At 39.0% G+C, this 144,179-nt stretch overlaps 3 protein-coding genes and 2 long non-coding RNA genes across 9 annotated transcripts in view; 2 read left to right on the forward strand and 3 right to left on the reverse strand.

The window, feature by feature from the left end:
• Positions 1 to 615: 615 nt before the first annotated feature.
• On the reverse strand, positions 616 to 14,063 carry cab39l (calcium binding protein 39-like). Its single transcript, XM_053615415.1, has 9 exons — positions 13,753 to 14,063; positions 8,872 to 9,056; positions 7,351 to 7,515; positions 5,551 to 5,669; positions 5,139 to 5,307; positions 4,991 to 5,050; positions 4,452 to 4,517; positions 4,225 to 4,368; positions 616 to 2,973 (listed from the first exon to the last, which is right to left on the reverse strand). The coding sequence occupies exons 2-9, from the start codon at positions 8,971 to 8,973 to the stop codon at positions 2,794 to 2,796; spliced, it is 1,005 nt and encodes a 334-aa protein (XP_053471390.1). The 5' UTR covers positions 8,974 to 9,056; positions 13,753 to 14,063; the 3' UTR covers positions 616 to 2,793.
• A 5,644-nt stretch (positions 14,064 to 19,707) lies between these two features.
• mcf2la (mcf.2 cell line derived transforming sequence-like a) lies at positions 19,708 to 102,010 on the reverse strand. 4 transcript variants are annotated; one of them, XM_053615049.1, is made up of 32 exons: positions 101,658 to 102,010; positions 70,640 to 70,723; positions 65,474 to 65,588; positions 60,215 to 60,305; positions 47,987 to 48,106; positions 45,647 to 45,763; positions 44,238 to 44,387; positions 43,180 to 43,304; positions 42,497 to 42,611; positions 42,235 to 42,354; positions 38,743 to 38,934; positions 37,354 to 37,545; positions 36,897 to 37,056; positions 35,321 to 35,367; positions 35,138 to 35,205; positions 33,060 to 33,126; positions 32,706 to 32,821; positions 32,509 to 32,578; positions 32,243 to 32,335; positions 31,101 to 31,193; positions 30,537 to 30,662; positions 30,017 to 30,238; positions 29,098 to 29,190; positions 28,888 to 28,966; positions 28,004 to 28,189; positions 27,563 to 27,655; positions 26,088 to 26,160; positions 25,261 to 25,337; positions 23,746 to 23,852; positions 22,874 to 22,983; positions 21,720 to 21,823; positions 19,708 to 20,926 (listed from the first exon to the last, which is right to left on the reverse strand). In XM_053615049.1, the coding sequence occupies exons 1-32, from the start codon at positions 101,809 to 101,811 to the stop codon at positions 20,847 to 20,849; spliced, it is 3,639 nt and encodes a 1,212-aa protein (XP_053471024.1). In that variant the 5' UTR covers positions 101,812 to 102,010; the 3' UTR covers positions 19,708 to 20,846. The 4 variants fall into 4 exon arrangements, with proteins under 4 accessions (XP_053471024.1, XP_053471023.1, XP_053471022.1 ...); XM_053615048.1 differs by lacking the exons at positions 26,088 to 26,160; positions 27,563 to 27,655; positions 101,658 to 102,010 and adding an exon at positions 91,624 to 95,245 and having other exon boundaries at positions 25,261 to 25,329; XM_053615047.1 differs by lacking the exons at positions 26,088 to 26,160; positions 27,563 to 27,655; positions 101,658 to 102,010 and adding an exon at positions 79,660 to 79,742 and having other exon boundaries at positions 25,261 to 25,329.
• On the forward strand, positions 35,279 to 37,003 carry LOC128601723 (uncharacterized). Its single transcript, XR_008384743.1, has 3 exons — positions 35,279 to 35,414; positions 35,889 to 36,026; positions 36,864 to 37,003. It is a non-coding gene; the product is annotated as an uncharacterized LOC128601723 (long non-coding RNA).
• On the forward strand, positions 78,116 to 80,208 carry LOC128601724 (uncharacterized). Its single transcript, XR_008384744.1, has 3 exons — positions 78,116 to 78,600; positions 79,646 to 79,910; positions 80,075 to 80,208. It is a non-coding gene; the product is annotated as an uncharacterized LOC128601724 (long non-coding RNA).
• A 17,226-nt stretch (positions 102,011 to 119,236) lies between the features above and the next one.
• The window catches only part of tubgcp3 (tubulin, gamma complex associated protein 3), a 37,729-nt gene continuing 12,786 nt past the window's right edge, over positions 119,237 to 144,179 (reverse strand). For both annotated transcript variants that reach the window (XM_053615439.1, XM_053615438.1), the window contains 16 exons: positions 144,062 to 144,174; positions 139,357 to 139,482; positions 136,521 to 136,589; positions 136,301 to 136,433; positions 135,964 to 136,130; positions 133,799 to 133,909; positions 131,880 to 131,988; positions 128,055 to 128,244; positions 127,483 to 127,618; positions 126,950 to 127,018; positions 126,571 to 126,706; positions 126,209 to 126,297; positions 125,422 to 125,553; positions 125,059 to 125,199; positions 120,729 to 120,845; positions 119,237 to 119,522 (listed from right to left, as the gene is read on the reverse strand). In XM_053615439.1, coding sequence (XP_053471414.1) covers positions 119,361 to 119,522; positions 120,729 to 120,845; positions 125,059 to 125,199; positions 125,422 to 125,553; positions 126,209 to 126,297; positions 126,571 to 126,706; positions 126,950 to 127,018; positions 127,483 to 127,618; positions 128,055 to 128,244; positions 131,880 to 131,988; positions 133,799 to 133,909; positions 135,964 to 136,130; positions 136,301 to 136,433; positions 136,521 to 136,589; positions 139,357 to 139,482; positions 144,062 to 144,174 — 2,000 coding nt within the window. In that variant the 3' untranslated portion in view covers positions 119,237 to 119,360. The remainder of the gene's footprint in view (positions 119,523 to 120,728; positions 120,846 to 125,058; positions 125,200 to 125,421; positions 125,554 to 126,208; positions 126,298 to 126,570; positions 126,707 to 126,949; positions 127,019 to 127,482; positions 127,619 to 128,054; positions 128,245 to 131,879; positions 131,989 to 133,798; positions 133,910 to 135,963; positions 136,131 to 136,300; positions 136,434 to 136,520; positions 136,590 to 139,356; positions 139,483 to 144,061; positions 144,175 to 144,179) is intronic.

The raw sequence follows: 144,179 nt of genomic DNA on the forward strand, positions 1-144,179 counted from the left end.
GGCTACAACTAAATGTTATTAGTTACAGACACACCTTATCTCTGAATACTAGACAGGAATGATCTAATTGACGGGTACAGCCACGCCCCTGCTCAAGGCTGTGATTAGACAGTATTTCGGTGCAGCACGAGTGATAAGCCTGTTTGATGAAAGTGAAATGCAACGCACAGAGGAATTACATTCGCATCCGTCATGCAGCGTTTTAATCTTCCGATCTGATCGTTGTTCACTGAAGAGGACAACGAGATAAAGAGAAACAAGGGCAATGCAATGGTTTTGCTCGTCAGTGTGTAACGTTTTCAGAATTTCACATAAACTGAATCGCAGTTGCGGTTTGCTTTAAACGGTGAATAATGTTCACTTTTGAGAAGCATTCAGTGTTTTAAGTCTTTAAAAACGCACATCCCGCTTATTGTTTTTCCACTGAAGAGATCGAATGACGCAAGAGTAACGTGTGTGTGTTTGCCCTCGCCCTCATGCCAAAAATGAAACTCAATATATTAATGTGGGTGAAGTCTTGTGAAGCACTTACCCAGGTGTAAACAGATTAAACCTCATCTGTGTGGTTATACTAGAAATATACATATGCTTACACACAAAAAGGATTACTGATAATGCTTGAATTTTGCTTTATTGGTGATATGGTACAATTAGCATTGAAGAAGGAAGGATGCGACATGGGTGGATTTGGGAAAGATTTCAGACTTGAAATCTCAAGGTTTCTTTCCATTACTTGTAACCTGTGTATGTAAGGATGTGAGGATGTTGAATAAATTTGGCGCAGGTGTATAATAGAGTTGAATGGTTCCCATGTTGAAGGGTTTAATGTTAACTTTACATTACACAATACTGAACAGCCTGCAGCCTATCTGAGCTCTGAATGCTAATTCAAACTGGGAGGCGCAGAAGCAATGCCAATAGAGTGTGATGTATTTGTTCAACATTTGGCCATTATTTACCGTCGAATTTTGATCCGGTTTTGGTTTCTTAGGGCAATTTCTTTGTTGTAATTAAAGTAAAAATATTAGTGGAAACAACTTGAAACAAACAAACAAAAAAAAAAAAGTATGAAAAATCAGTAGGTATAATCGATATATAACAAATTTCACATAATTGGCAAATGTGATAACATGGGTCAAGACCACTTCAGCATACAATTTCCACTGAATCCACATTTTCTAATGATACAATCATACATCTGAATCAATCAACCAAGTGCAGCAAACGAAAGCGAAGGATGAAAAGAACGAAGTTTCCGTCAGCGTAACTCAAATATAGCGAGTTAAGAGGTTCACTGCTTAATCGATTCAAAATATGCTCTACTAGAACATATTTATAATTAACATCAAAATTAAATTAAGCTCCCCCTAGAAAGATCTGTTTAAAAAATACAAAATAAAGCATGAGAGGAAAAAAACAAAACAGGAATACATTTAAAACACAACAAAAGGCACCTGTTTTGAACGTTCGTGTCCTCGACTGTTCTGTTTGAGCTAAATGCCAAAAATCACTATGAAGAGCTAACATACCAGCTAATGAACAGAAATACACTGAAGTACTGCAGGGATACAGCACAGAACCGCCGAACTGCAACGCAATAAACGTGTACAACAAAGAGTATTAGTGGGATTAAACTACATGACTCCTATAGTAGGTCCTATAGGAATATTTAAGAGCACTGGATACACTACAGTACTAGCACATTACTCTCTAGCTTTAGTACTATAGTACAAACCGAGAACCATTATTCTGAACTCCAGCCTCACTGCAAAACATCATCATACACTAAGTGCCAACAGATGTTTACTATATTTTATAAAAGGGCACTCACAGAGACTAAAACCAGCTTTAAACACATGATAGGTAAACATGTCGTCAAGTAGGAATCGAAAAGTTACACAGCCCTGTTCTGCAAGCATAAGTCTAATAACAAAAAAAAAAAAAAAAAAGAAAGTTTCTAAAGCATACAGGAAGATAAACTGCGCTCCTGAAACCCAACAAGTAAAATACTGAAACCCCCCCGAGCAAACAGGGATAACATGACTGATTTTGGGGGTTTTTTGGTAAATTTAAACCCATCCGGAGTCGACAGTAAGCCATACAGGTGCGTGAAAACAGAGAAATTCAGCGTATACCATCAGTGACAGGAGGCGCTAGAGTAAGAAAGAAAAGAGAAAGAAAAAAAAAACATAACGGAATGCAAGAATGAAGTTACTAACGCTTTATAAATAAGTGGGGAATGCATCCTCCCTTCCTACAACTCCACTACTACAGCTACAAACTGTACAAGAGCGAGGCCAAACTGCCGGTGTGTGAACTGCACTCGGGTCGGTGTGTGTGTGGAGAAGAAAGGAAAAAAAAAAAAAAAAGAGCTCATCAGAATGAGAGAGAGAGAAAAAAAAAGTGTCAATCGTTCTCTTAGGTCCTCGTGACTCACCCACGTCTCTCTCGAGGCTGCTACCAGCTCTGGTTCTTCCTGAAACTAAATCGGTTGCCTTTAGGTTTTATTTATTTATTTTTAAACAATCCTATTGTGGCACACACACCTCGATGATAAAACGAAACAAATGTCTTATGAAAGAAAGCAAAAAAAAAGAAGAAAAAAAAGAAAGAAAATAACTGAACATCAGTGATTGAAAACTATCACTTGTGAGCCTCATGACTAAGAAAAGACAAATGTTTAAGATCTTAAATAGAATTATTATTGTTAATAGATTTTTGTGATTTTTTTTCCTGTTTGTTTTTCCTCAGTAAAAAGATGAGGTGCTTGATAACGCGATCGCTAGCTAAGGTTTAGGAGGCGGGTTTCTTTAAGTCTCGTATCTGTTTAATGAGGTACGTCTTTTCGTCGTTAAACTGCTCGTCGTCTGTGCGGTCCTTCTGGAAGTTGCTAAGGAAGTCGATGAGCTTCGTCTGGTTCTTCAGAAGGATGTCTATGATGGGCTGCGTTTTGTTAGGGTTAGCCACAAACACCTGCGAGAAGGAAAAAAATAAATAAATGCATATACACGGATTCATGTCCAGGATAACTGCATCAAGGAACACGCCAACATTTATCAACCCACTCTCTATTCAGCACGTGTGTGAACGCCTCAGACAAGAACGAACACATTTTCCTGAACCGAGAAAAGAACAGAAATCCTGTTTACTCAAAACTCACTCACAGTGGAAGTCTATGAAGTGTTGCAGTGCTGATCCGCTGCTCAAACTTTGAACATTCCTGCTCTGACTGGTGCAGGAGACCAAACACTCCTTTTATTCACTGCCTAATTATCCTTAGGATTACTTCGAAAGTGTTCTAGTTGCAGTTTATTGTAGGACCACTTCATCTTTATTCAGTCAAATTGTTTTTCCTCTGAAAGCGCCAGTTTTATCAGTCCCCATCACTGAGTTCCCAACGAATCCACGTCCATAATGATAAGTCTTTATTGGTCACATATACACATTAGAGCACAGTGATATTCTTTTCTTCGCATACCCCAGCCTGTCAGGAAGCTGGGGTCAGATACTATGATACCATATCTGGAGCAGAGAGGGTTAAGGGCCTTGCTTAAGGGCCCAACAGTGGCAGCTCAGCAGTGCTGGGGCTTGAACCCCCGACCTTCCGATCAGTAACCCAGAGCCTTAACCGCTAAGCCACCACTGGTCCATCCATGACCTGGTGCCGAGACCAATCTTGAACAACCATGTCTTCATGGAGCTCGCTTTGTGCACAGCAGCATTGTCATGCTAGAACATGTCAGGTCCTCTTAATTCCAGGGAAGGGAAATAAAAATGTAATGCTACAGCACACAAGGACATGCTACACAACTGTGTGCTTCCAACTTGCACATTCTGAAGGTGCTCGTTACCCAAATCTTATTATTGTGGACCTTTTTTTTAAAATGAGCTCAGGTGTTTGTTTAAATCTGAATTTTTACTCTATCGCTTCAGTGTTTGGGAAAACAGCAAAAAACTCCTTAAGAACAGTTGATTGTTTCATCCGAACACCTTGTTAAAATGTAACAGTTCTATAATTGTAGAAATTAAACTACGTTCAAAAGCTGCCCTGAGACACAAACGCTCTTCTCAAGTAAATAGGTTTTGTTCTTTTCTCTGGACAGGAAGGTGTGTTGATATTATACTCCATGGTAATTACACAAACACGTTACTGTAAACAGTGATTATCCTTTTGGGATAAAAAAAAAAATACTCCCATGTTTTCCAACCTAATCATGAGGTTACCTTGAAGACGTGGAACGCCTCAAACTGGATATTGGGACTTTTGTCTCTCAACAGGTTCATCATGAGCTTGAGGTTCTCCGGCTTACTGATGTACCTCGTCATCACAGTGAAGTTGTGTCTGTCCAGCAGGAGCTCACCCAACAGCTGTCACACAGAAACACACGCATTTCTAGGACAGTCAAGAAGAAAAGGCAGTAGTTTCTTATAAGGCTCTAGACAACACACACCTTCAGTGACTGCCTCTTTGTCACATAGTTTTCAGAGTGCAGTAGCTTCTCATAGTTCTCGAAGACCTGTAAAAATAAAATAAGGAGTTCAAACACCACATCAAGGGAGAAGATTTAAATAACTAGTAAAAATAAAAAAGAAGAAGAAATGCTAAACCACTTCAGTGAGCTTTCAACCACCCTAATTATGCCTTTCTGGTTTATCAAAAAAAAAAAAAAAAAAAACAAAAAAAAAAAAGACCAAATACTTGTTTAAGACTTTTTTTTTGTTGCATTTCTAATAATTTGCTGCATGCGATGGTTTCGCAAAAATGTCATTATACAAGGGAAATCTTGTGCATTTTTTACCCTCAAGAAAACCTGCAGAAACGTGCATATTGGAGCTGGATTAGTAATAACACTAACCACATATCACTACACAGAACTACAGCAGATTTTCAACTCTATTAAAAGATCACGCTCCCTGTACAGACAACTACACAGAATACAGTTCCAGTTTTACAAACAAACACATATATACACTCGTAAATGTCACTTACCGCATCGTAGTTCTGTTCTAAAAATTCTGCCACGAGAACCTTGTGTCTTGTGAGAAGGTCCTGTAGAACAACAGCAAGAAAATCTGATTAGTTCAGGACCTCAAGCCGAGGAGAAGATTAGACGGTTGTGTCAGGACCGTGTTATTGCCTTGAAGGTGGCGAATGCATCAGAGGCGATGTCGAACGTCGACATTTCCACGTAGCTGAAGAAGTCGTTGAAATGCTCCGAGTGCAGGATGATTTTGGCGAGCGGTTCGTGCCGGATGCACTCGCGCAGCATGATGCCGCAGTTCAGCGCCACCTGAGGAGTCTCGTACCTGCAGGGGTAAATAATCGATAAAAAGAACGACAAAAACACTCATTAAATGTCAAACACATTCAGCGCGGAGTTAATACAAGTGTTTTACGCTACTCAAACGTTCAGAGTTTAATTATTGACTTAATTCATAGAACAGGTCTTGAATGTTGTGTGTTTTTTTTTTGTTTTGTTTTTTAAATTCATGTCACCATGAATAACAAAATCAAGAGGTGGCGGTGAAGTGAGCGACGTGTCGTCTCACCCTTTCAGCAGGATGAAGAGCACTTCCTGATGGGAGCAGAAATATTCCACTGTGGGGCTGCGGGTGCCAATCTGCCTGCGTAGGATGTTGTTGAAGATCTGACACACGTCCTTCTTCCCCTGCACACACACATTGTACAAGTATAAAAGATTATACTTAAAACGCACACGTCACATGAGAGTCAGATAAATGCATAACTATGTGTGTAAAAAAAAAAAAGAAAAAAGAAAAAAAGAGGGATCAAATACACATCAGGTTTTGTGTGTGTGTAACGTTTCCTTCTTCCCTCGGTCAATGGTTGCCTCAACTAACAGGCTTGTGAACAGCTAGCTATTTTCCTCTTTTTATGTAAAGTCGGGTCTCTCAGTGACAAATGTTCTCATTTTAATGACAAAAATTACTTTCTCTTACACACTCACATAAATACCTGTGGCTGTCAAGAAACCATGTGTAGAAACAGTGAGTGAATGGATGTATTGTGTGTTCAATAAATGTGAACGAGGCACATGAGAAACATTTGGCAACCATTTTGTTTAACGTATCCGTTCAGTACGTTAAAGTTTTTAGAAACATTAAAAACTCCTTTTTTAATAGCACATGTGCAACATTTTCTCAGTTAGTTTTGCTGTTGATCGGCCCCTCCCCCACCCCTCATGCCATGTTCAGATCCCTGCCAAGATGGAAATAAGGCGTGCTGTTTCCTCAGAGCGAATTCATAATTCATGTTTTATAATGATATTAATCATGAGCTGAAGCAGCATGCATAGTGTGTTTTAACAAAATGCTTAAAAATGAGTTTTACCTCTCCTGTCATTTAAATGCCTCCTATTACACTGCGACAAGCAGATTATTAACCCTTCAGGATTGTGAGTTTTGCAGATAAAGCTCAGCAAGATTAGACGAACTGCCTTGCATATTTTGGTTAATAACTTTATGAAATTTTAATATAAGATAAAATAATCCATGCGGGGTGATGCGTCACAATGCGACGTTCTCCACTTCTAAACAACACGCTGCACTTTTTAAACCGTTCACACTACCGGTCAAAAGTTTGTGGACACTCGACTGAAATGTTCCTCATGATCTTAAAAACCTTTTGATCGGAAGGTGTAGGATTAAATATTTGAAATCTGTCTTGTAGACAAAAATATAATTGTGCCAACATAGTTTTCTAATGAAAGAAATGAATAACATTTTATTTACAAAATAATATTTATTTTAAACGGATGACTCGGAGCGAAATATTCCGAAAAGTAGCTGATAAGAGTCCAGCGTACGTGTGAACTCTTAATACTGTTTAAAAAGTATCTCAGGGAAATTCCTCAAGAAATCGGTTGAGAAAAAGCCAAGAATACATTTCTGGAAATTCTAGGCAAAAAGGGGGTCTACTTTGAAGATGCTAAAATATTACATTATTTTGATTTCTTTTGGATTTTTATCACAACACATTTCCCATAGTTCCATTTGTGTTCCTCCAGAGTTTTGATGACTTTATTATTATTATAAAAATAAAAATAAAGAATGAGTGTGTCTAAACATCTGACAGGAAGTGTACATGTTAACAATTTCCCAAGAAACCAGAAAGAGTAAACTCCTCGGTCCTGAAAATTTCTGAGCAGATGGTTAATTCTGATTGGTGCATCTGTAAACCTGTCATCGGCTCTACCGGATAAAACCCCGTCCAACTCGAATTAACCAGAAGGAAAGGTTTCACAACAGAAGCTATAGTTAATAGAAATTAGCTAATTATGTAAATAAATTGATGGCTGCGTGTACGTGTCAGAACATGCGGTGACAAACCTCAAAGTCGATGACCTGCAGGTTCTCCACCAGGGAGATGAGAAGGCCGCTGTTGTACAGCTCTTGTGCCAACTGGGCCACTGTCTCCGTGTGTGGCTCCTTGTCGTTGGTGCCGTACAGGATCTCCTTCATCGCCACTAGACATTTAGACACCTCATCTGAGGCCTACACACACACACACACACACACACACACACACACACACACACACAAATACACACACAAATACACACACAAATACACACACAAATACACACACAAATACACACACAAATACACACACACACACACACACGTATAACTGACAGGTGCACTGAACAGACGCCTGACAGACGGCATTCTTCTCTCACAGGAAGAACACAGGACCAGGCAGTCATCTGTTCATCAATCATCTATTGTCAACACAAGTTTTGATGAGACAGGAGCACAGGGCACGCATGTCTACCACAGCATACCTAAGGATGACATCAGACAGCTGGCTCAGAGTTTCACAGACCTGTACTTTAGCATGGAGCTGAAGGAACCTGGCTTAGCGGGAGGCTGCGAATGAACATGAGGTAAAGCAGCACAGTGGCATCATCACATCACTGTCATCTCACCCTTCTCACCACATTCTTAACACTCGTGTGCCTGAACTGTTGCTTATTTCCTTTCACTCTCCTCCTGTTATGTTTACTTGTTTAGTCCCATCTATCTCTAGATTTTTAATCAACTCTTCTTTCTATAATTATTGTTTTGCCAAATTTTCATATTATGAGTAACTGAATCCACACACCGATGGATCTTAATTTAGATATTACTTTGTATACAAAAGGTTATATCTAGAACCAGAATGGTAAAAGCCTTTCGAGAGAGCGCTATTACATATTGAAACACGTTATTAAAGAACAAAGTGTCAGTCAACCTTAGTAAGAAGGATTCGTCGACAGAACTATTTATCCCAGGGGCTAAGGAGTGTTTTCATATTTCTACAGAGCCAACACGCCACACGTTGTGCTTTTCATAACTCGAATAGCGTTATCAGATGGAGCTGAAGTGCTGCTTCATAGCAAGATGCCAGCTTTTTCACCTAGATTGTCTAGACGACGTCAAGTCTGTTAGAAGTGCGAGCAGAAGAACTGCAGCCAAGGCAGGAGGTAGGTTCTGACGAGCGCTGGAACAAAGCCTGGCAGTGAGCATGTGGCACTCTGATGGAGTAGCTTGACCTTACAATGTTGCTTGTACAGTTACGCTCTATGATGGTGAAACAAAGTGGCTCCAGACTGGATTCAAGCTTAAATATAAACTCGATATGCAGATATTGATAGAAAGTGTGGAAGCATGTGGAATAGAACAGAAGTCAGAAAGCAGTGTACAACTATAATATTGTATTAAATTGTATATTTCATGATGTACAGAAAATAAATAAACAAATAAATAAATAAAAAAGGTGCTTTACTTCTGGCATTACTAATAATAACGGCATGCAAAAAGATATATTAGCTTCTTATGCTTTGATTTTTCCTTTAAGTATGACCTCACCTTCTCTGTCTTCTTGTCCTGCTTCACCAGGATGGACAGGTTGTCCTTCAGAGCCTTCACAATCTCCGTGGGACTCTTGTGAGATTTACCAAAGAGTGGCATGGTTGGAGCCCAGCGTCTCTCTTGCTTGGTCTTGCTCTTTTGTTCTCTCTCTCTCTCTCTCTCTCTCTCTCCTTCCTCAGAACCTGTATAGAAGAAGGAAGAAGATAAGAGAGGAAGTGTCACTATTTGCTCATACTCTTTATTTAAACTCAGAGCTCATCAGGCTATTGATCCGAGTTGTTGAGCTACGTCTCCTCAGCTAAAAACAAAAAAAACAAACAAACCAAAAAGGATCCTGTCCTCTGCCAAGATGTTAATACTTGACCGTAGCTTTCAACACGATCATGAACTCAAATCAACACAGAAATTGTTGCCAGGACACAAAATGTAGATTTCGCAATGGTTATCTTAGTAAAGGGCAGTCCATGTGCGCATGACAATATACAGGAGCGTTAAAGTCTACGATCCTCTTGACAAGTGTCCAGAACCTTGTTACACTTTACAGAAAGTGTCTCAGTGCTGTTCTCTCCAGTGTTTTGCAGGAAGAAAGAAAGAAAAAAGTTTATATTTGGACACTATAGCGCTAAAACAAATGTATATCGTATTTTTAAGCTCAAAATACATACTCATGGCAGAAAAGCGCTCGCTCTACTGTCAGGAGATCACGAGTTTGAGATACCGATGATGCCACAGCTATCCATGGCCAGGAAAAGCAAAACTGGCCATGCTTTCTTCGTAGGAGTTCTAGCATACGCTCCCTTCCCATCAATCACAGCGACACTATCCAATCATGGGCGTCTGTGAGCTCATGTATGTGGACAGCGCTTCCCTTTGTGTCGGTTATGCTGCCATGTGACGTTGCACAACAAGCAGCAGTTTCAAAAAGTGACGCAGCGTCTCATCTTCTTGTACCGGGATAACCTGGGAAAATTTGTTTAAAGCATTTGGGTATCTCACGAGCTGCTTTCACGGGTCTTGGAGGAAGCATGTGTTAGCCACTCGCATGCTCTTGTCATACGACACAAGTTTAAAAACAGCCGCACCAAATGGAACAGTCCGAGTGGAAAAACTTCAGTATGGCAGTTCCTGAAAGCGGACATGGCCTAGCTTGCGAGTAGTAATCCGGTGAGGTGAGAACCCCAGGAGAGTAAATGTGTGTGAGATCACTGCCCTGTTCAGCCATCCCTGTCTTTCTGAGATTATCCGGCGCTTGCCAAGAGCTGATCTCTTGTCACATCATGTGACCCTCTGCCGGACCAGATCATTCTCAACACCCTCTTGAGAGGAGGACATATTCACTTCCTTGCTTTGGTTATCAAAACAAAGTTCACACACTTTTCAAAAGAGGCTTGTGAACCACAACTGACTCAAATCGACTCATTAAGACAATCCCACATATTACTGGTGTTATTACAAACGATTAAGTGTGTGTGCGCGCTTTCTGACAAAATACAATCTTGATATTGTTCATCCATAACTCCATGTCAAATAAAAATGAGATTCATTTACTCAAGTGTATATTACAACAGAATGCAAAACATAACACTTGACATAAGCTATACAAATGCTTTAAACAAATGTTCCCAGGTTATCCAGGTATACGATGATGAGACAATGCATCACCTTTTTTATTGGGGTAATCAAGCGAACATGACCAGGCAGATTTACGGACCAACTAAATCAATCAAAAACCAACAACTCGCCAACCATCCACTTATGTCACATAAAGTGACATATTTTCACAAACAGGAAACACTACATACATGATCTTGGCATGCAGTCCTGTAGCAAACTTCTCAGGTATGTCTGTCAAAAGTCATGTCAACAGCAGATGAATGATCACATTCAAGAGGTCTAGATCTTTACAGAAAAGCAGTGCACTCAAAACTATTCCCCTCCTCTATTTGAACTTGATATGTGGTTGTTTTGAACATCTCCTGTTCGGTCAAATTGAAATGAATGTTAACGTTCTGCATACGTTTTTTCTATTATTAATAGCTTAACGCAAGGCTGAAATTGGCAGGTTGGTATCTTGGTTTACTCTACACTCTTGTACTTGAGAGAAATGAACCATCATGCGTGAGTCACCTGCCACAAAAACAGTAATAAATCCATAAAGACAGTAATAAATATGCAAATGCAATGCTTATATGGAGTTAAAATGATGCATGTGTTGACACTTCTTGTAGGACAGCATTCAATTGGTTTTAAAGAAACCATCCATAATATTACCAGTGCTAAAATATCTAGGCACCACTCCATGTATGCTGATTGGAGGTATAGTAATAATATTCTATCCTAGACGCTACACTGCATTGTCAAATATCAAAGATATCCCACACCTGATTATCAGCACATGTCCAGTCTGCCATGCTTTCAATTACAACGCTGGCCTAAAGGAATACTCCAAAACTTAACATAATCTCTAGAGGTCGACCGATAGTGGAATTTACCGATACGGATAACTAAGTCTAAACATAACACTCAAAGTAAAATACTGCTGAACTTTATTACAAAAATAAAGTTCAGCAACATTTTACTCTGACTGTACCATGAAAATGTACTGTACTTTTTAAACATAAATAAATAAATAAATATTAAAATATTTAAAAAATATAAAGAAAATAAAAGATATACAGGTAAACTGAGCCGAAAAGTAATACTCCAAATATAAAATAAAAATCGAGACATCCAAAATGAATGAAAAACACTTCAAATAACACAACAAAATTAGTCAGTGATAGTTTTTATTTCGCCTCTAGATGTGGATTTTTGCTGACAACCGATAGTTCCAGCAATCAGTTATCAGTGCCGATTCATCTGCAAAATCGGTCGACGTCTAATAATCTCCATCTATTGCGTTTGTACTGAGAAATTAACAGAAAACCTGCTCATTTCTTCTGTAAGTCTAAGGGCAGCTGTTAGGGATGTCATTTATAAAATATATTTTTGTAAAATGTTTTCATGAATATGGTCATCAAACTTCTTTTTTCACCTAAGTTCTTATAATGTCGGGGGCGGGACACTTCACATTCTACTGAGCGTTTGATTGGACAGAAAATCTGAAGTGCAGAATGATGTCACTAAAATTGTTGATCCGTAACGGTGGTAGAGAGAGACTGTAAATCCTGAATGCGTATATCTTTTAAATGCGACTTTTGTCATTGTTTTGGAGCGCACTAGCTTATACATAACCTTAAGGCTTACATATTCACACTAAAACCCACAAAACGTCCATTCTGATTTCACAGGCAACTGAAATCAAGAAGAAGAAGAAAAATAGTATGTAAGCAAAATGACTTTACAGTATTGCTCCAAGGTTTGAAAGTTTAAAAAGCACAGCTGTCTCTAATATCCGTCTCATCCCACGGCATTTACTGTTACAGTGCGACAGTTGTACTTGTGGGTTTGTGTAATATAGCTGCACGTCATTACTTCAGATTTACCGACTGCCCCAAAAGCTGCCCTTAGACTTCCTTTATAAATAAAAAAAAGTTTACCTAAACAGTTTTCAACTTATTTTCTCTGCACAAGCAAACAGTGGAAATTCTTCTTGCTGCAGATTCACTGATCAGAGATTCGGATAATAAAACGGACGAGTATTCCTTTAATTCCTCCACAAGTCCAATCAAAGAAGGCGGTCCGATGCTCATTACACATGGGGATCAGAGATAACAGGTTTTATCAGTGTACAAGTGAGCTCACTAGCTTATAAAAGAAAATCAGATCCTACAGTCAACACTGGATATGTCTCTCTCTCACTCACACAAGCACACACACAGGGCTCTAGCTGTTCCACCTTTGACAAACAAATGCTGTGAAAGGTTTAAAAACAACTCCAGCAAACCAAATGCAAAAAAATAAACATGTAGGTAAAAGGAGGAGATAAATGAGTAAATTACTTGTTCAGGACAACAGAGAGAGAGACAGAGAGAGATAGAGATCTGCAGGTACGTGAACCTGATCATAGGAGATTATAGTGTGACTCAAGAAAAGAGGTAAGGTTAGCTATTAGTCAGCAAACCACCTTTTCCCCGATAACCTCGTTTCCCCACATGACTAACTGCCCATCTAAGGCCTAATTCTGCCACAGTTCAGCTCGCTGACTAGCTACAGTTTCAGGTGACCAGCTAACGTAGATAAAACCTGCCAAAAAAAACCCCACGAATATCCGAAGCTAGTACCGTAGCTAGTTAGCTACAACATTAGCTAACAACACTGAGGATAAAAACATTCATATTTTTTCCGCGAACACTCCAAATGTATCATTTATTTTTTTATTATCTTCAATCTAGCTAGTTATGTTCTTCACTTAGCATCACTTAGCAAAACAAACTGGCCATTAGCGTTCAAACAGAACAAGAATGTAGCTACATCCAGGCTAGGTTCAGGCCCACATACTTGCGTACTAAGTAGTATGTTGCAACCTACGGCTGCGTACTATTTTTAGCACACTACGGAGTACGGTAGTATGCGGTTTTGGACGCAGCCATTGACGGGACAGGCACGGCACACACATTACATACACACACTCAGCGTTAAATGCAGGCTCGAAATATCTATCTATCTATCTATCTATCTATCTATCTATCTATCTATCACCTAGCCAGACACAAATAAAACTAAATAACATAACCCTGACACTGAGTTATGGTTACGAGTTTTAAATGGCAGGTAAAAACAAAACAAGGCGCTACAGCTAGCACTCACACACTCACATCCACTCGCTTTAAGTTTGTAACAATGTCAAGGGCGACGTTCATTTCAGACACCGACTCTCAGCGACGCTTCTTCCCACGTTTCGACGCCTCTAACCCGGCTAGAGAGGTGAACACTTACCGCGGCCACGGCCTTGTTTAGACTGTTTTCGGTCGGTTTTCGTCTTCCGTTGCTGTCTGTCCCTTGCTTCCCTGTTACCGAACAGCCCTTTTTCTGGTCACGCCAGCAGTGTGTGTGTGTGTGTGTGTGTTGCTGAGAGAAACGTCAGCGGAAAGTGCGTAAGAGCGAATTAAAACCGTGCGGAATTTGTTTTTTTTTAAGAAGGCAGCGCACAATTTCACTCGAAACGACTCGACTTGATATCATACGCGATTCACACTGGTTTACATCACAAGCTCTAGATGAGTCGACTCCCAATATAAAACTCTGCTGATCTGGAGTCGGTTCTCACAAATTATTCGGCGTTATGTTCACTATTATACGCGTTAAACACTGATCTCAGATCAGCTCGGCTCTCGGTCAGGTGTTAGGAGTAGAGAGATGGGCGGGTCGATACTTTTGATACTGAGGTACCGATACTTTTGATATGTTTCTTTCTTTCTTTTTTTCCTTTTCTTCTTCTTCTTCTTCTTCTTCTTCTTCTTATAATTATTATTAATAATAATTTAATTTGTTTGTTTGTTTATTTATTTATTTATTCATTTATTTACAAATAAAAGAATATCGATATTGTGTGTTAATTTTATGTGAAACTGATATAAAAATGCCATTGGACCTCATATTGATGTGCTGTATATGAACTACTGCTTCTTCTGCACACACACACACACACACACACACACACACACTGACAGACAGACAGAGACAGACAGTGTGGTGATTAAAAAAAATATCAGGTTAAAATGATAAAAGTTTTAACACCTGGGATTATTTAAGTGACATGAGACGTGACTTCCAACACTGATGGAAAAAACAAACAAACAATTGAAACCATCACAGAACTTCAAATGGTTTCCACTACAAATACCATTACAGACCATCAGCTGTTAACCATTAAGATCATTACCAAATGGTTTCCATTACGTAGTAGGAGGTGTTAAGGACGTAAGTTCTTAATGGTATCTGCTAGACATAACATGTCACCAACAGAAGGTAACAAATTACCAGTAGAGACCCACAGGGACCATTACAGCTTCCATTAAAACCAATACAACTCCCATTATAACCATTAAAGCTGTTACAATATTTATGAGGGTTTGAAAAAATGGAAAATGGTGTCCTACAATTAAATATGCGAACAGATTACATGATAGGACAGTAGTGTTAAATCTAATTTTCTGTATTAAATACACAGCAGTCATTAAAATCTTTTCACTTGCATTTGTATATGAGGTTGGCCGCACCAGTGTACAGGGTTTCTGGGTCTTTGCAACAACAACAACAGCTTGTGTCAATAAAAGTATCCCCCAGCCCAAACCATCCAAAAACCAAAACTTTAACTTTATCATTAAAAATGCATTTGATTTAAAGTAATTAATGCATTTTAACAAAAAGTAATATTATACATTTTAACAAAGCAGTTATGAATCTGTTCACTGAATTGCCAACTCTATCTATCTTATTTCTGTAACCAAATTCAAATAGTCTCAAATTATTTAATTTTATTTTACATATAAAATTCTTTCATATCCACGTTTGCAAATTCTCCTCATTTTTAATACACAAGACTTTTTAAAGTATCAGTATTGGGATACTAGTCTCAGTAATACTCAGTAATTGAAAAGAAAATCAGTGGTATCGTCCATCCCTAGTGAAAAGTGATACCACTTCCTGTAGATGTGGTCTGCACAGTACCCGGATGTAGATGTGTTCAGACTTGTTAATAGCGTTTATAGTGCAAGAGCGTCTATAGCGCAAAACTGGCATAACCCAGGGTTGCCAATTATGCGTAAAAATATCCCCAAAATCAAGCCAAAACTGAAACATTTAAAACATCTTTATATATATATATATATATATATATATATATATAAGTATATAAGTGCAGCATCATGACTATGTTTGCAAAATTCTGTATTTTTATTTGAAGTAACAATGTATATTTTAACAAAGCATAAAAATAAACAGTGTGATATTGTGACGCAGTGAGTAGTGTTCTCACCTCGGGTCTCCAGTTCGAGCCTGACCATCTGTGCAGAGCTCTGGTGCTAGTTCTCTCTTTGTTTGTTTTGGTTTCCTCTGGGTTCTCTGGTTTCCTCCCACAAACATAAAAATAGATGAAATGGCTAAACTACATTGCCCCTAGGTGTGAACGTGTGTGTGTGCATGGGGTCCAGTGATGGACTGGCATCCCATTCACAGTGTATTCCTTCTGTGCATCCTGTGTTCTTTGGATAGGCTCCACATCCACTACAACCCTGACCAGGATAAGGCGCTTACTGAAGACAAATGATAAAAAAATAAATATTATCTCCCCTGAGGTATATAGGCAATTGGGTTACCCCCAACTGTTGGGATTAAAACAGATTTTTTTTGTTTACATTTTTGTGTCTCCCATCATTTGACATTGCACTGTACGCAAAAATTCATTTAAAAAAAAAACAGCTGATTGAAAAAAAGTTTATTTCTCAGTGTCAAAGCTTAAATATATAAAGATTAAAGAAGTATGTGTATCATTTGAAAGACAGACATCTTCCAAAATGTTAAAAAAATTATTTTTTCTTTAAATTCCAAATTATTTAATCTAACTAGCTATCACAGCACTTCTTATACACAGTTAAATGGCTTAAATAACCTGATTTTTTGCATGTTGTTCCTGTAGTTCCACTTGTTTAAAAAAAGACAACAATTTTGCAGAATTCTCAAAAAGTTTTGGTAAAACATAAAATACAAGCTAATTGTTTCTCAGTTAATCTCAGTTTCCAAGCACAGAGTGTCCCAAACATCTACATACATAGGGGACTATATTTTCCAGCACCACATCGTTTGTGCCTCCGTCAGTGGACGTTCGTGGACATCCACTTCTCGGTCGGTCTTCAACACTTCCAGTCTTTTTGAATTCATGAATAAGTTTGACAGCAGTGTCGTGTGTGATGTGCTTTCCACGTTTCCTGTTAAAGTCCATCGCAACCTTGCAACAGCTTCCCGATCCAGCTGTGAGAATCATTTCAATATGATTATAACTAAGTAAGACATTTTGCTAAAAAAAAAAAAAAAAGTGTTAATTTCCCCTATGTATGGAGACTTTTCGGACACTGTATATTAAGTATAAGATTATTTTAAATGTACTGTAAAATATAGTGTACTGTAAAATCGTGGATCTGGCAACACTGCTACTACAGTACAGTATAATGAGCATAAGTTGGCACTAGATGGCGTAGCATGGTGGCAGTGTACTTCAGTGCAGCAGTAGTATGCAGTCTGGGACGTCGCCAATGAGTCATCAGTGTGACTCAAGATCCTTGAAATATCTAGTCAGATGATGTTCCTCATCATGGCGGACAGCTGAGTGTGACATTTATATCCACTGTTTGTGCGCATGAATGAATGTAGAAGTCAGTATTCAGGCTGGATGACTCACCTGATCATATACAGGCTTGCAGCTCTATTGTTGTCTATGTACTGCAGTGACAAAAGGAAGACGGAGTTAACCCTTTGAGCTCCACCCTCTTATTGTTTTGTCCCTTTTTACTTTCATAGTGTTCATTCCAATAGATCCAGGATTCTCAAAATAGCCAGAGGATCTGCAACATGGTCTATATGATGTTATGAAGATGATCATGATCAGCTATTATAAAAGTTGTTATATCATTGTTATAATATTTCTATTCTTATCAGAATGATTGTTTGTTTTTACATAGAGTGAATGTTCTATTCTTCTGCTGTGTCTCAATTCACCTACTTATACAATGCACTCTTTTTTGTGAAGAAAAAGTACATACTTGTGCGTGTGTAGCAAAAGAGAACACAAGTACTGGGACATACTAACATGTCATGTGAAGGAAGAGAACCTTGTTGCCTAGTTACACACACTGTCCACGTAAACAAACATCTCATTGCGTTTCAGCTTTTCTTCATTTCAGCTTCCACATTTCATTTACACCTCTCTGAATGTGTTACGCTCGTCCGCCATGTTTGCAGGTTGAATTCGGCAAGGCACAATCACGAAAACTTCTCCTCTCTCATGCAAGGAGTTGTTGTTCGCAGATCCACACTGAGAAAATCTACCGGATATTGTAGACCATCCAGGTACCTTTGGGATACTCATTTCAACACACTACGGTTTGGGAGACACTCATTCTAATCTCAGATACTATTTAGAATATATATACATCTTATTCTGTGTACAGCATGTTGGTCAACTTCTGTTATTGTAATTGTGCTTTATTAATAAAATTGTCTTCATTCATTGATTGGCACATTAATTAAATCGGTTAAACTGAAAACTCATTAACTCATAAAAGCAAATATAAATCACACAATTGTTATAACACAATAAGTAAGGAATAAAACATTTCAGGACATGCTGTTATAGGATGATGGTCAGTAATGGGGTAGTGTGAGCCAGATGAGCTGCCACCACCCTGAGATTGATTATTTTCCAAGAACAGCACCATCCCAAAGTGTTTTATAACTCTTATATTCTTATCTCTTCCATACCGCTTATCCTACACATATCCTGGGGGACACCCTGGATGAAATGCCAGTGAGCCTTTGAAGGCAACCCCCCAAAGCACGGAGCAAGTTCTGCAAGCTCCGCACACTATGAGGAGGCAGGATTCGTACCCCCAACCATGGAGGTGCGAGGCAAATCTGCTAACCACTAAGCCAGGGGTTCCCAAAACTTTTCCAGGGCAAGGCCCCCCAAATGGCATTAACATTTGACAGAGGCCCCCCTTTTGCAAGATGTCTTTAAAACACATTAAAAATACAGACTTCTGAATATATCCCCGTTTTTTATAATTAATTACATCTTGCATCTTTACATTACATTAGGAATTATATATATATATATATATATATATATATATATATATATATATATATATATATATATATATATATATATATAGATAGATAGATAGATAGATAGATAGATAGATAGATAGATAGATATAGATATATATATATATATAAAAAAAAAATCATGTATTTATTTATTTTTCACACCAAATTGTTGAGGCCCCCCGGGCGCCCCCTGGCAGCCCCCACTTTGAAAACCACTGCACTAAGCCACCGTGCCTCCCCTTGCCAATGATTACATTACCTATGATATGTCATTCATTATGTAACTTATTTATAGTTACGTTTAGTGTTGTGGAACGTCCAAGATAGTTCCCTTATCCTTTACATTCTAGCAGCTAGAAACAGCTGTTTCTTCAACAGCCTCTATTTTTTTTTGTATCACTTGAAATTCATAAGACAAACAAACAAACAAAACAAAACAAAGCAATCCCCAGCAGAGCACAGGTTGTCATGTTAACGAGAAATCACGAAGCGCAAAAACTTCTGAACACTGGAGACTCCTTCCATCATTTTGAAATGAACTTCTCCTTACAGAACAATTCACCGCATCAACGATTAGACATTTTTCTTTGTCTAAAAAAAACAAACTGCCATACCCGTCCCTGTGAGTTGTTACTGTAGATATATGCACGAGTGGTTTAATATAAACCTGTGATTTGCCTTGTAGCTGGCACTACTGTCAGAGCTGCTGTTATAGATTAATCAACACCTTCTGACCAATCAGAATGGAGAATTCAGCAGCGCTGTGGTAGAAAATATTTTAGAGATTGGTGAGTGGAAGGGGTCGCTGAAGAAAACCATTTAACCCAAACTCACGTATATGGGAGTCTAAGGGCAGTTGTTGGATTTTCTCAGTATAGGAAAACATGCTGAATTTCTTATCTGTGGTACTCTCTCTCTCTCTCTCTCTCACACACACACACACACACACTACAGATGTAGTACATAGAGATTAAAGTAAGGTCTACACTCGGATGAGTTTTCCTTTAATATTTCTCTTAAAAATACTGTCATGCTGCTTCTTCAGAACAGACCGGAATCAAGCCAAAATGTAATCGGTGAACTTTATTCAAGCTTTAATCTCTTAATTCATACATACTCTTAAATACATATTTACACTTTACACATATACATACATAGAGGACACAAACCTTTATTACAAATATGAAAATAGAGAAATACAAGGGCAATGTGCCACATGAGACTGAAATACAGCAGATTTTATTCATTTAAGGTGTAAAACAAGATATGTGCAGTGTTTACATACAGACATATGGGAGTAAGAAGATAAAAAACAAAAAATATATATTCGGAGCACAATGATAAATTTATGGGAAATGCTGTATTGTTTATCAGCCCATCGTTTACTTCTTGCTTACAACCTGTATAATAGATTTGTGATAAAATAATGTGAGGAAAAGTTTCAGATACTGGTTTTTGAAAAGGCGTTATTACTAGAATATAAAATTTGTTTGGGGGAAAGTTTGTTAAAAAATAAATAATAAAGTAATGTAATGCCTGTAAAATAGTGCATACGTCAAGCTTCAGATACGACGACACCATACATGAACATTTATATACAATATATACTGCCATTTTATGGAAGAAAAAAAACCCCCGAAGGTCAAGTTATAATACATGTACAAATATTATACAGAAAATAATCGAAAATATACAGCTGTTTCTGATTAATACATACAGTAAATAAGACAGGACATTTCACAGTTAGGAAACTGGACACGACTCCAATCTGTATCCATGTCATGTGATGCTCCGTTCAAGTGTCCTATGATGTTGGCAAAGTAGAAAATATTATATACATATATGTTCCTGAAAATATTCCGAACCGGTTTCGACACTCTCAGTACAAGACTAAAGGTCACAGCGCTTTAGTTTAGTGGATCAAGTGTGTTGCTTTTGTAATCGAAGGCTATTGCACTCGTAGATATACAAATAGCTTATTTTTGGGAAGGAGTGCAGCTTCTTAGGTCTCTCCTTGCTGCAAACAACAACAACAACAAGCAGGAAACAAACAAGTCAGTCCAGCTGTGCGCTCAAGTCACTATGACTGGTGATGAATACAGTGCATGGTGGAGGAAAAAGAGGTGGTGGAGGTGTCTCAGCAGAAAGTGCAGTGTGTAGGAGCTGCCATGAGGCGGTGCTATAGAGGCAGGATGGAGACACAGGCCTCAGGGTTTGATGTCAGAGAAGCTGGTGTAGGTCTCACTGCAGCTGGATGATGTGCTCAGATTGCCCGAGCCACTGCCCTCTATTTAAACAAAAATACACAAATATTCAGTCAAACTGACTTTCAACACATCACTGTTTAATACAACAACAATAAATAAATACGCTTTATAAATAACTCGATTTTTTAGATGCAGTCTCTCTGGCTGTGTTCAAAATGACACTTTTCCTAAACTGATATTATTTAATGTGTTAGTTATGTACAAACAATAAATTTCAGAATCGATACGCAATTACACACACTAACAAAGCAATTAAAAAAGTAACACTGCGCTGTTGAATTCTGAAATCTGATTGGTCAGAAGGTGTTGATTAACTTTCTATAACGGCAGCTCTGATTGAAATCGCAGGTTTATATCAATAACAAGGAAATGGTTTGTTCTAAAAACCAAGTCATCTTTTCTAACTAAAAAGTCGCTCCTACTGATAATGCCCTTGAAATGAAATACATTTCTTTTGGTAGAAAGTCACACTGTTGGTATAATACATAGTATTATTATAGACGTTTATCCCATATTTATAAATATTTCTTAAATATGATCGCTTTTTCACTGCAACTACCTCAGCTCCATGTTGTACAGCATTGTAGTGCACATATCTGCACTTTATTCCACATATAGTCCGTACATTCTCTGCCATCTTTTAGATCCTTTATATGATATTTTTCTTTTTCTACTTTGATGCAAGTAAATTCTGTTTTAATGTCAGACAGTCGTAAAAAGAACATCTTTTTCACTGCACATCGTACTGTGTACGGCTGTATGTGCGACCAGTAAAATACGAACTTGAACTGGAAATGGACGCTGTTTTTTCACCTGAGCTGGTAAGAGACTGTGAGGACTTCGACTCCCCGATCAGAGTGAGCAGGTTAGCAGCAGGCAGCCAGCCCTCTTTACTGTTATTCAGGTTACGCACAAACCTTTAACACACACACACACAAAATATTAGATCCTTTACCAGTCAATATAACGCTCATATTCTGATCCATACAGATATATTCATTTTGTTCTCATCAATTCTAATCATTCAAGTTGTTATTAATGACCAAATGCATATTTTGTTAAATTAAATGCTAAGCAATTCATGTTAGCGCTATAAATACAGAATGAAAGCCAGCAGCAATGGATCAGTTCAGTGCAAAATTGTGTACAACTACAGGACAAAAATAAACATGACAAATGCATTTCATTTATAGTAACAATGTTTCACAGATGTTGCTTTGTGTTCTGAAGTAAGACAAATGGCCAAATAGTGTATGTTAAGATAACAGTGAAAAAAAGTTTAAGTAGTTAAGAGTACACAAATATAAGTCTGAATACAAAACTGAATGCTGTCATTTTCACTTTGTATCAGACGTTTCGAGGCTTATGAAAAGAGCGAAAATGATTTCACACTTTGATTAAAATGTATGCAATGAGGCATGTGTATAATCGATATCTGAAAAAGCTTTAGTCCCTCTATTAATTTCACATTTTTAGATTCGCTTTCAAAATAACATCATTCAACATCGCAGATAAAGTGTACGTGCTAACATTTTGAAATAAGATTCATCTGGACAGCATTTTGCTATTTCTGAAAGTGATGCAAATATTCTCAAATCCTTGCAAGCCCACGCCTTCGGCTTTGTAACATACATTTACATTTACATTTATTCACTTAGCAGACGCTTTTATCCAAAGCGACTTACAAATGAGAAAGATACAAGCAAGACAACCTCCGGTTGCAAAACAACCAACCTGTAACAACCTCCGGTGTCTTTCATACGCTCTGAGCAGCTTTTGGATTCTCTCAGTTGTAATGTTCAGCCCTCTCTTGATTTAGGACACACCCACATTTCCTATTTAACATTTTGGAATTCTGTTCTTATTTTAGTTTTTTTCCCTCCATTCAGAAAACCGGCTCTCAGCTGGATCTTGCAAGCTTTTTTTAAAACCCACATTCAGACAATAATAAGCGTTAACCAGCTTACCACTGGCCGTCAGGACCCTCTCGAACCAGCTGCACTGTCTCTCCACTCTTTACTGTGAGGTCCTGAGTTCCTTTATCATAGTCTGCTACCACAATGTACTTGCCTGGAGACTAAACACACACACACACACACACACACACAATGATTGTGTGTTTTATATGCATTAGGGCTGAGCAATATGACAAAAAAATCCAATCGCGATACTTGAAAACATTTTTAAGGTACATGATTTGCATTAAGATATATAATTTACAGTGGCGCTTGAAAGTTTATGAACCCTTGAAAATTGACTATATATCTGCATAAATATGACTTAAAGCAGCATCAGATTTTCACACAAGTCCTAAAAGTAGATGCAGAGAACCCCATTAAACAAAAGAGACAAAAATATTATACTTGGTCATTTATTTTTTGAGGAACGAGAATTAGAAGGAGAATTGCAGTTGTAGTGACCACCGGTAGATGAAAGGCTTTGAGTTGAATTTAAGAAAAAGGGTCAAAGCTGCAGAGCTTCTGGCTAATTTGTGGGCCAGAAAAATGTAAAGAAAAGGCTGAAATGAAGAAAGTAAAAAAAAACTCTACTTCACAACAATATTTTGAATCACGTTTAAAAAAAACTAAGGTTTCTTTCAAATTATGAGATTATCACAGGCCGAGAAACATTTAGGAAAAAAATACAGACTGCACCGTTAAAGTCAATTAAGTCCTTTATGTGAAATATGATTTCAAAGGCAAATTGGTGAATCACTTAGGAGCTAAATTTGAACTCAAATTTCAGTTGAGTGGCACTGAAACACACAATGCTCCTTCCATATTATTACACTATTCAATGACCCAAGTGTGAGATTGCCACAACTTGCCACTCGACCTACCAGTTTCTTCCCCTCATCCTCAGGGTCAGAATTTAAGGGGTCCTCTGCGCTGGAGTACCCGTCGTTCTCCTCCGAGGCATCCATGGAGAGAGAGGCCTTACTGAACCCTGTATGAAGAGGAGTGAGGCAGAATAAATGAATATCAGATGATTGAACTGGCATTTCAGTTACTCTGAACTAACTATGTAACGAGATGGAAAGATGATGGTGAAGGAAACGAAAGGGGGGGGGGGGGGGATCAACAAGATTTCTCTTCCCATCATTAGAAATCATCCGCCGAGAGGGACAGGAACCAACTAAACACACTCAGTGATTCTTTATGGTCCTGTATGAATATCAGCAAAGTGGTATTAACAACATGAGAGCAGTCCATTAAAACTACACATCATACAAAGACTGTATGTGATGAAACAAGTAATATTTCACTGAAAGAGGTCTGGATTACACAAAAACAGAACCAAAATCTTCCGGTTATTAAAATGTTTCAGGAAAGCAGCTCCAGATTCCATACACAATAAGCCTCTCTTATAATATGCTGGGTATAATTCACTCTTAGTCCATTTGAACGCCCTCCAAGACTGAACCTTGACCAATAAACAATCGCCCCTTTGGTTATTGGTTTTAAACAACCACTCAAAGTAAATATGCAGGGGTACAAAATAATCTGATGACTGTAAAAAAGTCAAGCCTTTGGAAAACAATTTAACGTGTTTACGCACACGCACTTAAGTAATCTGATAATGGAGAAAACTCAGGGTTCACACGTCAGCCAGTAATCAGATTTCTCTACGTGTGTGGATTTACACTCCTGTAAATCCACACACGTAGAAGGACATGGCCTACTGTAAAGCACCATGGAGCCTCTTTTTTGGTTTACACTACAAATATTTGGAAATTTTAAATGACGTACTACATTTTGATACAAAGCTGGGGACGAGCTTGTTTTGAGATCAGATTTACAGAATACATGCACTGGATAGTCTGATTATTGGGCTGAAAGCTAGGTGTTCATTTAAAAGAAAGAGTCTTCGGTTTACATGAGGATTTGGATAAAGTGCTGAAATCAGATCATGATCACAGTCAGATATTAATGTGCATGTAAACACACTCGGTGTTTCGCTCCTCAAACTGTGTCACAGATTCCTAACACCTGGGAGTAAGGTCTCATATTTGGTGGTGCGAATTCTTTCCTCAAATCAAAATCAGGCATGCATGATTTCAGAATGGTATTTGCACAGTAAAGACACAACTGGGACGATTTTCCAGACCTGAATCATAAATAATATATGGATTAACCACAGATCGTAACATTTAGTGCATTTAGTCATTTAAAGGAATATTTCATGCAAAATCATAACTATGCTAACAATGTACAAGTGTGAAGTGGTGAAATATGCCCATAACCTAGTAAACCACACCTTTGTGTCTTAGTGATTGTGATTTTGGTCAGGATTAAAGGAAGTAAGGCAGTAGGGAAAGGTCAAAGTTCACCCCACACCAGGCAGCTAGCTTTACCTCTGCGCTTAGCCTGTACGAGGCTAGAAGTGCTCAGCCATCTGGCCCGGCTGAGGGAGACTGGAGGACCTGCGTCCGAGGGAGAGGCAACCAATCAGAGCCTTCTTGTTTAAAGCCAAATCTGACCGATAGCAACCAAAGTGTTGGGTAAATGTACTGACTTACTATGAAATTATTTTATTTCCTGAACAGAGTAAAAATGTGGAGAAGTCTTGGTGAAATTTTACTGATTTTTTTACCTTCAAATTCATAAAGACTAGTACTCAAACAGTCAAATGTAGCTGCCTTAAGTGAGTTTACAGAAAAAGGTTTCATGAACAGAGCGGGTCCTAAAAGTGATATGTAACTTTTACCAAAAAAAGAAAAGTTTTTGTTTGACTGAATGTTAAATGGAGTAGGACATACAGGGCACTATAACGTTTTAAACTTTACTAAGTCATTATATTATGTCCTATGTAGTGAGCACATGTAGTGAACAGGAAACCATTTGAAATTCAGTGTGAATGCAGGTAAAGGAAACAAATATATTAGCAAATATATTAGATATAACGAGAAAATATTTTCACCTTCTAAACATATAGTGTAGCGCTACTGCTAATGCTCGTTCTGTATGCGGTTATATTAATTACAGTTCAAAGGGAATATTTCTTAGAAGGATCAACTAAGAGGAAAATGCACAAATTACACCATGTTGGAATGATGGAAGTAAAACAATAAAAAAAAAAAAAGGGACTGTGGAAAATATGGAAATAACTTTTTGATGAAGGTGAGTGACCAATGGGTGGACTTTGAGGGACGTAATGGACTAGTGAAGTCCCAGTGTACCTTTGAAGCCAAATGGCGTGGGATCACTCTTAATCTCATGCCGCTTAGTTTTGTGGTCAGGACTAGGGGGATATCCTGACAGCCAGGCAGTGAAAGAGTAAGAGAGCAAAAGAAAAAGAGACAAAAGAGAAAACAGTCCAGGGAGGACAGGAAAAAAGCAGAAGAGAGTCATAAATGAGAACTAAAAAGCAACGCAGGTTACGCTTTAAATTATTAAGAACTTGGCACTAGTAAGTAGGAAGCTTGTACAAATCATACGTACGTAATAAGAGAGACTACGAGCATTCTACAGGAGCAGTTCTAGGCCTGTATTCATCAAGTAGGAAATGACTGCTAGATTTAGATCCTACAGTGCTCATAACACCGCAAAAACATTCAGGAGAGCTCAGTAGGTTTGATGAATACGGACCCTAATCTATATTACAGAATAATAAGTATTATACAGGGAAATAAGTATTCTTACAGTTTTTTTTTGTTACTGGATATACTTTCAGTGCATACATCAACTTCAACATCAAATTGATGCACATAATGTCTTTTGAATATTTGTACTAATAAATCTGACCAAAAAAACCCCAAAAAACCCCCAAAACCCTGTGTATTTACAAGATTAAATGCATTAACCAAATAATGTTTATCTAAAAACGAAATTGATGAGGAAAAATTAGTGATCAATATTAGTATTTTGCTGCAAAGCTACTGTTGGCTTCAAGACATCTGCGGTAAGAAGTAATTACAACGCAGTTCATTGCTTACTGTTCTTTATGCCGCTGTTGTTCCTAGTGCTTTCAGGTCGTCCTGCAGCTCTTTTTATATTGCAGTGGTAAATATATAGTCATAATATCTTTTTATACATTTATGACTGCTGGTTCGTTGCGGTTCCATGAATTTTCCACCTGCATATTATATTATCAGACCAACGGTCCTGAAAGGCATGTTCAAGGTCTTTGCTATGGCTTCATAGTTTGTTTATTTTTGAGAACTTCAATATGATTTTAAAAAAAAACCCCCAAAAACCCATTAATGTAGGGTATGAATAATTTTCCCTGTGAATTTCTTTCTTTTTTTTTTTTTTTTTTAAACATGATCTTGAACAGATACATTCTTGTTTATAAGTACAAAGTCAAAAGACATTATGCATGTAAATTCAAAGTGGCTATATGCACTGGAAATACATCATATTACATAACAATAACAAAATACTTATTTCCCGTCACTGTATATGGATTAATCCATAGTGACAAACGTCTCGTGTTCATAACCTTGTTGTACCTGGTGGGCAGAGTGTAACCATGGGTAATGTAAGACTTTTAGCACCAGCTGTTAGCAACTCTGCACCGAGAATCAAAAAATATCATTACAGCTATCAGTTACTCTGCATTACGCTAATCAGTACATAATGAAGAGAGTCAATGCAAATCCATGGCCAAGACTTCGCTTTGTTGATCATCAGGAAGAACTGGGAATCCTGTTATACCTTTCTGACTCTTCAGGTTGCTGAAGCCCTGCAGTGTAAAACGCTTTTTAGCCACCGCGGCCCTGTCAGTGGTGGGACTGGTTACCGTGTCATCTACCGAGCATGAAGAGACGCAGCAAAGAAGAACGAAGGGCATCAGGTAAATGCAATAAGAAGATAGAAAGGATAGAGACAAGAGAAGACCAGAGTAGAAATAAAGGATTAATAAATCAAGAAAATTCAGGGGAAAATAGGAAAGAAGGACTCAAGGTTTTAGATGATCACCCCAATCCTGCAAAGCATGGATTTTTAAAATGATATTCCAATGCATCTCATCTTCTACTACCATTCTGTCTTATGATGGATCAGTAGCTTCGTCAACGATTAAAGGAAAAGACTAGGATTAAGACTGTTCGAGTTAAAGCTGCTCCTGGATTGAAGAAAATGCCTCGACTAGCTCACCTTTGACCTTGTCAGAGTTTCTCATTGCAGGCACTAAGTTGAGCTCAGCGAGCGTAGGCTCGGTTTTCTTCTCCTCTCCTTTCTTCTGACCCTTCTGACTGGTTTTAAAGGGGCTCAGGCTGATCACTGCGCTGTTGGAAGTGGGAAGTGGAGAAAGCTGCTCCGACGTCTTCTGCTGAATCGCCTCTGCGGTTCGGAACAGCACAGTAACGGGGTTCGTTAATACACTTACTACTATACATTTACATTATAAACCAGTCAAATTTGTACTCTTTTCCGAAAAGGTGCCGTCATTTTGCAGTTTGATAAACGGTGTTCATTCTGACATCTAATTTGTGTGCAGTTTTAGTCGAATTTCAGTAACAAAGCGGATGAAACACTTTTCCAGTTTGTTACCAAGCAAGATAGGAGCATGACAACATGATGGTGCAACTACAAAGCTTTCACGTTAGCATGTTAGCATAATTCTAAAGTTCGGAGAACGAGACATCCAGAGTGGCGCTTGGCACATGAGGCCAAAATGACAGTCAAGAAACTGTAATGTAAACCATTAATGGAATTTTTTTTTTAGTCATTACATTTCATCTAGGATTTTTTTCCATTTACATCAAATTTTTGCTTTTATCATGAAAAATGATTAAAAGTCGTTGATGAACAGTTTTCAACATCATTTTAATCAACATAATTAACAGTGTTGTTATATGGCCTCTATACAAGCCTGTCTTAACATTCTACACAGTTACCTTTAGAAGAGAAATATCGTGATAATAGAAACAGTGTGTGAGAACATCAGTACACATCTGTCTGGGCTGATAGATAACACGTGTTTTCAAAACTATCATCTTTAAACCAGACATTAAAATCAACTAGATTCTCCCCCTCACCCCTGCAGGCTTTCAGCTGACCGGTCAGAACTTTCCGGATCTCATTCACCCACGCCATTTTTGTCTCCACCGTCGGCGCCTGAAAAAAAAAACCCCAAAAAACAAACAAACAAAATAAATAAATAAATATTCTATTTTAACATGAATGAACACGACAAGTCTCAGTGTGCTTACAAAGAGATTTTTAAAATTATTATAATGAGCACTGACCTGGACGATGTAGACCTCTTCTCGCGAGTTGCACCAGATCTCAAATTTCTTGTTGTCTCCTTTAACATTCTCTGTGATGCCCACAACACTCATCTGATGGATAAAGGAACGGAAATTTAATAGAACGACAGTGATTTACTAATTCACAAAACTAAACATTGACTGACAGAAACTGAATGAGTTTGTTCCCCTTTTATCTCTTCATAAACAGAAATCATTTCCATTAGAGAAAGCAATAATTACATGAAAAGATCTTGTTTTATTTATTTGTTTGTATTTTTTAAGCGACTGATTAAATTGTTGCTTAATTACACAAGTGCGTAATTAATTTATAAGGAATTAGAAATGAATATATAGCTAATATGTTCATTTGTAATGCAGGATGAATTGGCTGCCTGCAGAAATGTAGGGAGAGACTTATTCCTAATCAAATATACAGTGCCCTTCACTAATATTGGCACCCTGGGTAAATATGAGCAAAGAAGGCTGTGAAAAATTGTCTTTATTGTTTAACCTTTTGGTCTTTTGTTTAAAAAAAAAAAAAAAAAAAAAATTCACAAAAATACTCTGCTCTCATGGATATTAAACAATTGCAAACACAACCTGTGTTTTGTTTGCAATTGTTTCATATCCATGAGGGCAGAGTATTTTTGTGAATTTGAAAAACAAAAAAAAAAACCCTCCAAAAAGTTAAACAATAAAGACAATTTTTCACAACCTTCTTTGCTCATATTTTCCAAAGGTGCCAATATTAGCGGAGGGCACTGTACTACTACTTTTGCTAATAATAAAATAAAATATCAAACCATTTTCTGTCGTTTCATAGTTTTTTTGAAAAACATATATAATTTGAGGAAGGCTGATCTATTAAAATATAATTTATCATGAAATGATGCATTTTCTCCAGCAGGAGTCTCACGTTGAGGAAGTGCTTGAAGCTGTAAGAAGGCGCTTTCTCGTAGCCCTCTCCGTTCTCCTCGCGTCTCTTACAGAACAGCAGCGCTTTCTCGTGCAGGAACAGGTGCCGCTGCATTGGCTTGAAGCGTGCCAGATCCTTGACCTTGGCATGACCTTTCTTGTGCTCAGTCCACACGCTGAAGGAGCCCTGCATCAGCAGCCTGCCCAGCTCATTCAGGTTCCCCTGGTAACAACAAGTCAGCAAGTCTTGTTAGATTCTTTAACAGCAGTCATGTCTGTCTAAAAGTTAGCTATCTAGGTAGGCTGCATATCAGTTTATGATCGGTTAAAAGTTATTAACCCTATTTAGCACCAATAAATCATACTCGATCAAAATCATAATCCAAAAAGTCATGTTATTAAGCATCAGACAGAATTTCTGTGTTTTCTCCATAGCTGGAAATAAGTTTCAATGCAAACTATAGTACTGATAGACAATCTTTATTTGTGTGAATAGTAACGACCTTCTTGGGCCCCTGTACCTCGTATCCTGTAATGGCGATGAGGTGCATGGAGTCATTGACGGCTTTGAGGATGCCGAGGATGGACGAGAGCGCCTCCTGCAGGTCTTCTGAGCCCTCGCAACTTTTACTGTACTTTAATAACTCCTACACACACACACACACACACACACACACACACACACACACACGTTAGTCAAGTGTCAAATTTATGGACGTGGCAACACGATTAGTGCATCTTCATGCACTGCTTTCCAATGATCAGACCTTCAAACAGTTCCATGTCTTTGTATCTGTCCCTAGAAATGAAATAAAAACCTAAACCTGACGTAAATATACAGTACAAAACACTAAATAAAACATCTTAAATAAGGTGATTGTAAAATTCATCAAAATGATTCCTAAAAATTGGGGCACATTTCTTCGATATTGTAATAAATAAACAATAACAAGACTACAAGCATGTAAGACAAGAACTAAACCAACATCACCACCAGCAGAACATGCAAATATTTATGGCTCTGCACTATGACAGGAAGCCTGAGGTGTGACGTGCACGCTGTCAGGAATCTGCTGTTATTGTACCTTGAGGAGGAGCTGGTATTTTGTGATGCGCTGTACAGGTTTCAACAGGTACGAGTCCAAGCCCAGCTTGTGCTCCAGTTTCTTCTGGCACTCCTACCATACACGCATGCACACACACACACACACACCACCACCACACACCTGGATTATGGCTCTATTCCTAGAAATATTCCCACACGCCCTGTGTGCCACACAGTCATGTTCCAGTGTAATACAGTCATAAATTCTGCACATATTCCCTGCAGAGACACGCCCAATGCTTACTGTAAAGGCCCTGCATGTTTAATCACTTTATTTCCCAACCTTAGTTGAGTGTTTTCTCTTCTCTAACACACCCATTTTAAATGTAAAAAGGTCTCATGACTAACGATGAGCTGAGCTGATTACAAGTGAACATGACAAGACACCTACAACTCTGTGTACTTTTGATAAGTTCAACAAAACAGACTTCCTGCGAAAACTGTAATGAATTTCCTGGTTGCACTTTTTGACCACGTAGTACACAGGTAGAGAAGGGAATTATTTATAAATCGCACTATCCGGTGTCACCCACATGAGGATGGGCTTCCTTTTGCCCCTGGCTTGCTCATTAAGGATCAATTTATACATTTAAAATTGTAGATCCTCAATTGATATATTTCTGTAAAGCTGCTTTGTGACCGTCTCAGTCATTAAAAGTGCAGATAAAACTGAACTGAATTGAACTAGACCTGGTTTTCAAGCACGGTTTTTACAGGTATCCTCAAGTTAAATGCGATATTTTTTTCCAGACGTTTAAAGCTACTACAAATGTAAGTGAAGACCTCATTTTGGTGTTGATCTACCAAATATAAAACCAGTTCAAAAGTGACTCACAATAGGGTTCGTACAAATGCTTCGGGAATAAAATCCCAGACCTTTCAAGGCCCCCGAACAGGTCACATGAAAGTCCCGCCCAAAATCAAGCAAATCAATATTATTTATTTACTAAATCAATAAATATGGAATCTATCTTCTAGTATTGAAAACGCTTTCGGATAAATTCCAGATAAAATGAAGATCTGTGGATTCCCCGTCGTTAAATGGCAAATCGTGTGTGAATGTACAATGTGTAGGTTTTTGTGTGCTTAATCTCCAACAGATAATAAAATCACAAGGATTACCTGGAAGAAGGCGCAATCGGAACACTGTCGCCATAGCGACTCGGAGCGTGGCTTATTTTGACAGTACTTCTCATAAATCTGTAGGTCCGTCATCTAAAGCAGGAACAGAAATAAAAATTAAAAAAAAGTAAGTAAGTAAGAGATTATTACTGATCTGATCCACACATTAAAATATGGGTTTATGGATACAGTTAAATTAAAGTGTGTGTATATTGTACATGATACACTGAGTAAATTTCATTACTGTCCATTTCTAATAAACATACCCTTTCTAAAAAGCACCGGCCCACCAGCTCGGGGCAGTCTGTGTAAGCCTCCAGCTCTCGGAGGAAAGTTCTGGAACAAACAAAAACACCAGCATGAGAATGAACAAATCAAACAAAATGCTGTCTATACATAAAAACCAGACTCGTAATTAAGGACGAATGCTAACATTACATAGTGATTAAAGACAAATCCTCACTTGTTGTGGAAGTGGTAGATCTCGGCCATGTTGCCGAACAGAATGTCCTTCTTGTTGTTGAGCGTGACGGGGATGAGGTGCGCCATGCTGGGGTTGTCCATCTCATCAGCGTAACCCTGGCGCACGTGCACACACACACAAACATGAATGGCAATTCAAAACTACAACCGTTACAACAATGTTCTGTCATTTTCCTCCAACTTTCTACCACTGGAGCTTGGATTTGGGGTTAACATGGGAGTAGGTCATGTTGGTGGTTTTTTTTTTTTTTTTTTTTTTTTGAGTCCTATCCTTATTGTCTTACTGAATAAAATGAATTATTCTACAAAATGACTGGGTAAGAGCTGCGCTTACCTGCAGTACACACAGCAACTCCTCGACATAAGCCCTCTCCGTCTCCAACAACTCATTCATTACATGCCTATAGAGACACACAACACAAACAATGTCAGACATTCGTCATGTGTCCATAACCAGGTTTGTCACATTTAATACATCTTCACTTGGACACAGTTATCTGAGAGGATCATGATTAACCAGTTGATTAATTCCACATTTATAGATTTATATAGAAATGTAAAGTGAAAAAGTATTTCTCCTGTTTTTGTATACATCTCATACTAAATAGTTTCTGACTTTCAAATGAAAAACATAAAACAAAAGCAACTTGAGTAAACACACAATACAGTTTTTATTAATATTTTTTTATTGAAGCAAAAAAAAAAAAAGAAAGTTATCCAACACCTATCACTCGTGAAAAACTAATTGCCCCTTAAACTTTAAATCTGGTTGTGTGACCTTTAATAGCAATAACTGCACCCAAACTCTTCCCATAACTGGAGATCAGTCTTTCACTTACTTCTAGGACTAGGATTTACTCCTATGCTTTGGATCGATCATCTTGCTGCATAATCCAGTTGCGCTTGAATTTCCCCTTGAGTTTCCCCTTATGGACCAAAGACCAGACATTCTCCTTTAGGATTTTCTGGTACAGAGCAGAATTCAAGTTGGCGAGGCTCTGAAGCAGCAAAGCATCCCCACACCATCACACTGCCACCACCATGCTTGACCATAGGTATGATGACCTTTTTTGTGGAATTCTGTGTTTGGTTTATGCCAGATGTCATGGGACCCCCGTCTTCCAAACAGTTCCAATTTTGAAGGCTTGAAGATCATCAAGGTGAGTTTTGGCAAAATTCAGACGAGTTTTTATGTTCTTCTGAGTTAGCAGTGGTTTTCACCTCGACACACTTTCATGGATGCCATTTTTGCCCAGTGTCTTTCTGATAGTGGAGTCATAAACAGTGACCTTTTTTGATGCAAGAGAGGCCTGTAGATCCTTTGATGTTGTCCTTGGCTCTTTTGAGACTTCCAGGATGAGCGCTGTGCACTTGGAGGAATTTTGGAAGGTCGGCCACTTCTGGGAAGATTCACTACTATGTGGAGTTTTTCCATTTGGAGATAATGTCTCTCACTGTGGTTCTTTGGAGTCCCAGAGCCTTTGAAATAGCTTTGTAACCCTTCCCAGACTGATGTTTTTCAATCACTTTCTTCCTCATCATTTCTGGAACTTCTTTCAACATTGGTGTAGTGTGTTACTGGGTAAGACCTTTTAACCAATTTCAAGCTGTTGAAAAAGTTCTATTTAAGTGTTGATTTGATTGAACAGGGTTTGCAGTAATCAGGCCTGGTTGCATGCAGGGTTACATGCAGGGTGCCAATAACTGTGACGCATGGTTTTGTTAAGCCTGGTTCACACTGCACCAACAGACACCGACAATCACCAACTTTTAAAAGCTGGCCGTTGGATTTAGAACATCGGGAAACACGACTGTCATGTTCACACTGTCCCAACAGACACTAACAAACACTTTACAGACAGTCAGACTGGCTTAGAAATGGCTGATCCTTTTACCACAATCAGAATTTTACTATTACTCACGTCTTTACGTGTTGTTCTTCGCCTGAAAAGACGAAGAGCGAAGTGAAAGAGGTTGTGGGTGAAGCCTTAGCTGTCGCGATGTGAGAGACGGGGCACTTACTCAAATTTATGCAGAGAGCTGCAAATGTTTTCGCAAAAGGTTATTTTATTAATTCTACTAGATTAAGTTGACCAAGTAAATATTAGACTTATGTATTAGAAATATAGACTTTTAAATTGCCTTCAAATAAATATTAGACTTCACATATTTTCACAGTGTCAACGAAACTAAACACAAACAAATTTTTCACCCCCCTCCCCAGGGGTGCCAATAATTCTGGACCAGACTGTAGTTAATCACAGTTAAAATTTCATAACTTTTTTCATGATTTTGCTTTCTTAAAAAAAGGCAAAAAGAACCAAAAGAACTGAGTGTGTGGTATCAGAAGGTCCCTATGCCATCGGTGATTAGTTTTAATCTTTGACTTAATGACTCCTGTCCTTTACTGACCGCCTAAGTACAGCCAGGTTCTCCTCCTCTTCTGAGAGACCCCTGCCATTCTGCAGGAGTGTATCGTCCTGACAACACAAACACACACATACACAAAACATGTTAGTCATATAAATACATCACACACCTGAATTCCTGTGATCCATGACCTTGCTATGTTCGAGGTTCAAGTAATATTCTTACCTTTTTGTTGTTGATAATGTCAGATGATAACGTCCTCTCTTTATGTGCTGCATGAAGAAAAGCAAAAAAAAAGCACAAAAAAGAAAAAGAAAAAGTGAGTACTCCCTATTCAGTCTCCCAGACACTCTTCAGGTGAATTAAACCATCATACAATAGGTATTAATAAAACACTAAAAAACAAACAAAAAACAAAAACAAAAAACAAAGTCATCATCCTTGAGGATTGGAGAATTGTGATTAATAAACACAATACTTCCACACAAAAATCTAAAAGATACTTTACTGTTGTTAAATTGCTTAAAAATGTGGACTCTGAAATTGTATATCATAGTTATATCATAGTTTGGAAATACTAGAACACACCCAGCTAAAAAAAGAAAAACAATACAACCCCTCATAGAATAATGGATACAATGGGAATTGTACTGGTTTGAATGGAAGCTGTAATGGGCCCCGTGGGTCTCTAATGCCTAATGGATACCATTAAAGACCAATAATGGTAATGGTTTTAATGGTCAGCTGATGGTTTGTAATTGTTTTGTTTTTTTCTTTACCATCATTGTTCTAGGACGTGCATTTAAATTTGAAGGAAATGTCACAGGAACCCCAACTGCAAGCTCTAGAATCAGTTTTGCAATTGCACAGAACGCCACTAGATGGCAGCAGAGGAAACGGACCGTCTCACTACAAATGGCCATCCCAGCATGTATGTGTGTGTGTGCGCGCGCGTGTGGGCTGCTCTTACACAATAACAACAATACTGACAGGACGTATAGAATACTGCATTGCAGTTCTTTCTAGCTGTTAATAACTTTTTACAGTACCCACATTCTTTACTCAGATAAAATAGCACAACTTCTCATCTAAACAAAACCGTTGAAGTACAGCTCTAAATTCTCTGCTCAAGTTAAAGTAGAAATGCTTAAGTAAATTTAAGAGTGTACAATCTTAACGTTTAAACATTAAAGTACAGGAAAGGTTCACAAAAGAAAGACATCTGCCTCAAATCACACACCGTACTTCCTAATGATAAATTAGTGCCGTTTTCGTCAAGGAACCAAGGAAAACATTAGCTAAGGCTAACTAACAACAATCTCACAAAAGGTTCGCTAGCATGAGAATTCTGATGGTATAAACTAGTTGAACGCTAATAGCTAGCTGTGCGTTCTGATGGTAAAACGTCACCTTACTGTGTGATTTAAAGATTTAGAAAGCTGTTAATATGAAGGCCATGTTACATTTTTGCCACAGTTTTCAGTTTCAGACGGTTTTCCTTTTCTCTCATTGTACATTTTGTTTCTTGAAAAGTTACGTTCAATAATTTTGTCATAGATTTAATTCCACATAATTTGTTGCTTTCTATTGGTGGTACGTTATGTCTAGTGGATACCATTAAGGACCTACATCCTTAATACATCCTACTACATAATGGAAACCTTATGGTAAAGGTTTTAATGGTTAACAGCTGATGGTCTGTAATGGTATTTCTAGTGGAAACCATTAAAAAATTTGTGATGGTTTCTACTGGGCTTTTTTTCAGCAGTGTTGCAAACATGAGCTGATGATAGCGACGCACCAGGAGAGGACATGGGTGATTTGATGATGGCTTCGGGTCGAGGGGCGACCGGTTGGACAGGCCGTGTCTGCTTAGCTGCTAACTTCTTCAGGCTAACTCTTCTTTTCTCAAACATGTCCTCCATAGATAGCTGCTTCTGGAAGACCCGCTCCACCTGATCCTGTAACATGAACCATCACAGCAAACAGGTTGCTAACACTTATTATTATTGTGTTTAGTCTTTGTTCTTTGTCATTTATTATATTTAACCGTGTACAATTCATTATTACCAAATATTATATCCGAATTAAGTATGTATATGAATAAACAAAATAGACATAAAAAGGGAGTTTTTTTTAAATCTTCTGATTCAATTTCACATGGTCTAAATGAACAGATACATGTGTGCTAATATAGCAATAGACTGACCTGGAGGTCATAAGCATCAGTTAAGGAACAATTGGTTTGAGCTGCTTACTCGGAAATCTGTCGTCAGCACGGATTCGTACTCCCTCCAGATGCCAGTTAAGTCTGTCAGCTTGTGCTGATTGGCTGTCTCCAGGTAACGCTCGATCTCCTGCAGCGCTGCCTCTGCCCCATCCTGTGATTGACACTTGTCAACAGGCTGAGACGCTAGAAGGTAAATTCCATCCTCACACCATCTGGTAGCCTGGTGGAGTGAAGAGAGAGAAAGACAGAAACGTATTAAAAACTAATGATGGAACGTTTGTTATGGAAAACATTACAAGAATTATTAGTTTGCCTATTGACGCATAAAAAAAAACCCCACAAAAAAAAAAACAATGATGACGTTCTGTTTAAATGAATACTCCAGTTTAAAACAATAAAGCACATGTTTACTTCTTATTGAAGTCTAAGGGCATTTGTTGAATTAGGTCAATAAACGTTTATGTGAAATACTTTTGTTTCCATGAATTCTTCAGTCTGACATTTCAAAGGAATATTAAGCTTTTTAATTTGCATAATTGGTCATGCGATGACACTATCTGTATCTGTATCTAAACCTGATGTGGGTGTGGCCTATCACTATTCCCCCGTGGAAACACTGAAAAGAGGTAGAAATGGCAGCACTGTCGTTATGATCTGGGACTTCCGACTCGGACAGTTCCTCAGCCTCAGCTACATCACTCGACTTCATAAATCGGTAAATTATTAAACTAAAAATATTTTTACAAGATGTGGGACTGTTTTTGATCATTTTTGTTTACACATGCCTACGATATTTGCCAACAAATTTAGGTGGTTCTATTTCCCAAAACATAAACAAACTAGCAGCATTATTTAAGCCACTGCGACCCTGACCAGGCAGTTACTAAGGATGACGTAAATGCATTATGTAGCGCTGAAGGGTATTGCTCATGTTGATGAACGTGATTTTTCTTTGTCTGGCAATCTACATATCTGACCTCTTGCTCACATCCATGTGTAAGTAAAGACCTCTAGCTTTTTTTGTTGCATCCTGGACAAAAAGAATAGTGTGCCTATTACTCATATCTGTGTTTGTATTCATTTAGAACACATTAACTGTTCGTGCTGAATAATGCATTTCTATTCAGTGTCACCTACATGTGTCGGAAAGTGGATAAAACCTTCACTGCTACAGTTTATAGAGTTGTACTGTTGAATTGATGTTACATAGGCAGACGATCTGAACATTTACTACACAATTTAAATAGTTATTTATTCAGCTGCCCTTAGACTTTCATTATAAGCAAGTTTCTTTTTGACACAGAGAAATGTGTCGAAATTCTTCTCCAAGGTAAATCACACATACTGTATATTAAACAAAGAGCGAATAGAGCTTAGGTTGAAAATGCCAGAGTACTCCTTTAAGATAGAGTCTTGCCTTCTCAAGACTGGAGTGAAGCTCCATGGCTTTGAGCAGGTGGGCCTTTTTGGCCTTCAGGACAGCTCCCACTTCCTCACACACGACTCTGAGCTCGGAGCATTTGGGCAAGATGGAGTCCACGGCATAGTGGGAGTTCTCGATCAGTGTGTCTCCTTCAGCGGCCAGAGACAGAGCCTGGTCTAGCACCTCCTGCACAGCCAGAGAAAGAGAGAGAGAGAGACTATAAGTAAACTGAACATCTGTATTGGGCTATACTTTATAAATTAGGTTCCTGCTATGTAAATTCCGCAAATTCTATCTATCCATCCGTTTTCTGTACTGCTTATCCTACACAGGGTCAAGGGAAGCCTGGAGCCTGTCCCTGGGGACTCGGGGCACGAGGTGAGAGACACCCTGGAGGAGGAGACAATCCATCACAGGACGCATTTGCATAAACAGTCATACACCCATTCACACACTAAGGAGTATTTAGAGAGGCGAATCAGCCTACAACTCATGTCTTTGGACTGTGGGAGGAAACCGGAGAACCCAGAGGAAACCCCCGAAGCACGGAGAGAACATGCAAACCCCGCACACACAGAGCAGAAGCAGGAATCGAACCCCCAACCCCGGACGTGTGAGGCGAACATGCTATACTGTTATATTAGCTTTATATAATGATTGATTCCAAATCCTGAAATGCATCACCAGTTCAATCCGTTTCAGTCAGTAAGTGTGGCTACTAGACCTGTCACAATTAGAACATAATCCTCTTATCTGGATTAGTTGAAGTGATCAGAATTAATCACTAGATCGCTGAACACTCATTTGCTTCCATATTAATGCTGATACTAAACAGCAAGCAAACAACATTTGTTCTTGATTCTTTCTTTGATTTTAAATTGCTGCAACATTGTGGAATTTGAATTATTTTTCCTCCTTAAAAGCTTTAAGCGACTAAATGTCTAACTGTATCCGGTCTACAGACATCAACAAAGACGTACATGATGAAAAGCTAAATGTGTGTTTATACTTAATAGAAAGGGAAAAAAAAACCAATAAAACTTGTAAATTGTATTTGTTAAAGACTATTAAAACACCAGTGTTTTAATGCAAAGATAAATATTGTATCCCAAGTTATGAAAGGAACAATCTTAAAACTGTAGACTTAAGAATGAACAGATACAGCAGCATGAGCAGGTTTTACTGTTTTCCAAAAGACCAATCTATAGTTCCAGCAATCCATAATTTTTTTTATTTCTACTTTTGGTATAACAATGGATAATTTTTATATATATATGGGAATAATACATATAAGATAAATATTAGTTCTATTTTCCTTGAAATGCCCTACATTCTTCATGAATGTAGACTAATGATGCAACAGTCCTTACTCTATAGAATAAAAGCAACAAAAATGCCAATGTGGCTGAAATTGTGTTTCAGTCATGCTGTAGTGTGTGCGCAAGTGTTATATATATATATATATATATATATATATATATATATATATATATATATATATATATATATATATATATATATATATATATATACACACACACACACACATACATACATACATACATACATACACACACAATATTATATTATATATATATATATATATATATATATATATATATAATATAATATTGTGTGTGTATGTATGTATGTATGTATGTGTGTGTATATATATATATATATATATATACACACACACACACACACATACACACACAATATTATATTATATATATATATATATATATATATATATATATATATATATATATATATATATATATATATATATATATATATACACACACACACACACACACACACATATATGTATATGTATATATATGTGTGTGTGTAGGGGGGTAGGAAATGAACCAGCAGTGTAGCACTGCACCGATTTCTCTCCTCCCCCTCTTCATCAAAGCTGCAGTATCACTACAGACACACACAGCCTCACGCTAGTGTTTAAAACTAATGGCACCCCTGCAGCTCTGCTCAAAAACAGAGTTGAGGCCAGCTCTGCAATTTAGCAGCATGCTAATGTAACCGAACCACGGATGATTTCATTCATTCTTAGCAATATTAGTATTCCTAATACAGCAGGAAAAGATCTGGGAGGCAAAACTGCATACGTAAAGCCTTTGTCTTTGTTTAGTTAAAGGACATGACTTTGTTCAAAACAATGACAGTAGACCAAATGAAAAGAACCGAGCACACAAACACACGAGTAGATGCTCATGTATCAGCAAATGCATGCTGTCTTCGTGATTAATAACATCTGCCTGATTAATAATGGCGGACTAGATACAGATCTAACTAAGGACTAAGGAGGAGTATCTCGCTCATACACACACGGCACGCGGTCAGTATGATGGACGAGCTTCATAAGGTTGTGTGTGTGTGTGTGTGTGTTGTGGGGCATGCTTTCATATCTAGGTAGGAACCAAATGTCTCCACAAGGATAGGAATGGGGGGGGGGGGGGGGGGGGGGGGGGGGGGGGGGGGGGGGAAATAACACTTTACAAAAACTGCAGCTTTCATTAAAGAAAGCAAATAAATAAATAAATAAATAAATAAATAAATGAACCAAAAGGTTTCTTACTGAGATTAAGGTTAGGGATAAATTTGGTCTAGGTGTAGCATTAATTTACTACCTTAATAATTATGTCATTGTAAAGTCCTCACAAGTATAGTAAGACAGATATGTGTGTGTGTGCGTGTATTCAGAGGGAAGTGTAATTTTGTGCCTTTTTTGCACCATTTTAAATATGCAGGATCACATGATGTACACTCACTGACCACTTTAATAGGAACGCTGCTCATTCATGAGATTATGCAGTCAGTCAATCATCAGTTCTGCATCCGTGTTGTTGGGATTTTTCCAGTCTTCGAAGCCTGTGTGACGTGTGGTGTTCCGAGATGCTTTTCTGCTCATCACAGTTGTAAGAGTGGTTATTTGAGTTACCGTAGCCTTCCTGACCATTCTTGTCTAACCTCTACCTTCCTGAAGACTTTAGCTCCAACCATAATCGTACCCACCTGACCAATTAATCATTGCCTTAAGACGTTCTTGATCAGCTAAAACAGCGGTGTTAGATTTTGGTTGGAGATAAAACCTGCAGGAAGGTAGATCTCCAGGGAACAGGGTTGGTGAGCACTGCTGTAGAGATTGTTGTGCAGGACAACTCCAGCTCAGCAGTTTCTGAGATACTCAAACCAGCCCATCTGGCACCAACAGTGATGCCATGCCATGCTCAAAGTCCCATTTGTCCTCATTCTGATGTTTGATGTGAACATTACCTAAAGCTTTTGACCTGTGACTGTATGATTTTATGCACTGAGCTGCTGCCACATGATTGGCTGACTGAATAACTGCATGAATGAGCCAGTGTACACCTGTAATATGATTTTATTACTCGCTCTAGAGACCGACGTTGGTTACAGCCAAGCTAAATCCATTAGAATCTCATGAATTCGCATACTTACACAGGTTCTCTCTTCGTGATTGCTCAGCTCCTTTAGGATGTGCTCGCCATGGGCGGGGCTTATGCCCACCTCGGAAAATCCGGACAGTTTATCAGCTACCTGATCCAAATGGGCTCGGACCTAAAATCCCAGATCATAAAACACGACTCATCAGAAAACCTGGTATGCAATACGTTGACGTGGCCATCCTGAGAGTGTGTATCATCTCACTCACACACACACACACACGCACACACACATACACACACACACGATCCCGTACCTCCCTGAAGTTCTGTTCAAAATAGCGCAGCTGAAGACACTGTTCCAGTTTGGTCTGATGCCTTTCCCAGAAGTCATCAAACGCTGTTTCGGTCTCATCCAGCTGCCCGAGTAGCCTGGAGAGACATAAGAGGGCAACAAAATTTTAAAAATAACAATTAAAAAGAATAGAGATGATGATAAACTAGTGGTGCCAAAATATTTATGATGTTCTAAAAGTATAACTGCTGCATTTTTCTTGCATAGCTTACACACGTAAGCACACAGATTTCATTGAGATGAAGTATGCACATAAGCTGAAGATCCGCCCCCGTAGGAAGGCAAGCTAACACAAGCACAAGCTGCCACTGGAGTTTTCCGAGTGCCCTAAAATAAAGCAACCTCAGCCTCCGCTATCTGTGTGAGATTATATAATATAGGCCATGCCGGAGTTATAAAACACACTCCAGACCTGCCCCTGAGCACGGATTCAACAGCTACACAGGATGAAATGTTTAACCGCAATGGATTTATCAGGAATACACACAGTTTAAATAATACAGGTGTACACACACACACACACACACACACACACACACACACACACACACACACACACACACACACACACACACACACACACACACACACACACACACACACACACACACACACACACACACACACACACACACACACACACACCTCTGCACAGTAGCCAGGTTCTCCAGCTCATCGTGGTTCATATTGTATTCTGGATCTGACGCCAGTGGCTCATTGATGCTGTCCAGCAAGCGCCCACCCTGACCCAGAGCTATCTTCAGGTCCTCCTGCACACATGAAGACACACGGATGGAAGGAAAAGAAGGAGGGAAGTACAGAAAGAAGGAAAAAGCAGCAGAAGAGAGAAAGCAAAAAATAAATATAAGGGAATAAAAGAGAACAGGTGGACAGGGAAGGACATGGGGGGGAAGACAGACCGGTAAGAACGAAAGGGAAGGAAAGAAAAATGATAAAAGGGAAGAAAAATAAAAAAAATGGAAAATAGGAAAATGAGATGAGAAAGAAAGGGATATGAAAGGAAAGAACAAAAGAATGAAAGAGATAGAATTGAAGGAAGGAAGGGAAAAAATTAAAAAGGAACAAAAGAAAGGGTACAAAAGGTAGAAGGGGAAAACGGAGGACAGAAAGAACGAACGAAAGAAAGAACAAAAGAAAGGAAGGAAGAAAAATAAAGATATAGTAAAGAAGACAAGAGAAGGAAGAGAGGAAGAAAAAAAGATAGGAAATGGAGAAAAATAAAGGTAAGCGAATTATTTAATAAAAGGAAGGAAGGAAGGAAGAAACAACAGAAGGAAGGAAAGACAGAAGGGAAGAAAAATGAAAGGAAGAACAGAACAAAAGAACAACAGAAAGAAAGAAAGAAAGAAAGAAAGAAAGAAAGAAAAGGAATTGAAGGAAGGAAAGAATGAAGGAAGATAAAGATAATGAAGAAGCCAAGCGAAGGAAGTGAGGAAGACGAATAATGGAGGTAAATGAATTATCAGATGGAAGGAAGGAAGAAGGGAAGGAAGAAAAAGAAGAACCCTTTTGTGATTAGGTCTAATTAATAGTAAGCCTCAATTATTAATCCTGTGGCAGAACGTAAACATGCTGACTGTAAACGTCTCTGCGGACTCTGTGCTTAATCCAGTTCTGAACTAATCCAGACAGTTTGCTTCCGTCACGTACTATAACGTTATGTTGAACCTCCTCTTCCTCACCTTCATCTTCTCCTTCTTGTCGGTGTGAGTGCTCAGCAGAGTGGACGTGGCCTCAACGTCGTTGGGCAGCTCTGTCTCGGCCAGCTCCGTCCCAAACGCCTGCAGCGTCTGCGCCGTCTTCTTCACCATCAGCGCAAAGCCTTCGATGGCCTACAGGAGCACGGCCCAAACCACACAACGCTCAGTGCACTCATGTTACAGCATGGACCGTTTATAAAAGCGCGAATGAGAGCTAGCATGGTCTGAAAACCGGCTCAATGCAAATTACTAAACACCGCCTTCCTCAAAGCACACTAATAAAGATGGAGTCCTATAAAAATAGACATACTGAAGCACCCCCAGCGTACAATAAACCAGGAAATAAACACTAGCGCTTAATCCTACACGACCACATGATCGATAAATATCCGACGGTGCTTCATGTACGGTTAATTAAAACGATCTTTTACGCTAGAACCATAAACATAGACACACTTCTGGGAGTTGAGGAGAATGCCAGGAATGATTTTTATTAAAAACAGAAGGACTCTCGTGCTCTAGTTACTGATTCTGATGTTTGATATTTCAGAATAAAACGTCAGTTCAATAATATAAAGAAGTGAAATTCTTTTATTTACCATGAAATTACCTCAGTTACTGTAAAGCATCAGGATTACACAGTACGTAATTATGAACAAATTATTTACAGCATGCGCATGTTATGATCGTTAATACGCCACGTTATTAATTAACATTTGTTAGAGTGTTGGCTAAATAATGAAGACCTGCCTTAACTAATGTTTATTTCATCCATGACTGAATAAGTACACGTAAATTAGCATAAATTCAATTATAAGCAATTTGATAAAACGCATGACGCTGCGTATTAAAGCTGCGATGCAGAAAACTTGTGAAATCTGCAACCCACAAGTTAATGATCCACTTAACCACTTGTCTAATGAACCACTTGTTCATGTTGATCAAACTTACATCAATTAACAGAAATGTTAACTACTTTATTAATAATAGTAATAAATAATAATCACTTGTGGCATGTTACACCACATCATTGTTGAATTCTCGATTCTGATTGGTCAGAAAGTGTCGATTCATTTACTATAACTGCAGCTTTGACTGTATTTCCAGCTGCGAGGCAAATCACAGGTTTATAACGATCATAATGCTCTCGCTGCAATACGTTACCATTTCTTTTGTAACAATGGGCTTGTGTGATGGACATTTATGGAAGGAGTCTCCAGTGTCAGTACATGTTCCGACACGGGAGATACGGTTATAGCCGTTTTTGATGTAAATGCTAACAGGAACTAACTTATTTCATGGACGTTCCACAACATTAAACGGGATTATAAATAGATAAAACCTATGAAGTGTAGTTCTCACTATTCTGTAACTGCCGGTGCTGTACTTACAGTGCGGTGAGAGATCCACTTCTCGTGGCAATACTCCTGAGTGCCTCCCAACTCCTGGGTCAGCTGGGAGCGGTCTATGTAGCTGTGCAGCTCAGTCACTGAACTAAGCATGATCACCTGCAACACACACACAATTTTCATGTATTATCATACAACATGCTCTAGGGGAGACCATCAGCAATTCAGATGTAATTAGTGTAATAATGAAGCACACTGAACCAGCAAATAAGTGTGTGCGTGTGTGCATGTGTGTGCGTGCGTGCGTTCATGCTGATGCGTTCATAAATCACGGTCCACTACCAACAACTACCATTTGATCAAAAACCAGTACAATACAAAGTAATACTAATATTCTGTAAATCATCAGCATCCAAAAATACACTTCCTTTTGCTGTGATGCTATACTCAATTCAATAAAATTTCTTTGTATAGTGTTTTACACTAGACAGTGGCAGGGTAAAACTATACATTTTATTGATACTTTTCAACTGTTAACGTAGCTGTTGTTGTCTCTTAACCGTTCCGTCTTATGCGTGCACGTAATCGAGTTTGTGCTATTGTTCCCATTAACTTGGAAACAGCCTCAGCTCAGACCTTTGGACTGTAAATGTGCGTGTATTATAGTAAACATTTCTTTCAAAAGCAGCACATTCACATTTTATTTACTTGAAATAGGATTCAAATATTAACAAGCCAATCATTTTAAATGCAGCAATAGACATGTATTATTTAACAAGAAAATACATATTTGTTGCTATAATGAAGGTTTCTATGAGAAGAATATTCATGTAGCATTTACAGAAGGAAACTCAACATGAACAATTTGATACAAGCTATTCCTGTAAGTTTTCTAAAAGCAAGCAAGTTGAAATTGAAATGCAGTGGACTTTTAGACGCTTCCGAGAGGCCAACTGGCGTAATTAGGAGTTAATTGGAAGTGCATTTGCGAATGTATTTTAGAGATGGTGCCTTTTGCCCTTGATACCATGAGAAAATCCAAGCAATTCAGCCAAGACCTCAGGAACAAAATGTGGACCACCAAAGGAAGTCCCGTTCCTCTTTAGGAGCAATTTCCAAACAACTGAAGGTACCATGAGCATCTGGACGAACAACTGCATGCAAATATAAAAATCTTGGGACTACACAGACACTGAATCATTCAATAAGTAGGCTCAAAAATGTCCGGGGGATGAACAAAGTTTAATCTGAAAGGTATGGCAACAACAAAGGAAATTGTGAAGGAGTTGGAGGCATCAGGTACTAAAATATGTACATCCACCATTAAGACAGTCCTATATATCACCATGGCCTGAAAGGCAGTCATGGAAAAAAAGAAAACCCTAGTCCAAGACTGGTATTAAAAAGCCAGAATGAAGTTTGCAGGTGATCACCAGGACAAAGACCTAGTGTTTTGGAGGAGTGCTGTTGGGCCATAATGATCAGCACTATGTATGGAGTGTAAAGGATGAGGCTTTTAAGCTGAAGAACTGTAAAGCATGGGGGTGGCAGCATCATGTTGTAGGTGTGTTTTGCTGGAAAAGGTACTGATACACTTCAGAAAGCTGGCATCATGAAGACAGATTCTGAACCAAATACTGAAGCAACACAAATTTAAAACATGGTTGCAAAAGGGTCTTCCAGCAGGACAAAGGTCCTGAAACATACCTTGAAATATTGAGTTTACTGGGACTTATTTTGTGGATGTTCCACAGCATGAAATGGTCACACCATCCTGTCTTTCATTATGGTTTTTTTTGTTTTGTTTTTTTTTAAAAAAAAAAAACAGGTGTCCCCCATTGGGTTTTATTCTAAAACACTGAATCCCAAATTCACCACATATGCTCACTACATTGGACGTAACACATTGGTGTTTTAAGACCTATAAAGTGCAGAAATGTCCAATAGAAGACTATTTGAGATTCCTGCACAAAAAAAAAGTGACTGCAATAAGATTTTGTTGAAAACTGCCTGTTGAAAAAAAAAAAAAAAAAAAAAAAAACCCTGACCAATCAGAATTGATGCATAATTTAAAAATATCTGAAAGTAGCTAATGGAATAATACGTTCTGTCCCTTTTCTACACAATGGTACATTTAGCCAAAACATTTAGGAAACATGTTTTGAAAGATTTTTTTCCCTTCAAATACCTCCAGTAATTATTAGGGAAACTGGAATAATATTAACCCCATGAAACCCAAGTGTGTAGGGAGTGAAAAACTGTTTTCCAGTTGTTAACCATGCTATACGTCACTGTATTAAATAAATGTCAAGGGCATAGAAACAAGGCCTAGACTTTGCATTTCTTTTTCAGTCTTGCTTACAAGAGAACGTAAACACTCACCGGCACCTTCATTTTAAACTCATCCTTGTTGAGTCTAAAGAGGACGTCTGAGAGTGCACGCTGGAACAGGGCGGCGGGCCGCAACACCAATACCAGCTGCAGGTTTCCTGGGAACGAGCCCTGGAAAAACCCAAACACACGCACGCACACTATTACGACACACGGTATGTCTTAACAAAATAATAATAAAGCCAATGAAAATTCAAGAGAGTGTACTAAAAAACAAAAAGGTCACACTGGATTGTGATTAAGAAGCAGTGCAAAAACAATATGATAAAATACTGTACAAGGCTCAGCCAATCTGATTTCAGAGCTGAAGTGTGTTTTATGACCTGAGGTTACTTTGCTGTATGTACTTATCAAGTCTAGAATAAAATTCTGACTGGAAATTTTTTTTTAGACCTAGAATAAAATCAGACTATTTCTATAATCACTAATGATTGAATACAAGAAGCATGATCTATGAAACAAAAAGCCCTACAAATGATCATTTTTTAGATTTTTCCCATAAACCCTTTGGTTTTCTCTGTAGGTCCTCGTCAAAATGATCAAAAGCCAACCAACCAACCAAGCCGTGCTTCCTTATTACATTACTACATTATTAGCCATTTCTTCTTGGTCTGGTAATCCCGTTCCTTCTCAAACATATTTATTTAAAAAAAAAAAAAAAAAAAAAAAAAAAAAAAAAAATCAGTTGCCATGACAACAGACCCCGAAGAACTGGTAGCCCATGCAACAATGGTCTTGCGGCCCCGCTCCCTCCTCCTCAGTGTGTCTGAACGAATGCGTGAGCACATGGCACCTCTCAAAGACTCCCCATGCTCACCGACTGTTCATTAAATCCCCTCTCACGGGGCACCATGTCTCCTTAAATATTTATCAGCTCATCAATACGCAGCAGTGGCAGCCCTCGACAGAGCGAGTGAGCGAGAGAGAGAGAGAGAGAGAGAGAGCGCGAGAGAGAGAGAGAGAGAGAGGGGCATGACGTCTGCGAAAAGCAAGTCTCTGTGTTGACGCGCTGCCACACACACACACACACACCACACACACACATCCAGCAAGAGGTCCAGCTACACTACATCTGTTATTTGATGACAAACACTAGATATGAGTGACAAAAAGGCTGTAACAGAAGATGGAAAATGGGCTGAAGAACACATGGTTGGTCCAAAAACACCCTGCGTGCGTACAAACACACACATACACACACACACACACACACACACACACACACACACACACACACACGTTCAGTGCAGTCTGCCAGGCTGAAAAGGCTCCAGCTCGCTGTTTGGGCAAATGTGCCCCCTGTGTGTGTGTCTGTGTGTGTGTGTGTCTGTGTGTGTGTGTGTGTGTGTGTGTGTGTCTGTGTGTGTGTATCTGGACAGTGTTATTGTTTGTTGTGATTCTCATGAAGTCATTAGCACGAGGCTGGTGTGAGGGCTAACGAGTGTAATTGGTGTGCTAATCAGACTCAGATTGGACTCAGATTGGAGTCAGAGAGGAGCAGTGTGTAGAAAAGGACAGTAATTAAGCCCAAATCTGTAGGCTGTACTCATCACAGGGGGAGGGGCACGTCTCACTCACGTTTCTTCTTCCTGCTGTCTTCATTATTACTTTGCTGTTCTCTTTCTTTGTCCTCCTCTCATCACATTTTTTTAACCCTTGCTCTATTTTTGTTATTATTTCTTCTTCTAGGTCGTTCTTCCTTCTGCTCGTCCTTCACTTTTACACCCGTGCTTCTTTCTTCCGCAGTTTCTGCCTCTGTTTACTCCTTTTTCCAATTGACTATTTTCCTCCTTTTCTGTGCCTCCCTTTTTCTTTTTTTGCTCGTCACTCTTATTTCCTTTCCTTCTTTTTCTTCTTACTCTTTTTCTTCTTGTTCCTTTGCTACTTCTTTCTTCCCTTTATCCTCCCTTCCTTTTTAGCAGTTATTTTTTACCGCTCTATCAAGTTTTATTTTCTTCCTCCCTTTCGGCATTTTTTCTTGCTTTTTGTTTCCACCCCCATTATCCTCAATTTTCCACTTCCTCCTCCTTTCCCCCCCCAAAGATGTTATTTCTCTTCTTTTCTTTTCCAATATCTTTTTCCTCTTTCCTTTCTCTTCTTAGTATCTTTTCTTTTAATCATTTGGACTTGTTCATTCTTACTTCCTTTCATTCTTTCCTCGCTTTCCTGTTCTTCCTTCAGCCACTGTATTACTTCTACTTTTCTCTCATCCATATATTCATTTCTTTTCTTTTTCATTCATACTGGTCTCTCTTCTTTTTCCTTCTTTGTTCCCTTCTTCTATTTTTTTGCTTCTTTTTTCCACTTGTTCATTCTTTACTCAATTTTACATCATTCTTTCTTCAGTTTCTTGTTTCTCACCTTTTCTTACTGTATTACTTTATTTTCCTTTTCCCATCCCGCTTCATTTGCTTTACGTCTTTCTTTGCCCGTTTTGCCTTCTTTACACTTTTCTATACCTTCATCTCTTTGTTTCCGACTTCCTTCCTTCTTCTATTACATTAATTAGCTTATTATTATCATTAAAGAGCTTCCAAATCCACTTTCTAATGAACACAAACAGTTCCTGCGATGGTCATTAACGTACACTTGCTGGCATCATGTATGCGTTAAAAGCCATCTATTCTTCACACTAAACATAATTCAACCGTCCTGTAACGAAGGCAGTGTCCTGACCCCTGACCCCTGATCTCCATGACAATGGTGTGCTCCATTTGACACCGATTGGCCACGCTTGCCCTGAACAAGGCATCAACAACAGCCGAGCCGCACGTGTCGCCCCTGTACACAACAGGAGTCCTGTGAGTGAGTCGGACTCTATTATTGCTTGTAATGTGAACTGTTATTGAAACACATGCTGCTGATACGACTCCGAAGTGTGTGTGTGTGTCTGTGTGTGTTTTTATGGATGGACGTGGCCTATGGAGGTCTGTTATTCACTGAACACCCCTTTTCTTTAGCAACCTTAAATGTACAGAGAAGATGAGTTAGGAGTCTGGTGGTTCTTGGAGGCTCATTTTCAATCAAACCGCTAATGTCTCTAGCCCATGACCTCCCGCTTTCTCACACACACACACCTCTGGTGAAAGGGTGAGATGGATGATTGGCGACTAGGAAAGTGACTGAAGCAAGATGGAAATGGTGAGAGGCAAATGCAGTGTGTCTCTCTGTGTGTGTGCGCGCACGCACGTTATGTTGTGTCTCCAGGGAGCATCTGCCATCAAACTGATACACCAGCACTCTAATCAGCGCAAAGAAGCCGACACACAAGAATGCAGAATTCAATTAACATACCAGCTTGATTGCGCACGCGCACACAAACACACACAAAATTAGGCTGCTTTGCTTAAATTAGGCAGTCCTCGTCCATGTAGACCCACTACATTTGTCTATTTTCGTCTCTTCTGAGTAAACTGCTCAAAACCATGTCATGGCAAATAAATCCAGTAACCTGCAGCCCATTCCTTTGACCTTTCCCCTTTCACCCTTGAGCCTGGGATGCTGCCCCATGACCCGCCCCCAATCCTCACTCTTAAACACTGCCCAGCTAGCAGCAACGGCAGTCTTCACTCTGCTCCAACGCCGTTTCCGCTCCGCTCTCGTGTCATTGTGTACTGAAGCCAATGACCCGAGGCCAGGCATTATGAGCACGCTTACTAATCAGGAGAAACACGACAGTGATGGAGTGAGTGTGGCTGAAGCCTTCAGCGTATATACATGTTGGGGAAAGAAAGATAACAGAAGCACAGTTGCGATTGGCGGTGTCTGGGGAAGGAAACTGCTAACAGCACAACGCTGAGGAAGCGGAACGGATCGACCTGGAGCTGGATAAACAGAGGACGCAACATCATGTTGCTCGAGAAATATACGCATCATTTATATTGTTTTTTGATCATTTAAGAATGCTGTATTTATTTAATAAAATCTTTCTTAATTTAAAAGACACTAAGGCCCTGATTTACTAATCTGAAATCACACACAAATATATAAATAATATTTAAATGAATTTTTCCACCTAAAATTTTGTTTTTTTGTCTCTTTAAATGATTTTCCCCCATATTTTCACTTTTCTTTGCCTCCTTCAGTCTTTTTTTTCCTCCATATTACTTCCTGTGTTTCCCCCCCCTTCTTCCTCTTGTGTTATTGCCATTTATCCTCTTCCTTTCTGTTCATTTTTAAATTTCATTTGAAGTTTTTCTTTTTCCGACGTTCTTTTTTCCCCCCTCCCATTTTAATTTCTTGTTAAAAATGTTTACTTTTCCTTCTTTTCTTTTATAAAATCTTTTCTTTCCTGAGTTTTTCCCGTTCTTTCTTTCCCTCCTCATCTTCCAAACTTGCTTCCTTCTCTTTAATCCCTTTCTCCCTCTCCATTTTTGGTATGTCAGTTTTCTTGATATTCTTTTTTTGGTCTCTCTTTCCCACATAATTTTTTCTCTCCGTTCCTTTCTGTTTTAATATTGTATTTTCTTTCAAACTAGCCACGGGGAGTGGTTTTTATTCCTCTTATACCACGGCAATTTGCCAACAATCATCATTTTTACATTTACAAGAATTTTATCACTGATAAGAAATTTATAAGAACAAATTCTTTTTTTTTTTTAAATCCGTTTATAGTTGCATTTTGTTCCACGTTGTGGAAGCTGTGATTTGCCTTGGCACTACTGTCAAAGCCTCCGTTAGAGAATGACTCGACACCTTCCGACCAATCAGAATGGAGATTTGAACATTGCTGTGGTTTAAAGGGTAATAATATAGGGTAAACGTACTTTTCTTACAGACAAGCTACATTTAGCAAATGAAGCCCGCTGCATTCAAAATGCTCCTCCAGCACATCAAGCAGCCTTCACAGCTCTAGTGCACTTCTTTACAAGGGCACTTCGGAAATATTTCCAACAAGGCACATCAAGCTTCTTGAACTTTAAAGGCGGGCTGGACTGTGCTAATAATCTCCCCTGGGATGGAGGGAAAGGGAAAGATGGCTAACAAGCACTTTCAGACCTGAAAAGAGAGGACTGATGTGGCTCCCGATACGGAGCTGAAGATACCATCGCCAAAATGACTGCTTACAACAGTCACACAGCAGGTTAGCATGTGAAAAGGGTAATCACCATAACAACCAGCGGATAATGAAGAGTAGTGTGCAGTAGCTGCTTGTTATGTTGACTAGACACAGATTTTATTTCAGTAGTCAGTGTTAGTGGGTTCCGGGTCCACGAGGGGTCCATGAAGCACACACAGGGGGTCCATGATATTTTTTAATGATTTTCATACAGTGGTGGAAATCACAACCCACCCTTTTAAAAGTTACTGTATTTAGGGGCCCAAGCACCAAAGTCAACTGGGAAAGCTTTACGACTCCCAACAATTTTATTTGACATTTTTAAATAATGTTGTATGTTAATAATTTTTAATAATGAAATAAGTCTTTACTCATGAGGGTCTGTGGAATTTATTTTACAGCTAAAGGTGTTTGGCTGCAAAAGGTTTGAGAACCCTTAGTGTAGGTTTCTTAAAACTTCTTGGTCATTAGATATTCAAATTAGGAACAAACATGTTTTAGATACAATTCCTCAGATTGTTATGGATTTAACAATATAATACTACTACCAGAGATCTATTTTAACGGGGTGGGGCGAGTTGACGGAAGTTGTCCACCAGTTTTAAACATGACAAGACTTTGTAAAACTGGCATACCTGCTTGAATTAAAGCCATGAATCATGAATTCCCTTTAAACATCTATCAGTGGTTTGATTTCATTGGTGAGACACAAATGTAAAAAAGTTCTTAGTGTCAAACCAATGGACTACAAGTACAAATACTGAAAGCTAAAATGTTCATGCTACACCAAGATCTTGGAAGAAAAATGTATAATGGCCTGCATTAAACAGTAAAAGCCATCAATATAACATTCTGATCTGCATTTATAATCTTCAAAAGGTTGCTTTAATATTTAATCACATTATGTATTATGCATCAACTGCCTGCTACTAGTACTAGTACTGTATATACCTGTTTTTATTAACAGGCTTCAATTTATCTAGTGCTTTACAACTTATTTACTGAAAATCACCAAAAGTTATAGCATGCATTTTAATATAAATACTAATCAATCATCACTCATTAATATTGATTAAGCTGAATTTAAAGACTGTTTGAACTGTGGTAGAGCAGAGTTTCTTAGTTCCAGTCATGCAGAACTGTAAACATTTTCATAGATGCTAATCTGGGGCCAGTTATCACGTTAGCATAAATTTGCATGGATTAAAATTCCCTAAAAATAAATAAATAAATAAATAAAAGATCTAAAAGGGGTTTGTTTGGTGACGGTATGAATTATAGAATGTACAAAAACTCAGGATCAGAGCACAAGGTCAAAGCTGATAGATTATTGTTAAACGTCACTCAAACATCTTCAAATGCCCAATTTGTGTGAGCCTTTACTTTTTGTAGCCTCAGATTCAGGGGCGTAACCTGGCCTGGGCATTGAGCCCCGAATAATTCTCCACTTGGAGCGGTTTGTCACTACGTAACTGAACGTCAGTAAAAGAAAACGGCGGTGTTGTAGTTTTATATCTTCAGTGAACAGAGGCGAGACCAATCAGACAGGTTTTACAGGAAAACGCATGGAAATACTCATGTCTTATTGGCTGACAGTCTCTCAATTCTGCCAAACGCTTGCTCATAAAGCCAGTTAGTGCAAGGGGAAAAATGGATTTACTCTGATTTTTACCACCAAAAAAATAAAATAATTCACAGTTTAGTGGATGAAACTGAAACACTAACATAAGGACAGCGACTGTACTTTGCATGGCACTGTAGTAGCTAAACCCATACAGTGATAGCTTAGTTGTGCCTCCTCTTGGCTAGCAATGCCAAACTAGCCTAGTCTGGAGGTCCTGTTTCATGATAAGGAAAGTTCCATGATAAATCCAACTTTTTGTCAATTTTTAAATTTTTTTTTAAAGCAATTAGCCCTCATATGCAAGTAAAATAAATGGAAACAGACTATTAAAGGTTTTTTTGATGGTGAAGAACCTGGGCTGACCTGGACTCTAGAGACTATGTTTGAAAGTCTCAGAAGATCAGCAGTTTCTGAAATACTCAAACCAGCACAGCTACCATGCCACTGTCAAAGCCATCGAGATCACAGTTTCTCTCCATTCTGGTCTTTGATATGAACATCAAGCAAAGCTCTTGACCTGTATCTGCATGGGTTTTATGGATTGTGCTGCCGCCACATGATTGACTGATTAGATAATTGCATGAATGAGCAGGTTTTGCAAATTACAAATGCAACACTATATTCATTTCTATTCTACATCCTGCAACATATGATGAATATGTGCATACATTCGAGTAGAAAGACAAAATCTGACAACACTGCCGGTACTGAACTTCCCGTCAGCTGTATGGAAAACGTTCCTTGTTTTTCCAGCAGCAGCTGCACTGCTGACAATTAACCCCAGCAGACAAAGAGCAGGACAAGTGTCTGGGATAAAATCATTATGTAATGGGGTGTGTGTGTTTGTCTAAGAGGGAAACAAACAAAAAAAAAACTATACTGGGATACTGTTGTTTTTTCCATGCACGTGTGTAATTAACATAGAACAGGTGTGAAACTAGAAGTGAGAAAAAACACATGCACATAAAATAGAGATAAAAAAAAACAAAACAAACAAAAAAAAGTTCCAAGTTCCATAATAACTAGAAATCGCTGTAGGCTCAGGGAAAAAAGAAAAAGAAAAAAAACAACACTACACAATTAATCTATTCTTAGGGTTGTGAGGGGGAAAAAGTGGCATTTTTGCTGAAGTAGGCTAGTAGGGTACGACAAAAACACCTCTCTTCTGACTCAACTGTGACAAATAGTACACGCTTCAGGAGTGTAAATGTGGTGTTAATGCAGAGTTAATGCAGGTGTATACTTATTTTGTTTTCTGCTAAGCATGTAAATATATTATGTAGCTTCTGAAGGGCAGTATTAAATGGGGGGGGGAAGGATCTATAAAAAAAAAAAGATAATTTGTATCAATCACCTATTCACAAGTTTACACCCCCCAGCTCTTAATGTATCGCGTTGCTTTCTTGAGCATCAGTGAATGTTTGCATCTTTTGTAATAATTGTGTACGAGTCACTCAGTTGTCCTCAGTGTGAAAAGATGGATCTTAACGTCATATAGTCACTGCTGGGGTCAAATATGTCAAATAGAATGTGAAGGACCTGGAGGATTTTTCTGAAGAACAGTGGGCAGTTTAACTGCTCAAGACAAACAAGGGACTCATGAACAGCTATCACAAAACAAACACAGTCGTTGATCATCCAGGTAACGACACACGGTATTAATAATCAAACGTGTGTAAACGTTTATACTCGTTAGTTTGTGTAAATTCAGTTATTATTGTGACTTGTGGACTATATGTAAACACATGTGAAATAACTTAATCAGAGCAGAACTAATAAAATACAAAATGCTATTTTTATGATCCCTCATTTAAAATGTATTTTTTATTATTAACATTTTGTAAGGCGTATGTAAATTTGTGACCTCAGCCATATATTCTACACACGCCGAAATAAATCCTACACTCAGCCAAGAAAAATGCAGATTCAACACAGACTGTCTGATGTTTTCAATCTGAGGTAACAAAATAATTCAGTTATAGTGAAGCATAATTGCATTTAGCCCCCATTTGAATCGACCCTGCAGACTACATCAGGGCTTTTTCAGCTTCAATTTCACACACACACACACACACACACACACACACACACACACACACAGTTCCAGATAAATAAATAGTTTGAATGTAACCACTTTGTTCATTATTGTAAGTACATTAAGCCTTAACCATACAATATATTAGTAATGCATAGAGAGCTAACATTCAAGGTAGACCATAGATCAGTGCTGAGCCATCATCATGACTACAAAGTATAGCCAGGTGTGGAAAACCCACTGAGAAACTGTGCTTAAGTAAAAGAAAACTGTCAAAATCTTCAATAAAAGTAGAAGCACTGAACCAGAACTCTACTACTTGAAATTAAAAAAATATCTACAATTAAAACATACTCAAGTAAGAGTAAAAAGTAAATATTTGTTACTGATGAAATGAACTGATCACATTCATCATGACCGATTCCTGAAAGACTAGTTAGTTTGCTTAGCAGTATGGTCCCAGGGGAAATATTCTGCCAACACATAAAAACCTAGAAACTGGAATTAATTCTAAGGCACATTAGCAACAAAAAAAACCCCACAAAACTGAACTAACCAGCTAATTTAACAAACTAATATACAATAAATAACCAGCTAGATAATTTAGCAAGTTATTTAAAAAAAAAATCTAACTAGCAAACTCAGATTACAAACTAATTTACAAAACATAGCTAGCCAGCTAATTTAACAAGCTAATCCACAACATATAACTGCCCATCTAATTACCCTTATTTACTCCATTAGCTGAAATGAGAATCACTACTGAAGTTTGTCAGTACTGTTAATCTGATTAACCCAGTAACTTCTTCCCTATTGTCCGAGAAACACTCCCTCACTCACCCCCCCCCCCCCCCCCCCAATTTTACACCCCCTGTGGTTTCTAATCTTGTTGACAGCTGAACAGGTCCACCGAGAGTAATCCCACTAAACCCATAATGAGGGCCATCTATCTTATCCTCTCATATCAGTTAACTGACCACTTTACCAAACACCCGCACACCATCCCCATGATTGTTTTTGGTCGAATATTCCAACATTTTGTCTACCATTTACATTTGCGTTTATATTTATTAATTTGGTAGATCCTTTTATTCAAATCAACGTACAACTGAGCTGAGCAGATGAGGGTTCATCAAATGATCAAATGACAGATTAGTGGTACTGGGATTCAATCTCACAGCCTGCTGATCAGTAGTTCAGTATTTGTCCTGCAGTATTTTATCCCCAGTTTGGTCACCTGCCAACCAATAAGGTTTTAAAAAAAACAATAAACAAACAAACAAACAAACACCACCACCACCAACCACCCCAGTTTATAGTCATGCGATGATATCAGTTCGTACAGGATTTCATGGAGTTTTTTTTGTGATTGTTGCGACCAAAAATGCTCAACTTTGCTGTGGCCTTTTTTAAAAAAAAAGAAAGTGACTTCCATTTCTGGGGAAAACTATTCAAATTGGTGAAACTGCAATTGCACAAAATCGTTTAGCAGTGATGTTTGTTGTAAATGAGACCTTTGACCGAATGCACGTTGTGATGATGTCACGTGACACATCCTGGCCCAAATCTGCTGATAATCTGCTGTAATTTTGAAAAATTTCAAGCTCCTTTGAATATTGCGGAGTTCATTTCCACAATCACAAAATTGCGAAATCCTGGAGGGACTGTATTATGAATTGGAATGTTTTGGATAGGGATTTAGTATAGTGGATAAATTCCAAAGCCCCTCAGATCACCCCCCAATGTAAATACAGCAAAACACATCATGCACACAGTTCTACTCAATAAATCCCTCACACATATTAACCATACAGCAAATGTTAGACGGTTTCTTTAAAAAAATAAAAATAAATAAATAAATAAAGTAAAGGCTAACTGCAATGTTTTCATCATAGAGGTCACGTCGAGCTGGGAAGTAGTAAGCAGTTGAACTCAATAGACTCCCTGTTGGCTGTATACTTTAATCCAAAGCTAGACTTGAGCTGTGACTGGGATATTGGCCCCAGTGCACTGGTCCGAGTGGAGCACTACTGTAAATATAAGTGCCTATAAAGAGGTGAGCAGTAATAATGTAGAAGTACTGAGAGCCACACACACACACACACACACACACACACACACACACACACACAGTGCCTAAAGCAACAGCTATTGTTTTCACCACCTGGGTGTTTATAGGCATGTACACAGGCATGATGCAATAAAACATCAACATTGTCTCAAAACGGTACGAAAGTGACCCATATTTCTCACCAAAATCTACGGTGGCTCAGGAAGTCAACAACACTACTACGGCATTTTACGACGCATGCTACGAGAAAACAATCCAGGAAGCAAAAACAATACATATAACACAATACATTAAGATGATGCGTGATGTGGAGTGGAGTTACTGTTACCACCTGATACTTAATTCCCTATAAACAGCAAGTCCTGAAGTGTTTTATTCCACATTTTTATTTGCCAATATATTGTACATAAATATTATATTTATTGAAGATTGGCACTTTTTAATCATTTGTAGTTACACTTGATGATGAGGAACAACCACGGAATGAGTTAGTTCCTGTTATCATTTGTATTATAACAGCGATAAACACTTGTTCCTTCACTAATCTGTTTTTTTTTCCCTTTTTGAAGGTAATAAGACAAAAACTGCAGCTTGGAATGAAGCCTTTCCTGTTTTGGTGTTACCTCTGACTGTTACAAAGCATTGACACTGGAGACTCCTTCCAACAATGTTAAATAAACGTCTCATTGCACAAAACTTCACCATGTTAACAATGATGCTTTTTTTGGTAATCCGTTTATTATTAGCATCTGCCGTACGAGTCGCTCCGAGTTAGCCGTTACTATAGAAACCGTAACGCGTTAGAACGAGACATTAATATAAACCTCTGCTTTACCCTCCAGCCAAAATTCTGCCAGAGCTGCTGTTAGAACACCTTCAGACTTAAGAGTTCAACAGTGCTGTGGTATACTACACTATAATACATTAGCACTACATTGGTATCTTAACTAGCATGTCTACTTACATTAAAAGTACCAACGTAATCCATCAACAGAAGTCTGTATATTACAGTTGCATACAGTTTACGTGTAATCACGTGTGTATGACAGCCCTTCATATAAAGTGGGACCATAATTACAAATAAAAGGGCGAAATTTCCATCAAGGATATAAAGGTCAACTAATCTGTAAGATTGTAAACACAAGCTTTTTGCTTTTATCTGCCAGGTTGTTAACTGGTTCAATGTTAATTTAGCAGTAGAGGTCAATGAACGTCTCATTACTGTAGATTTGTTATGGTGTCCACAAATGCAGCGTTCATTTTTGGTAATGTGTTTTTCGGCTCATTAGTTTTAACGAATGTAATGCTGTTCCTGTCTTTTGTTGCAGCTCTCCAGTCCACTGTACATATCTAGCATATATTATAAATACTGTCATGGACACACAGCTATACAGATACCCATAATACATGAATGACACACACACACTCACCGCGATGCGCAGTAGTGTTCCCTTCACCGATGCCCATCTGTCTTGCCTGCGGTCGATGATCAGGATGAAGCCAACTCCTGACGCGCTGAGGCTACGGAGCAGAGAGGCATGGTCACCATGGCAGCAAATACATCTCTCTCATCTTGCAACACACACGATCACATTCTTAAACACAAGCGCAGAGATGCATCTGTGTATCTGCTAGACCTGCATACTACTAAATACATACACACCAGCTTCCAATATTAAACCAATCTCCAGGCCTTCGATTAGCTGCTTTACATGTTCACCAACATCCTCAATGACACGTACAGATCGTAACCGTAGAGACACGGCGTAGAGATGCTTAGCTGGCTGCTACGTCCATCACCATGGAGAGTGGATGTTCACTCCTTTGCCAGCATCGGGCTGCTGCACCATGGTTACCAAAACGTCCGTCTTGAAGAAAACACTATTTTAGTGTAAAATGATGAATGTCAACCTGATGAAGGTTTGTATTCCTGTACTTATCCAGAGGGTTGGTGGTAAAATCCGCAAGCGTTTTTTCTTCCCCGTGTGCGTGCGGGTGTGTGTGTCTGTATCTCTCCAAACCTTGTGTTTACGGCTGCAGTAGCACTGTATTGAAGCACCAACGATGAAGGCAGTGCAGAATGCTCCCCGCTCAATCCACCAGCCAATGTTAAAAGATCAGGTGCTCCCTCAGAACCAATCAGGGTGCAGCATGGATGTGAGAGAGCCCAGCCTGCAGGCTCACAAGGCTTGGAGAGGCATGGAGGGAGGGAGTGAAGGAGGGAGGAAGGGAGGTGTCTCAATGATAAAAAGGTGGCAAGCAAGGAAGGAACTGCTGATGCCCTTATATTCCTGCCGCCATGATAGTATACAGCTTGTACGTGTGACACCTATATTACTCTTCTAAAAGCTGAGCTTTTCTTCTTCGCTTCGTCCCTAGACGTCATTTCGATTAAGCCGGCCACGTCGCGTTCTGCATCTCCCCCCTCGTCTTTTTGCCCCGGTGTTCCTCACACTCCACTGCCCTGCTGGGGGGGGGGGGGGGGGACAGAAAAAAAAATAAAAAGAAAAAAGAACAAAACAGGAGGAGTAGAAGGGGGAGATGCATTCTCTCATCAGTACGAGTAGCCATGCTCTCTGAAGACACAGCATGGCACAGCCATCATGACTGATGGTGTGCCTCCAGAGCAACAAGATTTCACTGATTAGTATTCATTAACCTCTAAATCAAAGACTGAAAGGGATGTACAACAGCAGAGGACCCCAGCTCCAGTGCTGGTGGCACAACATCCGGTTTTACTGTTCAAACAATACTCCATTTTTTCCTCTTTAAAAAAAAAAAAAACAAAAAACCCCAAAACAATTGCATATTCAAAAGCTACATTAAAAAAAAAAAAATCTGCAGTCAGATGTTTTTGTTATCCCATGTTCTACTTTTAGTTACTGAACACAGTGGCATGGTGGCTGGTGCCAGATGGGATGGTTTTAAGGAATTCAGAAACTACTGATCTCCTGGGATTTCAACACACAACAGTCTCTAGAGTGTACATGGTGTGAATGGTGGAAAGAAAAGAAAAAAAAAGAGAAAAGCCAGAAAACGTCCAGTTAGTAGTGGCAGTTCTGTGGGCATGAATGCCATGTCGATGAGAGACATCAGAGCGGAATGACCAGACTGGTTGTAGCGGACACGACCGATACAGTAACTCAAAAACACTCTTTACAACCGTGGTGAGCAGAAAAAACATCTCAAAACACATTAAACCTTGAGGACTACAGGCTACGACAGCAGATCATCAACTCCCATCACATTTCTTCCCATTCTAGTGTTTGATGTGGACATTAACCGAAGCTCTTGACCTGTATCTGCGGGATTTTATGCATTGTGCTGCTGCCACATGATTGGCTGATCGAATAACGGCATGAAGTGACTTTTTAAATGTATATTACTGTATATCCATGATTCTACATATAAGATGCATGTTAAAGGTACAAACGATAAGAGATAAGGGGACCACCCCACACTCTGTATAGTGAATAGAAAGCCATTTGGGATGTGGCCCTGCTGTGTTGGAATTTTCTTCTGAGCTGAAGTTGGCAGATTTTTATGTAAATCCTGAGCACCCAAGAAATAAAAAAAAAAAAAAGAGCTAGATATCAGTGACGAGAAAATGTCACCGTGTGAGTAAATAAAACTGAATCAAACATTAAATGATAATATGTTGACACCCTTCACTAATAAATGTAAATCACATTTGAACACTGATTAAAATTCGATTCAATTAAGTAAAATGATTTTACATTTTTTTTAAAAGAGAATTTGTCAACCTTAGCCTGCACCCAGTTAATGAGATTATTATGAAGCCCTCCATACAGTACATCTGGATCAGGAGCAAAAAGGCTCGAAAACTGAGGAGCACTGCAAGCGCAACAAAAGGTTCCTCCGGATAAATAAATCATTCCTATGAATACAGTGTATATCGGAGTAAACTGCAGGTGAAGCATTGCTGTTCGTTTCAAACAGATCCTCAGCCCCACCAAATTAAATCCACATCAGCTTCCTATTTTAAATCTGGAAAACCTTAGGCAATTAGAACCTCCCCATTTCCATCTGTGTGTGTGTTTCACCTTCACACCCCCTTCTCCCTCTCGTCCTGCTTTCACTGGTCCTATTCCCATGAGACAGCAGTGTGAGAGAACCAGACAGAGGGAGGGGGAGAAGAGGGGGAAAAATCCCCCCAAAGTATTCCTTAAGCAGAGTTACAGGCTTGTACATGAATGAGGATTTTTGTAATGAATATTAAATACGTTCAATCTTCAAGCAAATGCACATAAAATCACCATGCGTGATACGTCACCGTCGTTACACCATCAATTCAGTGAAATATCAGATGATTACAAATGCAGATGCTACACACGTTCATCTGCACATTCTCTCACTGTCCAAATCTCAATCTCATGATCACCTTCAGTATGTAGTTGCGGGTTAATGATTCAATCCCAACATGTAAAATCATTTTTACACCGAAAAGCAAACTATCAGTGACCTCTGCTGGCAAGACTTCAAACATTCAAACATTATGCATACTATATTCAAAATTACATTGAAATATGTGGCACATTGAATTAGTTGCTTGCCAGATGCATTATTCTCTACGTTTACATGGACAGCGGTAATCTAATTATTGACCTTATAGTGAATAAGACAATATTGTGATTAAGGTGTTTACATGAGCCGCTTTTAGAATACTCCTTTCATGTTCCCGTTTTACACGTTATAGAACATAGATCGATTAACGGCACACGTCATTACGTCCCCGTGCCACGCCGTCCCTCCAGAATTACACATATCGACATATAGTTCGTCTTTGTTATGGTATCGTATACAGGTTTGTGCGTTTTTATTTTTTAATTTTACAAAAGCTTCAAGTGCAGTTAATTATTTGTCATGCTGTACGTGCAAATAGACGACTGCTTGAAGCCGTAGGCTGCGTCCCAAACAGTACTTACATAATACAGTACAATACTACAGTATATACATGTATCTCGCCTACTATATAGTAGGTAAATATGCGGTTTGGGACGCAGCCGTTCTCTTTTGTTTGCCGTAAAACGGTTGAGCACTGCCGTGTGTGTACATGTGCTGTCGCACAATGCGGTGAAAACTCTCACACGAGGTTAATAGTGTGATTAAGGTGTGTACATGTCTGTAACGCACTTCGATAATGCGACCAAAACAGGAATACTCCACATGTCTTAATTCCATTTGTGTTTACTTCGAGTATGACCTTAATCGGATTAAGGTAATTAAAAATTGCTGTTTATATGCTAGTTTCTTAATCAGAGTATCGTCTTAATATCAGATTATTGTTGTTCATGTACACGTACTGATTGTTCTTGGGTTTTTCCAATATCCAGTTATTCACCGTCATTAATAAAGTATTGAGAGGAAAATTCGGTTTGTCTGTTTTCTATATCGAGGTATTTCTGTCAGTTTGGTTCATTTTGCAGATTTGAATTATGAATGAACACATATGCGTGGTATCGTGATACTACTCGGTATCGTAATACTTCAGCTGGTATAGTATAGTAAGAGATACGTTTATTTACATTTATTTATTTAGCAGACACTTTTATCCAAAGCGACTTACAAGCGAGAGAATACAAGCAAAGCGATATAAATACAAGCAAAGCGGAGAACAATACAAGTAGTGCTACCATACAAGATCCATTCATTGAGTTCTAGAAGAAGTTTATGGTATCGTGACAACCCTAGTGGTATGTATTTATTAGATGGTATTTAATGGATAAGTACACTCACCCTGCACATTTATGAAATCACGTGGCAACAGCACAATGCATAACATTATAGAAACAAGTCGAGGGCTTCAGTTAATGTCCACAAGGTAATCCAACAACAGAATGTGGAAACAGTGTGATCTCAGTGACTTGGTTGTTGGTACCAGACAGGCTGGTTTGAGTACTCCAGAGAGCGCTCATTTCCTGGGACTTTCACACTCAACAGTCTCTAGAGTTTACACTGAAAGGTGTGGAAAACAGAAAACATCTAATGAACAGCAATTCTACAGGTGTAAATGCCTTGTTGATGATGAGGTCAACGGAGAATGGCCAGACTGGTTCAAGCTGACAGGAAGGATACAGTAACCCAAATAACCACTCTTACAACTGCTCACAACTGTGGTGAGCAGAAAAGCATCTCGGTATGTACAACACATCGATCCCTCAGGCAGATGGGCTACAACAAGACCTGGCAAGGTTATTACCCAGTTTTTCTACATCAACCACTAGCTACATCTTCTGCCTCATGAAAGCCATTGATCTGGGATGTGAAGGCTAACATGTGCTTCGTCCGTGTCGTCATAGGACAGCTGAACATGCTTGGAGGCTCAATTCTGTAAACGAACAGAAGCAGGCAATTGGCCAATCATTGCTTTGTCGGTCAGCAGAGCGTGGAAGATCCCATCACCCACCTCAAAAACAGCTCTCTTGGCTCCTCTTCTGATGACCAGCGTAACCTGGGATTAATGTTTACCAAACTGGTCATCGCTCACCTATGATGCACGCTATTTTGTTCTCGCACACTTGGTTCCTAAACAAAGAGCGTCGAGTAGCTGGTGTGTTAGCATCCATGGACTGTATGGAATGCTCAGGAACCCTTGGAACATTTATATGATATCTGATATTACACACAAACACAGTTAAATGCGACTCATTCAGGAAGTCAATACACACCTGGGAACGCTGGTCAGGTACGTCAGCACGTTCTGGAACTCCTCCTCCTGCAGCTCTGCAAATGTAGGGAACTCTGGGAAGATGATGATGGGGCTGCCGTTCTCCCCTCGACCACCTGGGGAAAACCATCAGGAAAACAGGAAGCATTGTTAATTCCTTATAGGTTTTCTTTACACCGTTATTACCAATGTTAATGGATAATGTAAGACAAACTTTTTTTTTTTTTTTTTTTTTTGTAGTGTTGCTCTGTATACTGGCATCCTGCAGCAACCTAAAGCTAAACCAGCCACCAGGGGGCACTGGCCCATCTCCTGTTCAGCCTCTGTACAGCGGAGTGAAGGAGAAATGCACAAAAGCGAATATGGAGGGTATTGTAGTGAATAGTCTCACAATATCCACAACACAAAGCAAAACCTGATTACTCAAAGACATTGTGTGGAGGAGAACACACACACACAATAATGTGTAAGTGAGTGATGACTTTGGGTTCTCTCATGCTGCGTGTTCATCATAGAGTTAAGCCCTCGCTTAAGGCCATCATGTGGGATTATCACCATCATCCATCATATTTATGTGGGTGTTGAGTGGCCTAAACATGTATTTGAGGAGTGTTTAGGGGGCTGCAGTGGAACGAGACTGGTCTTCAACCTTGAAGCTTCCTAATCCAAGGTCCCAGAGAGGAGGTTAGAACTGTTTTTTTTTTGTTGTTGTTTTTTTTTCCTTTCAGTTGTAGTGTGTTTATATAATATATTAAAAATCACCAAACATTATTTTAAACCATTTAGACCAAATGACACCATATTCAACTTTGCCGAACCCCGCTAGCTAGACTAGCTATACATCTAATCAGTAGCATAAATACTAGCTAGCATGCTAGCTAGCCACGCTGGTATTCCACAAGTAAATATATGAAATTTGCTGCATTATAGAACGCATCAAATCAAATAAAGTGTACAGACATTTAAAACATTTATTTCATTTCAAAACCGTTCCACTTGATGTTCGCAGCTAAACGCCCACACAAGTCACAAAGTCCTCCAAACCACATCTCAAAATTTTGGAAATTCATAGCGCTATTAGATTGGACAATACAACAAACAACCCTGTGGTCATAAATAGAATTAGAAAAAGTAGTAATTTGGCCACAGCTGTAAATGGTTTATAATCAATCAATTTGGAAGGTTTTGGGAGGAGTTGACACAAATCTGGCAACCCTGTCACAAATAGGAGTATAAATCCACACAATGTGACATGATTACAATTCATAAGGCAGTTAGATATTTGACAATACCAAGGAATCTGTTTCAATGCGATTCGATTCACTTTAGTAGCCTCCTATCGATATGCGACCACCTTTTGTTCACAACTCAGGGTAGGCCTTTCGTTACTTCGTAAACATTGACGATGCAGAGAAAGATTTTAAAAAGTATCAGCGTTATGGGAAAATCACCTTGCTAACCCATCGCTAGCCCATCGGTTTAAAAATATTCATTATTTTTGACACTCCAGTTACACCCTGTTTTGTAATAATTCATTTATGATTGTTGCTACGGTTTCATGTCAATCGTTGTCTTTTACACCGGTGCAGCTATCCAGATTGTCGCTCGTTACACAATGCTGAATTGCTTCCATGACCGTTGACAGGTGGGAAACTGGGACGTTTCCGACCTCGGAGTAGGAAAAATCCTTTTGAACCGGTTTCTCACATTTCTCAAGAGCTGCGACTTCTTCAACTTTGAATTCTGTGATGTCATGTCACGATGGCAGAACTCACGTTACACCGTAAGAATACAAAATACTAACCATATTAGCGTTAAGCTTTATATTTGGTATGCTTTATCATCACCAAATATAAAGAGGATCGTTCCGATATTTATATGATCAGGGTTTTGTTTTTTTTTTAATTTTCACATCCTAGATCTACTTTTAAAATAAACCAAACTTCTTTTTAGAGGGTGATCTAGAAACTATTTGAGAGCGTTTCCATATCCACACAGAAGCCAAAAAAAGCATTAGCACGGAATTCGTAGTATACAAACTAACCAACAATGTGCAGACATTTAAGTGTTTATTTTATTTATTATTTTTATTTAAATCCATTTCACTTGCTGTCAAAAGCTACATGTTTACACATAACCTGATATGCAGAACTCCATTTTTAATCACGGGACTTCTGTGTTGTCATTACGTGGACTCTGGAATAAAGCAGGTCTCAGATGGGAAGCACGTTTACTTTGACTGTCAAGCACGCACGCACGCACGCACACACACACCGAGGACCTTTTCTCGTCTCTCTGAGAAAAACATCCCGTCCTCATGTTATTACACCAACCTCCTCCAAAATCACAATGTCCTTAGTGAAAATGATGCTGTGGTCCTATTTATCATCAACAGTGCAGAACCAGAGACACGTGGCCCATCTGCTGGAAGCGTGTGTGCGTGTCTTTCCCAGGCTTTATGAATACGCGTGAGGGACAAACACAAGGTCAATTTGGCCCTCTGTTCTGCCTCCACACATACAGAATACACAGATGGACTGGCACAAACACTTCACCACTGAACAAACTGCTTCCCTGTTTGTAACGAGGATGAAGTAAACTTCAGTTATGAGATGAAACACAGATCAAAGTTGACAGAAAAAGAGCGTGAGGGAAATGGCTAAAAGAGAAGCATGTTATATAAACACACAGTGAGACTGGTAGGGTAAGTCTGTCATTTACTGTGGGTGGAAGAGCAAGGCAAGATCAGTGGTCAGACACACACCCACACACACACACACACCCACACACACACGTAAAAACCACACCGCAGAAACAGTTATAACCAGAGTGCAGTGGCTACAGTTCAGAGCAGCTAAACAGAGACACATCATTAACAGAGCTCTGAACACAGATGATTTATCTTAAAAGCAATAATGAATGGACAGACTGCTGGTGAAAATATAGAAACCTTGACTTCAAAGATACAAACATGCACACAATTTATGGCCTGTTAGGTTGTTTCTGCGTCTCCACACTTTCAGTCTCCTTCCCAGTATCACTGCAGTGTACGGTGTCATGGAAACCCTGAATAATTCAGGATGACTGAACCTGAACCAGGTCCTAACTGGGACACATGTAGGTATCAAACTTAGAGTTTGGTAGCTTTGTGTATGTGGTAGTGAACTGTGATTCCCCTGCTAAGGTCATTTAATGGCTTCCTGGACTGCACACCTCAGGACAAATAGCAGCCGGGTCTTCTAAATAAATAAATAAATAAATAAATAAATAAATAAATAAATAAATAAATAAACAAACAAACAAACAAACAAACAAACAAACAAATAAACAAATGTATGGAATATGGGATTTCACTTCTTCAATATTCTGCCTCCTTAGCAGTGGAAAAGGCTTCCTATGTCTGCAAAGTTCTGAAGACGTAGCTTTACATATATTAATATCCAACATAACACTGCCTTGTTTAATCTGTGCTCACTTTTTTGTCTTGGATTCGTAAAACAGTAAAACAACTTTTTTAAAAAAAAATGCAATTTATTTGTTTTCTTGTGTCAACTACATACTCACAAGCCAGACTTCTAGCTTTCACTAAAGAGTCTGGTGGTTTTCATCGCTAAACTTGGCCAGGAATCGCCTTATTTCACAGGAAGTGGCCACATGACAGACATTGCAAATTTACTTTTCACCAGGGGCGTAACCTGGCCTGGGAATTGGGGACTGTAGCCCCGAAGATTTTTTCTTTAGCTCAGAATAATTGTCCACTTGGAGCAGTTCATCACTATGTAACTGAACGTCAGTAAAAGCAGACAGCAGTGTTGTAATTTGGTATCTTCAGTGAAAGGAGGACAGTCACTAAATTATTAGTATTATATTAGTAAATTATTAGACTAGTAGTTATTTTCACCAATCTCACATTTTATTTTAGGTCCCGCCCATATTTCGGCCAATCCCTCGTCTCAACTGTCTCATTTACAGGAAATTTTTATTTTTAAATGTATTTTGCTGTTACAGGTCGTTTGGAAGAAGACAGTTTGCTATTGTTTTAATGTTAGAAATCAGTACAGAAATTTAAATTGATGCTGGAAAAAAAAAGAAAAAAAGCTAGCTAGCATGCTACTTTAAAAATAAAATGATATGGAAAATTTAAGACTCCACCTTTTATTAAAAGCCTGTTCTAATTGGTCGATAGGATATAATGCATCTGAAAAACAAACAAAGAAAATGTAGTAAACAAACAAACAAAAAACAATTCTAGACTTTTTAATAGGAGTACTGCATGTTTAGAATTTCAGCCAGGAAGAAATTTTCGTCCATCTTGGATGTGATCATCTGTTTTGAACTGCAAGAGGGATGCGTTGTATATCGGCTTGTTTGTGCTCACGTTTGGAGTTTTCTTTTTCTTGGGAGAGAAAATGTTTCACCCCACTTTCCCCCTTGATGTTAGGAGTATGGAGTCAGTATTAATATTATTCATTCTGGAGTAGCCGACTGAATTACTACGGTGGCCCTAAAGTGCAAAACATCTGAACAAACCCAAAACGCAACAGCAAAATCAAAAACGCACAACAATTGTAAAGTGTTTTCCACTTTAGCGCCACCGTAAATCACAGTGTAACGCACACTTTCGTTTTGTCGATGCATGGAAACACGTTTGTAAAAGGGTTATAAAAATGTCTTCAAATATCTTCTAATAGCTAAAACACTGCATGATGTGTGGCACAAACTGTGTGCACATTTATAAATAAACAATGCTGACTATGGACTTCTAACCCCCATGACATGACACACACCAAACTGAATTTTCACTACTCAATGTTCTATAAATATACTTCTGTATGGCTGCTTAGTGATGAGTAAGAGCTGTTAAGAGCTCAGATTTCCTTTCTAGGGGCTCACATTTATATATAGTATCTTCAACCAAATGTGAGCTGTAGTATATTAATAATAATAATAATAATAATAATAATAATAATCATGCATGAAGTGTGAGGAAGATACGATGGACAGTGTTAGCAGCTCAGCCTGCTTTGCATTTCCACTTTTTTCAACAGGATCACTTCCACTTACTCAAAAGGCTAATCTTCAGCATTATGAGAAAAGCAGTTATTCTTGTAAAAGCGTTTGCAAAGCGATCTTGAGCAGCTGGGGGTAGCTGTGGGATCCATCTCACCTGACAGGAAGGCGAAGCATTTCCTGAGGTCAGGGCTGATGTCTGCTGCGCACAGCGGACTCGTCTCCTGCTGCATGATCTCATCTGGAGGGAAGAGACAAAAAGAGAGAGAACATTTTTAGCACAGACAACGACAGCGTGATTCCATTAAACAGTCTTGCCTGAGGCTTATTCATGTCCGGTACAAAAAAATAAAAAAACAAAACAAAAAAAAAACAAACAAACAAAAAAAAGAGAGCAAAGTGACACACAAATAAGAGAATAACTTCAACTTAAGCCTATAGTTCTCCCAATCTCAGATCACTCGATCCTCACAAGTGGGACATTTTGTATGCTGCATTTTGCCAATGATGAACAGCACAAGAAGGAGAGAGTGAAATGTGGTGCTGAAGAAGGCACAAGATACTTAGCAAGTATGAAAATGCCGAGAACATAGAGGAAAAGTGAAGAGATTTAAGAAAAAAAGGTCTTAAACCTGGAGGAAAAAGCGACTGCATGAGACAGGAGGTAAACAGTAAGCTTTAGTTGTATGGGGTGAGAAATGGATTACTGTAAGCAGATTTACAGACTGCTGTAGACTGCAGTGTGCCTGTATGTCTGCGCAGGTGTGCGTGTGTGTGTGCGCGCATCAGTTTGCCTGCAATAAAAGACAGCAAACACTCACAGCAGCTGCAGAATAAAAGCACACGTAAGACACTTTAAACACACACCTGCTACACAGCCTATCAAAAGGCAAGCCATTTTTATTTCACACACATATTGCTTATGAGTTATACTCTTTTCACTGGACACTTTTAAACCAACCTTTTTATGCATAAGCATGGCTCATATCAAGTGAACGGGTTTTCTGTCAGAAATGTATTCAGTCACTCCAGTACTCATCTGTTTGTTTATATAAATACAATTTTAAAAGTGAACTAGTCTTCATTCACCACAGTGTCAGTGAGGCCTGGGCGCTCATGACCCTGTCGCCAGTTCACCGGTTGTCCTTCCCTGGAGCACTTTTGGTAGGTACTAACCACTGCATACCGGGAACACCCCACAAGACCTGAAGTTTTGGAGATCCTCTGACCTGGTCGTTTAGCCATCACAATTTGGCCCTTGTTAAAGTCCTTATGCTTGCCCATTTCTCCTGCTTCCAACACATCAACTTTGAGAACTGACTGTTGACTTGCTGCCTAATATACAGTATCCCACCCCTCAACAGGTACAAATATAATGAGATACTCAAATGCTGTTCACTTCACCCGACAATACTTTTAATGTTATGGCTGATCAGTGTGTGTGTGTGTGTGTGTGTATTTTATATACACACACACATACATATTTTTTATTATATATATATATATATATATATATATATATATATATATATATATATATATATATATATATATATATATATTTTTTTTTTTTTGTTTGTGTGTCTGGAAATTACTTCAGCGAATTATAATTTTGTATTATAAGCAATGTTAGATCTGTGTGAAAACGCTTAATAATCGATAACACTGCTTTCTCTATTCATTTTTAATATTCATGCTGCTCTTATTCTGTGCATAAAATTTTTTAAATCCCAAACTGTCCCTTATGTGGTTGCCTTTAATACCCAACAGCATTGTATCTGTGGTGATGACTGTTTAGAAGAACCACGGACAAAAATGCTGTGGAAGGAAGACAACCTTCCCAGAATTTGGGTTAAACGTCATCTTTAAATGTGATTAACAGGCATGTTGCTTTTCTGTGGAAACCCTGAGGTAAAACATACTCTGTGTCTTAACTTTGGATTTATGAGCTAGAATAGCTTCGAGGCTAGTATGACTAGATCCTGCATAGCTAATCACAGCACAGAAAAATTTAGCGGTTAGTTGCCCTTTGATTATCAGCCTGCGTTAGTCAGACAACTCAAACCCTTGAGATAAAAGCTGCTGCTAGCTAACCTGCTATTAACTGTGTTTACAGGCAGAATGACAAAACTCCAGCTGACACTCCACAATGTGACATTTAGCTCAGTAATCTCTCACGGAAACATTACAAGCCCTGATTAAAGACAAACAACAAAACAATTATACTCTTAAAATGCAAGTATGTGATGGCTGAATACCACACCTTAGTCATAGAAGTCTAAAGGAACTACTAGAGCTCAAAAAAAACAAACAGAAAAAAAAAAGGTGAAGTAACAGAAAGGAAAACTAGCATCTTTCCTAATGGTAATAATCCACCTCAGAAAGATGATTTGTTTGAGCGAACAAAGCCATAAAAGTTTCAACAGGAACTATTACAGCACAAATATAATCACTTAGACTGACAGGTGATGTTACAGAACAAAAAGCTAGTGTTTGGTTGTTAATCTTAACTGTCCACCTCAGGAAGAGCATTTTGTTCGAGTTAGCAAAACATGTTTGGAATCACTGAGGTAACTTCCTCAGCCTAAAGATGTAAATAAAACAACATCTCTTACTGCATGTGTGTCGCTCAGTGTTAAAAGAGCAACATTTCTGCTATTTCCATCACATAAAGACATCCTTAAAACAGGACTGGTGTGTTTGTTTGTTTGTTTTTCTCCCCCAGTTGTTGCTAACGCTAATTGATGCGAACAGAAGATATATTAGCCAGCAGCTAATATAAAATCAGTCCATAAATATTCTATGGTTTAGTACTTTTAAAATTCACAAAAGATACTTGAAATATATCATGACAAATGTTTCTTTTGATAAATGGATGAGGACAGTATAAACAAGAGAGCATTTGTGGTACCATTATAGACAAAAGACAATTTGAGTGGTTTACATATAGTCGAAAAGACTATACAGTAACTGAATTTACACAAATGAACCAGTTCAAGTTTACATACGCTTGATTCTTAATACTGTGTGTCGTTACCTGGATGAACAACTACTGTTTTTATGTTTTGTGAGAGTTGTTCACGAGTCCCTTGTTTGTCCTGAGCAGTTAAACTACTCACTGTTCTTCAGAAAAATCCTTCAGGTCCTTCACAGTCTTAGCTTTTCCAGCATCTTCTGCATATTTGACCCCTTTCAAACAGCGGCTATATGATGTTGAGATCCATCTTTTCACACTGAGGATGACTGAGGGACTCGTACACAACTATTACAAAAGGTGCAAACATTCACTGATACTCACGAAAGCAACGTGATACATTAAGAGCCCGGGTGGGGGGGGGGGGGGGGGATATGGGTGCGGTAGGGGGGTGGTGGCGTAACTTATATTAACAAAATAATAAATTGTGTATTGTGTACCCAGATTTCAATCTTGGCATAATGGCTAATCCCAATATAGCACACATAACAGACTGAAAGCCTCTCAAATATCCTACACTGTGGTTGGAATAAATGCTTTGGAGACAACTGGTAGGCAGACGTCAGCCGAAGTCTGTTAGCATCTCACTTTGTATCGCGTCAATGAAACTAAACCGAGACAAGGGAGTACTATTTTGGCATACGTCTTCGATTTAGTATGATAGTTTGTGGTATTAGCCGTAGCCAAGGGCTACAGAACTGTAAACTGACGAGAGATCTGGCTATAGGAGGTAGAGTCCAGTGTTCAAAGCAGGGGGCGGAACGAAGACCATGCTGTTAAATGTTATTTAGCCGAGTAAGCGATATTTTTACAATCCCTTCCACTTTTAATGCAAACTTCAGATGGGTGTAGGCATAATAATCCTCCATTCTCAAACATACCTTAGCCATGACCCCTTTGGCTACCATCATTTTTCAACAGCACATTTTATTGCCTTTCCAAGCAAACATTTCTACACCAATAAATACAAATACTCTCACCCCTTTGGTGCTTCAGTTTCTGGACACAGGAGAAAAACTCTAGCATCTTTTCACCCTACTGCTCCATCTACTACTGTGTCCGCTGTGTACATTATTTACAGGTAAGCAACTATCGTCTACAGAAACATATAATACTCAGAACTGCAGCAGGTCAGAAATCACAAAATTATACAACGAGACAAACAGAAATTTGCAGGATGGTTCATCATGTGGAACCCAGCCAGCGGTCTCGTTTAGGATCATGTCCTCACAAGCCGTCCGGGTTTAAAACATACATTCTCATGTCGTTAAGGAGCTCTCCGGATGGTCGTGTCACAGCTTGTCTGGACTATAAAAGCAGATGATTATAGGTGCGTGTGTGTTTGGACTGAATGGGCAGGTGAGCTATTTACAGACCTAATAAAGCCGCCGTGATCACGAGTGTGCTTAAAATGCATAACAACCACACACACACACCTTTCCTAAATACGTCCAAAGATGATTCCTCAGCAGCAAGCACAATTAAGATTAGTGCGTATGGTGTGAATGTCTGTTAATGGGCATGGGCAGGTCTGGAATGCACACACACTCACACGGTGTAGTAACAGCTGGCACTAGCATATGTGCGCAGAGCTAATATCAGTCTAAGCAATGGTTAGCAAAGTGGAAACACTGGAAGTCATGAGTGTGTTGGGAAACCTAGAAGCTGGACTGCATCACTGGGTCTGAATCCATATATTCATTCAAAGAGCATCAGTCTGTTGGCAACCATCAAAAAAATGGATTTGCTAAAAATGCACGGGAAGGTAAACCGAAGATGGTGAATGCAGAGAAGAGTTGATCTTTTATCACCATGGTGTCCAACAAGCAATCTTTCACATAACAGCAATACAAAGCATGTGAATTAGTTATTCAGTCATGTGTTATTCATTCATAATCTTTTTTGTTTCTCACATCACCAGCAAGCAGAAGATAAACATTTTATTACATTCACGTCGTTTATAATGCGTTAGAGATGTAATCATTTTAAACCTTGAGAATCAGCAATGAACAAAAAACAAAACAAGAAGTGACTAAACCCAGTAAACAATGTTTTAAAAAAAATTAAATAAAAGACATGCAACATCATATCTCTAATTACAATCCAAGAATAGTTGTGACTTCCACCCTTAATTAGGAATATCTAGTATGAAGTAAGGGGAAAAAAACCTCCCAAAACCCACAAAACACGTCAAGGCATGCTATTATGGTATAGGGAAATAATCAACAGTGGGGGTGGGGTGGTGTATCAGCAGGCCCCAAAGTGTTTTATTCCACTTGTACCACAGCAGTTTACCAACAATTCCAATTCTTTCAATGAATGACACTTTGTACTTCTTATCCCTTTAGTTACCCTCCAACTGTTTATCCTACACAGGGTCGCAGGGAACCTGGAGCCTCTTCCAGGGGACTCGGAACACAATCGCACACACCTATTCACACACTATGGACACTTTAGCGATGCCAGTCAGCCTATAACATGTTTTTAGACTGGGGGAGGAAACCGGAGTACCCGAAGGAAGCCCCCGATGCACAGGGAGAACATTCAAGCTCCTTCATGCAGAGTGGAGGCGTTGAATCAAACCCCCAGAGGTGCAAGGCAAACGTGCTAACCACTAAGCCACTGTGTACCCCCCTTTACAGTTACATTTATTGTAATGATCATCTTTTTAATATATTACAGCAGCTATAAATGGTTGGTCTCTCTCTCTCTTTCCTCTTTTTAAGTTAGGAAACCACAAAGTCCTCAGTCCTGAAAGCTTCCTGTGTCAAAACGACAGTTTTACTTCTGACTGATACAAATCAGACACCTTCCAAAAATGCTAGATAAACAGTATTATACACCCATTCATACACTACAGACAATTCGGAAATGCCAATCAGCCTACAACGTACATCATTGGACTGCGGGAGGAAACCAGAGTACCTGGAGAAAACCACTGAAGCACGGGGAGAACACACAAACTCCATGCACCCTGAGCCACTGTGTTACAGGAAAAGAATCAACACGTTCAGATTAATCAGAAGCAAGAATTCAACGGTGATGTAATGATAAGTCATGAATGCAAGAAAATGGTGATAAATGATGAACGTGGCTCGAGTTGTACGCATGCACATACAAACAGACACAAAGTGAGAAGGTCAACGGCTGCGACGTTAACAGGCTAGGCCAAATGCCTTAAATTCCACATGCTCCTTATACGCCTATGATTCCTTAACAATATAATCATACAATTACTTATAATAAGATTTGATTTCTGTTTTGCGCAAGTACTCCCCAATTTAATGTCATGCCCTGTTTAGATGTCTGGTGAAAGGCATTGTGATTACAGTAGTGTGATGTGGCCTGAGATCAGATGCTTAGGGTTTCGACATGTCAAAAGGTACAATTCAAAAACAAATGACGCTTGGACAGAAGATGGCGGCTGTGTGCTGAAGTGATTTGCATGGGCACACTGTGAGAGCACAGATGAAAATCCAGCAAGGCAGGTACCTGTTCTAAATGTATTATATTATTGTATTATTTGGCAACGAGAATCTCAAGGACAATGCCATTTCTGTATTTGGAGTGCACCACTTCATCCAGTCTGCCATTTCATCTTTAACTAAATTTTGTTATAATTGTGTAAATCACAATTTATTCAAAAAAAGAGATCGTATTTTTATTTTTATTGAGTTTGACTGGTCACTTGAATTAAATGAGTTTAATCCCAAAATGTCAACTCAAAAACAATGCCAGCTTGAATCTAATAATAATTTAAATTTGAAAAAAATGTGTTTGGGAAAGTTCAAGAATGGAAAAAAAGCTGAATGTCTCTAATAAATGGACAAAATATTATTATACACACTCAAATAATGCACTATATTTCACTAGTTTGATTATGTTCACATAAACTACCGAACAAACAGAACATCCCCAAATTAATCAGAAAATCCCAACATTATCTAATCCAATATCTATCCCGGAGCTCAAATCAGGCTTGCCACCTTGTCCATGTACTAAACATCTAAATAATTTATATTGAATATATGAATACATTTGAAAGCAGGAATGTGTCTGTGTGTGGCAGGCTGAATATGAAACAACATCACGCTCCAGCAGTGGCTCGCTTTGTTGGCTACACTGTGGCTGGCATTTGCTGAATGCCAATTAGTTTGGTCACAATGACGTGAAGACGGCATGCTGTTGTTTCTTTCACCCATCACATGCATCCAATCCTCAAATAAGAGAGATACAAGCAGTTTGATAAAGAAGCAAACAAATAAATAAACCCTAATAACAGGTTCTGTTTGATTTGAAGTCATGATCCCAACAGCATAACGAGCAGGGATATGCTTGTTGATTAAAAGCTCTAAGAACAGTGCTGCCAAGCAGCTGGGAAATATGGATGCTGATCATGAGCTAGCTAATGAGTGAGGCTACTGATTTGGCTAGCTAGTCTTATCATTGATCATAGAAAAGCACAATGAGAGTGGAAACGAGACAAAACAATAAGAAATGTCAACATTTTCCTCAGATGTGCTGGGAAATTCCTAAGAAAAAAAAAAAAAAAGACTCTGCGTTACTAAAATGACTAATTACGCGTAACATGGACCACAAACTGAAATTCCACAAGTTTGACCATTGAGAAATGATTAATCATAAATCCCACTATGAAATTTGAACACAATCTAATCTGAATGGGATTTTATAGCATAATTCACTGGGTGACCTCAATCCTCTGTACTGATCCAAGTTCAGTTCAGTACTATTAAACTCTGGAAGACCTACAGACTACTAAGCACATCCACTGCTAAGCTAAATCATGCAAATTCCATCTGATGGGCCTCTGTTTGCCAGAACTGAGTCGTTCTGCAACCATGGCAACCTCATGTTGCTTGGGCAGAGCCAAGACCATAGCCATGGCAACGTCTGAGAAGACCGACAGCTTGTCTCTGAAGCGCAAGCCTCATCGGCCCGATGATGCCAACACAAAGTGGCTGTCGGAATTTAAACCCGAATTCGATGCCAGCGCTGGACTGAACGCATGGTCAGAGGGGAAAGAGGAGCTAACGCATGCTAATAACATCAACTGACCTAACTGGGGAGAGAGAGAGAGAGCGCGAGAGAGAGGGCTGATGTTGGAGCAAAGAGTAAATTTGAAGGTAAACAACTAGAGTGTGTAAACAAAACTTTGGAAAGCTGTACAGCGTGATAAAAGGCGAGGACGACGTCAAGGCTAATGCGACCTACAAACTATGATAACAATTTCACAAAAAAGTTAAAAATATTCTAAAGTAAACAGAAATCATTTATTGTACAACAAAAGTGTAAATGAACAATTCTTATAGTACACATTTTGTAAATAATTATTAATACTCTGGACTGAAAACTGAGTATACTGGAATAATTCACACTGACCAAAGAAACACACAAATTCCAATATAATAAATATTATGAACAGGTTATGATATGAACCCCCCTCTCTCTCTCACACACAAACATACACGCGCACACACACACACACACACACAAACCTACCCTTAACCTTTAAAAGGCACAAGATGTTCTTTCACTTGTTTGATTATGACAGACTACAACCCAACTGTATCATAAAGTCATTTAAAAAAACTGAACTACAAGGGGGGAAAAAAAAAAGTTATTTAAACGTCACAAAATTGGATAAAACAAGAGACTGCTCATCCAAACCAGTACAAATTCCAAGATACAGCAAACAATGTAAATCTATAATACTGAAGACAACGTAGAACATTTCAAATAAATATTGATTCCATTTATAATAAAACATTTTAAAACTGGAATGTCAAGAAGTTATGAGCTCCTGAATTCACACTAATGCACTAACCTTTCAACCTTTAACCGGACACCCTTCAATCTGACTGTTAGCTCACCATGACAACAGTAAATACCTACATCTTAGCAAAGAGTGCATGTACTGACCAGTAACATCCAGTCAATCCCAATTCCCTACATACAAAATACAATTCAAGGCCATAATAATGGTCATAATTCAACACACACCTTTAACCATTAATGATAAATGAGACCTTCCCACTGTCCATTAGCTTTATGCCTACAGTCTAACTAACAGATTGTAATAATACATTAGTATACAGTTATAGATAGCTATTTCAACCTTTTAGCAATATGCATACAGCATTTACTTATTAAAAAGGAACTGTGTGGCAGTCCTCGTCTCCTACCTGTGGTCAATTTGAGCTGGAGCCACAGGCGTGTGATGTCCTGGCAGAGCAGGGACACTCGGTTAAGCGCCATCCTGCCTGCACTGCACACTCCGTGGCTCACTCCTTACTCAGGTGGCCCTCTGTGTGGAACTCTGGTCGGCCGGCATACACAACACCATACCAGTGACGACAGACGATCCGTCTGTGCACTTCACCAAACCCCATGTCTCAGTCACACGTGCCTGGACCGACTACCATGCCGGCTTCAGGTTACAACACCCGCCCCACACACACACACACACACACACACACACACACACAGGTAGAGGGAAGAACGCCTGAAAGAGGCTGTGAAAGCAGCCACAGTGTGTATCTGTGCTAAGCTGTTAATGAATATTAACCTTCTCTCTCCCTCTCACTCACACACACACAGTAATTGTCACATGGAAAGAATTCAAAAAGGGAAGGAGGGACCAAGAGAGCAAGAGAGAAGAGGCGGGGCAAGAGGGCAAATCCTGCTGCATGTCACTTCCCTCCTTCCAGCTGGGTTAATAATAATAATAATAATAAGCAGCCAATAAACACAGTGCAGGTTTGAAAGGGGGCAGGACAAAGACGCCCTCTACAGGATAGAGGCACTGCTGTCACAGAGCACAGATGGATGGACTGATGGACAAAGTGTCTACTATGATGCCATTTCTAAATGTTGGAATACTCAGTGATATCGTCGTTCCCTCGTGTTACATTTAACAGTCACGTTTTACGATACATTTAGGTTGCTCTAAACATAACTCAGACTAGACTAAACGTAGATATTTCTATTACGTCCTTTACTGCTATTCTGACAGGGAGATTTCAATCACTCATTTCTTTCATTTTAATCTCACAAATAATTTTTTTCCCTTCAGTTTGTTGTTTTCCCATTTTTACCACAGATAAATAAATTTGAACAAAAATATCAAGCGAACAAGCTATTTAGGTGTAATGACAGCTTATTTTACTACAAATTTTATTCAAAGCTTGATTTAGAACAATGCATAGTATGTATTAGCTATTCCAGTGATAAGCCCCAAGTAGCTAGGTTTCCAGCCACATATTTTTATGTGAATTTCAGGATAGTGCATGAATTTTTAAAAAAAAAAAAAAGTTTAAACTGCTGGATGGAAACACCACATGCAAACCCCCCCCCCCACAAATCAACAAAAAAACAAAACAAATCTCCAAAATGCGCATAACCCTCCCAAAAAAAAAAAAAAAAAAAAAAAACCATACGCACTCAATTGACGTGCATAAATTACAACGGAAACACATTTACAGAATAAACTCCTCGATGCGCATCAAAAAATAAGTCATGTGACTTTGCCTCAACAAATCATGTGATTGAAAGTAAAAATGGCAAAATATGCCATACTAAAATTTTAAATGTTTAATTTGAAAAATTTAAATGTAATTCGGAAACATAGCTACTGTAACACCATGCAGCTGGCCAAATGCATTATCTAATTTAATGACAATTTGCTAGCTAGCTATTTATGTTCAGCTACTCCACTGACCACACCCCTGGCTATTATATCTAGTTTTAGGTCATCATTAGCCATCTATTTATAAAGGCAAATTCACCACGACATTAATGACGGAATGCTGCCATGACTATATGGGAATTCTCACTTTAGCAACTTCGATGTAAAAACCCCTAACCAATGGAAAAAATAAATAAATCATATATTAATGACATAAGAGTAAAACGTAGGTGTTTTTACACAACCTGGTTCTTTTTAGAATGAACCAGATGTTCAAGTGCTGCAATAGTTCATATGTACGATTTTACCGGTTTCTATTTATAGGAAAACAACTGAAAATTTGAACGATGCCAACAGGGAGTGTATCGTCAGCCAATGAGCACAGATTGGGGGTTAACAGGGGGAGGGATGTGGGCACACAGAGAACTGCAGGGGACCATTCAGTTGCCTCCAACACATACATACACACACACACACACACACACACACACACACACACACACAATCATAAAGAGAGGCGTTTTAAACAGAGGCATCCTTATAGCTGCAGAGGAAACCCCAAGTGCTCCCCACAACCACTGTGAATGGCCATGCAGCAACGTATTCATAAAGCCTGGGAAACACACACACACACACACACACACACACAGGACCACCCGTTTGTGGCTGGAGGCTGGTTAGTCAGACATTGCTATAATGAATCGAAATGCTTTAAAGCCATGCTAATCCTCTCCCATAAACACTCACCATCATCTTGCAGGCACGACTTTTCTGCTGTGGCTATTCTTATGACGAGTGCTTTTACTTTCAAGCACAATCTCAAAATAGTTTTAGACAGACCTTTTGTTTAACTGTGTTCGAGGTAATATCATTAACCAGGGTTGACCGGTTTCAGCAAGATTTCCAGGAATTTTATGATTTGACTCTTCCCATCTTTGCAGTGGATCTTACAACAGAAATGTTTCTGTACATCATACGCACGCTGTCGGCGCGGTGTGTGATCATTCATTACACTTCATTCTGATTTGCTAGAAAAATCCGAAGCAAAACCCAAGTTCTGATTTTAGGTTCCTCCATTACCTGGACTGGCTGCCAAGATCGGTTCTTTCTCGTAGATTGTCCAAGATCATGTAAGAAGTCTTGGAGTGATTTTAGATCAATCATTACAACAAGCAAATCAGTGCTGTTAAGGGTAGCTTTTCTCTTTTGACATCTGTCGCTAAAGTTAAACAGTTTCTATCTAGCAAAGACCTGGAAATTGTGATTCCCTCGCTAATCTCACCACAGTTCGACGGTTATTGTAACTCCTTGTACATTCGTCTCCCTCAAACTGTGTTATACCTTCTACAGCTAGAGCAAAATACAGCAGCTAGGCTTTTAACAGGGTCGAGAAAGAGGGATTGCATTACCCCTGTATTAGTGTGTCTGCATTGGTGTCCCGTGAAATTCTGAGCTGATTTTAAAATTCGGTTCCATGTCTATAAGGCACTCCCCGGTCTCATGCCCAAATATATAGTGATTTTCATCCTTACTCCCCCCGTTCTGATCAACTTCTTTTCAGAGTTCCTCGTTATAAAACCATAAGTGATTGCACCTTTCCTGTGGTAGGTCGTAAACTCAGGACAGTCTCAGTCTCCCTTTCCATGTGAGGTCAGGTTCTTCAAGAGCCAATTTTACATCATATTTGAGAACAATTTTTATTGTTTAGCTTTTGAATAGGTCCTTTATTAGGTTGAAATAGGGAAATACTTGATGCTGCAATTAAAAAGGTCTCTATTTATGAAATTATTATTATTATTATATTTTTAAACACAGCTCTGTTATGGCTTATTTGGTTGATTGATTTGTAAAGCAGTTTGGCTCAACTTCTATTGTTTTAAAATGTGCTCTATAAATAAAGGTGGACTTGCCTAGTTGGTGGCCACAGAATATTTTTTTTTAAACTAGCCCAATCTGGCAACCCTTTCATTAACAACAATGAGGAATAAATAAATAAATAAATGGACAAAATTGGGTAGAGTGATTCCTTAGGGCCTCTTTTAGTGCTTCACATTTTTACCACTAAGTGCAATAATAGCTTTTTGGAGCAGTGAGCACTGAACATTTAGAAAGATGGGAAATCAGACTGGATGGAACAGCGGATTATATCTGTCGATTAGCAAAATAAAAAAAATAAATTAAAAAATGGTCGCTTAGAAGAGGAAAAGTATTTCTATGTGATTTCAAATGGTAACCTATGACTCTAAAGATTAATATTTGTGGAGCGGCTGATATCCATGGCTGTATAAGTCTATATAATACTACATTCATGGAATTTCTTTTCCTTCCCTGCTTTTCTATATTGTATTTATGGGTTTTCCCCATTTTGTTTTATGCTTATAATATTCTATTGTGTAACGTGACCTTGGGTTTGAGAAAGGTGCTATATAAATAAAATGATTATTATTAATTATTATTATGAAATTAAGAAAACAAAATAAGTAATGAATAAAACGGTGTAGAATGTTGTCATAGGACAATAATAAATAACAGAGTGGTAATAACAGGTCCAATGCAAAGATGATTATTTTCCAATAATAGGAAACCCTGAAGTGTTTTATTCCTCTTATACCACATTTGATTCGCCAAATTTTTGTTCATTAAAATAACAAATACGTTGCATTTTTATCAGGTTAGAGTTACATTTCATGTAGTGGAAGATCCACAAAAACAACGTTAGTTCCTATTGTCAGTTATGTTATAGCAGCATTTCTACAGTGTCCACAGATGAAAGGGAGAAGCTTGGAGAAGGTGAAGCACCTGCTAGATTATTGCTGTCTTCGAGAAAGATTAATGTGAGTGCAATTTCAACACATCGATATTCTTGACCATGAGCTGAAAGGTCACATACGGCAGTAATCCCAGTAACACGAGCCACTGCTCAGAATTAAAAACAGAAAGAAACGTCCCTTGCACCAAGTTCTCCACCCTCAGATCTACTCTTACACCACACCCAAACTACCCCATAGCACTACACACACACACATACACACACATACACACACATACACACACATACACATACACACACATACACACACACATACACACACCCCCGTCTCGGTCACACGACACCAAGCACGAGTAAAGAGGAGCTAAAAGAAGTCACACACAATGGTGCCTTCTCTCCTGTATCAATAAACTTATCCATGTGTGGGTCAGTTCCTCCAGGGCACTGTATAGATGACATCTGAGCTGCGTGTTATCGGTGGGAAACGAAGCTTTCGGGAAAGCAGAGAGTGGTGAGAGTATTAAAGGGGAAGCCCACCAGTTCATCCGATATGGTCAGTAATGTCTGTAAGGTGTGTGTTTCAGTGGAACTAAAATATGTTAATGTTTGATTCTTCATCCAAACCCTGGCTAGTTTACATTCAAATCTAAACCAGTTAATCAATTATTGAAAGATTCCCGGTGTAAATATTTGATTTTGAGATATCACACACACACACACACACACACACACACACACACACACACACACACATTATATTATATTACATATGCATCTAGATATACAGACATATAGATATAGGTGTGTGTAGTTTAGGTGTATTTGTTGGCTGAAACAAAAAAAGGTGGACTAACTGGGAAAGCATGTTTGGATTGGCAACCACTTCACTTTCTCCTTTATTTACAAAAGTATGTTTGATGATCAGGTGACTCCATGAATACTCTTACACATGGGACTCTAATGTGCTGCTCAATTCCGAATAACCAAAAATAACCAAATTCCAACAGAACCCGATTTCAATTTGTTGAACTCAACATAACATCTAACATACTGAGTAAATTCAAATGTTGTACAATGCTGATGGTTGAAAATAAGGAACGCTGACCAACGCACATTTTATGGAAGCCCCAAGAAGCCATGCACTATTATTTGGGGGTTTTTTCCTCGTTTTCTCGTGATCACGACTTAATGTGATCTCCACATAACAAAAGTTGTTTCATCACGATCTCGACATAACAAAAAGCTGTTTTCTCACAACACACTTTGTGAATGGGACTGGTGTTGCATGCACATTGGCGTCTTTGCCATCATAAATTTAATAACTGCCACTGTAGAGATGGTGATTCATCTCGCTGTAGACCCGACAGCTTCGTCCTCAAGTGTCGGACACTAATGTGGAAGTTGTCAAACACTGACGGACATGGAAGCTATTTCAGCTTGAGCGAGTCCCTGATCAAAGTAAAAACTAACTTGCTCGTCCTTGATGTTGTGGGATTACGTGAAGCTTCTGCATGGCCTCTTAGGACTTCCGTAACATTTTCACCTTGAGCTTGAATTGCAAAGCTGTTTTCAAGACGGTGAAAATGAAGCATCCATGCCTTAACACACAATGGTTCAGTTTTTAAATATCTGTAACTTTCAACTTATTCCTCCAAGTCACATGAGGTAAATATATTACTAATACACTGGAAGGTTTAGAGGGCTGTAACAAAAACAATGCCCTCAACTGTAATAATGAATGAAAACTAAAAAGGATGCAATTGCAACGCATGATCATAATGCATTTCCTTAAAAAAATAATAATAATAAAAAAAAAAAAGTCAAGGGGACTTTTTCTTCACGCAAAACCGCTTGTTCAGGACCTTTCTTCAGAAGCAAAATGAAATGAAACTAAAGAGAAATTGATCAAAACAGGAAGGAACGAATGCCAAACGACATGACTAAAGGATCTTTCTGTTTAGAAGAAAATAAATATAAAAAAAAGTACAAACTTTTATACATGCTTCACACTCAAAGAAATTCATCAAGAATTCAAAAGAAATAATGTTTTGCAGTGTTAAGAATATAATGTTGAGTATAACCGATGACATCGGTGAATGATTAAAATAGTCAACTACATAAAAGAAACAAAAATGAAAAGTTGAGTCAGACAAACTTTTGGCCAAAACTGTTCTTATGCCATTTCCTTTCCAACAGTGAAACAAGACCGTAAAAAGTCATTCAAGTGGTGTACATGTACTAGTCCTACTACTAGCCCTATATCTGAAAGGATGAATTAAACAGATTTAGAGTTTCATTTTACAATTCAATTTGAATAGTCATCAAAGCATCTTACAAAACCATGTTTTGCATAACAATTTGCAAAATAACTGCCCCATCAACTGCCCTTAGACTTCTATTATAAGTAAAGTTTCCAGTTCCAGTACAGAGGAAATGTGTCAAAATTGTTTGTAGTTAATTGCCTTAAGAGATTTGGTTGAAAAATGCTGCAGTATTGCTTTAAGCCTGTATTTATTAAATAAATAAATAAATAAATAAATAAATAAAATAAAGTGCAGAAGATTCGAGTTTGACAGCAGGCTTTGATAAATAGAAGCTCTACAACATCGGGGAGTTGTATTTACACAGGAAGAGCTCATGTGGAAATTTACAGCACATCAAAACTCCAGCACTTAACACAGACCCACCACAAAAAGTCCCAATAAAGAAATTTCACTAGGATTGGAATTAAACAGCACCAAAATAGATCACAAGTCTCCAGGAGCTGCTTTGTTTAAGCCTTGGTTTTTTGTTTGTTTTTTTTTATTTGGAGAGAAAAAAAAGTCTTATATGAATTTAAGCATAAACAATATCCTACAAGTTCAACAGTATAAAAGCAAACTAAAGCAGTACGAGCTGCAGCAGTAAAACAGGGTGCAGTCTTTGGTACTTACCATTCATAACTCAAAAACTGGTGTGAAAGAAAATAAGCCATTACTTCAAATCTAAATAGTCTAATAGGAATTCTCTACAAAAATAGATTTAAAAAAAACAACAAAAAAACCCATAAGTGAACACAGATAGTGACAGCGAAGGCGATTCCTGTGCAGTTACCCGAAGTGAGGAAAACTGTAAACAAAGGTGTTTCTTTATTTGAAAGACTAAGTCCTATGATTGCCTGCGGTCATTTTAAATTTTTTTTTTTTTTTTTCTTTTAACATATTTAGATTCCAGAAACATTCGATACTTTTGACACTAATATACAACAAACAAAACAGATTTTTATATGGATATTATAACACAAAAACTGTGCCTCTTGGGCCGTGGGGCAACATTGTTATGGAGCCTCTATACACTACACTAGCTACAAAATTAGTGCGCGTTAGTTCAGCAAAATACAAAAAAACAAACAAACAAAAAAAAAACAACACACAGGACAGTACACATCACATGACCGTACACGCAAACTATCCAGAGTAGGAGCTGCATTAGAGTAATCCTTCTCTGTGCATTTGGCCACAGCAAAGCTGAGCCAATTTACTACTTTAATAAACAAATGATTGCCTGCTTTGTCAAATTTCTGTGGGATAAGGAGGAATAAAACAGTTCAGGCCACGCTGTTACAGGAAAATAATCAACTTCAGGGTTGTAAAGTTTCACACCTTCACTGATTATTTACCTAACCCCCCCCGCAAATCATGTTTTATTCATTACTTAACACCATAAGACACCAAAGAAAGAATCACATATAGAGGACAAACTACTGTTATTTTTTTGTGATTCTGCAAAAGAGGAAACGGTCGTCCATAATCTGCCTTTTCCTGTTCGAGAACTTGCCTTGCCCTGCTAAATCTCAGCTCAGTTCCCCAAATAACCCATTCTCTAGAAGTAGGGAAATGTCAAAATAAGCCATCTTATCTAACACATACAAGCGTCTGTGGTACCACGAGATCACGTACCTCACGCTGGGTTACAAAGGCACACTGGCATTTCCGAGAAATATAAAAAGTACAATGTTGAAAAAATTAAGGGGTTTCCATGACTAAACGTACGACTGGTTGGTTATTTAAAAGCAAACTGCTATCCTAACAGATCTTTATCAATCCTGCCATCAAGGATGACCAAAGTACTGTTAAGTACCAACAACGAACAAATTCCTACAATGAATGAACGCTAATTTGAGCTGGTTTGCATTGCAAATGTGGACATTACTTGTTCTTGCCAACTATTCACTGTTTTTCATGATCATTGTTGAGTGATTTTCTCCTCTTTTTTTCCCCGGGGTTTCCGTGAACTGTGTGTTCAGGACCTTTCCTCTACTGCACAACAATGTGAAACAAAAAATTTGGAAGCATATGACTGAAAGACTGCTGTTGAGGCAATACTGAAAACACTGGCCAAAATATTTCTCGTCTTTCATCACGCTGGGATGTTTCCACTCTAGCATGTAAAATACCCGATAAAATGACCCATGTGGAAGGCTTCACAGGGTCCGTGTTGCCCTTTACAAGTGGACAAAGCCCATTTTACGTTGGATTATAGTTGCATTTGGTCACACAGCCACATTGGTTGATATTGTAACAACAATGTTAGCTAGTTAATTTGCTACCAACATAACCAGGATAAAGTAGCTCCTAAAGTAGCATGGATTAAGAGCAGCGTCCCATCACAGCTTTGAAAGTATTAAGCCCCGACATGCCTTCACGTTGGTTTTTCCTCCACGTTGTTGTAGTCGCAAATCTCTCGCATCAGGAAGCACCGTCAAATGGACCTTTACTAATATCGCAGTCCGTACAGGATTTCGCAGTTTTCTTGTGATCATCGCGGCCAAAAATGCTCGATTTTGCTGTGGCTTTTTCAAAATCTGCAATGCAGTTTGCGGAGTGTTTTATATTTTTGGGGAAAAGTAACCAAATTGGTGAAATCGCAATTGCACAAAATTGTTTTGCACAGTCTTTCACATTGATGTTTGTTGGTAAAGGAGACCTTTCTGAGTAGGAGGGACTCTCTTACTCTTTCTCCCCTGTCAATCAAAGCGATACTAGCCATTCACCAGCACTTGTGAGCTCATGTATGAGGAAGAGAGCAGATCATGCTTTCTTTCGAGTGTATTACGCTGCCCTGTGATGCAGCATGAGCAACAGTTTGAAAAGATGTGGGGGCTTGATGTAGCGTGGAGGAAGAATGTGTTAGCCTTCACCCTACTCGACTGGTAGCGCTCATATGATCGGGGAATGCAGTCTGGACCAAAATGGGGGGGGGGGGGGGGGGGTTAAAAGGTTAAGTAGAACTACAACCAAGCTATACTGGTTTAGTTTTAGACTCCATTTGACTTAACAGACACCAAGAGCCATATTTATGTTCACTGCATTAAAAATGCACTCGGATTTACTAACAAACAACAAAACTCATGAAACAGTCACGTGAATCCCACAGAATTCAGATTTACACGAAATGCTAAATGGGCCTTGGAATAAATAAGACGCAGTTTTATTTGCTGTAGCAAGCAAACTACAAAAGGCAAATAAACAGGAAGTGGACCTTCAGTTGAGTCTGGGGGGGGAAACGGATACCTGGCCACCTGTGTGTCGACCTTTACTGCAGTCCCGGGAAAACCATGAGACACACCACAACAGGACACTGTCTAGCACAGACACAACAAGTAGTGCTAGAACAATAAAAAGCACTACAAGTACAACTCTCCTGGGTTGGTTATTAAGAGCAGTTTATAAAATTATATATATATATATATATATATATATATATATATATATATATATATATATATATAAATAATGTATATAAATATATAATATATATATATTTATATACATTATATATATATATATATATATATATATATATATATATATATATATATATATATATATATATATAAAAAATTAGGCTAAATACATGTGTTTATTATAGTTTGTTAAGAAAGAAAAGAAACAGTCAAGCGCTACATGCTATGCAGCCTTTTATTCTCATTTGTTTACTTCAAAGAGTGTCCAGATGCAGTCAGTCTCCCTCTCTTGTTCTCTCCACGCATCCAGGATCGTTTATCTCTCAATAGCCACAAACTCTTCCTCTTGCGCCCCCCTCGAGCCTACTGCACTGCTGATTGCTATCATTAGCCATTATATCTTTTCTGAAGGCTACACCCACTTTATCACCCTGGTCTGGAATCTCTCATCGGTCTCTAAGTAAATGAACTTAATTATTTATTCTATACTTCTGTACTTTATCTCCATTGTACTTCTATTTTCACATCATCCTTTATTTTATCATTCATTACATTGCTGTTGATCATAGCATAACTTTTAAAATCATTTACGTTTTACTTCAAGCTTGTACAACCACTGAGCTCTACAAAAGTGCTCTATAAATAAAGCTCTTTTAAATTTCTGCAAAATGAAACTACATTTCCAAAGAACTGATGACTGAATCACTAAACGGTCCGTACTTGAATTACTGTAATGCAAAGTAAACGAACTGCTAATGCAAACAGGGTTGATGTTTGCACAAGATCAGGATGTTTGATGAATATGACCCGATCTAAACGCAAACCATATCTATTAAAAGTTAGATGTAATACTTTTTAAACTTCAAACCACTTTTAAAATCATTTTATAATGTCGTACTAAATTTCCAAGAGCTTCAAAATAAGACCATGTAAAGAGCCCAAGTTTCAGAGTCGGCCTCAGTTTGATACACGCCCCTGCCTCATTTATGTGACCATGAATTACGAATTAAGTTACACAATGAAAATTGAGCAGTACATCAATATTTGTTGCCTACAGTCAAATTTTAAGGGCATAGACAAAAACTTTAACATCGAATTCTCAATAGAAACACAGCTAATATAATTGGTTAATAACTGATTTTTTAAGTGTGAACAAGTTCAATCCAAATGTTCCTGAAATTCGTAGATACTGTTTTTTAAATTTTTATTTTATATATATATATAAAAATAAATAATTAAAAAAAACACATTAAAACATTTTATTGGCATTGGTCCAGCATTTCCCAACAGCACTGTGATTATGAAGGCATGGATTAAAAATTCTTAATGAATGCAAAACGCTTGATATCTGTGCGGTGAGAAATGTAACCAGTGGCTGAAAGAACTGAAAGTCAGAGCAAGGAAAGTCATGGCAAGTGCAAACAGCAGCTGCATGATAAGCGTCCAATAAAAAAGACTGCTAACCAAATGCTGTATCATTTACAAGTCAAACAATAAGGCAGTAATGTTTATCAATTGGCTCTGGTTTGAGAATCCCTTGTAAAACTGTTTACCATAGAAACAAATATAAGCAGATATAAATTATTGTTTAATAAAATTTTTAAAAATTAAACTGCAAACACAAATTCAAAAAGAGAGACAGACACTATGTGGAGAAGGCAGAGTGTGTGTTTGAGATGGAGTCTTTCATGTGGCAGTGGATGAGAGATCAGAGTAAACCAATGATGAATGTTGTCACTACTGTATGTACACAAAAGGTGGGGTCGCAAAGCCGGCATGGACACATGAGAGCTATGAGAGAAGGGAGGGAGAGATTGACAGTAAGAGAGACTGACCGTGTGTGAGAGAGAGAGAGAGAGAGAGAGAGAGAGAGAGAGAGAGAGTACATAAGAATTTCCTGTTCATACTACACTGGTCCTTTAGAAGCTCCATAAAAATACAAATAAAAATAAAAATCTCAAGCCCACCTGATCCTGACTGCATCTCCATCCAAATGCTAGAATTATACAAAAGCTCAAAAGACGACTCCCCACCAACTCTCTATTGAAATCACGATTACAAATCTTTTAAACTGGCAGCTGAATCTGCGTGATCCTTTGGGACTGAGCCCAAATCCTGAACTGAACCTTCTGCTTTATGAAAACATGCTACAAAACAGATATAGAAAGGGGAACGACCAAACACGTCAGGATAAAACAACATGATCTCAGACATCCAGCTCCACCCAGTACATCTGACCACAACACTTGAGTAACGCAACATGTGACAAAAATAGAGGACGGGAAATATGTTAACAGCTGCCTGAGTGCTTCTTACAGCAGAACAAAAAAAAAAAAATGCAGATGCTACTAGTTATCAAATGCCAGTGCAAAAACCTACAAATTCAAGAGCATTTTTTAATTACTATGTAGCCGTTATGTCCTCTGAAACGGGTATACGCCCACTGACATCCACAAAACTCTTTACAGTGAATGGTGCCCGAAACAAAAAACATCCGGTGAGCAGCAGTGAATCTCTATCAATTAGTTGGCACGTTTACTCATTACGTTACTTCTCTTCCGAAAACATGCTTTGCAGAGTAAATACTAAAGTTGTGTCCCAAATGAAGTACTACACACTTACACTATGCACTGTGTACTCTACTGTCTAGTGTATGAGTTTTAGAAAGGTAATATTGTCTCAAACGGAACTCTTGTGGTTTTTTTTACTAACTGGAAGTATAAGTCACTTCCAAGTCGATGGTGCATGACATCATACGCACGTAACGTGACGCCGCTAGCTTTAGAAGATACCCAGAGTCACCGACAATGACTTTCTTTACTTTACTGTTTATATCAACGTTATCTTTTATAAAACATAATACATAAATAATAATATAAACTTATAATATCAACTAATATATAAGTATTTATGCATTATTTTCATGTATGCACAAATAGCACTGAATGAAACTACAGTCCTGAATGAATAATATATATTCTGGTGTGTGTGTGTGTGTGTCTGTGTGTGTGTGTGTGTGTGTGTGTGTGTATTAGGTCCTTTTCAGTCTTATATAATTGAACAAACAGTTGTGTAAAGTTTTAGTCTGAAGTTTATATTTGTAGCACTCAGTTTGTGGATTTTATTTTAAATAATAATTAAAAATAAATAAATAAATAAATAAATAAATAAATAAATAAAAAAGGGTAAAGTCTCCGCCCCCCCCATCCGATTAATCGAAAAAAAATAATCGGCCAACTAATTTATTATGAAAAGAAACTCAAATAACTACTCTTTACAACTGTGGTGAGCAGAAAAGCATCTCCGAAACACACAACACGCCACACGTTGAGGCAGATGGACTACGCCAGCAGAAGACCACATTACTTTCCAATCCTCTCAGCAAAGAACAAGAATCTGCAGAACAGTGTTACAAGCAACACTTGAATTGAGATTTTCTCTATTCTATGCAAATTCGCTGATGTGAAAAAGTGAGAGATCCAAACAACTGGCTCAACACTATGGCGCATGTGGCCTGTGGACGTTTCTTCGGTTCTCCACGTACAACTTCAGCTCATACCTGCAATTAATTACCATTTACTGTTTGATGCACGAAAACGGAAGAAAAACTTACAACCGTGGTTTCATCTTATCTGGTCTTACACGACTGCTCATTAAACGCATACAGAAATTGCGACAAAGAAAAATAAAGCATAGAAGGAAGGAGCCGAGATCGTTGGCAGCTCTGGTGAGTGTACAGTGGTGCTTGAAAGTTTGATAGTTTTACTATACATCTGCATAAATAAGACCTAAAGCATCAGCAGACATCAAGTAGCCAACAAGACCCCAACTAAACAAATGAGACAAAAATAGCTAGTCTTTCACACTATTACATATCCTGCTCTTGGAGTGATCTTTCTTGGTCGACCAGGGGTAACAGTGGTCTTGAATTTCTTCCATTTTACACAATCTCTCTGACTGTGGATTGGATTTAGTCCAAGATCTTTAAAAGATCTTGGACTAAATCAGCCTGATGAGCATCCACCTGATGAGCATCCACCTGATGAGCATCCACCAGCATCGACTCTACAAAATCTCAGGAAGTGTACAAGAAGGATAAACACCATTCTTCCAAAACACATTCACTCAATTGGAGTTTGGATGGTAGTGGTGGAGACCGCGGTCTAAAATATCGCTCCAATACCTCGTATAAAGGTCCAACTGTGTTGAAATCTGAAGACTGAAGACCAGAGCATATTATTTACATCATTATCATCCTCGTCAAACCATTCAGTCATTCGTCATGCCTTGTGAATGGGGGGCGGAGTCATCCGGACATAGACCACACACATGGCAATATAAATATGCCATTGTAGAAAGAAAAAAACAACAAAAAAAAAAAAAAAAAAAAAAAAAAAAAAAAAAAATTGCTGGTCAGAACAACTTTATATTGATTTGCAGTGACGCTTCCTTCAAAGGGAACAAATCCACCCAAAGCACACCAGCAAAACAGAGCCACCAGTTTTTCCTTTAATTTGTCAAAACATTTATAGGTTACATAATAATATGGATGTTTTTTGGTAACTGGAGATTCATACAGTGTGCTGGTGCATGCTTCCTGCTCCCTCGTGACACGACACATTAGTTTCGCACCAAGTGATCATCAACAGCACAAACGACCGCACCTGCCTCCCTAGTCAGGATATTCAAGCCAAGACAGCCGATTACACTAATCCTTTAAACGTGGTTGCGGTTACTGTAATTTTGAGATGATTTATTCATCCCCATTTGAGTCTTGCGTTATGACTCAGTGTTGCTGTTTCTCAATATGGCTGATCCCATAGACGTTTGCTTTGCTCTCAGTGCCAAGTGTAAATACAGTGTAATTTTGGTTGTAGCAAGTCTTTTCTTAGTACATCCGAGAGAAACGTTGATATTTGACAACTTTCTCTAGTCTCCACAGCCATATTGCCTTTACATTGTCTGCCTCCTGGCTATGTGCTAGCTAGCTAAATCATTATTCTCAGTTATTAGCGATTAGTGACTTTAGCACTGATTTTGATTGTACAGTTTGATATGCGTGTAGAATTTGTTAAAACAATGCTAGATTCACATTTTAAAAAATGTAAAATAGAAGCTTTCTCAGTATCTCTAAAAAAAAAATAAAAATAAAAAAAAAAATGGATTCAGGTAGTGTTCTGTATGAGGCTTAACAGCTAATACAAATTATTAGCGTTTCCTTGAAACTATCAGCCACAGCATGTATACTGCATGCTAATCTAACTAGCTAGCTGATTAGGGTAAATGTTATTGATGACAAATCAAGGGTTTGGCAGAATTTCGTGATGTTCAATAAATTGCTGAGAGGATTTCAATGCAAAACAAGAAATCTTGTGACAAACACAAGCGGATTAATTTTTTGTGAATGCAGGAGAAATCTTGTTATTTGTGTATATTCTAGATCGTGACTTTTTTCTGTTGGAATTAAATGCCCTCATTTTTGAAAGATTCTCAGGAACATTTTAAGGGTTTCAAATGACATCCTATTGTGTCCCCGGTTCTAATGGTCATTGAGGACACGCTCCACCACCACAGGCAAATAATGACCCAGTGTATCTTTCTCCTAGCCATAACGATGGACAGCTTATAGTTAAGCCTTGTCCTTGCTGTCTTTGTGTATTTTAGGCCAGTGAAGGGAGGGGTTATGTAAAAGCCTCTGCCTGGAGAACTGTGCTAAACACAAAACACATGCAGGAAATGCTAAGATGAGTAACTAAAATGACAGAACCTTCTGGTTAATGGTTGAATTATACACGATTATATATTTGACACTTAAAGAGAAGCGAGTAGATAATGGTCATGAAATTTGTTTGCCTTTCAGGTCCTTGTACGAGTCTCAGATGACATGCAATGATCAAAACAACGACAGGGACAACAACGACAAGCAATGCAACAAGTTCATTAAAAGGAAGCAGTTTCACCTAAGAGGATATGACAGACTATATATTTCATATATATATATCTATATGTCAGTCAGGCACGAAGAAAAACAAAATCAACCAACCATCGGCAAGAGATTAACCCAACAGTACAACAACCAGCAACTGGTGCAACACCAGGACATCTCTCAAAAAAGATAGTGAAAAAGATTATCTACTAAGACAGAAGGTTCACAGAAGACTCACAGAGCAGCCAGTCACAGGAAACTGTAAACTTGTAGAAGCTCTCCACCTCCTCCAGAGGGATCTTCACATATCCTCCTCCTTCCACCATGGGCTGGAGGCAAACCTCACACCCGTCTTTCACCATCTCTCTCTCTCTCTCTCTCTCTCTCTCTCCCCCCTTCTCCTTCAACTTGTTCACCAGCGGCAGCTTTCTTTACCTTGGTCTCATTCACGACCTGTCTGTCTTTGTCTGCCTTTTCATTTCATGTTCCGCTTTCCCACTCCATCATTGACGCCCCCCCTCTCTCGCTGTCTTCTTCCGCTCGCTCATTCACACATGAACACACCCACACATACAGCAAAGGTGTGAGCGGTGAGACTCTCGTCCTTGACTATATGGAGCACGTGTAAGACTGTGGCTTAACCAAACTAGTGCTATTTTCTATTCTTTTCTACACGTGGTGACATCAGTTGCTGACAAAACATTTTTTTGTATTTCGAATTATTTGAATGGCTCTGTGCTAAAAAAAAAATGTAGATAATGTAGAAGATGTACTTTTAAATAGGATTCGGCTAGAGAGAGAGAGAGAGAGAGAGAGAGAGAGAGAGAGAGAGAGAGAGATGCACTGAATGAATGTTAATTTTGATCGATCTTTAGATTTTGCACACCAAACCAAAACGATTTGGTCATTAGTCTAGTTAATCTTGCCATTGTAGCTGTTTTCCCTTTGCTTCTGCTGTTCATTTTATAGAAGAAGAAAAAGTGTTAGTGTAGCACTGTCCACTTTATTAGGAACACCCATACAACTGCACATTCATGCAATTATCCAATCAGCCAATCATGTGGCAGCAGCGTAATGCATAAAATCATGTAGACAGATCAAAAGCTTAAGTTAATATCCATATCAAACGTGAGAAGAAAAAAAATAAGTGTGATCTCAGTGACCGACATGGCATGATCGTTGGAACCAGATGGGCTGTTTGAACATCTCCTTGGAGTTTCACACAGTACAGCAATGGTAACTCGCATCAGTCTTTATAACAGTGGTGAACAGAAATCCATTTCAGAATACACAACATGACGAACCTCGAGACGGATGAGCCACAACAACATACGCCATGTCACAAAGCACAATTCGTTCAAACTAGTTTCATGAGCATGACGATGAGTTCAGTGTTCTCCAGTGGCCTTCCAATCACCGGACCCGAAACCAATAGAACGCCGTTAGGAGGTGGTGCGACGGGATATTCACAGAATGAGTGTGCAGCTGACAAATCTACACAACTCTGTGATGCAGTCATGTCAACATGGACAAGAATCTCAAAAGGAGTGTTTCCCCCCTCCCTCCCTCCCTCTCTCCCTCCCTCTCTCCCTCCCTCTCTCCCTCCCTCTCTGTCTCTCTCCCCCTCGAACATCTGACCAATCTGTATTGAGAATTCAACCGTGCTGAGGGTTGATAAGGTTAATACACCTCTTCTGCTACCAGGTCATTCATATTTGTTCAGTCTACTTTGCCTGGGGGGGGAATTAGTCATGATCCACACTTGCCTTTGTTTTAATACTCTAGTTGATCATTAATAGCCGCTTTGCATCAATAATAAACTACAGCTCAACAGAATGTTTGACTGTCCATAGTATGTGCAATATAATGCGTATCATCAAATAAAACGGTGACTCCAAACAGGATCATTATTATGGCATGTCATAAACCTCTCTACTGATACTGTACATCTCAGCGTGTGACAGATGCCATGAGGCGTTGATAGCATTTAGTTATGGAACAATCTGGTGACATGAAAATAGTTGCATCACCTAGCCACACCTTAGCAGCCACCTGATTTAGCACTGCAATGACTTAGCAACACCCTCGCAACCAGTTGGGATAGCATAGCAACCACTTTCTATATTGTTTAGCAGGCTCGGTCAAGCCAACATCAAAGTTCATTCCCAAACTTTAGACTTCTAGTTTTGTCTGCAATTCTACAGTGGTTAGGTAAAAAATAAATAAATAAATAAATAAATAAAAATTCAGAAGTGGGGGGGGGGGGGGGACAAAAACAAACAAACAAAAAAAACCCTCTTTACTTGTTAAACATTGATGTTTTGTCAAGTTTTGATTTGATTTTCCCCCCTTCTTCTTCTGAATCAATAAGGACACAAAAGCAAAATATACGGCACCCAGAAGACATCTGAATCCATCACATGCAATGATTTGAAAGATCCAACGGAGCAGAAAGCCACAGAAATACCAAAATGATAGCTTTAAGAAAAAAATAAAAAAATAAAAAGCATTTTGTTAGTGATTCAATGAATGTGTCTTGAAGACAAAGCACATGGGGACACAGGAGGAAGTCTGCAGTGCCGCAGTGAGAAATCTGCAACCAATATATTTTACTGCAAGCTGTACAAAAACGGAAAGAAAAAAATAAAATAAATATCTGCAAGCACTGATTAACGGGGCCAAGCACCAAAGGCACAGCAAGCGCAAGAACACGAAGAGGAGAAATAGAATGTACATGAATGAATGAAAGATTCATTCAGAAGCATTCATTCAGATTCAGAAGCACAGCTGAGAATAAGACTGAACAGGAAATTAACAGAACGGAGTCATTTATTTGCATGCCAAGCAGTTGAAAAGTTAGTGCAATGCTGAGCCACAAAAGAAAAGAAACAAAAGACAACATTACACAAACTGTTAACAACTTGCACCACATGGGAATCGAACCCAGGACTATTAGAATTGATGCTTGTCGTTTATAACACACAGAACACACGTTTGTTTTGATGCCGATGAGCGCTTCCAAAGTGAAAACACCCTGTAAACACCCTTCTCTCTCTAGAACACTAGGTGGCACGGCATTAAAATTTCTCAGACACCTAGAGGACATGCTATGAATGATACCTACCAAATTTTGTGCCAATATGTCAAATGTTTTTAAAAAAAAAGATATTACAATATATGGCAAATTTCAAAATGGCATACAGGCGGTTCCGGAGACACTAAGATCATAATTCAAAAGTTATAAGCAATCTCATGACCTGAAGGTAGCGCTGTTCTCAAATTGGGCATGGACCCTCAAATCATGCTGCTGATAGAGTGTACCAAGTTTCATTACAATTGATCAAAGTGTGGCCGAGATACAGCCTCTGATCTAATTTTGGGTCAGCATTGTTACATTTATGACATCATAACTTTTGAACAAATATGAATATAAAAATTCTATTCACTGACTTGTGTGACTCTGTCCACTGATCAGATCAGCCTATTTTGGTAAGAATTGGACAAAATTTTGAAAGAGGAGTAGCAAAAAACCTGAATACTGTACATTTCAAAATGGTGACTACTGTAATAGGTAGAGTCTTAATGTAAGATATGGATTGTGATCAACGTGAGGAGGATAATCTGAGGAACTAAATTTCTTTTCTCTATGACAAAGTGCTCAACAGTTATAACCATTTGAAAAAGTGAATTTTTCCAACTAGTGGTCGTGCTACAGAGTTGTCCTAGAGACCCCATAATTGGTCCAGATACTATTCATGGTCATATCTATGAGTGTGCCATATTTCATCATAAGATGAAAACCAACCAATACAATAGGGGCTACCCTTGGCCCCTAATAAATAAATAAATAAAAAGGATAAATGACTGAGTTGTTAATGCTAACAATGAATCATTATAGCACTAGATATTCTCTCTCTCTCTCTCTCTCTCTCTCTCTCTCTCTCTCTCTCTCTCACACACACACACACACACACACACACACTTAACTCACTCAGATGCAGAAAGGACATCCTACTGCTCCTAGTCCTGTTCAGTTGCTCAAACAGGTCCCTTCAATCCTGTGTGTGTGCTACACAAGTTAGACCAATTACTGTTCTTTTCACAAGAAATGCATACTGTGATGACTACAGTACTTTTTGCTCTGTGTGTGTGTGTGTGTGTGTGTGTGTGTGTGTGTGTGTGTGTGTAAGTAAGAGCTCACAGGAAGGTGTCTCACAGACCCTAACCCATGCTCAACCTCAAACAAATTATTCTAACAGGAAACCATCTCTCTCTCTCTCACACACACACACACCTCAAACAAAAGCTGGTCAGCAGTTTCAGTCCATGTCCATCTCTTTCCCCTCAATGACTAACTCACTCCCCCTGAGGAAACCGTTATTTTATCAGACTATCCCCTACACACACACACACACACACACACACACACACACCTACACACAGTACTTACTCGCTTGCTCCCTCGCTCGCTCTCTCTCTCTGCATATCTTCATGCTCCGTTATTCAAGCATTGTTCACTCATTAAGTCTCTATCCAGTAATCCCAAGTTTTCACATTCTCCGTTCTCACGATAAGCATCATTAGTCAAGTACTTCTTGAAGCAAAGACATTATTATTTGGGTGTCATTACTTATGCCTTCTCATGGGAAAGTGGAAAAAAGGAAGGCGGGGAGAAAAACAATAAATAAATCACGTCTGACGATATCTTGATGCCGAAAGCAGTATCATGGTTATGCAACACCAAAACTGCTGACAGCACTTCATCCAGGTTAATGAACATCCTGCACAAGCACTTGAATATTCAGCAGAACATAAACTGAAGCAAATGTCAATCACGGACCCAGCGTCAACATATTCAGTCTCATAGTAAACAAAAAAACAAAAAATCATAGTAAAAAAATGCGCATAAAGGAAACACGCACACATTTATCATCAACAGTAAAAAGTAAGTGGCTTTGGCTGTTCACACTTGTACGTTTTTTTCCTCCTAGAATAGTGTTCGCACCAAGCGGTTTGCATTTGTAGTCCTGTTTTTGACCCAATAAATAATCCACCTAAAATGGTGTCTGGGATTTACTTTAAGCAAAATTAAGGTCGATGTCTGATCTTACTTCACAACATGATATCTTACCAAATGAAGATATCTTAAGTAAAAGCTTCCTTCAAAAGGTTTTCCATCCATTTTCTGTACCGCTTATCCTACACAGGGTCATGGGGGAGCCTGGAGTCTATCCTAGTGAACTCGGCAACCCATCGCAGGGCGCGCACGCACACACACACACACACACACACACACACACACAGAAAATGCCAATCAGCCTACAACGTAGGTCTTTGGACTGGGGAGGACATTGGAGTACCTGAAGGAAAGCATCGAACCACGGGGACAGCACAGGGACAGCACAGGGACAGCACAGGGACAGCACAGGGACAGCACAGGGACAGCACAGGGACAGCACACACACACACACACACACACACACACACACACAGTTAAATCGTATATTTAACTAATGCTTTTTGCATTTGATAGTGCACTGCAAAAAGCATTAGTTAAATATACGATAAACTAACTAAACATTTAAAGATTAGCTCAAACAATGAAGAGATGTACATGATTTTCAGTTTGCAGACATCGTGGTCCAACGGTGGTTCTGAAGGGATTTGTATAAAAACGGAAGGAGCGTGTAAACGAGCCGCGCTACAGATTTAACATTTGGGGCTTTTATAGCCCGTTTTGTGTTAAACAACAGACTAGATTCTATTCAACTATTCATCAATCAACTCATTTTATATTCCAAGAGCTGTATTTAGCACCAGTTAAACAGGAGTGAAATAAATCAGTGTATTAATACACTTTTCTACGCAGCATCAGGTGGTACTGTAAAAAATATATTCTAATTGGATGATTAAAAATAATAAAATAAATAATAATAATGAGAGAAGTTTCATTTCCCCGAAACCTCATTAGACCTATTGTGACATACTGTGCATCATTAACATGTTTGTGCCCCATCACCCACTTCAGTCCATCCTTAATCCCTTCTCTCTCCTCTCTCTCACACACACACTCACCGTTACACTCCATGAAGGAGCTCTTGCGTGTGTACGTGCTGTAGCTGGTCCCCTGCAGCAGTGTGAGTGTCAGACTATGCAGAAGCTGCGAGAGCCTCGTCACGATCCGCTGAGGAGCCTCCTGACTCTCGCGCAGCAGCTCCTGCAGAGACATCCGACCTCTAGAAGAAGCTCTTCAGCCCAAAGCCAAGCCAAGTCGATGCAGCCTACACTGCTCCGCTTCAAGCTACTTCCAGTATAACAGAATCTCTCTCGGCTTCTGCACCAAGAAACAGACTGGAATGAGGCATCTTCACACTCCGCTTTGTAGAGACATACTCCCAATTCTCACGGTCACTCTCGCACTCTTTCACTCTCGCTCTCTCCGTGCTCGACAGAGAGGAGCGGACCTGACCTGAGGAGAGGAAGAAAGGGACGGCTGATTCGCCAGAACGTTTCAGCATAAATCCCCATCTGCTTGGATAATTATACAGCCAGGAGCAGCCGAGTAGGCAGCATTACACACAAACACACAAACACACACACACACGCAGACGTAGCGCTAATCTGAAGTGTTTCTCGTGCGCCTCTTAGGGGACAAACAAACAAACTTTCTAAACAAGGGGCTGGAGAAGGGAGTGCGTACAGGACAAGAGTCAGATTCCTCTACTGTTAGAGTAGCAAATTACATCCTACTGGCACTTTTAGCTCTCATGGTTATCTCACAATGCATTCACTAACTAAAAAAGGTGGGTCAGATAATATTAAACATAGGAAGTAATTAAAGGGAAGACGACAATCTCATCACGTCAGATCAGCACATGCAGGTGACCTCAAGGTCTATGCCAAAGAGAGAGAGAGAGAGAGAGAGAGAGAGAGAGAGAGAGAGAGAAGCCAGCTTAAAGCAGAGTGCACCTGTAAAACCCTTTAGTCCACCCAACTCCCAACACCACAATATTAATGATGGTCTGATTTTACTCGACTCCGTATGCTGCTAATCTGGCAACCAGAAAATTTCCACCTGAATAATATTTTTTATTAGCTGGTTCATATACACTATATGGCCAGATGTTTGTGTACACCTGACCATTACACCCATTTGTGCTTCTTTAACATCTCATTCGCTGTTATAATAACCGCCACTCTTCTGGGAAGCTTTACACTAGACTTTGAAAAGCTAAACAGCATTAGTGAGGCTAGGCACTGATGTAGGGTGAGGAGGTCTGGAGTGCAGTCAGTGTTCCAGTTTATCCCAAAGATGTTCAGTGGGGTTGAGGTCAGGGCTCTGTGCAGGACACTCGAGTTCTTCCACTCGAACAAAATCATCAAATCATGTCTTCATGGCGCTCGCTTTGTCCACAGGGGCATCGTCATGCTGGAAAAGGTTTGGGTCTCTTAGATCCCGTGAAAGGAAAATCGTAACGCTACAGCATACAAAGACATTCTATACAATTACGTGCTTCCAACTTTGAGGCAACAGTTTACGGAAGAACCACATGTGGGTGTGGTTGTTAGGTGTCCACATACAGTACATTTGGCCATATAGCGTACTTTATATCTTAAAGTGAAGCTTGTAAGAGGTATGTTGCTATATGGCTACACGAGTCCTGATACCTGTGACACATCAACTAGGGACACATTCTGATCAAGAGCTATTTGTATTAATCAGATCAATTAAAGTACACTATATTAACTTGGGTAAATGCTAGCTACCATGTATTAGCCTTGTTAATGTTCTTAGCTAGCATAAAACTTGCTTATTTTCCTTTCTAGCTTCCATGAGGTCCTCACTTGAGATATGGCTTCAGGTTAAGTCAGCTTTACCCTGTACAATTTCCAGCCGGACTCTGTTGCCACACATAAATCGCAGGTTGTAAAAGGTTGCGAGTTGAAATCGTGAATCATCAGAATGCATAACATGACTGATTCTGTCCCACTGCAATCAGAGACCGCTGACTAAGTTCTAGCAGAATTAAAACCTTATAGTGTGACTGTTGCTACGATGCTAATTTAAAAAGCCACCGATAGGAGAACGGCACAGGATGATGCCAAACCATCAAGATGGCTCCGAAGACAATATCGACAATGGCGAAACAAAGCCTAAACGAAATGTTTTGCTTTACGTGGCAGCCAAAAGAATGTCTCCTTGAATGTCTTCTTTTCCCCTGCCACGAATGAGTCTTTGCCTTTTTTTTTAATCTGTTCTCTAGATAGAACATGACTACTATTATAATGAGCACTTGTACGTAAAATGGCATTGGAAAAACAGGAACAAGCCAGGATCTCACCGATTGACGACGTAAGCAGGACATGATGGTAATCTTCAATCATAGGTCTGGAATTAGAGGATCTTCACCGTATAATGAATAACGCAGTTTATTATAGATTATGGCCAAGATTTCTCATACTGTGAAAAGTAGTAATCTAAAAATCACACAGTGGGGGAACAAAAACTAAACAAAACTGTGGAACATTTACTTGCTTGGTAAGATAATAAGTTTAGCATTTGCTATACTCAGGCAAGTACACAAAAATAAATAAATAAATAAATAAATAAATAAATGCACTATACCATGCAGTACATAGTAATGATTTTTGCCTAGACAATAGAATGAAATAAATAAATAAATAAACAAACAAACAACTTTACTACTGCTGTTCTGATTGGCTTCAGCTTCAAGTTTCTTACTGAAGACCCTTCGTTGAAATGGATTAAATTTTGTACAGACAGGTGACAAATTTGGGGGGGGGGGGCACAGAAAGGGTCTTACTTACAAATCATTAACAATCTTGTTCAAATTAGAAAATCGCTCTTGCATGAAAACAACACTGAATTGGAATATAAAACACTAGCACCACTCGTACAACACGCTCTCTAATGGGAATGGCCCTGATGATTTCCATTAACCATTACTCCCATCAGTATCTAATGATGGGAATGAGTGATGGAAACCATTAAGTTTTTTCCCCAACTGGACCAGTTTCAGAAAGAGTCAATAGAATAACATCATGGTTGCTTGTGGACAAATGGGATGTGTGAGACCTCCCAAAATAAGAGTCTATAATCTTGGTTGGACAGGCAGTGACACAAAGCGACCTGCCACCAAATTTAAAATGGCCAGTTTCCTTATTGTGCTAGTTGTGGTGCTTTACTTCTGCTTGGAGATTCTGTACTGGTGACTCATGTGGTCTCACATGGATACTGTAAAGATTTATACTTCCCTAAAAGAATTTTCCTTTCTTAAGTAGATAATCTCACTACGATACTGTAGATTTGTATCCAAAAACTGCTGTCATATCAGAAAGACTTTCATGTGCTTGTATTACCCAGAAGATGCCTTTAGGATTTGGTTCTTCTCAAGATTTCTTCCTCATGTAGTCTCAGGGAGTTTTTCCTTGCCATTAATTCCAAATCTAAACCCGCATCCAGATTTATGTCAGTCGGCTTTGTAACTAGGGATGCACCGAATGCTCAGCAACCGAAATTATTCAGATGAAAATAACACAAAAAAACAAACAAACAAAAAAAAACCAAAAAGGCACTTTCGGTGTTCGGCCGAATAAGTGAAAGGGCCGAATAAACTTGACCGAACAATGACGTGTTTGATGACGTGACCAAATAGCCTAGCAACCAGAGTGAGACGCGCGAATGTCACGACCTCCACTTCCGGCAGCGCGCTCGGAGCGATGAGGGGGCGCGCGCATGCATGATCTACGTGCACAGGTGCTCAGCGAGCGCATGCTCTTCGGATGTTGACAACCGTGACATTTTTTACTCTGGACACGTGCGTTTGTTTTGTTTCTGTTCCGGAGTATTCTGTCACGTCACGAGACCTAAGGGAGTAGAGTACAGAAGTAGGTAAAGACGTATTTATTTAAGGGCAGGCAGACAAATCCAAATCGTAATCCAAAAAACGTAGTCAAGACAGGCAAAGGGTCGGGCGATCGGCAAACAGGTATAAACGGGGCAGAGCAGGAATCAAAGGTGCGGTCACAGAAAACAGGGTCACGACACAAAACAAGAAACATGCACTAGTACTATGGACTGGGCGCGGAACAACCAGCGGTGACTAAATGAACTAATCTATAGTTTAAACTAACTAAATCTATCATGGAACATAACATTAACAACGTATCTAACTATACTAGATCTACTATAATACTCCGCGAGGTGTACAGGGACGCCAGCGGTATATATCCCCAATATAATCAGCCGTATAGAACCCAATAGAACCATTTCTTGTCAATGCACTTTTTAATGCACTTTTTTGTTGTAGGCTACAGAGTGTTCCATTCTTTCAGCAGTCAGTTAGAGGCCTAACATCGGCTATTCAAGGGGGGCTCAAAGATGACCACACCAAAATATTTTTATTTTAGTAATTTATTTATTTAAAGTTATATTGTGCCTTGTTGGTAGCCTATGCCTGCTGGAATGAAAAAAAATGTTCAGTGTTAAATAAATATTTTGAAATTGTAGTTTTTGTAATCGATTTTTTTTCCTTAGAAAAGCAAGACAAAATAGTGAAAAGCACATTTTGACTATTTAATTTATGCAATGGTGAAAAAAATGGCTAAATAAATGGAAAAAAACCGTGTTCGGTATTTGGTCTTCAGCCGTTTTTCATTATATTTGGCTTCGGCCAAGAATTTTCATTTCGGTGCATCCCTATTTGTAACCATGTCTTTTGTATATTAAGAAGCACTATACAAATCAAACTGAATTCAACTGGGTCTATAATCTTCATCAAAAGTGCCTCAGTTGTAATAAACTGTTTCTTTTAACTACATACAATCATGTATGTACACACAGATCCAAGACATCAGAGAGAGAGAGAGAGAGCGCGAGCGAGCGACATATGGATTACTTAATTTGCAGATTCTCTGACACACACACACACACACACACACACATCAACGTGAAGTATTCATTAATTAGCACTGAGCAATTTCATCCTCAGTCTCAAGCTCTCACCCCTCATGTCTAAGAAGATAATGGGAAAAGTACAGCGCACAAAGACAAAAAGACCGAGATGGAGAATCTTGGCAGACTGTGGATACAGCGCCCCCGGACACATCATTCTTTTCTCTCAAATCCTATCAACCACTCTTTGGCAAAGAAACCGAGTCGCTCACCCTTCTCACACACACACACACACACACACACACACACACACACCCCTTTTCCTCACATTCCCATACAACCAAGAGGGGAAGGAAAAAAAAAACCATCCCCTTTACAGGACCATGGCAACTCTGTTACCACAGCAACAAGCATCCAAGCAACGGTGGGACGTGTTAACAGAGTAAATAACATAATGGAGTGAAACTACACTATTACACAAATGTACATTATTAGTGTTAATGTCAAGAGACTGCCAACTCAAGAGGCGTTTCCTGCACTAATAATGGTGCATTCATTTACTGTTCATATCCAAATACACTGAAATGAGCTGCTTCCTCGTCCTTTTACTTTAACAACCTTCCCACAGAAAGCTGAACTAGAACTCAGGAAGCCACTGCCAATGTTTCAGCTGTGTTTATTTATAACGTGACAGCACCCACCGTGAAATGCTTCATTCCTGACTTCTCTGCATTTTGAATCAATTTCCCTAAAGAACAAGCCCACTTCAAATATGTTCGACGCAAATTTGAGACACAACTCACAGGCAAAGTTTCTACCAAATCATCTAAAAGCAATGCTGAATTAAAGGAGCAGTTTAGCCATTTACACACTTCATGAAGAGATGCTTTCCTGCTTACCATGGATGTAAAGAGTGCTTATTTGAGTTACTGCACCATTCCAGTCAGCTCGAACCAGTCTGCCAGTCCATCACCTCCAACCTCTCTCATCGTCAACAAGGTGTTTTCACCTGCAGTAAACTAGACTATTTTTTGTTTTTCCACACCATGCTGTATAAACTCTAAACACTTTTGTGCAAGCCCAGATGCTCAGCCATTTCTGAAATACTCAAACCAGTCCATCTGGCACCAACAACCATGCCACAAGGCATGAGGGCGGCTGTAACTCAGGTGGTAGAGCGGGTTGTACACTAATCGTAGGGTTGGAGGTTCGAATCCCGGCCCACGTGACTCCAGATACCGAAGTGTCCTTGGGCAAGACACTGAACCCCAAGTTGCTCCCGATGGCAAGTTAGCGTCTGGCATGGCAGCTCTTCTACCACTGGTGTGCGAGTGTGTGCATAAGTGAATGAGACACAGTGTAAAGCGCTTTGGATAAAAACGCCATACAAGTGCAGAACATTTACAATAAAAATCACTGAAATCACATGACTTCCTCATTCTGATGTTTGAGGAAGCTCTTGACCTGTATCTGCATGATTTTATTCATCAAGATGAATTGGATAAATTCTATGACTTAGCATTGAGGTGTACAGATGTTCCTAAAAAAAAAAAAAAAAAGTTATTTTTTTTTAAAAAATCGGTTGCCGAGTGCATATATACAATTACGCCTTCAAAACTTTGGACCACAGTTGGAAGCAGGTGTGTTAAGATCCATGTCTGCATTTGCACAATGCGACGTTTACTAGCCGGCTCTAGTAGACTTGTAGCTTCTGCACAAAACTAACGTAGCTAAACACTAAACATGATGTCTTGGCTAATGGACCATGTGGATGGGTGAAATGGAGAAGTTGCAGAAATTTGAACGTAAAGGGAATACCAGCTTTACTCTGTTACACTTTTTTTCCTTTTCTTTTTTATAAACGGATCAATACTGATGAAGTGGAAAACAAAATGGAACCCCCCTCCACAGTGAAACACAAGCTTGCAGCATAGTGTAACGAGTAGCCAAGCAAATATCCTCATGCCCTACTTCTCCATTTGTGCCACATTGTGTTGTCTTGTGAGTGTGTGGCGAGAGCATGACCGTGGTTGACTCTCACGAGCTCACACGGCTCACGGGGATGTCAGACTGCTGAGCGAGACGCTTACATACAGAGATTGGACAAACGAGGACAGGCGTGTTTACAAACACACATTACCTTTCGACAAGTTCCAGTATTCAAACAAGGCCTTGACATTGCAAAAAGATCATGCTTTCGCCTCCTGAGTGCCAGACTGTGCTGTTTGTGTGCGCATTTTCACCCTGATAGCATTTATTAACTTCCGATTACGGAAATTAGGCATTAGAGAGAGAGCTGTAGGCTTTTCGAAAGCAAAGTTAAATGGAAGAGGAAGCTGTAAGGGTGTCAATTTTGATTCAATAAATGATAAAGTCCCTAAATCAGAACTGCGATATGGCGTTTCCACTCATTAATGAAATGTTCACTCGGTCACATTTATGAATCTGATTGAGGTCTTCTCAACTTCCAGTTCCTTCACCGTTTATAGTCCGAGTGACGTCAAATCCACACGGCCACACACACACTGTAAATTGTGTCAAGTGCCCCTTCTCTACTTTTAAATGAGCTTATAGCAGTATTGGCTTTAAACCAATGAATACAGCAGACACAGTACTTGGTTAAATCTAGAACCCTGACCATACTAATCACTGTTTTGAGATGGAGAAAAATAAATAAATAAAATCACATTTATGTTCAATTACAAGCTACTCACTAGCTTAAAGCTTTCAATTACAACTACAGGGTTTTCACAGAAACACCTCATTATTGTAACTACTGACTACTGGGGTCAGTTGGAAGGCTCCAGGGAGCTGAGGGGGCGGAGCTATTAAATAAAACTACAGACATCATGTGGTGACTAATTTCATATTTGCTAGCATAACTAGTCATTGCAATACAAAGTTTGTAACATAAACAGATGCATGAAGCATTAATAGTTGCAAATTTATGAATCTGATTAGCGAATTCACAATGAGTCGGAAAACGTCACTGTTTTTACGTACAGCCTCCGACATGAACATAACTCCATAAGTTCAGACCCTTCCAGATCACTTCATACAGTGAACGACTCAAAGCTGACTGATGTTCCAACATGATAGTGTCACAGTCTCCATGTTTCCATCCATGTTGTGAATTTAACTTCTGTGAAATATTGGAATATCGCATTAAAACCTTTGGGAATAAAGCACCGTTTCTATGGTGTTCTATGCACGTGTTCAAGAGAACAAAATCGTCACTTCCGGGGAAACTGGGACAAGGTATCAAAACAAATGGAAGTTGTTGCATCCAGGGAAGCCATTGCAGCTCTTTTCGTTGATGTTTTCCATCAAGAATTGAAAATTGAATTTTTATTTATTTAAAAATTATGTTAAAAAAATAAAAATCTTCAGACCTCATCGTCTATCCAAACATACCTCTCTCTCATTTGTACTTTTCTGAGCCAATTATCCAATCACATGATTTGTTGAGGCAGAGTCACATGACTTTCTTGATGCGCATTGACGAATTCATTCGGTAAATGTGTTTCCGTTGTTATTTATGTGCATATCTTATGGAATACATATTTTTTTAAATTATTATTTGCTTCAATTGAGCAATAAGCAGTATTAACGCGATATCCCAAAATTTGCATTAAAAAAAAATGACATGGATGGAGGCATACCTACTGACACAGTAAATACACAGGACTATGCACTTTCCATATTAATTAGAATGGAAAAGTCGTAGGCTGGGACGATCGGTTGCGGGAAGCCCGTGCGCCTCACTGCAGCATGAAGAGGAGACGTATTACAAACAGATTCCAGCTCTATAATCAGGAACTGCGAAAGGAACATAATCTAATTTCTGCGAGTCCATTTTAGGTTGGAGTTAGTGAAATGTGTTTTTGTATCTCTAACTTAATAACGAAAGCAACCAGGTATACACATGTCTCCTCTGCAGCAACAAAGCACAATGCACAGATACAGCACAAACGATTGGATACAACAATAACTGCAGATACATCAACAGGAACATTTCCAGCAAGCTAAGTGAGCTTTCCAACAAGAAGAGCGTGACCTTCAAACAGGATATTTTGGGAAACCCAGTAGCTGCCTCAGTGTGTTAAATGTAACCGAGGGTTTAAACACACGCTGACATGATGACCCGCTTATTCCAGTGACTTAGCATTTAGAGAGGCTGCATTTCTCCTGTGACATGTTTCTAGATTGCACATTTAAGCTGTATGTGGAGAACTAGGACAGCAAAGGGAAATAAATAAATAAATAAATAAATAAATAAATAAATAAATAAAAGAGCGAGAGAGAATAATTCTGACTGTGTGCGAGTGTGTGTGTAGGTGTACACCTGGAAGTGTGCACATGAAAAGACAAGAAATGGAGCATACATAAATTACAACTGTAAATCTCATATCTGGCTTTTGTTTGTTAAAGTGAGGAGAAAATCAGCCGGTAAACTAATCAGATATTCTACAGGAATATGCGTTAAAAGATTTGAATTTTTCATGTTTCATGCACAGTGTCCCCCCCCACCCTGCCCCGCCCCTTTTCACTGGAATTAACAAGCAATGGAAGTCGATCTCACCTAAACTCGTCTGTGTGAAAGTGTACGCAGTTTTTTGTTTTGTTTTTTATCTATTGAAATGGACAGAAGTTAACCAGAAAGCTGACTAAGATTTCCCCCCCCCCCTTAGAAAGATTTGGTATTGTGAACTGGGACGTTTCCATATTCTGAATAGGAAAAAAAAAAAAAAAAAAAAATCCATTTCAGTGACCTTCAAACTGGTAATTTGAAACGTCTGACATTTTTAAAAGAGATTTGACTTCATAGGACTCCAATGTGTTTCTGCTTTTTTTTGGGGGGGGGGGGGGGGGTTTGAATATGTGAATTGTGAAACCAAACCAAACACTTGTTTAGTAGCACAAAATAGTTGTTGGTGATAACAAAAATCTCAGATCACAATACTTGAAGACATTTGATGATGTGTTTGTATTAAAAATAAATAAACAATCAAACAATTTTTTTTTTTAGAAAACAAACAGCTGCTGAGCAAAACAATAGTGTTGCGTTTATAATAGAAAATTGTAAAATGACACTTTTATATAGCATCACAACAACAAAAAACCGTTTAACGTATTAAAGGAGAGGAAAATGTTGTACTGTCTAATCAGCTGCTTTCAATCACCATTTGTATTTGTTATAAATAAATAAAATACTGTTGATATGCATGATATCTCAGAAATGTGATGTTCTGTAACCTTGACATGGCTATTCTATCGTCATTTTGCCCAGCCCTAGCACAAAAGTATTAAGATCACTCAGATTCAGACTCAGTAAATAGACTATTAAGTGTGAAAGCACACTTAAAGCCTCTCAGAGTACATAATGCAAGACACTTAGGTGCGTCCCAAATTCTACGTCATTTTGTAGTGTAAATAGTGTGATGAGTGTGTTCACACTGAAAAACCCCAACACACAAAGTGCACTTTAAATTCCCGGATGATGCAGGATACTCGTTCAACCGAAAAAAAAACGAGGTGTGGAATGATGGACACGTCATGCACCCAATGGTTTCGCAGCTTTCCTTACATAACCGATGGGGAGGGGCTATAGCAGGCACTATGTGCCTTAAATGTTTATATTGCCACAACCACAACTTATTATGTTGATTTTAACTATCCGTTTTATTATCAAGATTACGCTGCCATCTGACGGTGACTGAGGTCTTGTTGGGGATAAAAGGAATCATTAACGTTAAACAGTAAAATGTACCGGTTCATTTTTGTTATCTGTTTGGCTATTTCGCTAATGCTAGCACCATCGCGTTACGTGCGTTTGACGTAATTTGCCCTGGACCGGGGAACAGAATATACTTCCGGTTAGTACAATACCGAAAGTGTGCCATTTGAGATGATACTACCCTTCAAAAAGTCATACACTAGATGGCAGACTGTATAGTGCATAGTGTATAGTATGTCATTTGGAACACAACTAATGTGTGCGAGAGTTTTATTTAAAAGTGGGGAGGAGCCACTCGATATGTCCCGCCCTGACTTCCTGTTTCAGTGGAAATTACATCGACGAATTCAACCGAATGGTGCTGCGCGTTTCAAGGCACTTCACGGATAACTTTAAAGCTCTAGTACAAAATGAAAGAAGTATGTGCTCTCATGTGGCATGAATTCACTCTAGCTTTGGTAGATCGTGAGTTAAAATCTCGACTAATACCAAAGCCATCCGTGGCCAGGAATCCTAGAGAGCAAAACTGGGCATGTCCTCTAGGTAGGATAAAGTCTCTTTCCCCTGTCAATCAGAGGGACACTAGAAAATCATGGGCATCTGTAAGCTCAGGTATGTGGAAGAGGGCAGACAGCGCTTTCCTCCAAGTGCGTTACACTGCCCTAGAACACAGCATGAGCAGCAGTTCAAAAAGATGTAGTTGGTTGGCTTCACATGTCTTGGAGGAAGCATGCGTTAGCCTCCCTGGTTGGTAGCTGTCGAATGATATGGGAAAGCTAGCTAGGTTTTTTTAATATGGTGTTTCCCGCCCGATTTTAATCGTTTCGTATAATCGAACATGGCAAAGCCTTAATGTGACGTTTCTCCACATGGTCACATAAGCTGTGCAAGTAACTGAACTGTAAGGAACTTTAAGCATGAATGTGATACTGTACCATGCGAATACTTGCAACCACACACACACACACACACACACACACACACACACACACACACACACAGCAACCCTGAATCAGAACAACCCTTTGCTTTATAATCATCATACTGATTGTTCAAATGTAATCCAGCACACTCCTGACCACACATTCACAACCATGCAAACACACACTGCAGCTCCTCCTACCAATGCTGTGTGCGACAGCGTCAAGCCTCCTAGAGAGCTGCTGCAGAGCCATTTCGCTCATCTTCACCCACAGGATCATGGCGAGATGGAAGAGGAGAGAGAGCACCGAGACAGGATTCAGAATCTGCTGGTGGGAGAATGTGCAGAGGAGGAGAGGAGAAGAGCTGAGTGAAGGACACAGTGGAGAGAGAGAGAGAGAGAGAGAGAGAGAGAGAGAGAGAGAGAGAGAGAGAGAGAGAGGCAGGCACTGGGATGAGGATGCAGAAACACACCTCTGCAAAGTCACTGTGCACACATACTGGTTCAGTGCGCACACACACACACCATCTGATTAGGCTTTTACTGTAGAGCCAACTGTGCATAAACTGCTTTGCCATAATGCAGAGACGGACAACAATTCGAATATTTACAGGGTATTTATCTGTGTAGGACGGAACACTAACAAATCAGTTTTGCATTTTGTTCATATTCTCATTGCCAGGTGACCCGTAACATAGCGGAGTACCTGTGCTCAATCTGTTACCAAATCAAAAAATCTGGTGCCAAATGGGCGGAGCTAGTGCAAAAAAATAAAAATAAAAATAGTGAGTTGATTGGTCAAACGCAATCATCACAGAATTTTCAGAAAATCCCCACACTAAGGCTAGCATACTAATAGCATGTCAAAATAATACATAATTTCTTGCTTCATCCATCCATCCATCCATCCAGCCTCCATAGTGCTTATCCTACACAGGGTCATGGGGGGAGCCTGGAGCCTGTCCCAGGGAACCCAGGGCACAAGGTGGGGGACACCCTGGACAGGGTGCCAACCCATCGCATGGCACAATGACACACACACATTCACACACTACAGACAATCAGGATATAGCAATCAGCCTACCACGCATGTCTCTGAACTGGGGGAGGAAACTGGAGAACCCGGAGTAAACCCCAAAGCACTAGAAGAACATACAAACTCCACACACACACACACACACACACACAGGCCAGACGCGGGATTGTTGCTTCATATCGTGGCACAATATTCAGAAAGATGTTCAGTTTGGGGTGTAGTGTAGCAAGATTCAGTAGGAGTGTTAGTGTCTGTCTGCCAAGACTTCTTTCTCTTCTCAGTCATTAAAAAGGTTTTATCTTTTTAACCTGTATATGTTAGTATACTTAACACAGGCAGTTGTAGCATGGTAAAGCTTTCCCTTCATAAGATATTTTCTATTTTCGGATATTCAGAAATCTTACACTAGTGATCGATTTTAAACCGGATTTACAAACTCCACTTGATATGTGCTGTAACAATTTGTTCAAGGTCTCTTCAGAGATCATCTCATATACTAAACCAATTCAAACGACACCTTTAACTTTATAAACTTATTCTGTAAAATATGAATCAAGTCAGAGTTTTTGTCCTCGTGTTGGTTTCCAGACACATATCAAAACACCAAAGTGGGATATTCAATCTTTTTCAGAAAGTTTTTGGGCACAATAACAAATAGTTAACCAATATAAACGGGTACTCGGTCCACCCTAGCCTACTAAATAGTATAGGAGTATAACTATAGCAACCTAGAGCAGAGGACTATTCTGAAATACTATTTACGAGGCTAGTATACAGGTTATGGCCGACATTAGGCGTTTCTCGTTAATAAAGCCAGGCAACCAGAACTCCAGTGGCTTTCAGAGTCATACTAATTGTGATTACGTTTACGATAATAGAAAATAAGTGCATTTAAAAAACAAACAAACAAACAAACAAACACTTAACTGTTTAATTGCTACTTACTCAGGTGAACGTAGCACGCGGACACAATTGTTAGGTTTTGGCGCCACCATGTGGTCAAACAACACAACAGCATATATCTTCATCAGGAAAATGACCACTAATCATTTACACAACGATAAAAAAAATTTTCTAATTTGGAGAAACTCTCCGTGAGCGAACTGAAATGAAAATAATTAATATGAACAGCGTCACGTGGTTTATATTTACGTGGTAAATAAAAGCTGAACAGACTAGTGCAGACTCATACTTATCTGGAATGATGATAAACGTCTCGAATAATATTTCTTTGCGCAATTCGTACGCTGTAATGATGTTCATGAAGCGACCAAGAAGTAGCGTGCTTAAACACGTTATCAACTAGTGCTAGATTTCATGCTCAATTAGAAATCTTGATTGGAAAGGATTAACCAATCAGAGGCATGCATTTGCCCCCACCCACCGCCATTATTAGCATGGACCAAAAATAGTCATTTGCGAATGATATTTTTTGCTGAGCTCGCCACTGGAGACAATATAAATGTACAAGTTATGATTTAAAAATGTGCATGTCATGTCTTTTTGTGAGGTGTAGCTAGTCACATCATTTGTTGTGTTGACGCAATAAAATGAGACGCTGCGCATGAACGTTTCAGTGGGGGAAGAAAGACATCCATCCATTTATCCATCCATCTTCTATACTGCTTATCCTGCAGGGCCATGAGGAACCTGGAGCCTATATCCCAGGGAGCGTGGGGGACAAGGCGGCGTACACACTGGACAATCACGTACATGTTCACACACCCATTTATACACTATGGACACTTTGGACATGCCAATCAGCCTACCATGCATGTCTTTGGACTGGGGGAGGAAACCGGAGTACCTGGAGGAAACCCCTGCAGCAGAGGGAGAACATGCACACTCCACACACACAGGGCTGTATATAAAAATAGCAAGCAACCTGGGCTTCCATAACACCTCACTAGTGCCACAGGCTGATCTCCCCCATGCCATGCCGCATTGATGCAGTAAATGAACATACTTTTCAGAAGGTTGACATTTCTGTATTATAAATTCTTTATTCTAATATTTTGAGATACTGGATTTTTGATTTCCATGAGCTGTAAGCCGTAATCATCGAGATTAAAACAAACCAAAAAAAGGCTTGAAATATTTCACTTTATGTGTAATGAATCTACAATATATGAAAGTTTCACTTTTTGAATTAAATTATGGGGGAAAAAATGAACTGTTCCACGATATAATTTTTTTTTGAGATGCACCTATATATATATATATATATATATATATATATATATATATATACACACATACATATATATATACACACACATACATACATATATATATATATATACACACACACACACACACACACACACACACACATACATATATATATATATATATATATATATATATATATATATATATATATATATATAAATATAAATAAAAGCTGTGAAATATTTAATAATGAAATACCACTGGCCGTCGCACCCTTACAGCCGAGTGAGTTCACATCTAAAGGCCAAGTGCCAGCCAAGTAATACTGAAAACGTAAATATTGTTGTAGCTCGATCTCTTACACTGAGCTCTAGTGGAACACATGCAACTTTCAATTTACTTAGCTTCATACCATTTTATTGCTGTGATTTTCCTAATGGCTTGACTCTAATCCAAATTTAATCGTGTCTTATTACTTCCCCAACTATAACATTCACCCTACAGCTTTCAGTGAAACTGAAAATCTGGCCATAAAATCTCAACCTATACTCATGTCATTTGGTATAGACATGTAGACAAGAAAGAAAGAAAGAAAAAAAACCCACTGATTGAATTTCAGGGTACTAACAGGAATTTAAGCCTAGCTTCCGGTCATCCACAGAGAGAGTAGAAATCCAATGCACTCATTTAATCCTACAATCCACTTCACATAAGGCTTGGAGACCCTACTTAGTACAGAGTTTGCATAATACTCAACTAAATGATGCACCTCTCCAGTCCACAACACTAAATACTGCATTGTTTCCTTCTCACTTTGTAGTGCACTACATGTGTAATAGGGAGCAGGTTGGGATTCAGCCCGAGCATATAGTTTGTAAGAGTAAGACAAGACACCTTCATTTAGAAATGTTATTTATTCAAAGAAAAGAATGGCAATGTCTGTTTCCCCCATTGTATAATAGATCTATACATATGTATATAACAGACTCCACCTACAAGGAGAAGGAAAGTTTACGGACAAAATCCAGACGTAAACCACTTCCTCTTTCCTCGAGACTGAATTACAAACCTAAAAATACTAGAGAGAGTAATACAGTGACAACTATTAGTTGCCTTTTACTTGGATGACTGAAGTAGCCCATAGTGATCCATATGAAATCTGCAAAAGAGTGCAATTTGGGAGTCAACCGTCTTCGCTCGGCCGTCCTGGGACGATGAGTGACGTGAGGTACACAACGCAAGCCTGCCGCATGAACACTTTTGTAACAGGAGGTTCGCTGTCGTTTCCATGGTGCGACGCTTCATCATTCTCCATAGATTCATTTTCACAGAGCATCGTGGGTATGTACGCTTGAATCGAGTCATTTCAGGTGAAAATGTGGTGCCGCTTAAAAAGGTCCAGTCTGTACAGAATCAGGAGTGAATATACAGCGAGTTTGAGTTTTCATTCTGCAATACAAAAGTCACGGTCTGTTGATAAACAAAAACATATGGAAGAGAGAGAAAAAAAACCCCAAAACAAAATGGTGAATTAACTCCTTGAGTAGCTTTGGGCTGATCTAGGAACAGCTTGTGCCTGAATCTAGAGGGACAGGAGAAGGAGCGATGGGATGGGGGTTAGGAACTTTCTACTATGCGGTCAGATATGAAGCTCACAGGACAAAGCAAGACCTTGTTCAGTGTGCTACAGGACAGCTTATATTTACCACATTTACGCATTCATCACGCGCTTCATCTCGATTTAAATTGCTGATTTATTTATATTTTGTGAAATATAACCAATCCAATAAAGCCATAAGCAGGTAAGGCTGTTCTTAAGCACGACGTGAAGCGCGTGACGAAAATCAGTGTAACGTACAAGCTGGAGCTGCGTGTTGCTTTTAACAAATGAAAAATAATATGACAAAATCCAATGACAAATCGATACATTTTGCGATCGCAGAAATGAACACAAAAATCAAGCAAACTCTGCAACATTAGGAGGGGCTGGCAAATTTTAACAGGTGACGTTAAAAGGATTTTCAGCAGAGTCGGGCCGAAATGCGTCGTGTGACATCATCACAACCCACATTCGGTCAAAGCCTTCATCAATTCACGTGCGTCGAACGTAATTACAGCTAAAAGGTCTCATTGACCAACAAACATCACTGCGAAAGACCAGACCGTGCGAAACAATTTCAATTCAAGTAGTTTTCCGCAAAATAAAGCCAAAAATAAATACATTTTGGGCTGCAACAATCACAAACACACAAAAAATAAACCAACAAAAAAAATAATACACTTTGCAAAATCCTGTATGGACTGGAATGTGGTCTGGTACAAGTGAGCTTTGGCTGCTAGGCAAATATTAGGATATTCTACAGACGCAATAACAGCTTAAGTTTGATTGGTTTAAAACCTGACGCATTAATACAGAATTCGATTCTCGTGATGCGGTCCGGATATGCGGTGCGTCTATCGGATCCGACATCGGCTTTCGAACACGGTTCAGGCGATCCGATTTTAGAACCGAAACTATCCGTTTTATGATCAAAAATAATTACTACAGGATGAACGAGCTTAAAAATGCCACAACAAGCTGCTCCTAGATCATACACTTTACATTAAGACTGAAGTAAAGCGGATTTCATACGGACAACAAAGGATATGCTTGCACGTTATTAGATCTAGCTGTAACACTGGGTTAAAATGGCTGTGGATTTTTCTCCAGCAGGACCACGAGGAGTTTAGTAAAACTGTCTTAACTGCCCTTAATATGCAGCTATGTAGAAAATAACTTGTCAAACAGTAATGGGATCTGATAACAGACCTGTGACCCTGTGCTAAAAAAATCATTTTAAGATTTTCAGGACATTCGGTGATGACACATAAGTTAAAAGTTGAACTTTTATTGTGTATTTTATTCACATCTGTAGTAAGCACTATACACTGACCACCTCCCAACATCAGCGTCCGTTATGACAACACTTCAGCCCTAAACGTAGAAGGCGGTCGGGTTAAATGTTGGAGCTGCGGCGCCCCCTGGTGGCCCCCAGCGAGGGGCGCAGGCGAGGGTCCCGGGCCTTGTAGTGCTCGTTGAAGTCTAGCCGGAAGCTGAGGAACTGCAGACTCTCGTCCGAGCTGGTCATGAGGAGCCGTAAGAACTCCTGAACGATGCCCTGTGGGAAGAAGAAGGAGAGGAAGAATGAGGGAGGAGAGAAGCAGATGAAAGAAGGAAGAATTAGGAAACAAATATTCTTTAATAATATTCAGCTTCATTAAATAGCAAACTGTACGAGATAATCAGGATCACGCTAGAGAGAAATACTCTGGTATTGGAGCTCGGGTATTTATATCATAGTGAAAATGGAAAAAAATTTGATTTCTATATCCTACATAATAATAATAATAATAATAATAATAATAATAATAGGTGATACAATAATTATAACAACTCAGTTTAATTCTCATTACCTTCTAGTCAGATTTTTTTATTGGACTTTTTACCATTTATTTATTATCTGGCATGGATATTGTTTTTTGTTTGTTACATATTATAAGTGGCACATACGTAGCAAAGTTCTTGGCCTCTTTAGCGTTAAGTGAGAAGTAAAAAGGAGGTTAGTGTGCTCGCATACTAATACAACAAAAATAATAAGGAGTAATTATACATCATTATTCATAATATCACAAAATCAATGACATTACTAGGGCTGGAACTAACGATTCTTTTAATCTGTTGATTATTTATTCGATTAGTTGTATATACCCAATCAGGTTACTTAACCTGTTGCCAATTAACCTCCAGCTGTTTCTTTTTTTTAGTAACACTTACTTTTCCAGCCTTTTGTTGCCCCCATCCCAACTTTTTTGAGACGTGTTGCGGCCATCAAATTCAAAACTACCTTATTGTTTCCTTAAAATGGCACATTTCCTCATGTTTAAACATTTGATGTGTTTTCTGTGTTCTATTGTGAATAACATACGGGTTTATGAGATTTGCAAATCATTGCATTCTGTTCTTATTTACATTTCACACAGCGTCCCAACTTTTTTGAAATTGGGGTTGTATGTGATTTTTGTGCATGCTGATGTTAGATTTATGGTGTGGTATGGTATGGAAGGAGAAATATAAAACAACAGAACACAGTAATACATGATAAACCTGGCTGCACTGCTTTTAAAAGGTTTAGTATATATTTTTATTCACTTGCATGTTAATTAACCTGAAATTCTTGTGAGCTTTTGACTCATTTTTGTTAGGTTCACATCCACAGCTCTTAAAACTAGTGCCATCTATTAATAATAGCATGTACTATATCTACTATACACTAAAGTGTGTGCACATGACAGCGAGTGAAGTATTAGGAGTGTGTGTGTGCTACCTGGTAGAAGTGTGTGAGCAGTCGGAGCTGAGAGCACATTTTTGGTATGGTGTCCTTAAAATCCTGCACTCGTCTGTTCTCTGCCATTTCCTGCTCCGCCGTCACACCCCACTCGCCCTACACGAACCACACACCCCACATCAGTTATAAAAAATATATATATTTGCGCTCCAAAAACTATCGGCAACACTTTAATAAAAGGGTGGGAAGTGTTTATAGGGCTATGTTCATAACACCTTCATGTCATCTTATATAAACTTTTAAATGCTTAACCCTCCTATTACGTTATTCCCACATTTCCACATTGGAGATGTCTGAAAAACTGCTTAATCTCTCTTTTTCCTCTTTCCTCATTTAGGGCCATGATGACTTATATGCAAATATTTCTTCTTATGGCTTGTCTCGGACAAGCCATAATAAAGGTTTACCGTTTTACGCTGTACTTTGTGTGTATTTAAACTGTAGAAGCCATTTTGACTCATAACGTAACATGATGGATGGAACCCCCCCAACTAACAGGCATCAGCTGAAACAAAGACTGCTTGACAATTTTGATGAATCTGATCTAACACCTGAGTCAAGTATATAGTCAAATATCATTTTGTTGATACAAGGTCCAGGCAGACTGTGGAAAGAACACCATGACAGACGACCTTGTAAATTTGGTATGTCCAAAGTCCCATAATGATGGCATAGCTTTGTGTGTGAGGCTAGCTGGAAAATGTGTACAAATAAATAAATAAATAATGTAAGCGCTTCCATAATACATTATTCAGTATCTCCTGAACAACACCTGATGGTAATAACAACAACAACAACATTAAACATGCTATAATAACACTGCTGCGTAGTGAAGGTGTTAATAGTGACAAGGAACACACTGTAGCAATAAGTTTATATATAGACCATCAACCATAACATTAAAACCACCCGGTTAATATTGTGTCGGTCCCTCTTGTGCCTGCGTCTGAACCTCTGAACAAGACCTCAGAAGGTGTGCTGTGGTATCTGGCACTAAGACGTTAACAGCAGATCCTTTAAATCCTGTAAGTCTGCCCCCCACGCTCATTAATGAGCCTCAGGAGGCCATGATCCTGTCACCAGGTCACTGGTTGGCCTTCCTTGGACCACTCATGGTAGGTACTAACCACTGCATACGGGGAACACCCCACAAGACCCCACAAGACGCTCTGACCCAGTCGTCTAGCAATCACAATTTGGCCCTTGTTAAAGTCCCTCAGATCCTTACGCTTGCCCATTTTTCCTGCTTCCAACACATCAACATCGAGAAACGAGTATTCATCCATCCTTAGCTTATCCTTCCTTCAGGGTCACGGGGAAACCTGGAGCCTATCCCAGGGAGCATGGGGCACAAGGCGGGGTACACCCTGGACAGGGTGCCAGTCCATCACATGGCACACAATCACATACACATTCACACACCCATTCATCCACTACAGACATTTTGGACATGTCAGTCAGCCTACCATGCATGTCTTTGGACTGGGGAAGAAACCGGAGTACCTGGACGGGAAGAAAATGCAAACTCCGCACACACAGGGCCACGGTGGGAATCGAACCCCCGACCCTGGAGGCGTGAGGCGAATGTGCTAACCACTAAGACACCGTGTGCCCCAATGAGTATTCACTTGCTGCCTAATATACTGGCCTTCAGGTAAAGTGAGTTTCTTATTTCTGATTAAGAGTTTTAGGAAAACTTGTTTTGTGTAAGTAATGACAACATAATTAACAATAATACATATTTTTTCTCGTCCTTAAATCCCCATCACCTTATTTTCATAATGAACCCCATTACTATTACCTATGGCTTGTTGGCTATAGAATTGTTGGCACAATTCTATTTTTGTCTACAACACCGATTTCAAACATTTAATTACACACCTTCAGATCAAAAGCTTTTCAAGATCATGAGAAACGTTTCAGTCGAGTGTCTCCAAACTTTTGACCGGTAGTGTAGAAGCTTTTAAAAAGGGATTGTGGTCCTAATTTTACAGTAAAAACCAGCGCTATAGTAAAAGTTACCAAGTTCCACAAGTCATTACTTTTGAACTATTCAGGATAGAGACATGAAATTTGCTTGACTGTTGTCTAGTATAAAGACGTCTTTACCTACTAAAACTCCACAGTTGAATATTTCCCAGTTTATGGCCTGCTGAATATTGTTTAAATTTAAATAAATAAATAAATAAATAAATAAATAAAATACTTTTTTTTTAATCATTTGTGCTTTGGAGCAACTTTGGCCTTCTGTATACACAATAAAAACACAAATCTTTCTGTTCTGCAATTTAAACAAACTATAGTGTCCGGAACAACACTGGGTTATTTTTGAGTTAAGCCATTTCCTAGACGGGATTATATTTGGTAGAGGTGACATCAGATTTACGGACGTTGCGATCAGAACGGGCCATCTCGTCTTTCCTCCTACCACAGAAACCGAACTGTCTTCTTCCCTGCTCTCTCAGCCTCTTCCTGCCTGCATCTGGTTAGAATTTGTTTGCACAGAAGCAGTACGCGTATTGCGTCAGGGTTCAAATGAGCTTCACGTCCTCTCATTTAACTGCTTACCATCACACTGTATCAAGAAGCTTATTAGCCCTTTAAGATCAGATGAACTTTTTCATATTAATAACATTATGAAATTGTATTATACAAATACAAAAAAACCCACTGTTTTGTTAAATAAGCCCATGTATAAGAGAGTATTACAAAAATGTGTTTATTAGATTTGTTTCTTAAATCAGCTTATCCATCTTTTTACAAGTACTATATTGGGCCAGTCTGCTAATTCTCACCATTTTTACTGTTCAAAATATAGGTAGAGCTCGACTAAAATAGTGTATATAATATGCTAAAAATCTAACACAGGTTGTGTGAGCAGGATACAAGTCATTTGGGATGAAAAGGGTGTAAATAAATGGCTGAATTCTGATTCATATTTTGGTAGATTTGACGCCCAACGTGAATCTTTCGCAGACGATCAATCAGTAAATCCGCAACAGAAGCTACAGTACATTTTAATATACAGTAAAATGTATAGTTATTTATCTTTCAGCTTCCATTTCTTGTTCATTAAGCTGGACAATTTACATGTGATATAATAAATAAATAAGAATAAAAAGAAAAACAAAATCACCTGACTACTAAGGAAAGTTACACTACAATACGCTACAGATTCTGGAGCAGAGATCCAAAGGACTCGAAAACGACCTTGGAGAGAAATTAAAAAATGGTGACAACCTTACGCAGCACTTTCCAGCGGGTCCGCAATGTCCCTCGTCCACGTCATGCTTTTCTTCCCCCATCGACTGCCTCATAAATTAGCCTTCACTTTGGCCTTTCAGCTCGGAACTACTCATTACCCGTACGACCTCGCCAACACACTTACCTGAAAACCTTTTACTGTTACTCTCCCCCAATCTCTCTCTCTCTCTCTCTCTCTCTCTCTCTCTCTCTCACACACCCCCAATAAAATAAAAAAAAACCCAGCAGATTCTTCACTCGTTTGTTTTTATGGCACTCTTTACTGAAGCGCTAAAAATCGATGGCTACAGAAATCTGACACCTGAGCTTGTAAAAAGGGCTTATTTTGGTTTATTTATTTATTTATTTATTTATTTTTTAAACTCCGCTGGCTTTCCAGGCAGGTCCGAAAGAAACAGTCGATCTGAGCGGAGCACTCTGTCTTCTCAGGGGAGAGCGGTACAAAGAGCTCCAGCCTTGGGGGTGTGTGTGCGTGCTTGTTACCATTTTAGAAAAACATTGATTTCCTATTGCCATTCTGACCTTAAGCTCTGATCACTGATGATATAGAAGTTTAAAGGTGCAGTAAGCAATATTTCATATTGGTAGCTCATTGCTTGCATTACAATAATTAATCAACAGGAAGCGGCCTGCCTAGAGATAATACCTCAAATTTATTACATCATACTGCAGCTGTTTATTTCTAGCTCACAAACGAATCGCACCTAGTGCCCTTATAGCTAGTAGCCTAGAAATCCCAATCCAAAGCTCGGTTCTAATACTATCTAGGTTCTAAGTTATATAGTACTAAATAGCTGATTTAATGCTTCGTTATATTTAATAGCTGAAGCAATTTATGTTTAATGTACACCAACGACAAGCCCTTGTTAGAACGTTAGCTATTTTATTCAACAGCATGAACAGTTGTCTGTTTTTTCAATAATTAAAAATGTCGTTTTGAGCGCGAGATCATACATATTGTGAAAACCAGAGATGCTCGTCATTGCATTTTTACAAAAAAGGCGTGAGTTTTGTCTTTGTGTGACTGATATCGCTCTCTCTGTACCTCTTCCTCTCTGCGTTTCTTGGTGTCCTCGTACTGCGCTCGGAGCTGCAGTTCCTCCAGGGCTGAGCGGTACAGAGCATTCTGAGCGTTCTGGAACTCGATGATCTGATCAAACACGGCCCGTAGCTGGTTCAACAACGACTGCGTTCAGAGAGAGAGAGAGAGAGAGAGAGAGAGAGAGAGAGAGAGAGAGAGAGAGAATAAGGGAAAACAAAAAAAGCACTATTCAGTCTTATCTCCACATTCATGTCAGTCACATGCTGCTGGTGTCTAGACTGTCAAGTTCGCATCCTTATTTCAAAGGTTCCAGCCTTGTGTGTACTATAACCTGTGTGTGTGTGTGTGTGTGTGTGTGTTTGCTACCCTGCTGTTGGAGTCCAGGAGGCAACGGGAGATGATGGTGTCGAGGAAAACCTCATGGGCTGCTATGATGTGATCCAGATCCTGAGCCTGCTGCACCTTATTCCACAGCTCATCCCACGAACATTCCAACACCTACACACACACATATAAATATATACATATAAATATATATATATATATATATATATATATATATATAAAAAGAGAGAGATATAGAGAAAGACAGAGTGAGTGTCAGACAGACAGAAACAGACATACAGACAGACAGAAACCCACACACAGACAGAGACATACAGACAGACACACATACACACACGTTGACAGGAGCACAGACACACACACACACACACTCCGAGACACAGAGACAAAGCAAGTGTGAGACATGACAGACGTGCAGACATAGACGCACAGACATGTGACAGACAGTTATGCAAACAGACACACAGTAAAGCCTTGAAACCAAACAAGTCTGAGCACTACAGTAAACAGAGCTGTACAGTAAATTACAGAGGGACAAAGAAAGGGTGAGAGACAGAGAGAGAGGGAGAGAGAGAGGGAGAGATGTAGAGAGAGAGATAGAGAGAGAGAGGGAGAGATGTAGAGAGAGAGAGGGAGAGAGAGAGGGAGAGATGTAGAGAGAGAGATAGAGAGAGAGAGGGAGAGATGTAGAGAGAGAGGGAGAGAAAGAGAGAGAGAGAGAGAGACAGAGTGAGGGAGAGAGAGACAGAGAGAGAGAGAGGGAGAGGGAGAGAGAGAGAGAGAGAGAGAGAGAGAGAGAGAGACTTGCTTCGAATGTGATGTAGTACTGCATCTGGTGGATGAAATGAACCATCTCTGAGGCCAAGATGTGACACTGATGCAGCACTCCGGACAGCTCTGTGAACACACACACACACACACACACACACACACACACACACAGAGGTTATAGTAGGAGTTTACTGTGTAGACACACACACAAGGACAAAAAAACGTCTGAATTGTCAGTTTTGCCAATGGGAATTGCCTGTTTCTCTCAAATAAAGCCAGAATCTTAAACATTAAATAAAATGTGAATTTAAAAAAAAAAAAATATTTCCTTAGAAAATGTAAATATTATGGAAGCTGTTCTGACAGCCTTGGTGTGTATCACTGCGCTACAACACTCACCAGGCATGCTCTTCAGCAGCTTGGCGTTGCACATCTGGCTCTTCCAGATGTCAGTCAGGATATACTCCATCCGCTTGGCTCTCCACAGGAAGTTGAATACCCGCAAGTAGTGGCTCATACAGTCGCGAGTGAACACCTGGCACACGGCACGCACATAAAGACACGGCGGCACGCACAGTGCCCGATATAGCCATCAGTTTCCATCAGCAACAGAAAAATAAACATGTGAGTAACACGCTGAAGGGCAGACTGTTTATTCTCCACTACACCGATGAAGATGATCTTGATGATCATACTGATGAACAATAATGACAATAACATTCCTGAAGTAAAGCTCGGTACATCTTTTTAAGCAGTCAGAGGAAATGTAGCTTGTTACCGTGGCGATAGGTCCATCAACGTGATAGTCCAGGCTGAAAACGTCCCAACCCGTGTCACCTGGAGACACCTGAAACAGGAAATAAAGTAGAAGAGGATGGTGATGAACATAGGAACAGAACGAATACACAAGAGGTGGAAGAGGTGAAGTTAGGAAAGGAAGGGAAGTAAAAAAAGGAAGGAAAGGAAGCAAGAGAAGGAGGGAAACGAAGGAAGGGAGGAATAGGAGAACAGGAAGGAAAGGCAGGAAGAAAAAAATGAAAGGGAGACAAAGACAGGAAAGAAGAAAAGGAAGGGAGGGAGTGGAAGGAGGGAAGAAGAGGAAGGAGGAAGGAAAGGAAGAACGGGAAGGGGGAAAGGAAGGGAGGAATAGGAGAACAGGAAGGAATCAATGGGAGATAAGGAAGGGAGGGAATGGAAAGATGGGGAGGAGGGGAAGGAGGAAGGAAAGGAAGGAAGGGAAGAGAAGAAAGGGTAAAGAGTGCTGCATGTGTGAGTGAGACATTAACAGAAGAAGCGGTGTAGAAACGAGACCTCCAGTAGCCGCACGTCCAGCCTCTTCAGGATGTCGGGACTGTCGAACTGCGCGTTAGTCGCTCGCACCGCCGTCTCCAGTATTCCGGTCAGGTTGTGCTGGTACAGCGTGGTGGCGGCGCGGGCCAGCTCCGGCCTGGGACACGGACACACACACACACACACACACACACACACACACACACCGCCACATTAGGAGAAAACTGGCTGTGTTCATAAGTCTGCACTCTTATCTTTTTCTGGCCAAGCTTTTCATCTCTCTAGACTGGACGTGCTTCTCGCTTAATGCAGAGGAAGCGTTAGAGCTCAGTGCCAGATGTACGTTATCTAAAGTGAAGTGCTGAGGGCCAAATTACAAATCCTACAGCATGCAGCTTTAACAAGGCACAGTGGAGAGTGTAAGAAGTGCAGCCTGGGCAACATGTAGATTGTTTAAAGCAAAAACAGATCCTGAGAGCGAATTTAAATGTTTTATCATTTAGAGGAAAAACACTTAGCCTACATAATAAGGGAGAAAAGTGTGTGTGTGTCATGCGTGTGCGCGCATTGTGCACGTGAGTGTGTGTGCTCACTTCAGCAGGTCCATCAGATGTCTGATGAAGTCTCCCTGGCCCAGCAGCAGGTATCTCCTCATGGCCTGCAGGTGCTCGAGCAGTTGGTAGTTCTTATTCAGCACGTCCAGGAGGTACTTACTGGTGTCGAAGTAGGCGGCGTCGATCTTACTCTGAAACGCCCCCTCCAGATCCGTGAACAGCTCAGCCGCTGAGAGAAACAACAACAACAACAAAAAGAGGATAAGAAAAAGAGAAGCTCTTTTACTGAATCATCAGCTGTAAAACCACATTCAGCTGTTTTCTTTACCTTCTCCACTAACTTTACTGTCTTAAAGCCGTTTACACTCGAAATATATCATGTATTCCCCACACCGCAGCATGACATAATGATAATAATAATGAGTCTTTGTTGATCTACTTTTCTTCGCATATCCCAGCATGCCAGGTAGTTGGGGTCAGAGTGCAGGGTCAGCCATGATACAGCGCCCCTGGAGCAGAGAGGGTTAAGGGCCTTGCTCAAGGGCCCAACAGTGGTTAGCTTGGCAGCACCGGGGCTTGAACCCCAGACCTTCCGATCAGTAACCCATCACATCCCCGTACACAACTGGCCCAAATCTGTCGTCATAGCTACAGTAACCGTGACAGTAATCCCTATAGGAATGTTCTAGTGAATTAATAATGAAACTGAATTCATAAAAATGTAATAAAAAAACCACCACAACACAGCAAGTAGGCCACAGTAACTGTGGATCAACAACCACCAGCCAACATCGGAATATCAGCCTGCTCTATGTACTTAATAATAAATGAGTTAGAAAGAAAGAAAGAAAGAAAGAGAGTAATAGCAATAATTAATAATAATAATATTTATTATTATTATTATAAATAGTATACCGCTAAAGTCAAATACAACCAGGAGCTCTCCCAGCACCCACACTCTCTTCACAACCTTTTCCTCTCTTCTCTGTCCCCCTCCTCCCCTTTCCCCTCTCACTGCAGAGGACTTCGCCACTTCCATTTTCCAACAAGGTTGCATCAATCAGGAACCAGTTCTCCACCCCAGACCCCCAGAAACAGGCTCCTCCTCCATGTACCTCTCAACTGTCCTCCTTCTCCCGTCTCTCAGAGACTGATGTCTCAAAACTTCTCCTCTGTAGCCGTCCTTCACCCTGTCCTTTACACATTATCCCTTCTCACCTTCTTCAGTCCATCTCTCCCACGCTACTTCCTGCTGTTGACAACTGCAGACCCGTCTCCCTCCTCCCTCGTCTGTCCAAAACCCTTGAAAGAACTTGTTTTAATCAACTCTCCACGTTTCTCGCACAGAACAACTTCCTAGACACCAAGCAGTCTGGCTTCAAAAGCAGACACTCCACAGAGACCGCTCTGCGCTCAGTCACTGAAGCCTTACGACTAGCAAGATCAACCTCAAGATCACCTCTTCTCATTCTGCTCGACCTCACTGTGAATCATCAGAGCCGCCTGTCAACTCTCTCCAGTCGAGGCATCACCGGAACGGCTCTGCACTGGGTGGCAGATCCTTCAACGAATCATGGAGAGGAGGGGTATCTGAAACTCAGCAACCTACAACTGGGGTTCCCCAGGGGTCAGTTCTGGGTATACTGCTCTTTTCTATTTACACAACATCTCTGGGGCCTGTTATTGAGTCGCATGGCTTCTCATATCACTGCTATGCTGGTCTATTTTTCCTTCCAGCCTGAAGATCCATCCGTCTCAGCACGCATCTCTGCCTGCCTGCCTGTGTGACATCTCGGACAGGATGAGGGAACACTACCTTAAGCTCAGCTTTGCAAAAACGGAGCTTCTCGTCATTTCTGTCTGCCCCTTAATCAACCCCAACCTCACCGTACAGCTTGGCCCAACCACAGGAAAGCAAACCAGGACAGCCAAGAACCCTGTGGTGACTTTCGATGACCACTTGAACTTTACAGACCGCATTTCAACAACTGCACAGTCCTGAAGGTTCATTTTGTATAACATCAAGAAAATCAGACCCTATCTCACCGAACAGGCTACACAGCTACTAGTCCAAGCTCTTGTTATCTCAAAACTGGACTGGCAGCAGCAGGTCTTGTTTTCAACCAGCCCAAAAGAACCCTCCACTGGCTTCCTGTATCCACCCACATCAAATTCAAGGCCTTGATGCCCACATACAGACCTTGTCTGGAACAGCATCTCCCTACCCTCCTACCTCAACACTCTCCTTGAGGTTTATGTTCCCTCACGCAACCTGCGATCAGTTACCGACGCCTTATAGAGCCTACTAAGCGAGGCATGAGGTCCCTTTCCAGAACCTTCAAACTGACTGTCCCTCAGTGGTGGTATGAACTTCCAACCTCAATCCGGACAGCAGACTCAGTCACTCTCTTCAAAAAACGGCTAAAGACTCACCTCTTCCGTGAACGCTTACCTAACCCAAACTTGTCCCAAATAAATAAATAAAATCCTGCACTTATTACATCCTGCACTCTTACACCTCTACTCTGCGCACTTCTCTAGAACTCAATTATAAATCTTGTATGGTAGCTCTACTTGTATTTGTTCTCCGCTTTGCTTGTATTTCCTCGTTTGTAAGTTGCTTTGGATAAAAGCCTCTGCTAAATGAATAAATGTAAATAAATGAAATAAATTAATAAAAACAAATCGGGGGGAAAAAAATAAGTGGAAATTTTTGCAACTAGGTGAATTACAAAATAGAAAATGGAAAGAATGAAAGCAAAAAAAAGCATGAAAAAGACAAAATTAAAGCAAAAAAATACAAAGAAAGAAAGAAGTGAAAAGAAAAGAATAAAAAAAACACAATTCGGTGGAAAAAAACAAAGTAAAAAATTTAGGAAAAAATAAAGAAACGGCAAAAGTAACAGATAAATATAGAGGAAAATGGAAAGAAAAAGCAGAAAGAAACACACCTAGCTAATTAAATAAAGAATATGTAAAGAATGAAGGCAAAAGAAATGAAGAGCGAAAAAGACAAAAAAGAAAAAAAAAGACAAAAAGAAAGAAAGAAGACAGAAATAAGAAAAGGAAGTAAAAAGAAAGGAATAACTGAAATAAATAAATAAATAAATGAAAAATGTATAAAAAATGATTGCGAGGAAAAAAGCAAAGTGAAAAATTTTGCAAAAAATGAATAAACAGCAAAAATAACATTATAAAAAGAAAATGAAAAGAAAAAGGAAAGAAAGTAAAAACAACTAGGCGATTTCAAAGCTAGAAAATGGAAAGAATGAAAGCAAAAGAAAGCAAGCATGAATATGGCACAACTAAAGAAAGAAAGAACAAGGGCACAACTAGTAGACAGACAAAAGGAAATGGAACAAATGAAAGCAAGTCAAAAGAAAAACAACACAAAAGAGAGAGACAAAGAAAGATATGAATAAACAAATAAAGAAAAAAGAAATGTATCCTTTGTATGTTAGCATGATTGTACTTTATACAGTGAGAAAATAAATGTCATTATAGCGAGAGATGGGAATTAGGAAGGAAAGAAAAATTAAAAACGGAGAGCGAGTGAGCGAGAGCATGAGCACATATGGAAAGAAAACTCTGGAAACACACACAGTCACGGGTGAAGCCACGAAGTGCATTAACTCATCTGTGCTAAATTTAGCTAGCGTCGATCCACACGTTAAACACAGCCGGTCCGAAACTCCACTCTCCCCCTCCAGATCAATCCCACTCTCCCCATTTCCATCCATCACCTCACCCCATCTCCCCCGCTCTCATCTTATTAGCTCTCTGCTATCTCCACAGTCTTCCAGCAGCAGCATTTTATCAAGGACAAATGCTCCTATTCTCAGAGACATTAGCGTGTGCTTTTACCGTCTTTGGGTGAGTCGGCAGATTTGGAGGCAGGTGGGATTTTTCCAGGCGGCGTCCTGTCATGGCACACCTGATGCAGGAAATTAATGGATTTGCCGATGAGCAGGACCTGGTGTGATATTGGAGATGAGATTAGGGACTGAACAAGCCATTGGAGACAAAAAGGGTCACTGAACAAAAGATGGATATGAGAAGAGAGTTTAGAATTTCAGATTTTATTTCCTGGCATTTACATGTAGATGTGTTAAATGACATAAAACATAGCACATTTTGTATCAGACCACTCAATTCATAGGCAAGTAAAAAATACTGGAACATGTGACTTAACAGGTGTCTCTTATTATCAGGGGTGTCCTGTTAGACTGATTGTTTAAACAATAAATAGCTCTGAACCTTTGTTGTTAAAGGATAAACCAGCATGAGGATCAGAGAGCTGTCTATGGGAGAAACGCACGCCATTTTGAAGCAGAGAAAAGAGGGAAAATCTATCAGAGGCATTGACAATACAACAATTTGGAATGTCCTGAAAAAGAAAGAAACCACTGGTATATTGAACAACAGGCACCGAATGGTGTCAAGGAAAACAACAACGTTGGAATACAAACATTGTGAGAGCTGGGAAGAAAAACCTAAAAGCTTTGACTAGGCCATTCCATAACCCTCCATTTCTTCTTTATGAGCCATTCCTTGGTGGATCTGCTAGTGTGCTTAGGATCATTATCATGTTGAAAACTCCACTTTTGGTTCAACTTCAACTTTTGGACAGATGGCCTCACATTATCTTCAAGCACGCTTTCAAACGATGCAGAATTCATAGTTGAATCAATGAATACAAGCTGTCCAGTCCCTGAGGCAGTGAAACAACCCCAAACCATAACATTTCCACCACCGTGCTTCACAGTTGGTATGAGGTGCTTCTCCTGAAAAGCTGTCTTTGTCTGCTGTTACTGTGGACAAACAACTATCTTTGATTCATCTGTCCAGAGTGCATAATTCCAAAAGGCCTGGTCTTTGTCTATATGCTCACTGGCAAACTGTAGTCTTGCAAAGGCTTTTTCCTGACATTTTTCCTCGCAGGTCAAATTTGTACAATCTCTTTCTGATTGTAGAAGCATGCACTTTGACACAAACAGTTGCAAGTTTAATAGCAGATCCTGTGGTGAAATACTGGGGTTCTTGGAGACGTCTTTTTGCATCAGACGATCTGCTCTTGGACTGTATTTGCTGGGGCGGCCAGTCCTGGACAAACTGGCAGTCATTTGAATTCTGAGCCATTTGTAGATTATTTTCCTTACATTGGAGTGATGTATTTCAAATAATTTGGAGATCTTTTTAAATCCCTTTCCAGACTCATAGGCATCCACAACTTTTTTCTGAAGCCCTTACATAACTCTTTAGATCTTGACATGATGGCACCACACCCCTCAATAGCAAAGGGAACACCAGACACTAGATATGAGAGCGGTTTAAATAAGACAGGTTCCACCTGCACTCCCTAAGCAGCTTCTAATCACTGACACCCAATCTTCAACACCAATTTCTAATTTTATGGATTTGAAGGTGTGATAAATGTCGGGGTGTACTTACTTTTTCCATGTGACTGATCTGTTGCAATTACTACAAAATGTCAGTTTTGTGTGTCATTTGATAAGAGTGTATCAAATTTATTAATAGGCACCGTTTCAAAGAGGATCAAATGTTTGCTTGTCCAAATATGTCAAAAAAGCCAACAATTTCCATGGAGTGTACTTATTTTTTCACATGAATGTAGCGTGTTAAAAGTGTGTGTGTTGAGAGAGAGAGAGATATGAGACAGAGAGAGAGAGAGAGAGAGATGTGCAGGATGATGGAGGTTGTGTTGAAATGCTGTAAGGGTGTGTGTAGTGGATGTGTGTTGTATTGGAAATAAGGAGCGTTACCTTCCTGGCCTGATCCATCGTTATGAAGGAGGGAATCATTGACTTCCTCAGAGAGTATTTATCGTGCCACAATCTGTCTGTCTTTACTGTTGGATCAGATGCCACAAAGAACTACACACACACACACACACACACACACACACACACACACACACACAGTGAATAGCTTAAACCTGCGACTGAAATTATACACACACAAAAAAAAACAATAATACACACTATTGTTATCATGATTATTATTATTAGTAGAAGTATTAATAGAACTAGCTCATAGCACATGCTTCCTCCTCACGTTCTTGCACAATATGTATCTGCCTTGTTTACAAGTATGTTTACACTTGTTTACATTTTTTGTATAGGTACAAGTCACCCCCCCCCCCCCCCCCCAAAAAAAAAATTCCCCAAACAGATTTTGTTTTTCACTCTTTATTTTGTACTGTGCTATATCATTGTATTCATGATTATCTGTGAATGAATGTCTTTCACCCCTACTGTAGTTTCCCTCAGGATCAATAAAGTTTCTATGTACACGCTATTTCTGCAACATTCATGCAACTCACTACTAACAAATCCGAACAATGTGTCCCATCACAGCACAAGTCAGTGCTACTGAAAGGACTGCCTGACTTTACAAACCCAGTTACAAAGACAGAGAGAGAGAGAAAGAGAGGGAAGGAGACCGCAAGCTTGCAAGCCGTACATCAGGCACACGGTACATCTTCATAATGTCTTGACATTCAAACGCTCTGCAATAAGAATAATGATCACGGGCTAAACTAAGAGCTCGTAAAGCTTGTAAAGCGCTCTGGCAGAGTGCTCCATCAGCAGATTGGCTCCCGCCATATCTCCACCCTCCGACCAATCACCTGCCTGCAACACCACCAATTATGTCAGCATTGTGATGAACGAGACAATACGAGACAAAAAGAGAGCGAGAGAGAGAGCGAGAGAGAGAGAAGGGTTGCTTGTACAGTGTGATGTGATGTACAATTAACGATGCGCATGAAGGAGCCGAGTGTGTCTGTACAGGGGGTGCAAATAGTTTTGCTTACTGACAGAATCTTTCCATGTACACTGTCGAGACATGGAGAGAGGACATGAGAGAGCGAGAGAGAGAGAGAGAGAGAGAGAGAGAGAGAGAGGGGTAGGATAGGGAAGGTAAGAAAGGAGAAAGAAAACAGAAGAGTAAGGAATATAAAGGAGTAAATTAAAAAGGAAAAGAAAGCAAAGAAGGAAAGCAATGAAGGGGGAAATAAAAAAAGAAAAGAAAAAGATACAGAGAATAAAAGGGAAAAGGGAGAAATGAAGACAAACAAAAAGAAAAACAAAAAATAAAAAAGCTAGCAAGAAAGCAAGGAGTTAAAATGATAGACAAAAGACAAAAAGAAAGAAAGAAAGAAAGAAAGAAAAGGGCAGAAGGAAATGAAAAACATGGAAAGAAAAGTGATAAACAAGGGGAATAAAAGACAAACAGAAGTGAAATAGAGGAAAAAGACTACAAGGAAAAAAACAAGGAATTTAAACAAAATAAAGATGAATAAATGTGTAAAAATATTAGAGGGAAAGAAAGAAGTAAAAGAAAGAAAGAAAGAATAAAAAAGCAAATAAGAAATTAAGAAGGGAGCAAGAAAGTAAGAAACAAAGTATAGAAACGATGTGGAAAGTCAAAAAAAATACAAGAAAAAGAAATAAAGAAAACAGCACAAAAGGAAGGAGTCTACAATAAAAACACAAAAAAAAGTAAATAAAAAAATAATTAAAAAAGAAAGATGCAAAAAGAAGTAAACAGATAAATTATAAGGAAAAATAAAGATCAAAAATAACAGACAAATATAAAGAAAATCAAAATAAAAACAAGGGAAGGAAGAAAGCAAGTGAGGTGAAGAAAGAACAGAAAATACAATGCATTAGTGCTGTAGTGTGTGTAGTGTGTGTCATTCAGCTGTTTGCGTGTGTGTGTCGCTGCTCTGCTCTGTGTATGACATAACTATGATGGTCTGAGGTAATAGAGCAGGTCTCTGTCCCTGAATGGCCTAGTGTGTATAAAAAGGAAAACATTCACTTCCTTTACGCAGCTTTCTATAGATAAACATCCTGCACTTTGAGATCTACATAAGAGGAAAGTGGGATAGATCGGGGATGAGGAAATGTCGCAACTTTCTGACCTCATGGTATGTGTCCTCGAGCTCTCCGTCGTAGATCCAGCGGTACAGGAAGTTGAGAATGGGGTGTGATACCAGGCTGAGGATGTGCTGGACTAGCGCTCTCATGTGAGGGTCGCCGGTCTTACCGTACGCGTGCACGGCGGAGGCCAGCTCCCCTCCCTTACGGCCTGAGAGAGAGAAGGATATAATATATAATAAGCATTCTTTTTCAGATCAGCGGAATAGCTCATTATGCTAATATGCTAAAACAAGGCAAAGTTAGCATGATTGCACTCGAACAGCTTGCATTTGTAATTAGCAATTCTGCAACACTCTGCAGGGAGCGCTCTGAGCTGACCTTGGCAGTAGTCGACAAGCGCGGCGAGGGTCTTGAGGCGAATTTTAGGGTCGTATGTCCACACGAGGAGTCTTCTTAGTGTGAGTGTGCTCTCCAATTCAACATTAACTCCCTGGTCATCCTCTAACTGCAGCTACACACACACACACCTCAAAGTGTCAATATTCTGAAATGTCCTGTGTGTTTGTTGAAGTGTGTTTGGACCTGCTAGTTATTGTACCTGTGAATGCAGTACTGACAGCAGCCTGTAATACTCCTTCAGCTCCTGGTGTAGAGAGGCACAGAAACTCTGGAAGAGACAAAAAAAAAAAAAAAAAGAGAAAAGTTTTATTTTCATCAGTGAGTAAAAGTCTAGCTGGGTAATTCCAGCCTGCTAACTCTTATGACATATACAATGGCAAAGATGGATAATGGGAAAAACTGCCACAAATACAGTTTAGATTCAAATGAGAGAGTGATTGGCTTTATTAGAGGTAGCTAGCTAACAGCTTTCATCCTTGAGGAAGGATGGAAGGAAGGAGAAATTGAATGGAATACAATGAAAAAGGAAGGTAGAAAGACACAAAGAAACTAAAAAGACAGAACAAACAAACAAATACAAAGAAAAATCAGAAATAGACAGATAGAAACACAGAATAATCAGGGAAAAAACAGACAGAAATTGAAAAAAAAGAAGGAAAAAAAAGCAGACAAAAAGCAAACAGACAAAAAACTGAAACAGACCAAGACACAAACACAAGCAGAAACAGACAAAAAAAAAACAAACAGACAAAAACAGAAAAAAACAAAATGTAGATAAAAAAAAGACAAAAACTGACAAACAAAGACAAAACAAAGACAAAAACACAAACATGGACAAAAATAAAAACATTAAAAACTGTACACGGACAAAACCAGACAAAAGACAAAACCAAACATGGACAAAAAACAGACAGACAAAACAAACATGGACAAAAACCAGACAAAACAAACGGACAAAAAAAAGACAAAAACCAGACAAAAAACAAACATGGACAAAAACATACAAAAAAGACCAAAAACAGACAAAACAAACGGACAAAAAACAGACCAAAAACAGACAAAACAAACGGACAAAACCAAACACAGACAAAAAACAAAAACAAAAACACATGGACAAAACCAAACACGGACAAAAAACAGACAGACAAAACCAAACACGGACAAAAAACAGACAGACAAAACAAACATGGACAAAAAACAGACAAAACAAACGGACAAAAACAAACGCAGATAAAACAAACATGGACAAAAATAAAAACACGGACAAAACCGTACATGGACAAAAACCAGACAAAAGACAAAACAAACATGGACAAAAAACAGACAAAACAAACATGGACAAAAAACAGACAAAACAACATGGACAAAAAACAGACAAAACAAACATGGACAAAAAAACAGACAAAACAACATGGACAAAAAACAGACAGACAAAACAAACATGGACAAAAAACAGACAAAACAACATGGACAAAAAACAGACAAAACAAACGGACAAAAAACAGACAAAACAACATGGACAAAAAACAGACAGACAAAACAAACATGGACAAAAAACAGACAAAACAACATGGACAAAAAACAGACAGAAAACAAACATGGACAAAAACACAAAAAAACAGACAGACTCAGTCTCCTTTCTAAATGAAATGTTGAACAGTACAATGTTTATACACATGCAGAAGTTCAGAAAAACAAAATCTCACTAACACGTGTACACACATTATGAAGCTATAGAAATAGAGGTGTATGGGAAAGGGGAAAAACAGATAAATGCACCAGTCGTCTGTAACCAATGCACTACATTAATACACTGCTACAAATTAAAATCAGTGAATGATGTTTTACTTCCTGCCTCAAACACACATTCATTTCTAATATTCCCTTAAAGTTAAGATGTTAAAGCAGCAGAACGACTGTCAGAATCGGGTATTAAAGGGAATGTTAGACACTGTGGGTTACAAGGGTTTCTCCCATCCTGCATGAGTGAGCTCTGGTGTGATCTCGCCCCACATCCTGTGCCACTGCCTTAGAGGATGTCCTGTTTTTATACAGCTGGACATACTCAGAAATGCACTTTACCTCCTTTTAGAGATCACACATCCTTTTAGAGAGGTGACATTCAAGGGCTCTCAAGGACTTTTAAAGCACTAATTTTATATTTTCAGGGTTTTCCCAAGAGCACAGTGCCTCTTTTTTCCAGCCAGCCTGGATTAAATACCGATTTTGGATGTGATCAGTTACGTGGATGTTGTCTTTGCACCAAACGATACTGTATTTTTCAACATGATTGAATGATGACAGGTTATCATTAAGGACACACACACTTCCCGTTACTTACAATGAAAAAAACCCCCTGAATTCCCAATTCCTAAAACCTAAAAAACACACTTCAGGAATTTCAAGCGCTTTGCTCAAACCTTTTAAGTAGATTCTATGCATACTTTTACATATGTTTGAGTATATGTAGAATATGTACAATATGTAGTTTTGAGGTTTTGATACCTAAACATTTCAGACATTATGCAAAAAGTTAGATATGAGATAATTATAAAATCAATATTTAAAAAAACAACAACAACAAAAAAAACTTAAGCATCTAATTATGAAAAGGACGGAAAAGAATTGGTACAGAAATCAATTTTAACGCCCACTAAAGCAAACATCCATTAATGTTTTATTATTATTATGGGATTCTCACAAAATAATACTTGCATTTAAAAAAAAAAAAAAACAACACTTCTATCACTTTGTTCAAACTCAAATTTTTACTGATGCAAACTTTTTGAGTAGTATCTATATTTATAACAACGTAATACTTGAAGACTTTTTCATTGCACACATGTATCACAATATTGAGTTTTTGCTAACAAAGTTCTAATAAAACGTTCCTGATGTAGTATGACATACTTTAACCTTAGAAATTTTTTTATTCAAGATTTATTTAAAAAGTACTTAACAAAGAAATGGAAAGGAAAATGTGGTGTGGTGAGAAATGGCCATTTTTTTTCAGAACTGTGACATCACCCACATACCTGCCCGACCAATCCGAAGGCTCGATCCAAACTTCGAGAGTCTGTGTACTTCCGGACTTTGTTATGAAGCCAGCCGAGCTCCGCTAGCCGGCTACTGGTGTCTCGCAAAGACTTACACATTGGAACCTTGAGGGGAAAAAAACAAAACAAACGTAATATAGTCTATACATACCTTCTTTTACTTTAGACCAATGTACAATTTAGTACAATCAATGGCTACTTTGATGTGACTTAAGAGTTGTATTACATAAAAGAAACCACATCTTTACTGAGGATTGACATGAAGTATAGACGTGATTGATAGTCCATGAGTGTGAAAATAACAGTGCGTCCATGATGTTTACTCCACATTTAATACTAGAGTACTTTTGATACACAAGTACAAAGAATATCAGAAACATAAAAACTTCTACTTAAGTAGATTTGAACTTTTACACGAGTCATTTCCCTGTAAACATTTGTCTATTTCTTGTTAGCTACAATTTTTATGTACTTTACAACAGTGACAGCAAGTTTTTCTATAAACAAATTAGACATTATCAGGTTACTGGAGTGGTGCGAATAGATTGTAATGTCTTTTCAACTTATGTAATTGCCAAACACAAAATTTTTTACCATCATTAAACTAGAAGATTAAATTACAGATTAATCATTCTCTCGAAGTTTATGCGATTGCAGAAATGAAAGAAAATCACACAAACGCTACAATATTTCGGGGAGCTTGCAATTGTTCAAAATTACTGCAGATTTTCCGCAGATTTGGGGCAAAACGAGTCATGTTAGGTTAGGGTTCAACTTTATTGTCATCGTCAGAGTACAAGTACAGAGGCAATGAAATGCAGTTAGCATCCAACCAGTTGTGCAAATAGTAAATAAGCTAAATGAAATAAATAAGGTTATGGCGCGATAAGATAACAGTGTAACCGTCAAAGCCCTCTTCGATTCACGCTAGTCGAACAGGAGTACAGCTAAAAGGTTTCATTTACCAACAAACATCGCTGTGAAAGACCGTGCAAAACAATTTTGTGCGATTGCAATTTTGCCAATTCAAGTTGTTTTTCCAGCCAAAAAAAAAAAAAAAAACCTATGCAAATTGCATCGCAAATTTTTTAAAAAGCCGCAGCGGAATCAAGCATGTTTGTCTGCAACGATTACAAAATAACTCCACAAAACCCTGTACGAAAGGATTAGACTATATATGCAAGTCTCTGTGCTATTACAAGTGTTGGTCTATATATAAATCTAGAGGTACTGGCTCACAGCAAGTCAGACTTTAATGACTAACTTCACACACATCCACAAACTTCTCTTTATACAGATGTATACACTCATGAACATGAGTGGAAATAATAATAATTCTTCAGAAGGAATTATAAGTAGACAATTACTGTTGTTCACTGTATTTTCTCTTTTGCACTTACAGATGTTTCAAAATTCCTTAAAAAAAAAAACCACATGAATGAAAACCACATGATGCAGTAGCTATAATTACAGTTCCAAAGCTACAAACAGTAATTCACATCGGTTCCACCTGCAATGCGCATGCAAGTGCAGTAACCTGACTGTGACACCACGTCTTTGTCCTTGTCCTGTGGCTACAGACTGTAGCCGGTCCAACATCACACATTTAGCACGCAAAAGACTCAATTTTCTTTTGCCCTTTATCACAATATTGATCAAAATAGTTCCTTTGAATTGCAGCAAAAAAAAAAAAATTCAAAACCATTTAACCTTTTAACCATTAAAAAAAATCCATTTGGTATTAAAAGGGCATTTGCACAGAAAGTCCCTGCAGGTACATGACGCAAACCCACATTTTCTAACAGCAGCACAAAAAGGCCTGAACAAGCAGCATTTGATGATATTTACACACTGCTTTTGCAAGATTAAAGGAAATTGTTAAAAACTGATGGAGAACCAGCAAAACTTTACAGTCCCAATCAATGCAAAAATGTACACCACATGGTGTTCTACAAAACATTTACACCACCAAGCACTGTTCTACAAAACATTACACCACCAAGCACTGCTCTACTAAACATTTACACCACCAAGCACTGTTCTACAAAACATTACACCACCAAGCACTGTTCTACAAAACATTTACACCACCAAACACTGTTCTACAAAACATTTACACCACCAAGCACTGTTCTACAAAACATTACACCACCAAGCACTGTTCTACAAAACATATACACCACCAAGCACTGTTCTACAAAACATTTACACCACCAAGCACTGCTCTACTAAACATTTACACCACCAAGCACTGTTCTACAAAACATTTACACCACCAAACACTGTTCTACAAAACATTTACACCACCAAGCACTGCTCTACAAAACATTTACACCACCAAGCACTGTTCTACAAAACATTTACACCACCAAGCACTGTTCTACAAAACATATACACCACCAAGCACTGTTCTACAAAACATTTACACCACCAAGCACTGTTCTACAAAACATTACACCACCAAGCACTGTTCTACAAAACATATACACCACCAAACACTGTTCTACAAAACATTTACACCACCAAGCACTGTTCTACAAAACATTTACACCACCAAGCACTGTTCTACAAAACATATACACCACCAAGCACTGTTCTACAAAACATTTACACCACCAAGCACTGTTCTACAAAACATTTACACCACCAAACACTGTTCTACAAAACATTTACACCACCAAGCACTGTTCTACAAAACATATACACCACCAAACACTGTTCTACAAAACATTTACACCACCAAACACTGTTCTACAAAACATTTACACCACCAAGCACTGTTCTACAAAACATTTACACCACCAAGCACTGTTCTACAAAACATTTACACCACCAAGCACTGTTCTACAAAACATTTACACCACCAAGCACTGTTCTACAAAACATTTACACCACCAAGCACTGTTCTACAAAACATTACACCACCAAGCACTGTTCTACAAAACATTTACACCACCAAACACTGTTCTACAAAACTTTATACCACCAAACACTGTTCTACAAAACTTTATACCACCAGTGTTCTTCAAATCTGTACAGCACCAATCACTCAACAAAACTTTCTAGCACCAAGCACTGTTCTATAAAACTTTACACCATCAAATGCTGATGTGCAAAAATTTACAGCATTAAATCAAACATAGTTTGACAAAACCTTATACCACCAAAAATGTTTCAAGAAATGTTTACACTACCGATGCTAATATGCAATACTTTACAACACCAACCACTGTTCTACAAAGCAGTACATTACAAAACACTCTTCTAAAAACTTTACACCACTAAACACTGTTCTACTAAACTGTATGATATCAAATACTGTTAGGCAAGACATTATACCACCAAACACTTTTCTTTAAAACATGTTATCACCAAACACTTTTCTACAAAATGTAACACTACAAAAGAGTGTTAGAGAAACACCACCAGTATTCTACAAAGCTTTACACCACCTAACCCCAATCAACAAAACTTTACACTACCAATCACTATTTAACAAAATCTTACACCATCAAATGCTGTTCAACCAAACACTGAAAATTTAGACTAACAAATACTATATGAGAAAACTTCACATGAAACACTGTTCAGTAAAACTTTACACCATCAAATGTTACACTTTACACCACCTGACCCTGACAAAACTTGACAGCATCGAATGCTGTTTATACCATATAAAAACTTTACACTGTCTAGGATTATTTAAGTAGGACAAAGCTGTCATGTTTGGAAGACCTGATGAATATATGGCACCAGTAGAAGCCCCTTTAAAAATTCATTCCTTTCACATGAGCAGATAAGTTGACCTTGACCGTGGATCTGGGATAGAGTTTCTGTTGTATGGGGATGACTGGGAGAGAAACCAATATTTAAATTTTTTAAAGCTTGCTCAAGGTTACAATAGGACAAGAGTGTCTAAACCAATCAGAGTACAGCTTGGTAATTATTGTGGGAAAACTCCATAGCACAGTTTCAGCTGCTTTGTAGTTCTTCATTTAAGTACCCACAGGCGGAATGACACATTAAGAACATACAGTTTCATACGTGAAGCAATCAAAAACTACATTTGGCTACAATACTACTAAACTACAATTCGACCCAGGATGTTCAACAGGTCAAGCTTCCATAATTAACAAACAAAACAACAGAGTGGTTTTGAGCTGTGATGGAGAAATGCAAAAAGACAGGATGGTCTGTATTTTTCCACAAAACTAAATATCATCACGATACTGCTGTAAATAATGAAAGATATGCTGTATATACCAGCCTCAAACTTTTCATCCTGTTTGACAAAAGGACATTGCAGAGCTAAAAACATAATGTATTATATGTGTAACGTAACAATATATACATTACATATATAAACATAATATAATTTGAAGTATGTATATACTCTGCTATTTTTAAACTGTTTATGTACAAGTGTACACATGGATTAGGACCAGTTAGAACCAATTGGCCGTGTCAGGTCCAAATCTGTGGTAATTTTGAGAAATTTCGGTCCGTCTCCTTGATTTTGCATTAATTACTGCGATCGCAAAATCCTAGAGGGACTGATTAGGCATATAAAATAGTGGTATAAATTTTAGTTTTGGCTAAGCTATAGCTATAAAACAGTAGCAAGAAAAAAAATTATAATCACCCGAACACAACAACATTCACGGATCAACAGTAATGAATTCACCTTTGAATCGATTTTGTAGCAGTTCTCTGGAGTGCACATCTTAATGAATTTGCCGTCAATCCCCTGGAACACGTAAAGGATGTCTCGCACCAGGGCGGCCTCACTGATTTCAGCTGAG

The sequence above is a fragment of the Ictalurus furcatus genome, chromosome 26, assembly GCF_023375685.1.
Source record: "Ictalurus furcatus strain D&B chromosome 26, Billie_1.0, whole genome shotgun sequence".
Classification (NCBI taxonomy): Eukaryota; Metazoa; Chordata; class Actinopteri; order Siluriformes; family Ictaluridae; genus Ictalurus; species Ictalurus furcatus.

Bases quoted from the DNA above. Each gene is read 5' to 3' on its own strand.
- cab39l (XM_053615415.1), bottom strand. From the start codon at position 8,973: ATGCCACTCTTTGGTAAATCTCACAAGAGTCCCACGGAGATTGTGAAG. The intron at 5,670-7,350 runs GTTTGTCACCGC...GTGTGTGTGCAG, and splicing joins TGCAGGTCATCGACTTTGAG to GGGAAGAAGGACGTGTGTCA. The intron at 5,308-5,550 runs GTGAGACGACAC...TTACCCCTGCAG, and splicing joins CTCTTCATCCTGCTGAAAGG to GTACGAGACTCCTCAGGTGG.
- mcf2la (XM_053615049.1), bottom strand. From the start codon at position 101,811: ATGTCTCTGCAGGAGCTGCTGCGCGAGAGTCAGGAGGCTCCTCAGCGG. The intron at 70,724-101,657 runs GTGAGTGTGTGT...TCTTCCCTCCAG, and splicing joins CTCCTTCATGGAGTGTAACG to ATGAGATCATGCAGCAGGAG. The intron at 30,239-30,536 runs GTACAGGGGCCC...TGTTGTTACCAG, and splicing joins TCGCCATTACAGGATACGAG to GGGAACCTGAATGAGCTGGG.